General features: G+C 45.6%; 1 protein-coding gene and 1 pseudogene across 3 annotated transcripts; one reads left to right on the top strand and one right to left on the bottom strand.

The window, feature by feature from the left end:
- Positions 1-26953: 26953 nt before the first annotated feature.
- Positions 26954-127877, bottom strand: Wasf3 (WASP family member 3). 3 transcript variants are annotated; one of them, XM_045155418.1, is made up of 11 exons: positions 127798-127877; positions 95382-95471; positions 68788-68846; positions 67630-67772; positions 57087-57221; positions 53597-53750; positions 50892-51009; positions 38841-39016; positions 33088-33354; positions 31474-31841; positions 26954-29941 (listed from the first exon to the last, which is right to left on the bottom strand). In XM_045155418.1, exons 4-11 carry the CDS (start codon positions 67760-67762, stop codon positions 29784-29786), a joined length of 1509 nt encoding a protein of 502 aa, XP_045011353.1. In that variant the 5' UTR covers positions 67763-67772; positions 68788-68846; positions 95382-95471; positions 127798-127877; the 3' UTR covers positions 26954-29783. The 3 variants fall into 3 exon arrangements, with proteins under 3 accessions (XP_045011353.1, XP_045011355.1, XP_045011354.1); XM_045155420.1 differs by having other exon boundaries at positions 31474-31838; XM_045155419.1 differs by lacking the exon at positions 68788-68846.
- Positions 96300-96827, top strand: LOC101607935 (annotated as a pseudogene).
- Positions 127878-144179: the final 16302 nt, after the last annotated feature.

The raw sequence follows: 144179 nt of genomic DNA, 5'->3' as shown, positions 1-144179 counted from the left end.
TCTGGAATTCGTTTGCAGTGGCTTGAGGCCCTGGTGTACCTATTCTTCCTCTCTCTTTCTCTCTCTCTCTCTCAAATAAATAAATAAATAAAGTAAAATTATTTAAAAAATATTTATCTGAGAGAGAGAGAAAGAGACAGAAGGGGGGTTGGACATGTTAGATCTTCTAGCCACTGCAAACAAACTCCAAATGCATGTGTTACCTTGTGCATCTAGCTTCCATGGGTCCTAGGAAATTGAACCTGCGTCCTTTGGTTCTCCAGCCTCGGAATCTGAATTTTTTTAATTAATTAATTAATTAATTAATTTATTTATTTATTTTGGTGGTTTTTCAAGATAGAGTCTCACTCTAGCCCAGGCTGACCTGGAATTCACTATGGAGTCTCAGGGTGGCCTCGAACTCACGGTGATCCTCCTATCTCTGCCTCCCAAGTGCTGGGATTAAAGGCGTGCGCCACCACGCCCGGCTAGAATCTGAATTTTTATAGATCTCAAGCACAGCATGATGGCACTAGTCTGTAGTCCTGGTGCTTCAGAAGCTAAGGGAGGAGGGTCATGAGTTTGATGCCAGCCTGAGCTACATAGCAACACTCTGTTTAAAATAAAAATCGAGGCCTGGAGAATCAAACTGGGATCGTTTGGCTTAGCAGGCAAGCGACTTAACCGCTAATCCATCCCTCCAGCCCAACAGTTATTATTTTTGAAGACATTTTGTAAGTTTCTGACCACCACCAGCAGCATATCCAGTCGCTTTGATGGGGTTCTCCTCTGAATGGGACCGAAGCAGCCACCCACCAGCCCCGAGTAGATGCGGTGCATTTTCTATAGAGACTTTTAGGGTGTCTTCATAGAGCAGGAGCCCAGGACTTAGACTGCCTGGGTTCAAACCTATTGCTGGCACCTCCTTCTTCACTGACCTCGGGCAGGTTACTTGTCCTTTCTGAGCCTCTGTGTGCTGATTTGCATGGTCCAAGAGCCTGTCTCCAGCGTTCAGTGAAAGGAGACATAGTGAAGGCTAACACCATGCACCGTGGGGACAGGTGATAGCTCAGGTGGATTAAGGGCAGTTTTTCCTATTTTCAAAGTACAGTGGGTCTACTGGAACGTGACCCCATTCAAAGCCACGAAGCCTCTGAGCTGACATGGAGCATCGTAAGATGACTGTGACTGCATCGGTATTCTGGAGAATGCTTTCCCAAGGCCCGCCAGTTACAGGTACTGCTGCCGTTGTCAGTGAGCTGGGTGCCCAGCGAAAAGCCTTGTATGCATCATGCCATGTAAGCTGCTCAACAATGCCACAGGCTAGGGTTCCATACTCTCTCCCGTGGCCAGGAAGAAAATCGATGCACAGAAAGGTGAAGTGACCTGCGGAAAACCACACAGCCTTTGCGGTCCAAGTGACTGCGAGGCCTCGGACACAAGACTTCCTACCAGGACAGGTCCAGCCAAGTCAACCACGAGGGGCCTCTTCCCGAGGAGGTGAGGACACTCTCAGAAAATGCCTGTGGCTCAGGGGTGGAGGAATGGCCTCAGGCACACTCAGGGAGCTGGCTGGTGGGCTCTGGAGTGCAGGCAGGAAACATGAATACAGAGGCGTGTGGTGAGTCTGTGGGAACTGAGGGTAAGAGTACAGAAGCTAAAGAGAGGCTGGGGAGATGGCTTAGTGGCTAAGGTGCTTGCTGGCAAAGCTAAAGGACCCAGGTTCGATTCCCCAGTACCAAGGTACAGCCAAAAGCACAAGGTGGCGCATGTGTCTGGAGTTCGTTTGCAATGGCTAGAGGCCCTGGTGTGCCCATTCTCATCCTCTCTCTCCCTCTATCTCTCTCATAAATTATATATATCTTACCTGCTGAACCACATCTCCAGCCCTTTTCTCTTGATTTCAATAAAAGCTGTGTCATTCAAATTGTACATGTTCCATATTATCACTCCCAATGATTTTTGAGTGACTCAGTTGACAGTAGTTTTCCTTTTTTTAAAAAAAAAATTTTGTTTATTTATTTATTTGAGAGCGACAGAAAGAGAGAGAAGAGAGAGAGAGAGAGAGAGAGAGAGAGAGACAGAATGGGCACACCAGAGCTTCCAGCCTCTGTAAATGAACTCCAGATGCGTGCGCCCCCTTGTGCATCTGGCTAACGTGGGTCCTGGGGAATTGAGCCTAGAACCAGGGTCTGTAGGCTTCACAGGCAAGCGCTTAACTGCTAAGCCATTTCTCCAGCCCAGTAGTTTCCCTTTTTATATAATTTTTCACAAATCACTTCCCCCAGGGAATTTAACTGGCTTAATTTTGGTAAGGTGATTTCTGTATGAGATACACACGGCAGAGGCCCGGTTGATACCGGGGAAATCAAACCCCATGAACTTGTGGCGTGACAGAGTACATGAGCGCCAGTGTTGACAGCATGAAAATTTAGGTGATACAGTTCCTCTTGTCAGCCCCTTAGAGAGGCTTCTGGAAAGGCAGTCTGATGTCTGTTGTTCTCCAGTGGCCAAAAAGGCAGTAGTTTATTATGATAGTACTGCCTTGGCCATTGTACACATTGGGAAGATAGCCAATATATAGGTCTTTAACAAGTGAGAATAAGGTTGAGGAAAGGAGGGGGTTGGAGAGAAGGTTGACCAAAATCAAAGGCATATGAAAAATCCATGTGGAAATCTACTTCTCTGTTAGCTAATTAAAAATACAATTAAAAAAAAAAAGAATTTGAGCAGAAATACACTGCATGAGGGGGTAATGCTTCTCCCAGAAGCCATAGGATATATTACAAGAACATCTCAATATCAGCAGTGGGATAACTTCCAATGAGCTGCTGGCCAGGGGCCTCCCTGAGACCCCCAAACCAATACAAGCTATTGGGAGGCTCTTGGTTGCCCACCAGAAGTAGATAGTAAGCCCCTATTGCTGAATCTACCACATGCCTCCGTTTCAGGTCACTAGATCAGGTGGAAACCTCCTTCTTGTCGCTTAGCTGGAAGGGCTATGCAGACTGCTGGAGGAGAAAAGCCGTCAACAACCGTGCCCAGCGGTGCGCCCTGCCAGCTAGGCAACTGACGAACCCGTCAGGATGTGCCCACTGATGAGACATTAGTGTTTTCAGTACCAGCCACGAATTCTCTGACATGGGTCCGGAGAATTGGCTTAGTGGTTAAGGCATTTGTCTGCAAAGCCAAAGGAGTGTGGTTCGATTCCCCAGGACCCAGGTAAGCCAGATGGACAAGGGGCGCATGTATCTAGAGTTCATTTGCAGTGGCTGGAGGCCCTCACATCCCTATTCTCTTTCCCTCTCTCTTATATAAAAAAATAAATGAATTCTCTGACATGGAGCAGGCCTCAAATGCAATGAGAGAGCCGTTGGTTACACCCAAAACATAGTCAAAGGCCTCTGACTGGTAAGGCCCTACGAGGAGCTACCACTGTTGTTTGGCTGGATCGTATGTTATGCTCATCAAATTGCCTCTAAATATTTATTTGTGCCTTTGACAGGTGTTGCTCCGACCTTTGGTCAGAGGAGCTTCTTTTTAGAGTTGATGACTATTGGAGAGACTCAAACTTGTCGGAGTGTTGTGAATAAGTGACTGTTGAGCGCTCAGTGCCAAGTGAGACATCCATATCACCCCCTCCAAGGCTTTGGGAGCATCATGGAAAAGGTGGAGGGTGAGAGAAATGTAAGAGCCAGAGGATGAGGGGGAATACTGTCAAAAAAAAACCCCAAAACATTTAAAAAAAAAAAGAAGAAGAAGAAGCTGGGCATAGTGGCACATGCCTCCATGAGTTCGAGGCCACCCTGAGACTACATAGTGAATTCCAGGTCAGCTTGGGCTAGAGGGAGACTCTACCTTGGCAAACAAAACAAAACAAAAAACCCCAAAACCAAAAAACAAACAACAACAACAACAACAAAAACATGGGCATACACACACCATGGCATAAGGTCAGAGGACAACTTTGGGGTCCATCCTCACCTTGCACCTCATTTTGAGGTAAGCTATCTCACCGATCACTCCAGGAGATTCTCTTCTCTCCACCTCCCTACGCGCCAAGATGATAGAACGCCGCTTCTGCGTGCTCACAATAGGGTGTGGGGATCTGAACTCAGGCACTCAGAGTTCTGTGGACAGGGCTTTATCCACTAAGCCATCTCCCCAGCCCTGGAACGATGTCTTCTGGATGCGGACTGACTGTTGCATTCCAGACCACACAACAGCTGTCATTACCTGCAAAAGACCTTTCGCAATCTTGGGCCCGTCAACATTCCGCCGTGGTTGGTGGAGGAGGGGAACAAAGAATGGCCTTAGAGGAGAAGAGGGACCAACTAGTTGCAAAGAAGAAAGGATAAAAAGGGAGTTAGAGCCGGGCGTGGTGGTGCACGCCTTTAATCCCAGCGCTCGGGAGGCAGAGGTAGGAGGATCGCCATGAGTTCAAGGCCACCCTGAAACGACAGAGTTAATTCCAGGTCAGCTTGGATCAGAGTGAGACCCTACCTTGAGAAACAGACAAAAACAGGGTGGGGGGAGTTAGACATAAGGGGGCAAAAAGAGAGGGAAATTTTAAAAATATATATATAAAAATAAAGGAAAAATGGTTCTTTATGCCATCCTCCATTTTGAACTATTTTGAAGAAAAGCCGGCAGGGAGGATGAAGTTCTCAGTGCACACGCACGCCTGTGCCCGCGGGAGGAAGTGCATGTTCGTGGTCCCCCGCCAGGAGGGAAAGCAGGAGCCTGGGCGTTGGAATGGGACCCTGAGAAGTCAACGCCACCTGCGTCCCAGCCAACACCACCTTCTCTCATCCAAGCAGCTTGTACCCCTCACCACCAGATGACGAGGCCCCCCCATCCTGAAGCCTGAACTTAAGGCAATCTAACCCCCGCTGCAAGCAGCACCACCTCCTAATGAGAACAGGTTGCCCCCTTCCTTGCCGATGAACCCGGGTCTTCCACAGCACGAACCTGGGTGGGCAGCTGGACGGGTCTCCCCTTTACAAGGTCCACAGGGGGTCCCAACTGCAAGGGTTTCTGTAAGCAGAGCTGGCCAGTTTCCTCTGCAGCAGTGCCCAGAAGGTGTAAGTAATCAGCTAGGACAACTTGGTGAGCACTTGAGTCATATCCCATTTTCATCACAGACTTCCAGCTTTTGAAAAATCACCACTCTTCATACAGAAATCGCCTCCAGAGGCTGACAGAACTGTTTGTCACATCTTTGCCACATATCATTCAACCTGGACAATGTGTAGACCTCAGGGGACAGTCTCCTAACTGCAGGTGAGAAGTTCTTCTGAGGAAGCAAGTCGTCTCCAGCAGGAAAGCCCAAGAGACACCCCAGGGTCCAATGTGGCCATTCCTCATGAGGACCCAGATGGTGGGTTTCCGCCTCTGATGGAACATCATTGCTGGGGATTCATTCATACTGGTGGGCTTAGAGGAGGCTGCTTAATATTATGATAGGGCCAGTCACCCTTACCTTGGTCCCAGCAGCAAACTGACAGCTTGCAGAGAGGTGGCTTGAAGAGAGAGGTTTGTGAAATGTGCGGATTACTGCCTCTCTGGTACTTCAGGTCTATCATGGAGGTGTCCCCTTTGCAGGGAAGTAACGGGGTGAAGGTGGAGTTGTTAATACAAGACATGCTGGAAAATATGCTTTTGTTCACAAAAAAAGACTCCAGTGTTGGGTTGGAGAGATAGCTCAGTGGTTAAAGGCATTTGCTTCCAAAGCCTTACTGCCCATGTCTCCCCAGTACCCACGTAAAGCCAGGTGCACAAAATGGCCCACGTGTTTGGGGTCCATTTGCAGTAGTAAGAAGCCCTGGCATGCCCATACTCTCTCTTTCTCTGTAATAAATGAACAAACAATTGAAAAATCACTTATGTTACCCAGTTCCCATAAAGGGGGCTTAATAAATGAATAAACAATTGAAAAATCACTGATGTTACCCAGTTCCCATAAAGGGGGCTTAATAAATGAACAAACAATTGAAAAATCACTTATGTTACCCAGTTCCCATAAAGGGGGCTTAATAAATGAACAAACAATTGAAAAATCACTGATGTTACCCAGTTCCCATAAAGGGGGCTCTAGACCAGCCTGGAGGCCAGAAAGTTTTCTCCGTCAGTCAGACCTTTCAAGCATGGCCTGGTCCCAACAGTATGGTTTGGGGAGTCTTGGTGGCAAAGGCTTCTAGTGTTCTTAGCAGGACCGTTCGTGTAGAAAAAATGTTGGGCTGTTTAGACACATTGCTGCTGTGGGATCATTGATAGGGGATGAAAATAGTTGTATTTCACATGACAGGGACACATTATGTTACCAGAGACGGACTCCCCTCCAACACTGCCGATGCCCTCCACCTGGTGAAATGATGGCCATGGCATCCTCGTGGGGTGGTGCTGGGAGCAGATGGGCTTGGTGACTGGGCGTCCGTTTCTTGGGCTGCTAGCTTTGCAATAAAGCTGTTTCCTTGCCCCAGGGGGGAAATTGCTATGTCAAAAATACTGTGAATTTTGTAACATTGCATAGATACATGTGCACATTACTTTGTTTACCTAAATATGCCACCTAGAAACAGTTCCACCAAATTGCCCTCTCAATATTTATGTTTTTGCCCACTTTTGCTTAGAGAAGCTTCACTTGATCTATTTATATTACCGACATGGATGGAGAAAGCTCAGTGGTCCTGTTTGAGGATAAGTGAATGTCACATGAATAAATATTTTCTTTCTTTATTTCTTTGAGAGAGAAAGAGAGAATGGGCATGCCTGGACTTCCAGCCACTGCAAATAAACTCCAAAAGTATGCGCCACCTTGTGCATCTGGCTTTTGTGGGTCCTGGGGAATTGAACCAAGGTCCTTTGGCTTTGCAGGCAAGTGCCTTAACTTCAGCCCAAGAATAAATACTTTTTTTAAAAAAAAAATCATATGGAAGTCCCCCTGAAAATAAAAAAAAAACTCAGAGAGCCAAACTATTCTCATCAAAAATAATGCTGCTGGAGGCATCACCACCCTGATATCAAGCTATCCTACAGAGCCTTAGTAATGAAAGCAGCCTGGTACCAGCACAAAAACAGACATGGAAATCAGTGGAGTTAAACAGGGGATTCCGGTATTAGTCCATGTTAACTACAGCAACCTTGTTTTTGACAAAGAGGTCAAAAACACATATTGAAGAAAAGACAGCATTTTCAACAAAAGGTGCTGGGAATAGTAGACTATTTGTATGGAGGAGAATGAATCTAGACCCTTATACCTCACCTTGCAGAAAACCCAACTTCACGGGAAGCTCTGATTCCAGGAATCCTGGTGAAAAGAACAGGGAATAAAAAGATCCTGTCACAATAAAGTAGCAGGCAAGGTCCAGACACGCAAAGCTGTCCTCTGACTCCCACATGCACACCCCCACGCACATAAACACGCACAATAAATACATAGAATACGACTCATTGGCTTGAGTGAATGACTAGGACATAGTTGGACATGTGCACTAGAGAACCAGCGAGGATGTTAACGTTTAAGTACTAGGCTGGTGGCTAGGAACGCAGCTCAGCCGAGCAAGCACAAAGCCCTGGGTTCCCTCCCAAATGCCACACAACAAGTAAGTAGATAAATAAAAGAGCAAGCAAATAAATAGAGATCTCATACTACTGCCCAGCAGCCAACATCTAGTGAATTTCAAAGTGAAAGACACATATTATTCATTATGAAACGGTATTCCTGTGTCCAAATCAAGTTAACAGGCCTCAAAAGCCAACGATGCTGTCACGTGATACGCTGCTAGCACTTTGGAGGAGGCTGGGGCAGGAAGATTACTGTGAGTTTGAGCCAATTGGGCCACATAGTGAGTTCTAGGTGAGCCAGCCTATAGTATGGACCCTTGTTTGTATAGACAAACAGACAGACAAAAACACTAACAAAATACCTAGCAATATCTGCTATGTAAATATTTTTCCCTGCTGGGCGTGGTGGTGCACGTCTTTAATCCCAGCACTCGGGAGGCAGAGGTAGGAGGATTGCTGTGAGTTCAAGGCCGCCCTGAGACTCCATAGCGAATTCCAGGTCAGCCTGGGCTAGAGTGAGACCCTACCTCGAAAAACCAAAAAAAAAAAAAAAACCAAAAAATTCCCAACTTTTTGGCTCATATTTAAAAGAATTCTTTTGAAAATGGGATGCTATAGTCAAAAAGCAGACTTTGGGAGCGCGGTTAGGAAGGGTCCTCATAACTTCCAGAGTCTCAGGGTCATCCTCTGACCACTAGCATGTGAACTACAGACTTGGGAGATGTTGCTCCACAGAAAAGCTTTTGTTGTCGATGTATTCTGAAAATATAAGAGAAATAAAATAAGAAAAAGAAAAAAATAATTTTTTTTTTTTCCCAGGGCTGGGGAGATAGGTCGGTGGGTAAGCGTGCTTGCTACATAAGCAAGAGGGCCACAGGGGGCTTCATTTACTCTGAGTTTGGCTCCCAGCAGCCTATGTAGTAGCTACGTACAGCTACACACTTCTGGAACCCCAGTTCTGTGGAGAGGGGACAGCCGAGAATTGCCAGGGCTCTCTGGTGAGCCAGTCTGGACGAAAACAGCAGCTATGAGTTGAGTGAGACACTGTCTGTACGAAAACACCTGGAAGGTTGATAGAGAAAACCTGACATTCACTGATGGCCTCCCAGTTCATGTACCCAGGCACCTGCATCTGCTCACACAGGTGGGGACACACACACACACACACACACACACACACACACACACACACACACACAAACTCTTCTTCAAAATGAAACTCAACAAGGGCTGGGAGTGTAGCTCAGTGGAAAGTACCTACCTAACATACCCGAGGCCCTTGATTTATCCCAGCCACTGTGGCGGAAGAAACTGGACAGAGAAACCAGACCCTCGTGGTTCTCTAAGGCCCCTTCGCCCCAAGGCCGTATCTTGCTTTGCAGTGTCTATTGTGCAGTCCTTACCAGGCAAAATGCCCTGAGCTTCTGTAATTTTCTACTTGTAGTTCCCAGGCACATAGCCCAGGAGTTTAACCCACCCAATAACGCAGAGAACTCCAGGGGGATGCCAACCTGCCTGAAATCCTGCCTACTAACCCTCTGAGCTATCATAACTCAGCGCCCAGGCTTTGGAAGATTCTGAAGCTTGGCGCATGCGGGCATGATAATAAACATTTGTCTCTAGTGTTGGTTCTGTGTGCCTCAGTTTCCCTTAACAACTGAGCCATCTCTCCAGCCCTCTAGTTGTTTTTTTTTTTTTAAGGTAGGGTATTGCTTTAGTCCAGTCTTACCTAGAATTCATTATGTACTCTCAGGCTGGCCTTGAATTTGCAACAATCCTCCTACCTCTGCCTCCTGAGTTCTGGGATTAAAGCCATGCATCACCACACATGGCCTCGTTTTATTATTCTTTTGAAGCAGGTGTCACTATATTCCCCACTGGGCCAGAACTCACTCTGTATTCCAGTCTTGCCTTGAATTAGCTAAGTAGATGAGGATGTCCTTGGACTCTCAATCTATCTGCCTCCTGAGCGTTGAGGTGACAGGAATGTGCCACCAAGCCCATGTTGTAGTCTGTCTTTTCTATGTTTTAAAACACATTTTTATTTGAGAGTGAGAGGCAGAGGCAGAATGGGTGCACCAGGGTCTCCAACCGCTACAATCAAACTCCGCATGCATGTGTCACCTTGTGGATCTGGCTTCCGTGGGTCCTGGGGAATTGAACCTGGGTCCTTTGGCTTTGCAGGCAAGCGCTTTTACCACTAAGCCATCTCTCCAGCCCGTGTGTTTTCTACTTGTATTGTTGTCTTTATAAGTTGCTTAGCTGTATGGTTAATCATGTCTTGGGGACAATGTGGTGGTTTGAATTAGGTGTTCTCCATAAATTCATGTGATTTGAATGCTTGGTTCCCAGGTGATGGTAATTTGGGAGGTGGAACCTTGTTGGAGGAGGTGCGTTGTTGGGGGTGAGCTTAGGGGTGCTATAGCCCAGCTTGTCCTTGCCAGAGTTAGGGTCACTCTCCTGCTGCTGTTTTTCTCCTGCGGTGGCAGAGGTGATGTCTGGCCTCTGCTCGATCTACAGTTTTCCCTGCCATCACAGAGTTTCTTCCCCTTGAGACTACAAGCAAAAAACGAAACAAACAAAAGCACCAAAAAAAATTTCCTCCCATCAGCTGCTTTTATTTGGGGTGCTTTGTCTCAGCAAAGAGAAGGGAAATGCAATAGATATGGGGTGTGGGTATGAAGCACTGGCTGAGCCTGGCATTCACCCTGTGCACCAGGCTGGCCTTGAAACTGTTGGTGAACTTTGATCTCTGTCTCTGCAGTGTTGGTATTCCAGGCAGGTGTGGGCTCACTCCTGCCTGGAATTGTTGTTTGGAAAGCGAGATAGGTGCTGGGTGTGGTGGCTCAGCCTGGACATCCTGGTGGCTTGCCACAGGCAGACCGGGCTGCATCTGATGTGAGCCACCTGTGAATCTCAACAGGCACATCTCAAAAAGTGTGTTTTATTATTTCATATTTGAAAAGCAACTGCAAAAAAATGTATTGCACTTGTACTGTGAATCATCAAGAGCAAAGCTCTATGACATTTCCACTGGTGGAAGGATGGCATCAGGGTATCTGAACAGATTAGCATTTGCTGAGAAGAACGTGAGAATCCCGAGGCACAGTATTATGCTGAAGTCTCTTAAGAGGTCAGGTGTCCTCTGGCCATTGGATTGTTTGTTTGGCTCTTTATTCAAGAAGTAAATCTGTGTATTTCTAAAAATTCCTCTTTGTGGACATTAGTCATGTAAACAGGAAATTTAAACCCACCAATAATAGCAAGGAGAGAAGTGATGGTCAACTGTATAGGAATGCCCTAGGTGACAGTGGCTCAGGCTCAGGCTTTGAAAATATTTCCCTGCGACCATGTCTGCATGAATAAATGTTCCAGTTCTTTTTCTGTCTCTGGTGCCTGTTTTGTGCATGGCTTTTCCTGTAACATTTTGGATCCCTGACCGAGAAACACCTCTGGCTGTGCCTATGGACAAGACTGGCCCCTTGAGCCACCTTCTCTGTTGCACTCAGCTGTCCCTGGGTGTGGCCCGAGGGCAAGTGGAAGGCAGAACCTGGCCATTGTTCAGGATCCAAATTCTATAGATGGTAGCTCGTGTCATCTGACTACATTCCACCTGGTGAAGCTGATGGGGAGAGGTGACCAGTTGTCCAGGACTTTGGGAAATGGTAAGACTCTCAGGGGCACCCAGTTAGGCCCACCTAATTTTGGAAGGGGAGCCTGATCAACTTCTGCCTTATTTTTTTTTTATAATTGCCTCAGGGCTAAGCAGTTAAGGCACTTGTCTGCAAAGCCAAAGGACCCAGGTTCAATTCCCCAGGACCCATGTAAACCAGCTACACAAAGTGGTACATGCACCTGGAGTTTGTTTGCAGTGGCTGGAGGCTCTGGCATGTTATCTCTCTCTCTCTTCTCTTTCCCTCTCTCTCTAATAAATAAATAAAAATAATAATTGCCTCAGTTTTGGCCTCAGGGTGAGGTACCTGTTTGGAGTTACTTTGAAGGACATCGCAGGTGGCGTGAATGTGTGGGTTGCTACATCTACACCATCCTGAGGCTATAGAATCTCAGTGAGCCCCACCCTGCAATTTCCAGGTGTTTCCATGGCATAAAGGTGAATCACCTCCTATGATTGGAGGCTTGGCCAGGCATAGGGTTTGTATGGGTGCGTCTTACCAAGAAACACCTAAATCCCCATGAGGGGGGCAGCCAGATGGGCAAAGCAATCTCTGGCTGCCCAAGAGGACTTCGTCTTGAAACACCAGCTCAGTGGGAGGTTCATCACAAGATGGAGCTCCATGAAGCCACTGTGCTGACTGCATGACCAAAAGCTTCAGCAAGGCATATGCAGGACCTTAGGGGACTAAGCTGACGGCAAGGGGGCTGAAGACCCTCTGTGAATTACAGTGGCCGCCTTTCGATGTTGAGTGGCCCCAGAAGGACCTTGACGCGTGACTAAGTTCGAGGCAGTGCATCACGTGCTAACCGGAGAACCAGGCCCACCTGGAACAATTCCATTATAGATTCTTGGCTGTAAGAGGCTCTGGTTCAGCCCCGCTGGATACAGGTCTGGGTTCACAGGCAGACAATGTAATATTCTCACAGCAAAAAACCCAGCAGCGGCCAAGAAGCCAAGGGCCCCCCTCTAAGACTGCACCGATCCTCCAGGGGGGGTCAAGATGAACCTTTGTTGCCACCACCTCCTGACAACTCTCCACCAAGGACAGAGGATCCCCCTTTACCTGAGAGCCCACCGCACCCTAAGAACCCACACGGCTGGGGCAATATCTCCTGTCATCCCAGGGCCAGCGATTGGCCCTTCAGCTGCCTCCTTCATGAGACCCAAGCCCCTCAATGTGTGGTTGAGAAGCGTCCAGGGAGGATAACCCATGTTTTTATTTAATCCCAGCACTTCTGCACCTTGGGTTTACTTAATTGGAAATGTTGAACTCCCTTCTACATTGAAAAACCTCAAGCCATGATGATGGAAAATGGATAAAACGATTGGAACATTAAGAGTACACTGTTGAGTTAGAAACTGGGACCTCATCTCCCCCGTTTCTCCTGTGCCATGAACTGGGGGTCAACCTCAGCTATGAGGATCATGAGAGAGGAAACCAAAGGAGACACTTCCTGACTTCTATCAGTCTGCTGTTGTGCCCGCCAATACTAGAGAAAATGACTCTGGGCTTCCTCTACCTCCTCACAATATGTTATCAGAAGCCACACAGCTCCTTCCTCACTGCTAACTGGTGCAATAGTGACATGTCTGTTATGGGGGAAACCACCTGCTCTCTGATTGAACTGAAGGCTCGCACCACAAGAAGGAATACACGCCTGATACTGAAAACCTATTCCTGGGAGGTCATGGGCCCAAGGGGAATAATGACTTCTGTTGTCTGCAAAATGGATATGTTATACCCACCAAACTGCCCTCGAAATACTTATGTTCATACCCATATATTAATGCTGCTCTCGCTTTTGGTTAGAGAAGTTTCTTTTATCAGGTGGTGGTGACCACTGGGGTGACTCAAAACTCAGCATGGTGCTGAGAAGTGACAGGAGTGCTCAGCACTGAGACAATACTCCATCACACCCTCCAAGGCTCCGGGTCCGTTGTGGAAGAGGTGGTGGAAAGAATGTAAGAGCCAAAGGAAGGGTAGGACTCCTTACAACGCACTCTCTCAAACTCAAAATAGCCTTGCTATTCATGACCTCATAGAGCCTGACCCTACCTACACAAGACCTTCACAACAGGAGGGGAAAAAATAATGGCATTACAATGGTAGAGAATTGAAAGGTAGGGATTCATTGGAGGGTGGGCTTGGGAGGGGGACAATGGAGGTAGTGGGAGGGGAAATAACGTAGCACAGATTGGTGGCACTACTGGTCACAGAGTGGGAACATTATGAGTGGGCATTTGTATAAGCATATTCTTTAAAATCCCTTTTATTGAGATGTGCTTGTACATACGATTCAACCATCTAAAGCATAAAATCGCCTGGATTCAGAGTTGTAGAAAGATCTCTATAATAAATTCTAAAATATTGGATATTGTAGTTCATTAAAAAAAAACAAACACCTAGAATGGGCCAGGTGTGGTGGCGCATGCCTTTAATCCCAGCACTCAGGAGGCCAAGGTAGAAGGATCGCTGTGAGTTTGAGGCCAGCCTGAGACTCCATAGTGAATTCCAGGTCAGCCTGGGCTGCAGTGAAACCCTACATTAAAAAAAAAAAAAAAAAAAAAAAAAAACCACACACACACAAACAAACAAAATGTAGAATGGAATCTGCTTCCGTAAATGAGAAGGCTGTATGGACAGTGTAGTGAGGAGGCCTCGAGTGTACATCCGAACGTGTTTTAAACCTTGCAGGCGGATATTCTGTGCATATTTTGAAGGGTTTCATCTTTCCCAACTAATGCTTGTGATGCGTAAGGCCCGGAGCCAGGTGCTTCCAGTGCTGCAAGTCAAGAAGGCCGCACACATGGCTCGGTGACAGAGCTGTCTTTCCTAGCTTGCTGGAGGCTTTGGGTTCAAGTTCCAACATTACGAACAAAAGGGACACAGAGAAAATCTAGACATTCTAATTGGGCTGTGTCCCTAGACATGACAAAGTGAGGGGTAAGTGTCTGCTTGCTAGGATCAAAAAGAAACAGCAGAGCGAGCTGCATTCCCTGATCGGCCATAAAGCACGGTCAAGTTCAATGTTCTTCAGGCTCTCCCTGGATGTGAACCCCCACTCTACCGCGCTCCCACTATGTGAGGTGCTCTGTGTAAACAGCTGCAGCGTCCAGCTTGCCCAAGCAGCTCCCTGGCGGGCCTCTGTAGAAGGAGTGAGGAGTGGCCCTTGCGCGGACTTCTCCTGACTTCCCCTCCACTGTCTGGGGCACGATGCTGTATTTCGAGTTATTACATGTATTCCAAGTTCATGTCCTTAATTTTATTTTTCAGATCGCTCACTCTTTAGTATACATTGCTGTATCTAGGAAGAAGGCACTGGACCTGGGGGAAGGTTCGTCAGCGAGCAGAGCCAGAAGTCTGGCCTCTCCTTGCCCACCACTGCCGAGGGTCCTGCACCCAGAGGGTCCCAGCCCATGTGCGTTCGAGAGTCTACCATCTAGCATGTTAGCAGCTGTATATGTCTGTACATACCTGTACGACACAAGCCCAGGGCTGGTATCACCTGACACCCACAGGCCAACCTGGACACGTACTTGTATGCACGTGCTCACACAGACATCCACTGGTCCCCGTGAGCCAGGAACCATTAGGGTTCCTTCCCGTCTCACTTGGTCAGATGTTGGTTAGGGTCAGGGTGTCAAGCGGCAGCATACGGTGGGATCCCTTTTCATTTCCCCTTTCCCTCAGAGGAGCAACACGGCATTCTCCACTCTGTTCTATGCATTCCAGGGTTTGTTCCTCTTGAATGCCACATTGATGGCAGAGCGACTGTCACATCGTCATGAGAGAACTGTGGAGCGTGCTTTGACTGCAATGTGTATATGTGTGTGTGTGTGTGTGTGTGTGTGTGTGTGTGTCACAGCGCTGATGACAAACGCTTTTGCTACCCCCTAGGAAAAGTATTGATTAGCTTAGACTTTGACGAATTTTAACTCATCAAGAAATTTGTTGGGAGGAAAAAAGCAGACACTGCATGAATAGGGAATTCATGACGTATGATAAGAAGTCATTTTGGTATGTGAAGCAAATACTGTGAGAACTGTTAAGGTGAAGTGATTGTGTCCAAATGCTTGGTCAGCTCTGTGACTTCTTTTATTGAGAGCTTTATTGTAATGGACATATTGCATACTGCTCATATTCCCACAGGCTGTGCTCTTTTGTCCCCTCTTCCCACCCCCTTCCACTAAGGGTCCCCATCAGTGGGATGATCAGCATTCACTGTGGGATCCTGAATGAACTGGTCAGTCCATGTGGAGAGGGAGGGCACCTTCTTATCCTGGGGCTTATATTCTTTCTGTCCCCTCTTCCACGGCATTCCCCAAGCCTTGGCTGGAATGTTGTGTCCAGTACTGTTGCGCTCCCAGCAGGGGCTCATTGCCTGCTTTGGTGGATTTGGAGTCTCCTCAGTGTCTATGTCAATTTCCCTGAAGGGGGTCCCCGGGCTCGCAGTGAGAGCAGCACTTGAGGTTTAATCACCACTTCTTCCGTAATGTTTCCTGCACCCTGGCTGTGGAGGTTTGATTCGGGTGTCCCCCATAAACTCAGGTGTCCTGGATGCTAGGTTCTCCAGCTAATGGCAATTGGAAATTAATGCATCCTGGATGCAGCGTATTGTTTGGGGCGGGCTTACGGGCGTTATAGCTAGCTCCCCCCTTGCTAGTGTTTGGCACACTCTCATGTTCCTGTTGTCCACCTGATGTTGGCCAGGGGGTGATGTCCACCCTCTGCTCATGCCATCACTTTCCCCTGCCATCGTGGAGCTTCCCCTCGAGTCTGTAAGCCAAAATAAACCTCTTTTCCCACAAGCTGCTCTTGGTTGGGTGATTTCTACCAGCCATGCAAACCTGACTGCGACGCTGGCAGATGATAGACATGTCTATTCTCATGTGAGGAGTCATCTTTCTTTTATTGTCATACTTATGAGTCTTTGGTTTTTTTCTGCCATCTATAAAAAGCAGATGCTCTAATCAAGGAGTAGCAGAGATCAAAGGGGATAAAAATAGACATTTATAAGACTTTTTGATGGGCATAACTCCTTCTTTAGGGCAAGGAACAGTGGAAACCTACCTCCAGAGTCTATGAACTTTCAAACGATAGGCATTTTCAGTATCAGGTATAAATTCTCTTCCACTGAGTGGGTCTCACCTCCAACAGAGAGCCAACTGTCCCCGTATCCTGGGTGCTGCTGATGTACCTGCGTGCACATCTTAAATTGACTAGTTGATTTTGTTGCTTGCAGGGCCCACTGCTCGCACAAGCTCTTGGGGACCACTGTCCCCCGACAGCTTGCATAGGACTTTCTAGTACTATGAGAGCTAATCAGCAGAGAGCTGACTTCTCTCTCAGTCCAGCATGATCTGCTAGATGTGGACTGATGGGTCACACATCAGTCAGGATCCAATTAGGAGACAGAACCCACAGAGGGTGCTGGGGAGGGAATGATTCAGAGGTGATTAATTGAATAGGACAGACTTGTAAGGGGTAAGGAGAATGCAGGAACAGTCTCTTGCGGTGGTAGCCCCTCTCTCTATGGTGGATTAAGCGCACCTAAGGAAAAAGCAACGATGGAAGTGTCTCACCAGAGCTGCGAGCCAGGTCCTGCTGCCCAGAGCGTGGCTGTCCTGGTGCGGAAGATGGGGTTGGGTGCAAAAAGAAGCCACTAGGTACAATATGGTGCTGGCCATCACAACATTAAAGCAAAATGAAAAGAAATAAAAGCGGGTGGTAAGAATAGGAAATAAATAAGGATGAAGTAAAATCAAATAAGGAAGTTGCAGCTGAGAAGCAAGCAAGCCCCTTCCATGTCTCTCCAGCACCCTCTACCGGCAGCGCCCAGCAGCAGCGCAGGCAGGCGGTCCGGGCAGCACTGGGAGCAGACAGGTGTGTTAGCGTGTTAATGGGCACACCTGGGAACCCGAGCTGGGAGCACAGGTGTTGTGAGTCCAGAGGGCTTCAGCTCCTGCAGTGCTACGTGCATTTTGACTGCAGTCACTCGTGCAGCCCCTCCGTCTCTGTGTCTGTCACCTAAAGCTATTGCTGGCCGCCAAATGACCCTTGCACTGTAGGGACACCCCTGCCAGGTAGATGGGCTCCGGGTCCCAACCCTCAGTCCCCTCTGCGGGATGCTTTCCACCCCCTCCTGCTCTGTGCACTCTCTGCAGTCTCCTGCTGGAGCACTCCCTGGGTCCTCCTCAATGACTTGGAGGTGTGGTTGCTACGGGTTTTTCTGCGACTGCACTGCTTCCCAGGCACTTAGCACAGAACTCGGTAACAGACAACACACCACACTGGCAGCCCTGCCCTTCTCCTGGGCTCCTTGCTTCCATCTCAAGACTCAGCCAACTCCACTAGATGTCCTGGCAGGTGGGGGGGGGGGCACTGAGGATTCTCTAACAGGAGGGGGGGTCTTGTGTGCCTCTGGGAAGTTGGGGAAAGGTACTCATCTTGAGGAATTGGGCTCATCTGAAACGCCCGACCCACCCTGACTTGTACAGCTGCCTCCATCAATAATGAGTCTCGCTCGCTCTCTCTTTAGTTTCGGCCACCCCTGAGACTGGATTTCCTAAGATCCAGGTGCAGAAAGACCAATCATGGAGTTGCTGGGGCAGTGCCCCAGGGGGAAGCTGGCACCACAAGATCCTGCGCCATCCGGGTGCCGGCACCGGTCCAGCTAGCCTCTGTGGACGTGGAGTCCGGTGTGCGAGCCAGCACAGGAACTCACGTAGCCAACCGCTGGGTCCGCACCAGGGAAGGCGGATCCAGGTGTCTCAGCGGAGCCACCTCTGTGGTCACAGAGAAGTGTGGCAGCAGCTGCTGAGCCCACATGTCTCCCCACCAGCGTGTGGGCTGAGCGACCCCGCCCCGTCTGCGGCTGCAGACCCTGCACCACAGGCGCCGGCGGAAAGTCGAGATGGAAGTGAGTTATCAAAACGAAACTTCATCTGGCCTCTGCTTGAAGCTGACGTTTAATGAGGCCAGGCCTGTGTTGGAGATCATGGCTGGGGCACCAGGACGGAATGCCCTTCCCCGCGGAACATATCCCTTCCAATTCTTGTAGTTTACTTTTGCTACATTGTGTTGTATGTAAACATTGGAATTAGTAACAATTGAATTCTTCATGCTATTTGCATAGCCCAAGGACATGGAGCCAACTCCTCCTATGGCACAACCCTTAGCACTGTCTACATTTAGCCTCCAGCTCCAAGACAAGCGCTGGGGTCATGGAGGGAGGCCATGACACAGGCTGTAAGGAGAAGGCTCTGGCATTATGGGAAATGGGTGAATACAAAAATGCATCCTGTGCCTGCAAGGAACGCAGACGCCACCAGCAAGAGCACATGACCCTGCGCTAGGGCAGTGTGCATAATGGTTAGGGACGTGGCCCCTGAGGCCAGGGGCCATTGACAGTTTCCCTTTTTAGTCTAAGGCTCCTGGTCTGTCAAAACGGACAGCGGCCCCTACCCAGGGTAGGATAAAGTCTGCTTAACTATAATGAGGTGTGCATTTCTTTGCAAAGCCTGAAGCCAAAGCTGTGTGCACACATTCAGTATACACCTTGTGAGCCTGTCATGTGGAATGGGAGTTGTTTCAGCAAGGATTTTATTCCGCTGGGGATGTTGAAGCCAGTGGTGATCGTCTTAACGCAATGCTAGGCTTTCCCACACTCTGGGGTGAACCACAAATGACGACTCCAGGGTTTCGAGAGTGTTATACACGGGAAAGTTTGTGGGAATGGTCTGGAAGCAAGGATGCCAAGGATTGCCATCAAAGATGGACGAGTGCAGCCAGGTGCAGGGGCTCACGTCGATAAGCCCAGCACTCAGGAGGGTGAGGTAGGAGGATCACCATGATCGAGTCTAACCTGTACATGTTATTTCTGCTCGTTCTGGGAGAGACCCTGCCTCATAAAAACCAATCACTGCTACTCTCCTGCATGGCACCTGTGATGCCATCTCCCACGTAGTGCGAAATGGGCAGGGCAGGGCAGGGCAGGACACTCTCAGGGGTGTGGGCTGTCTGGAGAGGAACAGAGTCCTGACCATTGGTGACTAAGACATTTGGCCCAGATCAACACTCTGTACGTCTGGGAGCCCTAGGACCAAGGACCTATGTCACAGCACATGCCGAGGAGCTGCACATCACATCCAGTCCCGGAGCTCTAACGGAGGATGGCTGGAGTCTCAGAGATTCACAGGCTCAGCTGAAGGAGACCCCACCCAGACTTGGAGGTGCATACAGGCGTTCCCATGGATCATGCAGACAGAGGGAGTCAAGCCTGCCCGGTATGGGAACAGAGTGAGCGCTGGCCATAAGCGGTGGCAGCAGAGGCTGGGCAGTGGTGGAATTAGCAGAGAAGCAAAGAACCTGGAGGATCCACGTGCAGATGCAAACGCAGTCTACCCACTCTCATGACACTGATGGCCAGTCAGCTAAGTAGGAAATCCTGGGAAATCCATACAATATTCTTTCATTTATTTTTGTTTGTTTTCTCAAGGTAGGGTCAGGCTGACCTGGAATTCGCTATGTAGTCTCAGGTGGCCTCGAGCTCAGTAATTCTCCTGTCTCCCAAGTGCCCTTAGTGAAGCAGCTGGGATTAAAGGTGTGTGCCACCATACCTGCCGGCCTTCTGTTATTTTAAACAATGTGCTGGTGAGCGTGCCATTTTGTACATGTGCAAATACATCTGAAAAACATGTATCTATCCCAATTAGTAAATCTTGATAGCAAGTACCTTAAATCTTAGCAGTCTGAATTGGTGGTCACTTGTTTTCACTCACAGGTCTGTGGTTGGGGCAACAGGTCAGTGAGGACGGGTGGCCTGTGTCCCTGGACACTGGCAGGTGACTCCCTAGCTGTGGACTCAGGCCTGTGAAGTCCCACTTAGTGAGGTCTGGCAAGGGATACTGGATGGTGGCTGAGAAACCGACCTGTCCCTTACCTGTGGCCACACTTCTCACAATAGAGCGGCTGAGACCAGCCATGGCACTCCAGCAGAGCCAGGAAGGACTCTTGTGGTCCACTCAGGGCCTGGCCTCAGAAGTCAGCCCTGCATGGAGATAGTGCCGAAATCGAGGCTTCAAGGGAAGAGAAATCCAGCACATTTGTTCATAGGTAATGACAAGATTCTTTAAAAAAAAAACTATTGTTTATTTTTATTTATTTATTTGACAGAGACAGACTCCAGACGCATGCGCCCCCTTGTGCATCTGGCTTACGTGGGACCTGGGGAACCGAGCCTCAAACCGGGGTCCTTAGGCTTCACAGGCAAGCGCTTAACCTCTAAGCCATCTCTCCAACTGGTAACAAGATTCTTGAAGAGAACTGAACTTCCAATTTTCCATTGTCACTATATTTTGGAAGATGCAGTCTGTCTTGGATGTTATTTCTAGAAATGGTTTTTGCTTTGGTCTTGAGTACATAAATATTTAATGTTAATGGGGGATTGCTAAGTCTTCCTGCATGAAATTTGTCTGAATTCACTTTTAACAGCAGTACAAGAGGAAACGGGTTTAGTGGAGGAATGAATGATTGAAGGAAAGAAGTCCACGGAGTTTGGTGAAGGTGGTCTCTCAAGAGTGCACTTTATCATCTGACCACTAGAGGGCAGTGGTTCTCCACAGACGCCGGGGTTACTCTGACTTAATTGCCAGGACCTGGATGCCCAACATCAGGGTTGTGCGTGGGTGGGTGTGGGAAGGGGCGAAGATGAACCTCCATACATTTACCATGGCCAGGGCCCCCCATTCCTTAGATGTCCTGGATAGGGCGTTAAAAGTAAAAGAAGAAATAGCACCTTTTTATTTCTTTTTGAAATTGTATAGCAGGGACCCCTGCCCACGTGTGCAGCCCCCCTCTGGCCCCGCCTCATGTCCAAGCAGACGCACAGGCCAGGAATCAGGACCGACAGGTACTATTCTGGGGCTCAAGGGGCGGTATGGAGTAGTGGGTTGAATTTTGTCAAACTCAGGTTTTCAGACAGTTTGTTTCACCTACAAATACCTGGAACAATCAAGCACCAACCAAGGACCCCTGGGTGCTCCGCTGTGTGTGGCTGTGGCGACCGCCCCTCACTCACTCGCCTTCACATTCAGCCCATGGCTCCCTTGGGTGGGTGGACCTGAGCCTCCACACCCAGGCTCGTCTGACTCCTCTTCCCCAGCTCCAGGAGGTGCACAGGCCCGACCCAGCTCTCCACATTTCCAGCCCCAGGCCCCAGTCTCCCACCGGAGAGCTGCTCACATGATGCTGGGCACAGAGTTTCCCACGGGTGCGACCAGGTTGGTTAAAGAGTCGGAGCCTGGGCAAGCCGACCTAACAACCCAGGTGAGGCCACCCATTCTCCACAGGCGAATGAACCCAGCAAGGAAAAACGAAGGGCAGAAAAAGGAAATTGATTCAATGTGGCCACCCTGAGAGCCACAAGTAAAGAAGCCGAGTGACATCCCCAGTCCGTCTACAGAGTGTGACCTGGGTCGCACACAGGTCCCGGTCAAGGCGGAGCCCACCACTGACCTGCCGCTGTCTCCGGCCGGCTCTCCTGCAGGGCGGCTGACAAGCTCTCAGAACTGTGGGAGAGGGAGCGCTTTCTGGAAGATGAGTTCGTCCTGTGGGTGGCACCAGGTTTTAGCCTTTTCCCTCTTCCAGCATGAGATTCCTGTGGAAATTCACATTTCTCAGGGTGCCTGCTTTACTAGTCTGATTGGAAAAGGGGGGGACATTGGCCCCTTTGTCACTTGCCTTCACATTCAGCCCATGGTTTCCTTGGGGGAGTGGACCTGAGCCTCCAGACCCAGGCTCATTTGACTCCTCTTCCCCAGCTAAAGGTGGTCAACGGGACCTTATTTGGGGAGGGGGTAGAATGTGTGTGCCAGGACCTCCAGCCACTGCAAACGAACTCCAGATGTATGCACCACCTTGTGCATCTGGCTAACGTGGGTCCTGGGGAATAGAACCTGGGTCCTTTGGCTTTTCAGGCAAACAAATTAACTGCTAAGCCGTTTGTCCAGCCCCATTCTTGTTTTTTGAAAAACATATTCTTTTAAAATATTTCATTTATTTGCAGGAAGGGGGAGAGAAAGAAAGCACATGGGCACACAATGCCAGGCGCATGCACCACTTTGGGCACCGGGCTGTACGTGGGTTCTGAGGACCTGAGCCCAGTCTGTCAGGCTTTGCAAGCAAGCACTTCACCTGCTGAGCTACCTCCCCAGCCCCACACATTGTTTTTAACACCGCAATCTTGAGGCGGAATATGCCAGTGTAAATATCACAGACAACAAGGAGGAGCCGTGATTAAAAGACAGTGGAGTATCAGATATAAGAGCCACAAACTATAGTCTTTAGTTCACTTTAGAAGGGCTGGCGTAAGCGACTCCATTTTCGTTGCTGGCCTGGAGCAGAGTCCTGCTTCCATGAAGCCCACACTGGCCTCAAGCTCTGATGTTCCTGAGTCAGATTCCCAAGTTCCAGGATTGCAGACGGAGGCAACCATGCCCAAGACGACTTCATTGTGATTCTGATACTTCCTGCCTTGATTCTGAACAATTTTCTCTGGAGACATAGCTGATTAACCGTCTGGTGGTTTGATATTGAATGTCCCACATCACGGGGATACGATCTTTTCCTGGGTGTCTGATCGGATCCCATAAGGAGCTAGTACCAATAAACCCTATGGCCCTGCCTCTGTCCATTGGGGACCCTCTGCAGTGGGGTTGCATGTATTTCCTATGGGCTTGTGGGTAATGCATTGTGGGAGCAGCAGTTTTATTTTTTAGGGGGAGGGAATGCCTCTGGGTATGATATCTCAACCTGTGGCCCTTACAATCTCTGCCCCTCTCTTTGGCAAAATTCTGAGCCATGGTAGGTGAGTTTTAAGTCTGCTTGGGAATCGAACCTGGGTCCTTTGGCTTTGTAGGCAAGCGCCTTAACTGCTAAGCCATCTCTCCGGCCCTCTTACGTTATTCCCATCGCCTGTTCCGCAGCGTCCCTCAAGTCTTGGAAAGGAGGTGACAGGTGCCTCACGGAGCTCTGAGCATTCGTCAGTACTCACCTCACACTCTGATGGGTCTCTGTCACCTCAGTGGTCACTGCTGCAAACATACATATTTAGAGGGCGTGACTTACCCAGTTAGCCAAACAAGTCGAAACTTCTCTCCTCGGAGCTTATGTCTCCCCAACCATAGGCTTTTTTTTTTTTTTTTTTTTTTTTTTTTGATTTTTTGAGGTAGGGTCTCGCTCTAACCCAGGCTGACCTGTGATTCACTGTGTGCAGTCTCCGGGTGGCCTCGAACTCACGGCAATCCTCCTACCTCTGTCTCCCAAGTGCTGGGATTAAAGGCGTGCGCCACCACGCCCGGCTCCAACCATAGGCTTTTGACTACGTTTTCAGTAGCAGGCATTAATTCCCTCCCATGAAGCGGGGCCTCAGATCCAGCGTGAGTCATGCCACTGCGGGGACAGTGAGCATGCACGTCTTGCCTGGGTAACTGTTTTGTCGCTTGGAGGGCCCAACACTGGGTAGAACTGTTGGCAACTTTTCTCCTTCAGCAGCCTGCAGAGCGCTTTCCAGTTATCGACAGCTAGCCAGCGAGTCAACCTTCCGCCTCAGCCAGTGTCCTGCAACTGAAGCATGTGGTGCCTTCAGGAAAAGGGTCTTTAGCCTCAGGGGCCTCCCTGAGCAGCAGCCACTCACTGGGAAGTCTCCCACCCCCTGCATTGGGATTTTCCGGCAATAACCTTTGGCTTCTGAGAACAGCATCACCCACTTATGCTGGGGGGTTCTGTTTAAACTTTTTTTTTTTTAAACTGCATTTTAAGCTTCTCTCACCAGGAGTCTTCTTTAGAGTGGCATCGTCTTTACACCCTGCGGGGCAATCCCTGACGCAACGCCGTGATGCCCAGGGAAGACAGGGCGACCTGGAAGTCCGACTACTTCCTTAAGATCATTCAACTCTTGGAGGATCACCCGAAATGCTTCCTGGTGGGGGCAGACCATGTGGGCTCCTGGCAGATGGCGCAGATCCGCGTGTCCCTCCGAGGGCGGGCGTGGCGCTGACGGGCTAGGGTGCATCGTGCACAAAGGCCACCCCAGGGCACCTGGAGAACCACCCGGCGCTGTCGAAACCGTGGCCTCACATCTGAGGGAAATGTGCACCTTGTGAACACCAAGGAGGGCCTCACTGAGACCAGGAATATGCTGCTGGTCAATAAGGTGCCAGCTGCTGCCCGTGCTGGTGCCACGCGAAGTGACTGTGCCAGGTCTGGGGCCGAGAAGCACTTGCTGAGAAGGTCAAGGCCTTCTTGGCCGATCCATCTGCATTTGTGGCCGCTGCCCGTGGCCGCCACCACCACCACCCAAGCCGCCACGACCCCAGCCAAGGTGGAGGCGAAGGGAGAGTTGGAGGAGTCAGACGAGGACATGGGATTCCGTCTCTTCGACTAATCACCAGAAAGCAACCAAAACGCCAACTTTATTTGGAAAACATGGAAATAAGGAAAGGCCTACTTCTCTTTAAAAAAAAAATTGCCTTTTAAAATCAGCTAACAAAGATGTAGGCTCCCATATGGCTTCTTCATGCCTCTTTTAAGTTCAGCCAGCCCTCCCCCACTCTTCCTTTTCCATCTCTGCCCCTAACCCCCACTTAAGTCTTCCAACTGTCAGTGCTCTGCCTCTCTACGGTCACCGCTGTGACTACCACCCCTTCCCTGCACCCCGCCTCGCGTACCCCTATTTCCTTTCCAGCTTCCTGGACCTTACTGATTCTTACCCTAACTTACAATCAAATCTGAAAGTTCAGAGGCTGGATCCACGGATGAGAGACATGTAGTGTTTTCGTCACCTGGGTTGCCTCAGTGTTTTCCATATCCATCCAAATTCCTGCAATTTTCGTAATTTCATTTTTCTGCAGCTGAATAAAACTTTATTGTGGGCGGTTAAGGTGCTTGCCTGCAAAGCTTAAGGACCCAGGTTTTAATTCTCCAGGACCCACGTAAAGCCAGACATACAGTAGCGATGCATTTGGAGTTTGCAATGGCTGGAGGCCCTGGTGCATGCTCTCCCCGCTGAGCATAAAAACTGAAAATAAGATTAAAAAGAGCTTCATTGTGGTAGATGGCACACCATCATTATCTATTTATTAGTTGATGAGAATTTAGGCTGGTTCCATCTCCTAGCTATTATGGACAGATCATGGACGAGCCAGTATTGCCACAGTTTTTAGGGCACGTGCTCAGTACTGGCATTACTTCATCATATGGTAAGTACCCTTTAGGCTTTTGAGAAATGCCCACACTGATATCCATAGTGGCTTTACAAGTTTGCACTCCCTTCAACAGGGAATAAGGGTTCCCCTTTACCTATACCCTACCCAGCATTTGTTGCCATTTATTTACTTGCAAAGGAGAGACAGAGAAGAAACAGAGAGAATGGGCCTGCCAGGGCCTCCAGCCACTGCAAACATACTCCAGATGCATGCACCATTTTGTGCAACTGTTTTTATGCGGGTACTGGAGGATGGAACCCAGGTCTTAGGGTTTTTTCTTTTCTTTTGCAGGCAAGAGCCTTAACTGCTAAGTCAGCTTTCCAGCCCTATTTGTTGTCCTGATGATAGCCATTCTGACTAGAATGAGATGGAATCTCAAAGTAGTTTTCATTTGCATTTCCCTGATGGCTGCAGATGTTGAGCACTTTCACAAAAATTTACTGGCCATCTGGATTTCTTTTGAGAATTCTCTGTTCAGTTCCACGGCCCATTTTCCCCCACTGGATTGATTTCTTATTGTTTAGTTTGAGTTCTCTGTCAGACATTATAGCTCACAAAATTATTACTTTCTCTGTAGGTTGCTTTTTTGCTCAGTAAAGTTCCCTTTGCTATACAAATGCCTTTCAGCTTCCAGAGATCCTGTTTGTTCACAATTATTTGCTTTATTTCCTGAGCAACTAGAGTCCTGTTGAGAAAGTCCTTCCTGGTGCCGACATGCTGAAGTGTTTTCCCTTTCTTCTCCTGTCAATTTCAGACTTCCGGGCCTAACATTAATAGGTCTCTGATCCGTTTGGACTTGATCCTAGAGCATGACGGGTCTAATTCCATTCTTCTGTATAAAGAGAACCAGTTTTCCCAGCACCATTTGTTTAAAAGGCTGCATTTTCTCCAAGGAGTATTTTTGTCATTTGCCAAAATTCAGATGGCTGTAGCTGCCTGCCTGGGTTCATAACCGGAAGGACACTCCATTCTGTTCCACTGACCTACGTTATCTGTTTCTGGGCCAGCGCCACGCTGTTTTTGTTACTACAGATCCAAAATGTACCTCAACATCTGGACTCGTGCTCCAACATAAGCCCCGCATCCCCCAAGTTGCTTTTGTCAGCTTTTGCCGTAGCACCGGGAGGAAGAACTTCCACAGGAGGATGTAAACGTCGTCCCGAGCAATGAATGGCATGCAGCATCACTCACCATTACCACGGAGGTTAAATGTTGCAGGCGCTACCCACTGACTGCATTACACCAATTCACAGTAGCTTCTTCTAACTATGTATCGTATTGACCCAATCATGGACCCAATTTGAACCCGCAGTCACACAGAAAGTATGTGGAGACTTACGTAGAAACCAGGGTGGAATCTTCTGCTACCTAATAAGAAAAATGATAAATAAAAATCATATACAACTCCCAATTTCTCCCCCCAAAATAGTCAAACATAGAAAAGTGTTATAAATAAGCAGAATCTTATAGGGTTAAAGTATAATTTTATTTATATGTTACTTGTAATTAATAGTAAGATATATAAACAGATAAAAATTTTTGACAGGATTTTTTAATTCACTTTAAATTCATCTTACAACTGAATTGATAATACTGCAAGATAACAGATACTCTGCTTCATAAACAAAAATTATTTGCTACCCTGATACATTCCCACTAGTCTTTAATGGATTAAAATGTATCATGTCTTTCAGGTGCAAAGATTACAAAATCTTTCACAGCCTAGTCACTCTGTACTCAAAGATTTTTTGATGTGCTAAAAATGTACTGAAATAAAGACATAAATTTCTAATAGTATCCTTAGTAAATGAAAATATAAGTATCAAATAAGTACCATCGTTTGGTGTTAACCATGCACAACCACTTGCCTTCTTAGCCACATAGTACTACAGTGACAGAGATTTAGGCATCTTCCCATCCATCCATTCATGTGCCCATGTCTGTATATACTATAAGAAAGATTTGCCAGATACTCAGCGAAAAACACATATGAAGCAATAAAGCTGGGGATAAAATAATCTTAGACTTTCTAACTGTACTCAAAGCATATATAAATTAAATATGCTATTCAATAATGTTCTCTATTTGTTTTGGTAAAGACTTTTTGAAAATGAAAATTCAGACTCTGTTTTTTTTTTTGTGTGTGCAATACCACAGTAGGAGAGACCTGGATTTAAATTTTAGACTAAAATCAAATTTGTTGGAAAGATACTCTAAAAATAATCTAAATTGGATTTTAGTCATTTTCCATTCTTTAGAAGTTATAGAGTACAACAGGCAAAAGCTTTCTCACTAGTCATGAAATCAAACTAAAAATAACTTGTTAATTAAACTACAGAAAGACAACTAACAATTAATAAGCTCATGAATATTTATGAATAAGGTGCCACTAACTGTACTGCGATGCGATGTTGAGTAGGAGAAATCCTGGCACGGCTGATGGGTTGAATGTATTTCCTCCATCCTGAGGACACAGGGGCCCCATAAAGCAAAGGTTGATTTTAAGTTATATGGAACACGCCAAACACCAAAGTAACAAGGAAGGCAAACTATTGTAAGGGTCAAATAAGACTGAAAATGTTCAAAATCTTTAGAACACTGGCAACACCATAGATATCCAAGTTGGAGAAAAACAAATTAAAGAAGAAATATAAAACTCATAATAAGTACTAATCTGCAGAAAACCAAGGTGGCCGAGGGCCCAGGCTGTACAGTGAGCACTCGAAGCATGAGCCAGGCGGCTGGGCAGTGGAGAGGACTCCGCTCAGGCCACGGCAGCCCGGGGGAAGAGGCTGCCGAATCTGGGGCGTTTGATGTCAAGATCTATGGAACTAAAACCTTGTATGGTGGGTGACAGAGGACAAATGCACAAGGTCACGAGTCCACTCACACAGGAAGGGGTTTGGGCAGCTGGCTGATGTCCCCAGAACTCATAAAAAGCACCCTATTACTGTCCGCCAGACATTTTCTACCCTCTCACACAAAAGGCCCAACTCCAGGTCCTTCCCTTCATCTACTGGAAGCAGAGTGTCCTAACACACCTGGCAGGTCACACCCTGAATCCAAGCCTGGGGACGTCAGGATTATTCTAAGCAAGCAGCTGTCCATCCAGAATTTCACACTCCAGATACCGTCCTCCTGGAATCCCTGGTGCCTACCTGAGCTAGGGTTGTGGGATCACCATGGGGGTGGGCAGAGGGGAATCAGGGTGCTCTGTCATGGCAATGGGGTGAGTCAGGGTCATCTTGTGAGGTACTCTTTAAACTCGAATGTGCTAACAATATGAGAGAAGACGACCATGTGCTTCCGGGACAGGGCACAGGCCCTGCTCACATGACTGCAGCTTCCCAAGCCGCGGCACCGTGGAAAGCGGGCAGCTGACAGCATCTGTCACTGACCCTAAGCTCTCAGAACTCAGAGCAAGTGGAATGAGGGCCGATTTATATTCTCCACTATGAACCGAGGAGCTCAGATCTCCGGTGGCCTCACACAGGACGTGCTCCCAGGCCATGGAATGAGGGCACATCCTTAATGAGGCAGCTCTGGCCAGCAAATGCTGAGTGCCCGGATGTCCCGCGCCCGAGCGGGCAGTCAGGGCTGTGCGGGCGTCTCGATGGTCTCTGAAGGGAAAGGACTTCATTTGCAATTTGCATCACTACCGAGCTGCTGCCCCCTCCTCTAAAAGTCAGCAGGTGAAGGAGGGCCCACAGGTACCCCTGCCTGCCTGGACAGTGCAAAGGCAATGACATTATTCAAGGGAACACACAGATTCAATCAGAGGCCGCCAAGCCAAGAAACCGAATGAGGGAACGCCCTTTTCTCCTGATTTGTTAGAGCTTTCCCTCTAGAACCAAACTCTTCCGAGACACGTCGAGTAAAGAGAGAGAGAAGCGTGCGGTACGGCAGGGCTGCTGGCTGGCTGGAAGACGTCACCGGACACACGGCCGCTAGTGTAAAGACCCAGCACCGGGGAGTTTCACAGACACACAATCACAGGGTCACTAGGAGTAAAGGCTCTCATGGCCGAGAGGGAAGCAAGATGCTGTCTGAAGGACGATGCACTAGTTACAGCCAATTTCCCCGTGTGAGCACAATGTGCTGCTTAGTGGCACTTAAGTATTACACAGTAAGTACTGAGAAAACCCAGAAGTTTGGATGTGCAGAAGCAATGTCACACTGTTAATAGAAAAGGTGCTAAGCTACAGGGTTAGGACCTCACTCTGTGGGTGCAGAGACCACACCACCCCAACGCCCTTCCACGCGGTGCCCGGCGTCCACCCGCCGCCTGCTCTGCCGCTCAGTCGGACCAGTCGTTCTCGTCAAACTCGGAGTCGTCGTCCGAGTCGCTGTACTCCACGGCGATGCGCCTGGACAAGATGGTGGCCACGTCGTTCCCCACGGGCTCCCGCTTGGCCTCCAGCTCGCGCTGCTCCTGCACCTTCTTCAGCTGAATCCCTAGGGGCAGCGTGCGGGGGGGGGGGGGGATCAAGTCAAGTCTGTTGCTTGCTCCAAGTGAAGGGAAAATAAACTGGACTTTTCTACTTAGCTTACGAACAAGACGTTTCAGAGATTTGAGGGGAGAAAAGAATGCATGTGCAAAGTCTAGTGCTGGAAACTGGTATGAAATACATGCAGCTACCTAATGAACTTATTAGCAAAATAAGATGTCAGATAATTTAACGTCTACCGTTTTAAACTTTTTCTGTTGATATAATTTCAGATTCATGAGATGGCTGTGAAACAGGAGACAAGTATTCTTGTGTAACTATGTATCGTAGACTACACAAGTGATAAAAACATTTTAACAATCCTTTCCAATTTTTCTTGTGCATATATAGACTTTTCTCTGAACATTTAAGAGCATATGCAATTTAATGCCCCTCTCACTAATAAGCTACTTAGTGTTATTTCCTAAACAAGTATCAAAACTGGAAGATTAGCATAGATGCAAATACTGCTACTTACTCCCAGATATTCAAATATTGCCAATAAAACAATCTAATCAAAGTGGAGAAAGCATCCTCTGGCTCAACAACGTGCCTTATTAGTTACTGCTTACATTAAAGCCCTTCATCTGGACAGTTTGCACTCAGAAAGGAGAGGGGCCGGTTTCTGCAGCATGTCCCTCATCTGATGTGATAACTGTCAACTTGATGTCCTAAGGTATTCTATCTTTGGGATTTTGCCTCGACAGAATCAAAGTGTACAGATGAGATTCAAGCTACACAGAGGAAGGACCCCAGGGTCTTTGCATGCGCGCACACATGCAACGCAGACCGCCGGGCCGCTGCTGTGTGAAGGATGCTGCCCAGACTGTGGTCCAGGGACTGCAGCCCGGCCCCTTCCTCAGAGACTTGTGGGAGAGACAAGTGAACTGTGACCAGGCGGCTGGGCCGCTTCCTGCTTCGCGAGGAGCTCTGGGCTGTTCCCACATCGTGCAGTGACTCCGACGTGTACAGAATACACGTTCCCTGTGGGGTTCTGGGGCGGCTGAAATGGGCCAGGCACCAGCGCCGCACCCCGACTGCGCTGGATGCACTCCACCTTTCTGCTCTGGAGCCTGGGGCGAGGGCAGGACTTCCGCCGTCAGAACGAGTGTGTTACTACACACAGGTGCAAACCGGCTCAGCCCGTCAAGCCATGTTGATGGCATGTCTAGGATGCAGGTGCTCACTTTCTTTCATTTGGACTGGTACCCCTGGATTAGGATGTAGGGAAAACGCCCCACTTATTAACCTATGGTCTCTGACATGTGCTTTCTGGTCAAGTAAGCATTCCTGCATTTTAGTTCTTTGTCATAGTGTGTCTCCACAGTACCTGCAAGAGAACCCCCATTACTGAGATAGTATCAAAACAGGCTTCTGTAAGTCTGTTCTACAAAGTAACAGTACGCGGACGGTTACGTTTGAAGGTAGCAAGGCCGTGGCTAGTTCATCTACAGACATCTCGCCCTAAAAGGAAGGCTGTCAGTCTGGGTATCCACTTACCCATCCGGATGGCAGCAAGGAGGTCACTTCGTGCATCACTGATGGGTGGCTGCGTAGGTTCTGGACGCTTTGCCTCAGCCACGGGGGGTCCATGCATTGGGGAGGATGAAAGAGAAGAGCTGGGGCCAGGAGGGCCTGGTGGGGGAGGTGGGGGGCCTGGAGGTGGTGGTGCCACAGCCAGGAGCCCGCTGGAGGGCTGGTGAGGAGGGGAGGAGTATGCGGAGCCGGCGGAGGCGGGGACCTGGGGCTGTGTGGGGATCTGGAGAGGGCTGACAAAGGCAGTTTGTGCCGAGGGGATGATGGGGGGAGGGGGCGGCGGTGGAGGTCCTGAAGGGCTGTAATATTCAATCATCTGTGCCGGGAGCCTGCTAACGAAAAGACAAGATAGTCACCCAAGGAGCCCCAGAGGTTCATGTCCCCCTGGGTCTGATATACCCAGTAGAGAATCCCTCAGATTCGGCAAATTGGCAAACAGTGCCAGCTGGGTTTGACTTACAATGTCCATTCTGAGAGTCATTTCCCTCCCCACCACAATTTTACAATATTCATTATGATGTAATGCATGGCCCACTGAAAAATACCCAGAAAGACCACAGGGAGAAAAAAGAGTGATTTTTTGTGGACAGCTAGGGTAACAGCTACAGAAGGTCATCAATTTCCTTTCCTGGGCATCTTAGAGGTGTGTGTCTCATAACCTTGCTTCAGGCGGGTACTGAGGCCAAAGGGACTGGGAAAATGCTGCATCCTCACCCAGCCCAGCCCAGCCCAATGGGAACCTCTGGGACTAAAGTGCCCAGCAGAGGTCAAATGCTTTGAAGAGGCCCATGGCCAAGAAGTGGGCTCTAGTCTCATCAGCCAACATTTTGTTGGTCATCTGGACCCCCTATGTACCTGATGAGGCAGCCTCAAAATATATTCTGGAAATGCCAGCTTACTGTGGGCCAGGAGACACTACAGGAGGGCATGGCCTCCCTCGGGCTATGGGCAGAGGGTTAGGGAGCAGCGTCGGGGCTCAGGAGAAACAGGCACATTGCTGGAGGCGTGTGTTCAACTTTCCTGGACACTGGTGCCAAGGAGTGCTGTAAGGATCAATCCAGATATGGCTAAAGACAGTCTGTCTAAATAAAGCTGGGGTTCAAGCTCACTGAGCACGGAGCCAGGGAGGTCTTGCACAAAGTGTTGGCATTTTCTAACAGAAAACAAGAAGGTCTGTGGGCCAGAACAAGCTGGGGTCCCCAGAGGTGGAGAGAGGAGATGCAGGGCAAGTCATGAGAAGAGGCAGACATGCCTTCATGCTTCGTGAGCGTGCTCCCTGGCCCTCTCAGAACTGGTCGAGAACTCGGAGGGCTCGGGCAGGTTCACAAAGAAGCATTTCATTTCTTTCTTGCTTAAGGTTCCACCAAACACACATCGGGATGTGTGCAAAGGGGGCACGCACATACACACACACACACAGAGACACAGGGCCGCTGTCCTGAGGCCCATCTGTAACAGGAAAGGTTTGCTGACACACTGTGCTGCACCGAGACTGCCCACATCTAATCCCTGTGGACCATCTTGTGTGATAAAATTCTACCACACAGAGCAACTAGCACACAAGGCATACTGATTTACCCGTAGTCCGCTGGAGCCACTGACACAGAGGCCTGGGACCCCTCTGGGGCCTGGGGAGGAGGAGGGGGCGGCGGCTGCTGAGGTCTGTTGAGGGCCATGTGCCTCCCCGAGGCAGAGGAGGGCCGGTACTCGTGCTCAGAGGCCTGGTTTGTGGCTCCGTGGAGTGGCGCGTCCCCAGCTGTGTAGGAAGGGGTCACCGGTTGTGGGTGCAGAGAATGGTTGGGGGTAGCCGGATAAGAGTAATCTGTAACATCTGAGGCGTGAGACCTGATATTGGAGCAAGGGGGGGGGGGAGGAAGAGATTCAAATTGAGTTTTTAAAGTGTCCCCTAAGAGACAGAAGCACACACATATATAAAACACTGTCAATGCATAGGAAGCAGACATCTATTCCTTTATCATCAACTAGGTCTAGCCCCATGAGAGCTTCCAAGCAGCAACAAGATTACTATTTTTAGCAGCAAGCCCCAGAGTTACATGGAGTTGGCTTCACAGCTTTGAAGCGAGTCAGATCGGCAAGCAGGAACCAACAGAGCCTTACTTGGACGGCATCCCATGTGCTTCTTTACGAAGACGAGGCTATCAGACCCATCCCGTTTTACTGGCAAAGCGCACCTCGGGCTGACAGGCGGCTTTGGTGGCAATGGCCATGACGACACGTTAGAATGTGTAATGGCAGGTGGAGTGGATGAGCACTCATACTCAGGACAGAAAGGGGAACTAGAATGCAGCCGCAGTTGGATTTTTCTCAAGGAGAAATACACTTAATTCACAGAGAAGGCGGCGAGGTGTCTGGGGAGCGGCTCCCGGCTTCGGGCACTTTCAAGTGAAGCTCTGAAGGGCAGGGCTTTGGCATTAGTGCGCAGCTGGGGCGGAGGCCCGCTTAGTCCCCGGGAGCGAGCGCGGGCCCACGTGGCAGCCACGCAGCACCCACGCCCGTCGCAGGCACACGCCCGCCCGGGGGGGCAGGACGCACGTCGGCAGGCTGCCCATCCTCCCTTGAGGCGGAAGCGGGGGCGGCCTGGGGCTGGGAAGCCGAGGAAGCGAAGCGACCCACCCTGTGGGCAGCCTGTCCTCGCCCGCGCGCCCTGCCTGCTCCAGCTTCCTGGCGTCACTCATGAACTCAATGCCCATTTTCCTTCTCTCCCACTCTTCTCTTCGCGTCCTGACCTTCCTCACATGCACCTGCTGGCTTCTGTTAGGACTCAGCTTATGCTTCTCTCTCTGGAGGAAACAGGCAGACACGAGTTGGGGATGCGGAGGGACAGAGGGGATGCGCACTCGCCGTCAGCGGCCAGCGGCCAGCGGAGCGCCTGCCCCAAGCTTCCCCGCCCGCACAGCCGCTCCGCGTCCTGTTGTCCCCGAACAGCAGTGGCCAGCGGCTCGTTTTATTCCCCGTGAGCCCAGTGTCGTCTACGCTACAGTGCAAATGTGAGCATGTCTTAACTGCCAACTGCTATGCTAGCAGAAATTTTAAGGGGAGAAGCTGTCTGACCTGTATTTAGATTCAGTAATTTAAAAGATAAGACTAAATACCTACGACGCTAGGGTGACGGATAACATGTCCTTGACTCTCCCGCAGTAACTAGGTCAGTAACCATGTGCCACTTTCTGACAGTGGGATCAGCACGGAGTGCTCCTCGTGAGACCCAGGGTGACACGCTGCACACCGTGGCGTAGCGAGAAAGCCATCCTCATGAACCAGCCTTAAGACAAAGGGCAAAGGTGGGCGAGACAATGGGCCCATCAGAAGAAGACACGCTGAAAGAGGAACGAGGGCTGGACTTTGGGGGATGACCAAGAGAACAAGACAGGAAAAGAGGGGATGACCGGGTCAGGAGTGGGGGAAGGCTGACTGAAGGGCAGGCAGAGTCAGCCAGGAGCCAGAACGCCCACGTGGAGGTGAAGGGTGTGGACCCAGAGCTCCGTGCCAACCAGTCGCTGTACACTGCAGCAGAGAAAACTGGTGGGGTGAGGCAGCACCGGGATGGGGAGAAGCTGGTCCAGTGGTCTGCAGGGTTTGGGGCGGATGGGTGGGTAGAGATACGGCCCTACAGCATGGAGGTGTCCTGTTTCCTGAGTAGCGCGAGAACTTTATCTTTACCTCTTCAGTTCTCATCTGAAACCCACACTTAGAAACAAATCATGAGGAGCAGTTATGTGGTCTCAGTTAAAAAGATATTACTCATATGACTGGCATATGCTCATGTCATGGAATTTGTTACTAACTTTCCCTCGTTATCTTGAATATACATAGATGAGAAAATATCATTTAGAAACATGTTTTTAATCTAGATATTATCTAAATCATGAAATATTTTTAGTCAAAAGGAAGCAGCATGATTCCAATTTTGTAAAAGAAAAAAATACACACATGTACAGAAAAAAAGACTACAAGCCGATACACACGAAGATGCAAACGTTTCTCTGGATGCTGGCACTGTCTCTAATTTTAAGTTTTCTCTGTAATATCTAGGTAAGTATGTCTTACATAAGAAAAAGTTGCAGTTTAAGTTAAAAAGCTTTCCAATTTAAGAGGTACTATAGTTCAAGCCAATGATGAGTTACAATATATCTGTTAGAAAATGATGTGTGCAAACAGGGAGCAGCCATGGGAAATAGTATGAAACCAAAGGAAATTCTTAAGAAGTAAAACAGCTCCGTTTACTTTTTTTTGAAAGCTAACAGAAATAAAGCCACACCTACATACTGGAAACAAAAAGGCCGAATACTAGATAGATGGTGAATACCTGTCTATCAACATAAGGCCCAACACAGGACTACTTAATCAGAGATGGCTGGATGAGTATCATCAAGTAGAGTAAAAAAAATAATAATCCACCAGTTTTCCACTTTATATGTGTTTGAAAACAAAGTATATATGGAATGTTTTACATGAGCAAGTTTAAATAACTAAATTACTTTTAAAAATATTTATTTATGTGTGTGTGTGCTAGACAGTCTCCTGCTGCTGGAAATTAACACCTGTCCAGCTGCACATGGGCAGCTGGGGAACTGAACCCAGTCCAGCGGGTTATGCAAAAACTGTCTTTAAGCACTAGCAATCTCCCCAGGCCCCATCATAACTAGATTTGAGAAAATGAAAAGGCAAAGTGACATTGGTGGGAGTTTTACATTTTCAGGTTCTTTATCACCAGGCACAGGACTGCTTTAATGTCCACGCTGTCTGTAAATAAGCCAATAGTGAAATTTAAATGTGGGGCTACAACTCAGAGCCCCAGCAGTTCTCTCAGTATTAAAGGTAACAAGTATACAAACGAGGTCTAGAATGTGTCTCATGGCCTGTAAGAACTTGGAGGCCCATGCAGGCAGGAGTAGTGAAAGCTCCGTGTGATGGGTTATGTTGACTATAAACCTGACAGGAGCCAGAATCACCTGCGGGATTATCCAGCGTAGGGAATTAGGGGGAGGCCCGGCTGCACTGTGGGGCTGGAGCTGGGCAGCGTGGGAAGAGCGGAGCGGCGCTCGCTGCTCTCCGCCTGCTCCGGTGCTGCCTGGGACCCGCGCCTCAGACTGCTGCTGCCCCGAGGGACTGCAACCTGGACCTGTAGGTTGAAAGGAAGTCCTTCTTCCTTGAACTGATTTCCGTCGGGTATTTTGTCCCTGTAAGGTTAGGCTGACTGACAATAGAAACTGTTACTAAGAAGTGGGGCTGCTGCTGTGAAAAAGCTGACCATGGGGTTCATAGGCCTTTGGCATTGTTCCTCAGGAGGAATCTTGTTAAGAGTTTGAAACTGTGGCCTAGAAAAGTCCTTGAATACTGTAGGCAGAGCTTACTGGTTCATTTTGGTGACAGCTTGGAAGACAAGAACGTGGCGAGAGAAGGAGAGAGTGGAGGGAGTCACAGCTCACGAAGTCTCAGAGGAGAACAAAGATTCCATGGGCCAGCAGCAGTTCATGCCATGGGCTCCCAAAGAAACCGGCCACATTTTGTGCACGTGCTGAGAACCCGAGGGATGCTGAACTTAAGAGGAATGAGCTAATCTATTAGGTGAAAGAAAGAAATCTCTAGACAGGGAACCATTCAGGTGCTGAACAAGTAGATGTAACTGTTAGAGACCAGCACCATCGGAGAGAAAGAGCCCTTCTCTGTTGCATGGGGACAGCAGGAAGCATTCTGAGGACAAACCTCCATGCACTGGAGCACCATCTCGTGCAATCCCAAGTTCATTTGAAGGAGAAAGCCTCAACTGTGGGAACTCCCTGCTGAAACCCAAGTGTCCAGGGAAATGCTTCACCAGCATCAGCCTGGAGGGCGCAGAGACCTTTAGAGTGGGGTCCGCAGGGCAGGCCTCAGACCCAGCTGGCAGCAGGACCTGCGGTGTCACCCCGTGTGGAGGTGTTAGAGGCTGAAACATGCACGGCAGAGGGGTTCGTGGCGTATGTCACCACAGTTCCAGAAAGCTGCCGAGGCCAGGGTCACTGCAAGGACGGCCTGAGGGGAGGTCATGGGTAAAGCTAGGGAGGTGACATGTAAGTTGCAATGGCGACTCTAGGATGTCAGAACCATAAGATGAGACTTGCGGAGGGGCGGAGCAGCCCCAGAGAGGCACAGCTGGAGGGCGGAGGGAGCGGCGGGCAGGGCTCGAGGCTCTGCTTCCTCACTGAGCGCTGAGCCCGAGTGGCTGCTTCAAGCTCCCGCCGCCATGATGGGCTGTGACCTGTGACTAAGCCGACATAAACTTTTCCTCCATTTAACCAATGTTTGTCAGGTGTTCTGTCCCAGCAATGAAAAATGACTGATGCGTTCTGTGACCTCCACATCTGTCTGCTAGCAAATGCCCACAGTCACCTTCAGCACACAGAAGCCGTGCTAAACACTGAGCTCACACAGGTAAAAGGGAGGAGGGCAAAAAGACAGATCAAATATAAGGTACAGCTTTGTTATTTTTGAAAATTTCTTGAATTATGGAAGAATATTCAAGGTTTCTGAGACAGTCTCATGTACACACTGACCTCAGATTCCATATATAACACAGGATAACCCTGAACTTCTGATCCCCCTGAGTGCTGGCACTGGACTCTAGTTGGCAGTGTGCAGGAGCATTCTGCCACCCTCAGTCTCTATCCATCTTTCACACACTGAAGACAGAGTTTACGCAAATGAAAAACTACAACTTTATAAAGCCATATAAGTAGGGAATTAAAAATTGGCCAGTTCCTCTCATTCAATAATTTCCTCTGTGTGACAAATATGACTTCATAAGCAAGCACATCATGTGCATCCGAAGGAGATATTTTCATTTGATTACTAAAAAATTGTTAAATTCAGCAGGAATGCTTTGCTTGAAATTAGAATACCACTCATCTCAAGTAAGGTTGTCAGTCCCTCTTTTGCCCATCTCTTTTTCATGTGTGATGGAACAGAACAAGTAATTACCACTTAATCATAGTTAGACAACAAACAGCAAAGGAAACTTAAAATTCCAAGCTAAAGCATTATGTGATTAACCTAAAGGAAAACTGAAATCACTGACAGAATTCCAAAATTCAGAATCAACGTTAAACACTTACTAGTTCAGCAGTAAGTTTAAGGGAACTTTTAAGAATTATATGAAGCAACCCAATTTAAAATAACACTGCCTTAAAATATTTCAAAGCCATATGTATGCCATATTTTAGGGAAACACTGTGGTACCCAAAGCTGCTAGTGCATCCCCATTTTAAAATGCAGTGGCCCCAAGCACGGGAGGACAGTCACACACATACGTGCACGTGCGCGCACACACACACCTAGTGTCTGGGGACAGAGATCCCTCGGAAGACGCTCCATGGTGCACGCTCTGAGACAACCTGTTGTCGGGTCTAAGCTCCTTGTCATATGCCATCATATTCCACTCCTGGCGCCTGTTTCTGGCTTTTCTAACCTTTTTCACCTCACGGGTGGTGCCATCTACACGTTTTTGCTCCTGATGTCCAGGAAGAGAAAGGAAGCATGCCGAGACAGAAAGGGATGGAAAACAGCTGGTTAGATGCAGTCATAACACACAGAAGACAAGCAAGCACAAGAGACATTTGCAGTTTGATTGCCTTCCTATTAAGGAACTTCTCAAACTCTATAGTCCTCATTCCCAGCAGACCCATTAGAAGTAAAGGGATACTTGACTCAATGTTAACGAAGAGCCACTGTGCTCCCACTGCAAGAGTTGCTTATCTTCATTTTTAGTAAAAAACCATCATTTGTTAGACGTTATCCAGTTGTACATTACCATATCTTCTACGTCTATTAGCCTTGTAAGGTTTCTAGCAACATTACTCAGAAAAATCATTTCCTTTATCTACATGTTTTTGCCTGACTTACTAATCACCTTTCAAAGAAAACAATTCAAGACTCTATTCCCTATTTCTTCTAAAGGATTATTTCAGAAGAGTTAAACTAACCCTGTGCCTAGCTTAAAACACACACACACAAAGGTAAGACTTACCTGCCCATTCAGGGAGCTGTTCTTAAACCAGCCTGGTCTGTTAGTGAAAACATAATACTGCCCACTGAGGCCCTCGTCAGAGGTGAGGATAGTCATTTCTCTACACCTTTCTCTCCCCCCCGCCCCATTTATGAGCTTTTGGGTTACAAGCACCTCTCTGCTACAGACCTCACCACACTGATTGTCACGCAGCGCACACCTAACGAACGCTGGCTCGCGAGCAAATCCACACCACACCTCAAGTGCGAGCTCTAGCCCCGCCGAGCGCTCGCGCCAACGAAACCCATGGCCAGTAGACGCACACTGCAGACATCGACCCTGCCATCACAAAGCTCGCGGCCCAGCAGGGGAACAATGTAAGATACACAAGTAAGTGTTTCTGTAGACTGGGGTAAAGCATGTTTTTATATTTTAGTGTCTGTTGATACTGTTTTCTATGTTAGGCTGTATTAGACACGAATACTGCATACTTATGGTACACATATGTATGTGTGTGTCATCTGATCTGGAAGGTCTCTGTCACCAACTGAGAGCCTAGATTTGCAGCATGGGTAGACATCAGTTATTCACAGAACATGGGTCACTACACGGCAAGAGGAGGGGGAGACAATGCGCCACAGCTCTGAGGAGGAAGAACACTGAATTAGGAGAGATGGAAGAATTGTAAATGGAAAATTAAGGTAATGAAGACTTTGAAGGGCATGCTATTTTTTATCTTTATCCCATAAGTAATGAAAAACCACTGGACAATAAGTAGGCTGAGGCTGGCATGGGAAGATGTGAAGAACAGACTGAAAGGAGAAAAACAAGGACACAAATGAACAAAAACTGCTAAGGGGGTGGTGGGAAGGCGGCAGTGACTCAAGAGTAGAGTCAGCCCGCGGAGCGCACCGTCCTCGGGTGTTCAGGGATGTCCACAGCAGGTCAGCAAAGAATGTGAGCATAAAGTGCCCGAAGTATGCAGAAATGGATCCTGATGGAATGCAAGCCGTGGTGCTTTGATTCAGGCGGACCACGGAAACTTGGTTGCTCTGAATGCTAGGTTCCCAGCTGATGGACATTTTGGAATTAACACCTCCTGGAGGCAGTGTATTTATTGTTCAGGGCAGGCTTATGGGTGTTACAGCCAGTTTCCCCTTGCTAGTGTTTGGCACACTCTCCTGTTTCTATAGTCCACCTTATGTTGGCCAGGGGGTGATGTCCACCTACTCTTGCCATTGTTTTCCCTGCCATTGTAGAGCTTCCCCTCAAGCCTGTAAGCCAAAATAAATCCATTTTTTCCCCAAAGCTGCTCTTGGTCGAATATTTCTGCCAGCAATGCCAACCTGACTGCAAAAGTAAAGTGGTACCAAGGAGAGGGATTACTGCTGGACACCTGACTGTGTGGTTTGGCCTTTTGTAGCTCATTTTCAAGAACAATGTGGAAGGATTTGAAACCTTGGCCTAAGAGACATCTTGCAGTGCTGTAAGTACAGCTTGACAGACTATTCTGTTCAGAGCTGAAAGAACTGAATGCAGTAAGAACAATGGACTGTGAGGTTTGGCTTGTGAGGGTGAGAAAGAACTTTCCTTGGACTGGGCTAGCAGTTTGTGTGAGAAGCTTGCTGTTATGTCCATGTCCTGAGAAGTTGTACAGGGTTGCTTTGCATAGAAATGAACTGCTGTGAGCAGTGGGATGGCATAGTAAGAAAAATCTTTAGGCCAAAACTGCTGCCCATTCAGGTGTAATTATATGAGATGACAACCCAGCTGACCTGCACTGGGGAGACCGGGAGAATGTCAACTCTTGTGAAGGGTCCTGAGTGCTCAAGAAGCAACCTGTTCTTCAAAGTCGGTTTTATCCTCCCTGGATTAACAAATTGTCACCCCACCTGGTATTGTGGAGTATAAGAAATGCAGGAAAGAGAGGGTCATTGAGTTTGCAACACAGTCTTGTGTTTTGGAAAAGGCATGGACAGTGTGAGGCAGATTTGCTGGCTGTCTGCATGGAGACCCATGGAGCCATGAGGATGAACTGTGGGTTGCAGTAGAGACCCAGTAGAGATGCTGGGATTTGTTGCTGGTTAGAATTATCAGACTTAGAGATGAGATTTGTCACTGACTAGAGTTGCTGGACTTGGAGTTAAAGAGTTTGATGTTTGTTCTGGTTGTTTTAAATCTTGTATTGGTTGAATATTTCTCTGTTATGCCCAATGCCATCTTATGCAGTGTGAATGTTTATTCTGTGTCATTATGGGGCTTGGGGGGATTTTTTTGGTACTAAGGCTCAGTTAAAAGATCTTGGACAATGAGGATATATGAACATCATTGGAATTGATTAAAAAACTACGGGAACTTTTAAAGTTGGATGAATGCATTGCATTTTACATCATGGATAGTTATCAGTTTATGGGGGCCAGGAGCAGAATGTGATGGTTTGATTCAGGTGTCCCCCATAAACTTAGGTGTTCTGAGTTCTAGGTTCCCCAGCTGATGGAGATTTGGAATTCACACCTCTGGGAGGCAGTGTATTGTTGGAGGCGGGCTTATGGATGTTACAGCCAGTTTCCTCTTGCTAATGTTTGGCACACTCTCTTGTTGCTATGGTCCACCTTATGTTGGCCAGGGGATGATGTCCACCCTCTGCTCATGCCATCATTTTCCCTACCATCATGGAGCTTCCCCTCGAGCCTGTAAGCCAAAATAAACCTTTTTTTCCCCAGAAACTTCTCTTGGTTGGGTGATTTCTGCCAGCAATGTGAACCTAACTGCAACAAAAAGAGACACAGATGAGATGGGACACTCACCTAACGATAAGATTTGAGTGGTATAAACTAATAAACATAAACTAATTCGCCAGTCTTTCAAGGGGCAGGGGAAATGTCTTTCAAACTTTAACTAACTCCCTCATCATGAACAACGTCACAGTTTACCCTGCAGAACTAACTACACTGGTGCAGGTTGCGTTTTAACAGCCCAAGATGGAATTGGCCCATGTTCATTGACCCAGTTACTAACGGACACTTAGGAAGCATCTGTACTTCACAATACTATATGCTACTAAGAATACAACTTTACTGACGCCTGTGTGTACAAATCGTGTGTAGCATGAATCACACACAAAACACTTTGTTGAGCTCACATGCATGCACTGTACATGAGGTGAGTCTAAGCTCCACACCTAGCCAAACAGTGCCAGGTCCTCAGAGCGAGGCTCGCCCCACGCCTCCACCTTCTTCTGACCTATCAGCGGGTTACAGCCAGCGCATGCTCTCTGCACACTTTCAACATCCAAAAGAGGGTGTGGGAAGGCGGCTCAGCAGCTAAATGTGCTTGCTTGCGAAGCCTGCCAGCCAGGGTTCAATTTCCCAGTACCCATGTAAAGCCAGATGCACAAAGGGGCACATGCACCCAGAATTTGTTTGCAGAAGCAAGAGGCAGTGTGTTATAGGTAATGAATAGCTATTCCTTTTACTTTTCCATAGCTGCACACTGACATGTTCAGGGATTAAGTGAATTACTTTCCTTACAACTCTTCAGCCTCCGATTCTACCTAGCAGCATGCATGTAAGATGGATGGATACACACATAAATCAACTATCACAAAATATTTTCAGTGACGAATCTGCATTTCACTTACACTAGCCTGCATTAAAACTCTCAGAATATAGCACTCCACTTCCTACCCCAGCTGCTCCTTTATATTTCTTTTAAGAAAGCCCCTTGATTCTACAGTCTGCTCACCGTATCAGCCCTCTGCCCTTACAGGTACACATCTCGTGCATGCCCTTACTCTGCTAACTATCCACCTTTAGACCTCTGCTGTCAGACATCTTTTCGTAGAGGCCTTCTCTGATGACACTGCATGTGCGTGCCCCCCCCCCCCCGTCAGCTTACCCATGACACAGTCTTTTTCTCTCACATTTACCAGTCATGTAACTACATTACACTTACTTGCATTTTGTAAGGTTTTGAAAGCGTGGATGTACAGGAAACTTAAGTTCAAAACCCATGAATTTTTAAATCCCCAATTGTTTATTTTTTTTCTTCAGGTTCGTCACATGCAAGTCAAATCTAACAACTTTACTTAGTGTCCTAGGAATTGAAGGTTTCATTTTTTTTTTCGTTGAAGCAGATACCTGCTGACATAGTCAACGACCCCCCATACTCTCTCTCTGTTAAAAAATAGCTACACGATTATTAAAGGCATGTGGCCCTTGTTATATTGTAATCTGTGTGTGTGTGTCATTTTTAAAAAATCACAGCTTATCCAGAATTTAGAAGATATTTAATAATTATTATATAAATGAGCCAATGGGAAATTGTCATCAGAATTTTATGCATTGAGAAAGGTAGAATGACACAAAACAATTGAGGAAATGACAAAAGATTTGAGACACATACCTAAAGGATTTTTCCTTTGAGAATTGTGAGCCTAAAGTCATCCGTCACATACTCAATAAAATCAGAACAGAATGTTCCCAAGTATAAGAAGAGAGAAGAGCATCCAGATTCAGGAGGCAATCAGAACACCAAATACACATACCCAGAAAGAACTTGTCCATGTCACTGTACAGTTAAAACACTACATAAAGAGGGGGGAAGTTCTAAAAGCTGTGAGAAAAACACCAATCACATATGAAGACAAATCCATCACAATTATAGCTGATTTCTCAATAGAAACCCTAAAAGCCAGGAGAGCATGTCAGAATGTACCAACCTCTAAAACACAATGACTGTCTAACCAGCTACCCAATAAAGCTACCTGTTGTAATTGAAGGAGAAACACAAACATTGCATGATAAATATAAGCTAAAAGAACTCATGACCACTAACTCAGTACTAAGGAAGATACGTGAAGGGATCCAATGCAATGGTGAGCAAGAGAAACATCCATGAAGCCACAGGAAAGAGGAGATCACGCGGGAGCAGTAGACAAACACACAAGGAATGGGAAAACAGCAAACACTACAGAAATCAGAAATTAATATGCACTTTCAATAGCAATCTAATTGTTAATGGTCTTAATTCTCCAATCAAAAGACAAAGACTAGTAGACTGGTTTAAAAAACAATCCTCTAGGTGTGGTGGCTTCTGACAAAAGCCAGTGTCACTTCATGATAAAAGCACATGAAATTAGGAACATAAAAAAATGGAAGAACCAAAGCTGAACACAATAAAATCCTGTACAAAACAAACACATAAGTAACATTATACTGAATGAAAAAGGACTTGCATTTTCACTGAAGTCAGGAATTGGTTGCTCTTTAATATAATGCCAGAAGTCTTAGCTAGACCAGTAAGCAGAGGAGGTACAGGGAAAAGGAAGTAGTTAAAGAACCCTTGTTTGCAAAGGACGTGATTCTACAGGAGACCTTAAAGCTTCCACAAGAAAACTCTTAGAACTGATGAACATTTTCATCAGGTACCAGTGTACAAAAGTCAATATACAAAAATTAGTAGTCCCCTATAGCAAATATAGAAATATAGAAAATAACTAAGACAACAATCTCACTAAGAATAGTTTTAAAAACAAACAAGTACAAAAAAGTCCTTTGAATAAACCTAAGCAAGGACATGAAAGGCCTCTGCAAGGGACATTTTGAAACACTGAGGAAAGAAACTGAAGGTGACACTAGAAGATGCAAAGAGCTCCGGGCAAGCGCAGTTAACACTGAGAAGATGGCTACGTTACCAAAGAGGAATGTCCAGACTCCGAGCAACACTCATCAAAGTTCTGAAAACATTCCTAGCAGAATTAGAAATCTTAAAGTTCATATGAAAGCATGAAGATCCCAGTAGAGAAGCTGTCAGGAAAAAGAACAGTGCCGTAAGTATCACCACACGTGACCTCCAGTTACTCTACAGTCGTATTAACAAAGCCAGCATGGTACCATGCAAAGCAGATCAAAGAGCTCAGTCTAAAACTTGAAACACTGAAACTGTAAGAGGAAAAAAGTAGAGAACATGCTCCAAGATACAGGCACAAGCAACAGCTGTTTGAACAGGACTCTAACAGTACAAGAAACAGGCCTAAGAATTAACAAATGGGAGTACATGAAATTAACAAGTTTCTGCACAGCAAAAGAAACCATCAGCACAGCAAACATACAGAATGGGAGCAAACCTTTGCCAGCCATACATCAGACAGAGGCTAGTAACCATAATTTTTTAATTAAATACCAAAAATTAAATACAAAAAAATAAAACTGCCAATTATCAAAGGAGTTAATGAAATGAACAGACAGTGCACAAAAGAAATACAAATGGCCAAAAAGTACTTTAAAAAATGTTCAACATGGGCTGGAGAGATGGCTTAGCAGTTAAGCGCTTGCCTGTGAAGCCTAAGGACCCTAGTTCGAGGCTCGACTCCCCAGGGCCCATGTTAACAGGATGCACAAAGGGGTGCATGCATCTGGAGTTCGTTTGCAGTGGCTGGAGGCCCTGGTGTGCCCATTCTCTCTCTCTATCTGCCTCTTTCTCTCTCTGTCTGTTGCTCTCAAATAAATAAATAAAAATGAACAAAACATTTTAAAAAAATGTTCAACATCCCTACTCATTAAGTAAATGCAAATTAAGACCACTCTGAAATAGCATCTTACTCCAGTGAGAATGGCCAGCATCAAGAAGATGGGCAGCTGCCGGGCGTGGTGGCGCACGCCTTTAATCCCACACTCGGGAGGCAGAGGTGGTAGCGATCGCTATGAGTTCAAGGCCACCCTGAGACTACAGAGTTAATTCCAGGTCAGCCTGGACCAGAGTGAGAACCTACCTCGAAAAAAAAAAGAAAGAAAGAAAAGAAAAAGAAAAAGAAAGTGGGCAGCAAATGCTGGCAAAGACACAAAGAGGGACTTATGCCTACTCACTGATGGTGGGAGTGCCAACCAACACATCACCTTGGAAATCAGTAGGAAGGGACCTCAAAACCTATAAGGAGACTTCCTCGCATGCCACCCAGCTGTGCCACTCTGGCCATCTACCCAAGGACTCGACTCTGCCAGAGAACCTTGTACACCCACGACGAATGCTGCTTTTTGTAATAGCCCCAAACTGGACTAAGCCCGGACGCCAGCCGGCAGATGAGCAGACAGTGACGGTGTGGCACAGGTACAGTGTGCAGCAGTGAGGAAAATGAAAGCGTGAACTTTGCAGGAAAGTGGACAGACGTGGAGAGAATCATGCTAAGTGACGTGAGTGACCAAAGCTCAGAAAGACCCAAACCGCATGCAGAGCCTAGCTGCTAGTATGTAGGCATGCAAATATACGGGAGCAGTGGGAAGGAGAAAAGATGCACGTGGTGTGTACACGAAAGGGAGAAGGGAAAGTGGAGGAGGAGGGAGGAGTCTGGGGAGAGAGGATGAGAATCACCTAAAACAAATGGTATTTTGAAATGTCAGAATGAATGATACTATTTAAAACTTTACATCCTGAGTGGCTTTCAGGAGCTGCCACCTATGCTGGGGGTGGGCTCCTGGCGATGCAGCTCCTTTGAGGCGGCCATGGTCCTCTAAGTAGCCCCTTGCTCCTACTCCTGTAAGTGCCCCAATAAACTCACTGGCTCACGACACTAGACCTGGGCTCAATAGTTTCTTTGGTCTCTTGCTGGTGCCCTATCTGGAGTGAACAGACTTACTTTTATCTCCCCCAAACACACATGCAAACTAACATACACCAACATGAGATCAAAATACACGTGCAGACAACACACGACATGTGACCAGAACACATGTGCAGACTGACACACGACACACAATCAGAACACACATGCAGTCCGACACACAATCAGAACACACATGCAGTCTGACACCCGACACATGATCAAAACACACGTGCAGTCAGACACACAACACGCAATCAGAACACACGTGCAGTCTGACACAAGACATGATCAGAACACACGTGCAGACCGACACACGATCAGAACACACGTACATTCCGACACACGACATGAGATCAGAACACACGTGCAGACCAACACACAACACACGATCAGAACACACATGAAGACCGACACACGACACGTGATCAGAACATACATGCAGCCTGACACACGACACATGATCAGAACACATGTGCAGACCGACAGAGATGCAAGCATCCCCTCAACCACACATATAAAAACATTAGCCTGAAATAGAAGAAAACTGGTCCCAACTTTTCTCTCGTTGGGGCGCTGTGATCTCTCTCTCTTCTAGGATTGTGCTTCGTGTCCGTCTGCACAGGTAGGGAGAGGACTGGCAAGCTCAGTGACCTGTCATGCTCAGCTTGTGTGCGTGTGCCCTTCATGTGAGAAGGACTTCACAGCACAGATGTGTACTTACTAGCGTCCTGCCCTAGATCTCCCTGTCCCTTCAGCCAGATGTGAACCAGTCCCCTGCGAGGGAGCAAGCTTTCCCCAGGCCCAACTCTGGAGGATGTGGCTGAACACCTGGTGTGCCGGGAGAGCCCTGGGCTCTACAGTAGGGTGGTCCCTTGTAACTTGACCTGTGACGGCCTTGCTATGGTACTTTCCCTTTTCCTTGTACCCTCAATGTTTCTTTTTCCCTAGCTGACGGAGGTCTAGAGCTGTGTGCCAGGCACAGCTCCGCGAGCTGTCAGATGGGAAGGCACCTGAAGACCGGGTTGCAGAGCACCTGAGCATGCCAGTGGCCGGCTGCAGCTCCGCCACCATGGCACACGGGAAGGGAAGACCCCAGCGGGGCGAGAAAGTGGCTGTTCAGGAGCCCGTCCTTCTGCCTCACCAGCTCTAGTCACCCCCTTGCTCAGCTGAAGCACCTGCTTTATCATGCCCTGATGTTTCTGTTCTTATTTTTAAATAGATTTGTATTTATTTGACAGACAGAGAGAGAGAATGGGCATACCAGGGCCTCCAGCCACTGCAAATGAACTCCAGACACATGCATCTCCTTGTGCATCTGGCTTACGTGGGTCCTGGTGAATCAAACCTGGGTCCTTTAGCTTTGCAGGCAAACGCCTTAACCACTAAGCCAGCTCTCCAGCCCCCATCTATTTTTAAGTCCTGATTTCAAACTTCAAGTTAGTTCCTATCCTTAAATCTTACTTGCACTTGGCCAAAACACCTAAATGTTTCAAAATCATAACACTACCCCACAAAATGCTGAGTTATTTCTTTATGTATGGTAGTATTTTTTCAAGCAAACCAGGTGTTTAATTCTTAATTTTAAATATATCTTTAACTTTATTTTATTTGAGGGGGGAAGAGAGGCAGAGAGAGAGAGAGAAAGGGGGGGGGGGAGGGAGAATGGGCATGCCGGGGCCACTTGAAACGAACTCCACATTCATGCATGATCATATGCATCTATCTGGCTTACATGGATAATGGGGAAGTGAACCCAGGTCCTTAGGCTTCACAAGCAAGTGCCTTAACTGCTAAGCCATCTCTCCAGTCCCAGGTGGTTGTTTTTAAAATGTATACATAGGTGTGACATTGGTGGTATAGTGGTGAACACAGATGCCTTAAAATATATACACATAAAATATTAGCAAATATGTGCCCTTTCTTAATGGAGTAAGCTTACTTCTTGGCCCAAAATGGACAATTTTGAAAGCAGAGGTCCCTTAACTTGAACAATGCAAACTTATCTTTCCAGGACTTCCTGCAGAACAGATAGTTCTCAACCTTCAGACTTGCAATTCTCTTGCCTGCAACTACTTTCCGCCTCTAAGGGAGGCGCGTTTCCGTAGGCCGTGCCTCTGGACGCACAGCTCCACGCATGTCCCCACCCACTACAAACATCTCGTCACGTCTTCATCGTGAGGTGGGGACCCAACATCTAAGGCTGAAAGTGCTTCCTGATATGGAATGTTGGCTGCTTTATGAAAATTTGAGGGAATAAAAGAAATTACAGAACACGGTTATGAACAAATCAACTTTCAGCACTGTTCTGGCTGTAGCAGGAGAACAAGCCTGGCGGCATTGCTGCGGTCAAGGCAGTGCCAAGATCGTCCCGTGACAGTTCATCCCTGCTGTCAACTTGACAGGATTTAGAAGAGTCATTCTCAAGTCTCTGGGGAACTCTGAGAGAGTGTCTACATTAGCTTAACTGAGGTGGGGGACCCACCCTAACTCTGGGTGGCTGGGGTCCCAAACCGAGAAAAGTGGAGAAGGCGAGCTGAGCAGCAGCGTTTAGGGCGCCCTGCTGCCTCGCCGTGGGCTCAGTGTGACCAGCGGCCGTGGCTTCCCCATCACGGCGGGCTGCAGCCTTGAACGTGAGCTGGTGCAAGCCCATCTTTCCTTAAGTTCATTCCTGTCACGTAAATGTTTGGTCAGAGCAGCGAGAAAGGAACTAATGCAGGGAACTTCCAGGGAAGCCTGAATCCACTACTCTGGCTGCTAGAGTAGGGAACTTCCCACGCCTTTTCTAAATCCACTGCTCCGGCTACTAGAGTAAGGAACTTCCCGCCTTTCCTAAATCTGCTACTCCGGCTGCTAGAGTAAGGAACTTCCTGTGCCTTTTCTAAATCCACTGCTCCGGCTACTAGAGTAAGGAACTTCCCGCCTTTTCTAAATCCACTGCTCCGGCTACTAGAGTAAGGAACTCCCCACCTTTTCTAAATCCGCTACTCCAGCTGCTAGAGTAAGGAACTTCCCGCCTTTTCTAAATCCACTGCTCCTGCTACTAGAGTAAGGAACTTCCTGCCTTTTCTAAATCCACTGCTCCTGCTACTAGAGTAAGGAACTTCCCGCCTTTTCTAAATCAACTGCTCCTGCTACTAGAGTAAGGAACTTCCCGCCTTTTCTAAATCCACTGCTCCTGCTACTAGAGTAAGGAACTTCCCGCCTTTTCTAAATCTGCTACTCCAGCTGCTAGAGTAAGGAACTTCTTGCCTTTTCTAAATCCACTGCTCCTGCTACTAGAGTAAGGAACTTCCCGCCTTTTCTAAATCCGCTACTCCGGCTGCTAGAGTAAGGAACTTCCCGCCTTTTCTAAATCCGCTACTCCGGCTGCTAGAGTAAGGAACTTCCCGCCTTTTCTAAATCCACTGCTCCTGCTACTAGAGTAAGGAACTTCCCGCCTTTCCTAAATCTGCTACTCCGGCTGCTAGAGTAAGGAACTTCCCGCCTTTTCTAAATCCGCTACTCCGGCTGCTAGAGTAAGGAACTTCCCGCCTTTCCTAAATCCGCTACTCCGGCTGCTAGAGTAAGGAACTTCCCGCGCCTTTTCTAAATCCACTGCTCCTGCTACTAGAGTAAGGAACTTCCCGCCTTTTCTAAATCTGCTACTCCGGCTGCTAGAGTAAGGAACTTCCCGCCTTTTCTAAATCTGCTACTCCGGCTGCTAGTGTAAGGAACTTCCCGCGCCTTTTCTAGGCCCGAGTCCCGTGCAGGCTGGCGCGCGCTGCCCACACTGACAGTTACCTTTTGGCGCCGCTTCTCCTTCCTCTTGTCTTCCGTGTCCTGTAGCATTTTTTCTTTCCAGAGGTCGAAGAAATAGGAAGGATCAGTATAGAACTTTAGTCCATCCTTCTTATCATCTCTGCAAGCCAAGGTGTCACCCGTTGGGGGAGAAAAGACCGTTAGATACTCTGATCTGGAGATGGCTCTGTAATGTCTACACTAAACATTTTAACCATCTGACACATTATCCCCTAAATTTCCTTCTTTGAAAAAAATGAGGAAAAAATCCTAATCAACAACTAACTCTACAATAATTAGGCTCAAATACTCCCGAAACCTTAGGAGTTAAGTATGTAAAACTACTCTGCAAAATTCACAATATGACTCATGATCATATTTTAATAATCCTGTATTTAAGGATGCATTTTCTTTATTCCAACAGACAGCTACACACAGAGACAGTTAATTTTAGAGCAGATACACTGACTTCTACCCTGGAGCTCCAATATTGTTATGATAAAACTATTATGTATTCTGTCCTCTTAAATGGCTTTATTCAACATCTATAAATTCAATTAGGGAGAAAATAAAATGTTCATGGGGTACAGATGTGACAGGAAACATACATACTGAGAAATACAGAGAAATTTCTTTCATTTTTGTTTCCTTTAGCTTCAAGTATTTTTACGATTACTGTGGTCAAAAGAATGCTAAGTATGTATGTTATTCAGCTACAATATAGCTAATAATAATACAGCCACCATAAATCCATAGTTGTACTATAAATCAATAGCAGCAACAAAGCAATCATGTTGCAATGTGACCACCCTATGCAGAATCAACCAGTATTCAGCATGAGACCACCTCTGAGAGGAAGCACATTTACACTTCCTGTCAGTACTTCACTAACTCATTTAAGGCACACAGGACAAGCTCGGGAGGGAAAGTGGGAGGGAGGGAGGGGTAAAAAGGTGTCTCCTTACAGCTTCTGCCATGCCCTATACTATACGAAGCTCTTCACCGTCAACTATTGTAATAGGCCTGAGTGTCTGTGACAACTATTACAGACACCATGTATGAAAATGACTATCAAGCCAGCTTGACTCACCAAATGCTTCAATCTTGGATCATTAAACATTCTTACTTTCTTGTAGTTTCCGTATTTAAAAGCACCTTACATTACTGATATTTTATTAATAACATCATTGTGAAACAAGAAAACTTATTTCCCTAAGGCCTTGACTACAGATAAAAGAGATAGAAACTTACTTAAAAGTTTAAAATGTTAAAATCTTTTCTAGAAAAAATGGGCTCAATATCTCCAAATGAAGGCAGAAACTCAGTAAATTAAAGTTAATCCTGACATAAGACAGATGCTCTTTCAGAACCAGAGCAGTATCATACTTAAGTTCAAAAGACAAAGTTTATATTTTATGTATCTTAACTACTGTTATATAAGCAAAAAGTATATTTGAGGTGGCATTGATATTATTACATGTACTATTAAAATATCAAAGACATGTTTTATTTTCAATAACCCTGAATATACACATATCAAAATCAAATCATTCCTCATACAATTAAAAAATTTTAAACATTTTCTTGACACCTTCCATAAATATAAGCAATAAATCATTATCATAATCTCCTCCCACCACCTCCTTTCTCCCCCTCCCAAATCCACCCTCTATACTGAATCCCTTCTTTCTAACTAATTAATCTATCTTCTATTTTGATGATGCCATTTTTCTCTCCTATTATGTAGGTTTTGTGTAGGCAGCATCAGTCCAATTGAACAAATTTAATCACCACACGTATTTACTCATTAACTTGATTATCAAACATAAGTTATTCACTAGGAGATCTGTTTATTCTTTAGAATTTTTAATGAGATTCTCCTTAGTAATACCAAGTAGGAAACTTTTTAAAAGATTTTTATTTATTAGAGACAGAGACAGAGGAAGACAAAAAGGGAGAGAGAAAGAGACAGAGAGAATGGGCGCACCAGGGCTTCCAGCCACTGCAAACAAACTCCAAACACAGGCCACATGCATCTGGCTTATGTGGGACCCAGAATATCAAACCTGGATCCTTAGGCTTCGTGGGTATGCGCCTTAACTGCTAAGCCATCTCTCCAGCCCCCAAGTAGGAAAATCTTGATAGACAAACCTTTAAGTACACTAGCTGTACTGAGACCACCAACACTAACAAAAACTGAATCTGTCCTACAGAAACGTCTATCAAGACAAAGTAATCATAAGTTAAAAAAATGCTAGGCTTATAATGCCTCTTCACACAGATCATCAAAAAGAAAAGTTCATTTAGCATCTGTTTTCACCCTAAGAGCCCCCGATGCTCCAGCATATGTTGCTTTGAATCCAGTAGCGAATGTCTCCGCAGAGCTGAGGGGCTGAGACGGAATTTGCTGCAAGTTAAAGTGTGCAGTGCTTTCTAGCCCACGCCCAACGCTGTGAGGTAAGGTGCCACCTTGCACGGGACACGTCCACGTGTAATGCTAAAATTAGAGCTTACACTCCTCCTGGCGTATCTCGAAGTAACTAGGTTTAATAATTCTGCATTGAGCACTGACGTTGGATATAATACTATGGTTGCTGCTTTCAAAGAATTCTTTTCCAACTCAAATGAGTGCACCAGAACATGCCCAGCCCGGCAGGTTTCCCACTGATCACCATGGACAAGGCTGGCAGCGGGCGGGGGAGCCATACCTGTAAGGTGTCAGGATGCTCAGAGGCGGAGGCTTGTCACTCTGGTTGTAAATGTCAGCAACAGGATTGGGAATGCTGTTCTTCGAAACCACTTGCTGGTCTTGGATGGTGGAACTTTTGAAAGCTTTCTTCATGTTGATATCCTGTAGTGACACTATTTAGAGAAAAGCCCCCCAAATTGAGTTATTGAGAAATATTTTTGTCTGTTTAGAAATAAGTATCATTTAACACAATCATAAATATCTCCTGGAATAACAAATTTTATTATTTATTTAAAACTATTTTAAGTGGAATGTCTATTCTATCCCCCTAAGAATTCTTTATGAAATGAGGTCAAATTATGGCTTTTCATCTGTTGTAGCAACAGAATTATCAGTGAATATAACAGCAGAGCATCACTTTTTACTTAAATAGCACTTCTCAGACTCCACTCAGGAATAGAGCTGACAGGCATGTGCATACAAAGATTTGGGTATTTTAGGAGAAAACCCCAAATAGTTAGTACAAGTCAAGTACAATGCCTATAGAAAATACCTGTGCAAAAATTACACATATGTAAGGAACACTTAAGCTTTTCTGCCACTGATGTCAAGGAAAGGCAGCGTAGCTTTTCAACGTATGCGTAGTTCTACAACTTAAGCAGCTCCACTGGCATGGGGGGAGCGCTTCTGTCCCAGCGCCTGGTAGGCAGGAGGATCTCTGTGAACTCAAGGCTAGCTGGACTGGAATGAGATCTTGCATCAAACAAACAAACAAAAACTAAGCAGCTTCATCTATGAAAGGAAACAGTGACGGGGTCAGGTAATTCAGGTTGGCATACTTTTTGTTTTTATATAGCACATTTCATTTGTTAACTCCTTTTTTCTTGACATAAAAATTTTAAAAGTACTTTACTTGCTAGAGAGAGAGAGAGAGAGGGAAGGAGGGAGGGAGGGAGGGAGGGAGAGAATGGGCACACCAGAGCCTCTAGCCACTGCAAACAACTCCAGATGCATGCGCCCCCTTGTGCATCTGGTTTACGTGGGTCCTGGGGAACTGAACCTGGGTCCTTAGGCTTCATAGGCAAGCATCTTAACTGCTCAGCCATCACTCCAGCCCTTGATATAAATTTTTTGTTTTTCAAAATAGGGTCTCACTCTAGCCCAGACTGACCTGGAATTTGCTATGTAGTCTCAGGGTGGCCTCGAACTCACGGTGCTCTTCCTACCTCTGCTTCCCGAGTGGTGGGTTTAAGGCATACACCACAGCACCTGGGCTCTTGATATAAATTTTTTAAGGTGGGCAAGTTGGTATTATTAACCTACCACTTGGGCCCTGAAGCTGTGACTCACAGATGTTGAATGACATTCTGAAGATCTTCTTGCAACAAAGGGGCAAAACCAAAAGTGTTCACGTATTTCCCAGCTTTCAGGGAAAAGTCTCTTCTACTCATGCCAAGGAAAATTATATAGCAAAATTTTGAGTGGAAGGGGATTTTAAAGACATGAGATGTAATGTAAAATTTCATAAAATTTAATAAATTAAGATTAACCTTTTTGTGGTAAAATTTACCACAGGCATTCCAATTCCAAAGGGCAACAAAGCAAAGAAAGAAGATTTAAAAAATCACTTGTAACAAAGTTAAAGTAAATGGCATGAATAATTTAAGAAGTTATGAATTCTTTAGTTGGAGAGGCCAAGTAACTAGTAACATTTTTAGGTAAAAAATAAATTTAGGGTTGGGGAAATAGCTCAGTGGGTAAGAGCGCCTGATGCAAACATGCAGGCTTGGGCCTGGGGCTGCCTGAGCTCAAGACCCCAGGACCTATGTACATAGCCGGGCACAGCCACACACATCTGTAAGCCCTGTGCTGTGGTGGAGCAGAAACAGGAGAATTGGGGCTGGAGAGACGGCTTAGCAATTAAGGTGCATGCCTGCAAAGCCGAAGGACACAGGTTCGATTCCCCAGGACCCACGTAAAGCCAGATGCACAAGGTGGCACATGCACCTGGAATTCGTTTCCAGTGGCTGGAGGCCCTGATGTGCCTACTCTTTCTCACCCTCACTCCTTCCCTCCCTCTTTCTCTCTCTTTCATAAATAAATATTTTTTAAAGTAGCAGAAGAATTCTCGGGGCTCCTGAAAAGCTGCACCTCTGCATTCACAGAGACCCTGTCTCAGGAAATACGCAGATGAGTGATAAAGGAAGGGCTCCCGGTGTTCTCTGGCCTCAGCTCATGTGCACAGGAACGTATACCTGCTCACATGTGTCCACATAACACACACACACCACACACACCACATACACACACACTAAGAGAGAAGGTCTCTAGTTTCCTATTTTCTGTTGGAGAAATCAGGATATTAACACTAATTTTGATTCCGATTTCTTTTTTATATGGTGAGGGATAAATTCTCTAAGTATGTTTTTTTTTAAAAATAAGTTTTTTGCTAATATTACTGCATAGGTATAGCAAAAAAAAATCAGAAGCAGGCATCTTTTCAATGCAGCAAAAGAAATTTTAAGTCGTGTTATACAAAGGTAAAAATGAGGTGGGTCTTGAGCATTTTCCTCAGTGTCACTATGAAGCTGCAATACTTTTAGCATGTTTTCCCCAGTGTAATCTCAGTCTTTCATTCAAAAGATACTGACACTGAATTTTTAAAATGTGAATTACTGCTTTAAATTTTGCTGAGGCTGACAAATTTTCAGGGAATATAATAAAAATGATTATAAGTTAATTTACACAGTGCTTGTGACCAGTGACAATACTTCAAAACCTGAGGCCCCAAAGCTTTCATAAAATGCTGTTTCTGAGGTAAATACACATTTTACATTAGCAGAAATCACCAAGGCTGTTCAGGCATCAGTGTTACAAGACCATCACATGGAAGTCTCTGCTTTGCAGCGTGATGTACACACGTGACTATCCCTCTTAGATGGACTCTGTTTACAGATATTGTGTGGTTTTTTTAAAAAATATTTTATTTATTTATTTGACAGACAGGTATTTTATTTATTTGAGAGCGAGGAAGAGGAAGAGGCAGATAGAGCGTGGCTGTGCCAGCCACTGCAAACGAACTCCACAAGCATGTTTTACCTTGTGCATCTGGCTTATGTGGGTACTGAGGAACGGAACCTGGGTCCTTAGGCTTAGCAGGTAAGTGCCTTAACTGCTGAGCCATCTCTCCAGCCCTTTTGTGACTTATTTTAGATAAATATCTGAAAAATAACTACCAGCAGCTTACATTAGGACTTCCAGTATTGAAGCACTCAAGAGATGCCACTGAAACAAACCCAGCATCTGTAGTTCTAAAACATTAGGATGGCACACGAGAGGGTGGGATCACTGACTAACCACGTGTGAGGTTTCCCCTCACTGTTCTCCCAAGAAAAGACAAGATAAATGTCAGCGTACTACCCAGAGGAAAAAGCAGTAATTACTCTGCTTTAATTACCACTGTTGTGTCGACATCATGTCTGACTCGCTGCTCTCATGCAATTACCTACCCTCTTCCACTGTGGAGTCCAGCTGGGTGACTTTGACAGCAAGGCGATCAATTCTGTCTTGAAGAGAATTTGCTCTGATGTGGAAGCTGTTAGCTTCATTAAACAACTCACCAAATATGTCTTCAGCGTGCTTGCCTACGAAGAGGAGAGAGAAAGTCAGCCTCTGGCGCGGGCTCCCCCCAGCCACACGAGCTGCTGTCAACCCGCCGGGCTGTCCATGAGCGTATGGACACACAGTGTCAGGGTCCACGGCCTCTTCGCACAGCTGGGGTCACTCTTCTCCACACTGGACTCTCCGACCTCACGTAATTCCTCCACACGGGGCTCTGTGACCTCGCACAGCTGGTACTAGTCACTTCACCACTGCTGTGACCCATTATCTGACCAGAAGCAGCTTAAGGAAGGAAGGGTTACAGGGGATCAGTTCATAATGGCAGAAGACGCACGGTGGCAGGGACGGGAGCAGGGGTGACCCCAGTCCAGTTCACAGTCAGGAAGCAGAGACAGGAAGTGGGGCCAGGCTACGAAAACTCAAGACCTGCCTCAAGCGACCCACTTCCTTTAGCAAGGCTCCACCTCCCAAAGGTTCCGTCACCTTCCCAAACAGCGCCACCAGCTGGGAAACAAGTGCTCAAAAACGTGAGCCTGGGGAGACACCGAACATTCACACCGCCACACACAGCTCCACCCCGTTGTGCGTTCTTCTTCATCTATACTTCCCTTCTCCCACCCTTTCCTCATCCTTTCATTTTGCAACTTAGACGTTGATACGTTTAACTCTTAAATAAATCTGTTTCTACCATTTCCCCGCCCAGTAGCCCAATGCCACGGTCTCTGAACCTCACCAGCTGATGCAGCTGACGTGCGCAAGCACCCGCTACTCCACGTAAACACCAGGACATTTGCAAGCCATTGGGGGGGGGGGCACTGCGGGCATTTCTCCACTACTGCCGAAACGGCTGAAGGAAACAATGCTAATGAAAGCAACTCTCCAGGACTGACATAAAATAAGCCAAAAACAATAACAAAAAGTTGGAAAATGGGTAAAAATACAAAGACAAATCCATCTTTTGCAGTCAGGTTCTCATTGCTGGCAGAAATCACCAACCAAGAGCACCTTATGGGGAAAAAAGGTTTATTTTGGCTTACAGGCTTGAGGGGAACCTCCACGATGGCAGGGGAAAACAATGGCATGAGCAGAAGGTGGACATCACCTCCTGGGCAACATCAGGTGGACAACAGCAACAGGAGAGTGTGCCAAACACTGGCATGGAGAAACTGGCTATAACACCCATAAGCCTGCCCCCAGTCAAACACTAAGATAGCTGAATTGTCAGAGAAATAATTCACAGTGCTGGTTATAAAAGATCAGAGATAAAAGGCTCAAATAAGCAAATGAAGCCAATCCATACCTAGACAAGAAAGCTATCAGAGCCTGATGTGGGGGTACATGCCTTTAATCCCAGCACTCAGGAGGTGAGGCAGAAGGATCACCATGAGTTGGAGGCCATCCTGGGACTAGAGTGAGCTCCAGTTCAGCCTGGGCTAGAGTGAGACCCTACCTCAAACAAAACAAATCAAAACAACAAAAAAAGCCAGCAAAAGTATGTAAAATAGTAACCAGGTAGAGAAATTCAAAACCACAACAGAAAAAAAAAAAAAATCAACAACTGACACAATGGGAAAGAACCAAGCAGAAAATCTGAAAATGGAAGAATCCAGCAAGAAGCCGAGCAGAAGCATCGATGAAGAGGACAGGGCGTTTCAGGGATGAAGGACAAAACAAGACAACATTCAGCCACATGTAAAGAAAAACAGTTAATGGAACTGTCCAAAACTGAGACCTAAGAAACTGGAGTGGGAAATAGAGTCAAAGGACTGGACAATTTACTCACTGAAAAGCAGAAGTTTTCTCAAACTAGAGGAAGAAAAGGACATCCATACACAACAGGTATGCAGACGCCCAAACAGACGTAACCACAGAAGGGTGTCTCTAGGACATTCCATAGCCAAGCTGGCAAAAACTCACAGCAAAGAAATATTGAAAGCTACAAGGTAAAAACATCAATCCACAAAGACAGACCCATCAGAAAAGCATGGGATCTGTCATCACTAAAAGGCAGGGAAGTCTGGCATAATATATTCCAAGACATGAAAATAAGTAACTGTCAAGCAATGCCACAATATTACTGTTATTTCTTAACACTAATAAAACAAAACCATTTCAAGGCAAACACAAATGAAGGCCATTCATGTAAGCCAAGCAAATGGTGAAGAAAGCTCTTCAGGCACAGTCTGCATGGAAGAGGAGGAAACAAATGACATTCTGCATTTAGGACAAGCTGAGTTCCAGGCATCCATTAAGACAGAAGTCTACTTACTGGTTGTAATCAGCCCCCCACTGCTGGGGTGCACATCTAAACCAGGTGCCGTTTCGGGGATGAAGGGATTTATTTCAAGCTTATAGATCTGGGGTTTGGGGGTGGGTGGTTGCGTCAGTGGTGGAAGAAGCTTCTTCCATCCAGCCAGGTGGAGAGAAACCAGCAAACAGCCTGGGAAAACCAAAAGCATCAAGCACGACCGGGCAGCAGGGTCCCGCCAGGCTCAGACCTTTGGGCACCAACAAGTAACTGACAGAACCCTACACACCTGAATGAAGTCAGAGAGGACACCCACAGATGCATGAGTGAACTCACACCTGACAGAAGCATGAACGAACTCTAAAAGAACACGAAAAACTGAAGGAAATGAGGAAGCCAAACCAGGGCGGGAAAGTGGAATTCAATAGAAATAGCAATGCTGAAGATAAAAGCAAACTAAATGAAAAATGCAGAGTAACACCTGGTATTTTAAAGGTTACTATAAAGGCCTCTAAAAGAAGGTGGTATGATATACTTTAAGAATTGAACAAACTAAGGCTGCCAATCCAAACTACTGTGCCCAGCAAAATTAACCTGCATAATTGACAGGAAAGAATAATTATCTCTGATTCAAGCACAGAAAGCGAATTTATGATCACTATGGCAGTCTACAAAGGCTACTGGAAGGAATAATTCACACTGAAGAGAGGGATAAACACATTCAAGAGGTCAGATGATTGACTGATGGATGATCAATGCTGGGTCAAGTTGCTAAATAAATGAAGAGCAAACACCACCAGCAAGCACCAGAAAGTCATCAACATGAAAGAACTTAACACATACCTTCCAGCAACTTTGAATATTAATAATGGTCTCAATTCCAAATCAAAACCCAGACAAAGAGACTGGATCGGGATCACCTTTTTTCCTGTCATCAAGAAACTCACCTCACTTTCAAAGACAGACACTGCACTGGGGTGAACGGATGGACAAGGCATTCCAAGCACACAACAAAAACAAACAAATCATGTGTGGCTATTCTAATATCCAACCAGATATAAAGGCCACTTCATATAGGTCAAGGGACAATTCACCAAAAGGATATTATAATCCTAAATACAAACACTGAACCCAGGGGCACCAAGCTTCATAAAACAAAAACAATGAGACATAAAGTCACAGATTAACCCTAATGCAGTTGTTTTAAGTGACTTCGGCATGCTACTCTCTCAGATAGACAGATTAACCAGACCCTCCCCTGCCCCCAAAAAAGAGAAAGAAAAAAAAAAAAAAAACTAAACACACCAAAACTGCAGCTACACGATATCATAGAGCAAATAGACCCAAGAGATACACACAGAACGATTCCATCCCAAAACAATAAAATACACATTCTCAGCAGTCCAGGCTGGCCTCAAACTCAGAGATTCTCCTACCACAGCCTCCCAAGTGCTGCAATAAGGGTGTGCACCAAAACACTGGCTGAATTTTTTTATTTTTTTCCTGTGGCTGAATTTTTAATAAACTACATAAACATCCTCAACCCCCAAATAAAACACACTGGAAATTCTGAAATTTTTAAGCGCCAAGACGATGTCAGATGTGAAAATTTCCATACCTGACTGAAACATTAAGAACACTTCTGAAATAACTTCAGGTCATGTGCATGAAACATCCATGATATTCCCAAGTTATCTCATTGTGTATTATCAAATATTTCAAACTCCAGAGAAATCTGAAATCTAAAATACTTTGGTCCCAAGCATATCAGATTAGGACTAGGTAATCTTTCATTTCCTCCATATGCAGTAATGCTTACCTTGCCCTCTTTGTTTCCAAGAAACACAAAGAGTTATGTAAGTGTGTATATTAAACTTGTAAAAATCCTTGTAATATCTCTTGTCATGTTCTGTTCTACTAATACAAACTAATAATATCAATTTACCCATAATGCCATCTGAACCTGCAAAGCAAGTTACTTATGATATAGTTCCTTTGTAGACTGTTTGATCTTCCTCTTCCTTCTGCACCCCGCCCAAATCCTGTTGACCTAAAAACATCTAAGAACTCTCTTCAGTGCCTTCAAAATACATCTCTAATCTAAACAGAAATGCCCTTAATATAATCAAGGAGCTCAGATCCAATTACATAAAGCAAATATATTAGAGAGCTAGCTCTTAAGTTTGTGTTGATATAGCAGTTGGTTTGTAGACACTGAGAAATGCTAAGAAAAACAATCACTTTTTAAAATCTTTCAAGAAAACAAATTTTCCTTTGTCATTTATATAATTATCCCAAAAGTGGTAATTAAAGGGAAAATAGATTTTGTAATGATTAGGAAAGAGAGGCACATTCAAAATTAATGAAGTCACAAGATTCTGGGTCATCTGCAGGGAACAGCTTTGCTCATTATGAATAAGTTAATGGTTTCTAAGATAGAATAATTTTTTTTTAATTCCAACAGGGGCTAGGGAGATAACTTAGCAGTTAAAGATGGCTGCATGCAAAGCCTGCCAGCCTGAGTTCAACTCCCCAAACACTCACATAAATCCAGAAACAAAAAGTGGCACAAGTGTTTGGTGTTTGCAATGGCAAGAGACACAGGTACACACACACACATTCTCTTCTCTCTCTCTCTCTCTCTCTCTCTCTCTCTCTCTCTCTCTCTCTCTCTCCCTTTCCCTCTCTCTCCTTCTCTCTCATGGAAATAAGTAAAATAACCCAAAACAGCAAAAAATGTAATTACTTCATACAAGAATTTATAACATGTCCTTTCAACAAAGAAAAATGTATTTTCAACAGCAGAAAAATGATTAATTATGATATATAAACTCTTAATAAGGATGTGGGGAGAAGAATGAACCCTGATTCACTTTTGGTGGGAGTGTAAACTGGTGCAGCCACTATGGAAATCAGTGCGGAGTTTCTCCAAAAACTAAAACTACAACTACCAGTTTGTAATGGCCAGGTGTCCTAACCTACTATGGGTATATAAGCTCTATATACTAACAGAGATATTCACGCATCCTTGTTTACTGCTATACCATCCACACACTCTATGACATAGAACCAGCTCAAATGTCTATCAACAGATGAATGGATAAAGAAATGAGGTACACATTTTATTCAGCTATAGGGGAAAAGTTAATTATTACAGTCACAAGAAAAATGAAGGCACCGTGAAGTTAGGTTAAGTAAAATAAGCCAGAGGCAGAAAAACAAAGATCACATTTTTTCTCCTATGAAAATCCTAGGTTTTATCTTTATGTGCATATATGTATGTGAGAGGAGTTCAGGTCATGAAGCTAGAAGGGCAAGAGATCTTGAGGGGCTGATAGGATCCAAATGATATGAATGCAGAAGGAGTATTACTGGGGAGAGGAAGGGGTCAGAGGGAAAGTGGCTTAGAGATGGGAGAGAGAAAGAGAGAGAATCAACCAGAACAATTTATAAGTGCAATATAATGAAACCCATTATCTTATATGTTATTTTCTTGTTTTTCAAGGTAGGGCCTCACTCTAAAACAGGCTGACCTAGATCTTACTGTCTGGGTAGCTTGGAATTCACAGTGATCCTCCTGCCTTTGCCTCATGAGTGCTGGGATTAAAGGTGTGTGCCACCACACCTAGCCTTATTTTGTTTGTTAATTTAAAAATAAATTTTCCTATCTTTTTCAACAATTTTAGATCACAAACGCATTGCACATGATTCTTCACATTTCCTATGGCACATTAACATCCGCTAGGAAAGTACGACTGTTGTCCTATAAGCAGGGCACAAGAGATATACATCTTTTCTTTTTTATAACCATGCTAATCTTATTTATTAATTATAAACAAATTACCAATGTGTCTGGGGGAGACTAGTTTGATTTTACTTGTTTTCTGTTGTACTCACAAAAACACTAAGCGAATAAGCAGTAACAAATACTAGTAAATCTGATTTGCTGTTCTTTCACCAATTAACAACTCAGCATTTTAGTTTAGGATATGTAACAGAGTATCACAGCATGGCTATTTAACAGTTTTAGAAGCCGGGACATCTATGATCAGAGAGCTACAGGTTCACTGTATGATGAAAAGTGCTAAAAGTCACTGCATGAAGGGAGAAAGAGGCCTTTGTTAGGCCTTTCTTTTAGGGGGGCGGAGAGGGAGAGAGAGGGAGAGGGAGAGAATTGGCACACCAGGGCCTCAGCCACTGCAATCGAACTTCAGGTGCTTGCGCCATCTAGTGGATATGTGCGACCTTGCGCTTGCCTCACCTTTGTGTGTCTGGCTTATGTGGGATCTGGAGAGTCGAACGTGGGTTCTTAGGCTTTGCAGGCGGGTGCTTTGACTGCTAAGCTGTCTCTCCAGCCCTATTAGGCCTTTTTAATAGGAGCACTACTGTCATGACCTACCCTACCCCGAATCCTATATCTAAAGATAATTACCCTTAGGATTAGGATTTCAACGTGATTTTTAAAAAGTGTTTGTGTATCTGGCTTTATGTGAGTACTGGGGAACTGCACCCAGACCATAAGGCTTGGCAAGTAAATGCCTTTAACCACTGAACTGTCTCTCTCGCCCTCAACATGTGAGTTTTACACAGGCATTCGCCTTCATTATCTGCCACTCTGTTATTTTAGCTTTCAAGAATGGCATCCCTGGTGTAGACATCACTGTTTTGAGTAGCAAGCCCAAGATGCAGGCAGGAAACTTGAAGACTTCACCCTGAGGACAGCCCTGTGATGCACCATGGCTGGGAGTGGAAGGCTATCCCGGGCTGCTCTAGACACTAGCCACGGTCTCCACCTTTCAGGCCTGAGGACCTCTCTCAGGGGCAGGTCCCCGCACACCCTTCCCTTTGCCTTTCCTCATCACTGCTCCTGCTTTCTCTTAGGTGTTACCCCCTCCACAATTTGGGATAACCACATGCTCACCAAGGGTCCTTACACGTGGATGACATTTCAAGAGTGTAAGAAACTAGAAAGTACAGCTTTTTTTTTTTTTTTTTTTTGAGGTAGGGTCTCACTCTGGTCCAGGCTGACCTGGAATTAACTCTATCATCTCAGGGTGGCCTTAAACTCATGGCAATCCTCCTACGTCTGCCTCCCGATTGCTCGGATTAAAGGCGTGCGCCACCACGCCCGGCTTGAAAGTACAGTTTTCTTTGTTGAAGTCTCCTGAAAGGATCTGACTGATCTAGCTCACCCACCCAATGCAGGCACACAGGTGATGTATTCAGTGAGTGGTGAGTCCCAGCTCACCTCCTCAATGAAGACACACAGGCATCTATTCAGTGAGTGGTGTGTCCCAGCTCACCTCCTCAATGAAGACACACAGGCATCTATTCGCTGAGTGGTGAGTCCCAGCTCACCTCCTCAATGAAGACACACAGGCATCTATTCGGTGAGTGATGAGTCCCAGCTCACCTCCTCAATGAAGACACACAGGCATCTATTCGGTGAGTGGTGAGTCCCAGCTCACCTCCTCAATGAAGACACACAGGCATCTATTCGGTGAGTGGTGAGTCCCAGCTCACCTCCTCAATGAAGACACACAGGCATCTATTCGGTGAGTGGTGAGTCCCAGCTCACCTCCTCAATGAAGACACACAGGCACCTATTCGGTGAGTGGTGAGTCCCAGCTCACCTCCTCAATGAAGACCCACAGGCATCTATTCCATGAGTGGTGAGTCCCAGCTCACCTCCTCAATGAAGACCCACAGGCATCTATTCAGTGAGTGGTGTGTCCCAGCTCACCTCCTCAATGAAGACACACAGGCATCTATTCCGTGAGTGGTGTGTCCCAGCGCACCTCCTCAACGCAGGTACACAGGTGATATATTTAGTGTGTGGTGGGTCCTAGTCATCTTTTTTTTAAAACTCTGTGTTTTTTTTTTAATATTTATTTGAGAGGGAGAGAAAGAGATAGAATGGGTGTGCCAGGACTTCGAGCCACTGCCAACAAACTTCAGACGGATGTGCCACCTTGTACATCTGGCTTACAGGGGTCCTGGGGAATCGAACCTGGATTGTTTGGCTTTCCAGGCAAGTGCCTTAACCCCTAAGCCATCTCTCCAGCCCTAGCTCATGTTTTCAGTGTAGACATACAGTTTGTCTAGAGAGTGCTGTATCGGGTCCGCACTCCATCTACTACGTGCTTCTGGCATCTTGTTTTAATACTCTGCAAATGATTCTGAAAGAGAAGCAAGGTGGGGAGCCATTGAGAGCGCCCCATTGAGGCTGAGCTCCCAGAGGCAGGCCAGGTAAGGAGCTGTAGAGGACACGCACTCGTAACAACCCCAAGGCTCTGGAGGCTCGATGCCACACAACAAAACCAGAGGAGTGTAAGTTGTGTTTTAATTGTAGTGAAATTACCAGAAATGGTAGCTTAAAACAGCACCAACTATCATGTTATGAAATCTATGATAGACTTACTTGTATTAAAGTCAAGGGAAAAAGCTAACTTTCTGCTGGAGGTACCTTTGGGAGAGTTCGTTTCCTTGCCCTTAGCTTCTAAGGGCTGCCTGATCCCCATTCTCTAAGGCAGCAGGTTAAGTCTGTCGCAGAGAACTCACTCTGAAACTAATTCTACCTTCTTCTTCCACATTTCCAAGAACCCTGTGACTTCTTGGGCCCAATAGGCAAAAATAATAATCCAGGAATCTCCTCTAAGATTAGCTGTTTAATAAATTTCCCCTTCAGGCATAAGGATGTGGAGATATCTGGAGGGGGATTTTAGGATTCTGCCCATCACAAGCCTCGAAGATTAGCTGTTTAATAAATTTCCCCTTAAGGCATAGGGATATGGAGATATCTGGAGGGGGATTTTAGGATTCTGCCCATCACAAGAGTTGTTGGACAGAGGGAATGATTATGATCAAGCTGGGGGATAAAAAGAATATATTCTGCTGAACATCACAGTGCAAGATGCAGACTTATGATGGACACTGTAATTGTTTGTTTGCATCACTTACACTTTGTGCCAAGAGACATTTTAGCCATAAAAGTAACAAGCATACAAAAATACACAAATGCAAGCAGAAACACTTTACACCTGCTAGTAATTTATAACAAGGTTTCCTGTAATTACATGAATTTATATATTTCATCAATAATTACTAACAAAAACTGATTGTAATTAGCTTGTATTTCAGAAGAAATCTTTGTTAAAATACATTTTGAGTAATTTCTAAATTACATTTTCCTTAGCCAATATTTACAAAGGCATTTAATGATGTCAATGCAAAATACTACTCTGCCGTGGCTGTTTTTAAAGCAGCAGTACCCATGTTTCACAAAACCAACAACAAACCAAACTTCAGTGCTTATGGCTACCAGTATGTATGAGTTCATGGAGGGCTCTCTGGTTACGAAGTGTTTAACTGTGAAAATCTGTCACCTGAAATGCAACATTAACCTTGTAAAGCAAAGGGGTAAAGATGAAGTGAGAAACCAGATCATGCTAAAAATGTGAGTTAGAAAAAACGTGCAACTTCAAAAATCCTTGAAGAAGAAAAGTCATTTTCATACACACTTGAGTAACAAAAAGTGGAGCAGACATTCCTTGGATATTTCATCTTGGCCCTCGGAGCTAGGAGGAGGAAGGAACTTTTCCTTATGCTGGCAAGCACCATTAATCCACACACAGACACACGCTCATGAGATCTCGAAGTCAGAACCTGTACTTGAACTTCTAGCAAGTTCAAAGTTAAATCGGCAAATCTTCCTGCCTTTGTCTTTATCCTATGGTTCACTTGAATGCTACTTGGTAGACAAAGCTTTATTGAACCAACTGTGTACCAGGTATATTACAGATGTTAACTACTTTTCAACCTATCAGGCTTAAAAAAAAAATGGTCTTGTCAAGTTGAACAAAATAGTTCACTACAATAAATTTCTAAGTAACAATCACTTTCACTTTTAAAAGATTTGAGAAGGTTAAGTGATTTGAGGTGCGCACACCTGATCTTATCTAACGGTCTGTGAGCAGGTGTTTCCAGAAGCCCTTCTCTCGGGGCATGGTCAGGGTGAGGCATCCCAAGCCTGGCGCAGGCACAACCACAGGCAAAGGTGAGGGAGGAGGAGGAGGGAGGCAGAATCGCTCCTTTGAAGCTGCAACTACTGACTGAAACTCAGTAGTGTCAAGTGAATGAACTGCATCAGCGTTCCTGAGGCAAACCCCAAGACTAAGACTTACTCAGACTGCTCAGCTGGCGTATGATGGCAGCCAGCGTGCTGTTGGTAACACACTCCAGCTCGCTGGGGATCCCTTCCGGCAGAGCCCCGCGGCACAAGTGCCGGGGTTCGATGTTCCTCTTCACTAAAGGCATGGCTCACAATCTGCAAGTTAAAAAGACAGTTGTTTAAAAGCTCACATTCACATTTTAACAAACCTAGAATTTTAGAAGTTCTCTTGGAATTGACCTTTTACCAGGAATCTTAATTAGGATTTCATTTCTGTTAGATCAGCTAAAATGCAATGTTTAATTACTTTAATGAACTTTATAGATTTCAGATATATGCATTATTCATCTTTAATAGAAAAATAATATATGCTAGATCCCAGTTATGCTTAAGAGATTAAATACATGCATGTCCCCTCTTTCCCTCCCCACTGAAAAATGGCAGAAGACGGAAGTCTCCAAGTCTTTGGGGATCTTGAAAGTCCCTCAGAGATGCCAGTGGCAGTCCTGGTCTCTACTGACTGTACAGGACAGTGAGAACTGCAGGCGGTGGGGTCCAGCATGCAGGTCACTTAGGAGGCCATCAAAGGACACTGATCTCAGACTGCTCCTCCTTTTGGTTCCTGGGAACGAGGTAGGCAGTTTTGCACTGCAATGTACCCCCGTAATAAAGGGCTAACTCACTAAAAGTCCAAGCAACAGAGCTAAACAAAAATGCAAGAGAGGGCTGGAGAGATGGCTTAGTGGTTAAGCGCTTGTCTGTGAAGCCTAAGGATCCCGGTTCGTGGCTCGATTCCCCAGGACCCATGTAAAGCCATATGCACTAGGGGGCGCATGCATCTGGAGTTCGTCTGCAGTGGCTGGAGGCCTTGGCACACCCATTCTCTCTCTCTCTCTCTCTCTCTCTCTCTCTCTCTCTGCCTCTTTCTCTATCACTCTCAAATAAATAAATATAAATAATAAACAAAAAAAAATTTTAAAAATGCAAGAGACCCACTAAAACTATGACCTGGTATCTTATTTATCTTGGGTATTTTCGTATGCTAATGTAAAGCTGACCAGCACAGACTAAAAACAAGAGAAGAAAAATAACCACAGAACTACAGGCCTAAGCAGATTACAAGACAGAAAAGGCTATGTACACCTAGAGTGCAGATACGAAGTAAGCTCACCTGAACTCCAGGTGTGTGGGGGGGACCCAAAAAGCTCAGGAATCACAGGTACCAGGTATCTGTGAAATGGGAACGGAGTGGAAGAAAACAGGGAAGATGGCTCTCAAAAGCCACATACGGGACAGGAGAGAGGGCTCAGCGGGCAAATAGCGCATCCCACACAAGCTCTAGGACCCACGGCTACCGGAATTTCGTTTCCCAGAAGCCCACAACAGCTGGTGTGGCTACACACATCTCCAGTCACGTGGAGCCCAGAGGATCTGAGGGTCATGCAAACTGCAGCTCCAGAATCAGCGACTGTCTCAAGGAAGCATGGAGAGACAATGGAGGGGACACACACGAACACATGGAGAAGCAACGGAGGGGACCCCCAGAAATGGAAGGGTACACACACATGCACACACCACAGCTACCAGACACACAAACACACAGGGAAGTGATGGAAGGGGACACCAAGCATTCTCCTCTGACCTCCTAATGGGCACAGGGCACATGCCTCTGTACAGGTGCGCTCATTCACTCGCACGCGCGTGCACGCGCGCACACACACACACACACACACACACACCACACCTACTAGACCCATACAAGCATAGAAAGAGCTCCATGTAAGGGGCAGGAGACGGCTCGATGCATTAGGGTGCTTGCTGCATAAGCATGAGGACCTAAATATGGTTCCCAGAACCCACTTTAAAAAGCTAGGCTGGGGGATGGAGAGATGGCTTCACAGTTAAGGCGCTTGCCTGCAAAGCCAAAGAACCTTGGTTCGATTCCCCAGGACCCACATTAGCCAGATGCACGAGGTGGTGCATGCATCTGGAGTTCATCTGCAGTGGCTGGAGGCCCTGGCGTGCCAATTTTCCATCTCTCTCTCTCAAATAAAAATATCTTTTAATAGAAAAAAAGCCAGGCAGAGCTGCGCATGCCTACAATCCCAGTGCCAAGGGGACAGAGACAGAAGGGTCCTTGGGGCTCACTGGTCAAACTCTAGGTTCAGTGGGAAACTCTGTCCCAAAGAATTATGGTGGGAGCGTGACAGAGACACTCAACATCCTCCAATGGCCGCCACACACACATCAGCACACTCACGTGCATACACCACGAATACATCGATACTCATACCCCTAAAAAATGTATGTTAACGTTCCTTTTCCACCCTACACAGCATGAATCCTCGGTGGATGGGGAAGAGGAGAATATTGTACACAGCTTCTAAATGTTTCCTACATGTTGTGAAGCCTTCTGTTGAGAAGGTATTTCACTGTGGCATTTAGAAGACAATGTGTGCTTGGGCCAGTCTCACAAGGCAGCGTTACAAGCAGCGCCGTCAGGCTGAGATCTGGGTCCCGTGTTAGCTCGTTAGCTCCTCTGTCTTTGTCTCCCCTCACTTCTTCCTTTATTGCTTTCTGGATCTGCGTGGCCCGTCTTTCTTATTGCTTCATTTCCTTCTAGTTCGCATGGCATGGGGTCCCTGCTGATCTTTCTTCATTATTCTTCTTTCCTGCTCCTTATTCTTTTGTCAGACTTGCTAATAGTTTTCCTTTTCTTCTCACAAAGAATTCTCGTTTTTCATTTATTATGACAAGTTGCTGCCACATTGTTTTCAATGATTTTTCCAGAAAGAAATGTCACCATATAATAAATCTTTTACCTTTTTACTACAAGACTTGGTTACCTAAATTTTCCTATTTTAAAATATTTACCTTCAATGTACACCTTTTTTATATTTTGTTTATTTATTTACGTATTTAAGAAAGAGAAAAAGAGGCAGATAGAAAGAATGGGCATGCTAGGGCCTCTAGCCACTGCAAACGAATCCAGACACATGCACCACTTGTGCATCTGGCTTACATGGATACTTGGGTATTGAACCTGGGTCCTTAGGCTTCACAAGCAAGAAACTTAATTGCTAAGCCATCTCTCCAGCTCCAGTGTATACTTCTTTAATGATAATTACGTAAACATTGCTGAGAATTTTCTTAGATTAGGTTTTATCCTCAAGCAGCAAACTGTTGTTACAAGAGCAACTAAAAGTATAGTCGTCAGAATATAAATATTAATAGTTACTATAATCAATCCTGTTTTTTGAGATTTTTTTTTATTTGAGAGAGAGAAGGAGAGAGGGGGAGAGAATAGGCACGACAGGGCCTTCAACCACTGCAAATGAACTCCAGATGTGTGCGCCCCCTTGTGTGCATGTGCAACATTGCACGCTTGCATCACTGTGTGCCTGGCTTATGTGGGACCAGGAGACTTGAACCTGAGTTCTTAGGTTTTGCAGGCAAGCGCCTTAGCCGCTAAGCCACCACTCCAAACCCTATTTTTTGAGTTTTACCGTATGCCAATCTCTGTCCTAAGTAATATACAACTACTCAAATACAAAGAGCCTTAGTTGCACACCTATTTATGCCACTGCCAACTCTCCAACTCATCCAAAGCAAGTCAGGAACCTAAGTCCCGTTCTCTCCATGCTGCGCACCGCCCAGAGTCAGACACGTGTGCCTGCTGTTGCAGAAAGCCAGCGGCTGGCTCCCACAAAACCATCTACTCTCCTGCCTTCAGTTTTTCATGTAAGCCATCCCTTTCTCAGTTCCAGTAAACTGCTGGCTAAATGATACCAGTCCTGGGAACACAGCACATCTGGCCGACTACCCTAAGGACTGACCTGAGAGAGTAATAAGATAGCATTAGGGTTCACATGAGGAAAAACTCACTTCCTACATTTTTTTGCCCTGATTTTTTTTTTTTTTTTTTTTCCTTGAGGTAGGGTTTCACTCTAGTCCAGGCTGACCTAGAATTCACTATGTAGTCTCAGCCTGGCCTTGAACTCATGGCGATCCTCTGCCTCCCAAGTGCTGGGATTAAAGGTGTGTGCCACCACGGCTGGCTCCTTTTTTCTAATACTTGGACATAGGGATTTCTGCCACGCCATGGAGGGCCTACTCCTCCCAGCGGTGAAGACAGTAAGCGAGTGACCGAATCTCAAGTGCAGACCATCAAGCTGGAGCTCACACGGGCATCACCTTCTCTGCTGGGTCCTTACACGGGGGCTGAGTCCGCGAACCCCACCCTCCAGCCAACTGTTAAACATCTCCTGGCCCCTGTGCCCCAGCGCCCAGCATTACTATTCACACCCGTCAATCCTGAGCCTCCCTGCCCTACTTTCAACTGTTCCTGTTCACAGAAACCACAATAATGGCTTCTGTTCGCAGCTCCCCCTCCTAATGGACTCCGGGGCTTCCCATATGACATAGCTTATGCTGCCCTGGTGGGAACTGTGACAAATGGCAGGAACCTGATGCTCTGGCCTCACAATCCCTCGTCTCCTGTACTAGGCTGTGGCTACACTACAGAACAAGAGGGAGGTCTGAGAAGGATGCGGAGAAGGTAAGTCAGCGTTTTCATCCTTCTCACCCACCTCTCCTGCAACCACACAAGTTTCTGTGCCTGTGACAAGAGGGACCAGGGACTGGCTTTTCTCCCAAGGGGAACCATACAGTGCCTGACTTTAGAGGATGGGTCTATGCGTTCTCTTACCACAATTCCACAAACAGTCCTCCAAACAACAGGGTAACTGAACAACTGTGCACTTGTCACAGAGCGCCGCATGTGCATTTCTACCTGCCCGCCGGGAGCCTTACCTCCCGCTCCCCTAGCCTTCCAGCCCTGCCCCACCCCCTTCGCTTCTCTCTGCCTTCGGATTTCGGATTTCGGCTTGGAGCCTTTTACAACCGAGAGAGACCTTGCTACATACCTGCAAGTTTAACAAAGGGGTTTTGAAATTCCATTTTAAAGTTCCTCTCACCTAGCAATGATTCTTACAGATTTGCAATTCGATGTGAAACACTTTCACAGATGCATGTTTTCTTACACAGCCTTTATTTGATACTAACTCACTTTTCATAAGCTGAAGACCACATCACGATCACACTTCGGGCCAGTCATCACTCTTAGAACACGTCACGATCACAAAGACAAGTACGTAATGAATGAGCCCACCATCACCAGTGGAATAGCTTAGCATGCTTTTCTCTTCCTTTATTGGAAGAAATATGACCCCTCAAAGGGTTCTTCTAAGTCAGACTATTTGCTGAGAACAAAACAAAGACTGCTTATGAAGTGCGAACAGGTTATTAGAGGCACATGAGCTATGAGTGTTCCACCTGTCCTTTGCCCCACTTTCTTGGGAAACGTCTGTTTAGTGACAGACAACCTAGAACCGCGAACTAGATTCAGACGCAGCTGAGCCAGGCCAGAGTCCCCACCCCGGAATCTGAATGTGGGACTACACTATCCAACTTGGTCTTCCTTCATGGTGGAGACAAAGAACTCTCACTACACAAAGCAGAAATGGGTCTGCAGTAAACGGCAAAGGAGAGAAAGACAGGACTCCCTGTGACTGATGAATGTCTGAGACCTCAGCACGGACAGAAAGGACATTCCCACTGTCCGCCCACACCCTTTATCTGTTTACACAGGTAACTTCCGTAGTCACACCTCTGCCTGGGATCCCATTTTGGCCTCTGCATCTCACATCAAGACTAACCCCAAATACGATGAGCGATGACAGAAAGACGCCCACAGGGACTCAGGACCTGCGCACGCATCACCTGGGAGTAAGAAAACGGCAGGTGGGGCACAGACAGCCCTTGTCGCACATCATGGCACAAATATTAAAGATTTCACCTGGTGACCTGGAAAATGTCCTGGTGGCGGAAATCGCCATAGCAGGTGCAGTTAGCGCAAACACCGCAGCTTCCGAGAGGGAGGAAGCCCAAAACCAGCGACTCGGCTAGTCACTGCCACCTTGACCAAGGCTCCACGTAAGGACAGTGAGGGGCTGAAAGCTGCCCCGGGCACTGTACAGCCAAGCCAGAGAGGACAAGTCAGCATCTTCATCCTTTGCCCCCACCACTCCAGCCACCACACAAGTCTCTGCCTGTGACAAGAGGGACCAGTGACTGCCTTTTCTCCCAAAGTGAACTATACACTGTTGGAACAATGCTACAAACAGTCCTCAAAACAAGCTGATAGCTGAGAACAATGTCTACTATTATAGAGCATCACATACGCATTTCTACCTGCCTTCCCGGGATGAGTAGGGTGACCATGAAGTGTCCTGGGTCAGCTCCCACCACAGACACTGCAGCTCTGAGGCTCTCCGGGCGCACACCAGGTAGTCCCAGGAGGACCGAGAAGCGCAGACACCCTGGTGAGCTGTGAGCCACAGAACCACCGGTCAGAGTTACAGATGGAAATGTTTGCCAGCCAAAGCAGGGGCGCTGTGCTGGTCCAGGGGCATCTGGAAAGTTGAACGTGATGCTGCTTAGTCCAAGCCCAGCCCTCCAGTGTGCCCTAGCCTCCACCAGAATCCTCTGGGTGTGTTCTCGGCTCGGCTGGAAGACTGGCCCTTCTGACCCAGGGCACCAGGTGCCTCCCATGCTGCTGCATCTCAGCTTCCTGCACGGCAGGCTGACAGCTAGGGACCCGGCAGCAGCACCGGCTTTGCGAGCAGAGCCTGGCAAAGAGGAGACGCGACATCCTGCTGAATGCACAGGGGCAGGTATGCTGCAGGTCCTGGTGAGACAGACACACGGCTCCAGGGAGTAGACAGGACTCCCGCAGGGACCCAGTCTTGCGACTAAGGATAAGCTCTAAGGAACCCAGGAGGCAGGACCACGCTGGGATACCCCTCCTAGGTCAAAGGAAAACCGCTGCCCCAGGCACCCCCAGCACAATGAAGCCGAGTACCCATCAGGCTGGGTCTTGGGTAACACAGGCAATACTGCTCTGGCCCTCACACTGGGTGACTTCACAGCTGCCCAGTTCGAGTGGGAGCTGGAGAAAAAGGAGACCTCTGAGCTGTGGTGTGGGCAGCCCGCTGGTTAGCCTAAGCCCAACAGAATCCAAATGATGCAGAGGTGTCTGTGGTAGGAAGCGGCACAAGAGAGTTCATGGTGAACTGTGCCGTACCGAATGCATGCTCCTGGGACTCGGCCATCACAGTGAAGAATTAAAGACCCTTGCTGGGCGTGGTGGCGCACGCCTTTATTCCCAGCACTCCGGAGACCAAAGTAGGAGGATCGCCATGAGTTTGAGGCCACCCTGAGGCTACATAGTGAATTCCAGGCCGGCCTGAGCTAGAATGAGACCCTACCGAGAAAAAAAAAAAACCAAAAAACTAAAGACCTTTTGCAAAAAGCATCTGGAGTGTGTTCCCAGGTGACAGTATGAGCCATGGAACACCAGAAGTCAGGACTCCAAGGCTCTCCAGACTAGGCTGTTCTGTCAGCTGAGCTGTCAACTGGCACTGGCAGTCCACAAGCTAAAACGGGAAGCCAATGATCCCACCGGCGCGGGTCAGAGAGCACAGACAGTCATGAGCCGGAGCCCAGACCTTGAGCCACCCACCAGAGAGCTGCAGTGACCCTCTGCTGCTGCATGCCTGAGGAGTACCAACAGACTCACACGTCCAGATGGAGGAGGAGGAAAAGTGCCACAGAGGTCCTTAGCATGTAGGCACCAATCAACAAGACTGTGGGCAACCTTCCCAGTGGGCGTAGCTGTAGACAGTTGGTGCAGCCACAGGCAATGGGTGGAGCTGCAGGCAATAAACAGTGTCTGCATTATTTATGTGCAGAGAACAGTAGATGGAGATCAAAAACACCTTGAGGGCTAAAGAGATGGCTCAGTGGTTAAGGCACTTGCCTGCAGAGCCTAACGACCAGTTTGATTCCCCAGTACCCATGTGAAACCAGTTGCACAAAGTAGTACACACATCTGGAGTTTGTTTACAGCAGTTAGAGGCCCTGGTGCACCCTTCCATTCTTATTCTCTCTCTCTCTCCTCTTGCTTATAAATAAGTGCTTTAAAAAGCACTCTGAAGAGATCAAGCTCCACAATAAAGTATGCTTATGACCTGAGAGCTGCACGTGACAATGTCTCTGTGAGGTAAGGAGACAAGGGGTGCAAGCAAGAGTGACCCCCCTGACCACGGATAAGGAGTGACACACTGACCATGGATGGCCCAGCCTGCGTGGACAGCCTGTGGCTGAGGCTCTGCACCAAACTCTAAGCTGGAGCTTCACACAGACGACAGACGGTACAGGTCTCACGGACTTAACAGGCCCGGGGGACTCTGGATGCATTTCAACAAAGACCAGAGAAAAGTTAGGACCTACTCTAGCAGAAGAACTCAAAAGGACAGCAAGAGGAGGCAGGGGGTATTCACACAGAGGGAGGCGGCAGAAGATGCATTCACACCAAGGGAGGAAGCAGGGATGTGTTCACACAAAGGGAGCAAAGGAGCCCAGATAACCCACTGAGAACCCTTGCATGTGGAATCGCCACACTGGAGTCTGTTCCTGGGAAGACATAGAGAAACTACTCCCAGTATTTTGCTATGCTAATTGTGTGTGTGTGCACCCATGTACAAACGTGCGGGGACATGACATGCACGTGCTCATACCTACGAGTGCCTAGCTTATTTTATTACAACTTTTCTTATGGCAGAGAGGAAGTGGTTTTCTGTACTTTATGAAAGTTGCCTCACAGAAAAAAAATTCTGTTTCCTTCAGCTGAGATCCTGTGGCACAGGACTGAAGCTCTAATTTTCCCTAATGAGTTCTTGTGTTTTGTTTTCTTACTGTCTGGAGCCCGAGGCAAATGGCAAGCTTTTTCTCAAGGTCAGTTAGCACCGTTTTTCTATTCAGCTTTCCCTCTGAAAATTCCAGCACTAATTCTAAGGTCTCATTTCCAGTTCACTGCATAGCATCTGTCTAAGACCCCTTTCTGTACGGCCCTTGCCTGGAGCCCCAGTTCGATATGCACTCCCACTAACTCCTTCAGCTCCTCAACCCATGGCGGGATTACGATCTGTTGAAGCGTGGCAGTGTTTTAAAATATACTCACAAGGGGAGGGGCGAAGGAAAGGAAGGATGAAAGGAAGGTTAATCAAGATGCAAATGTTATGAATAATGCATATGGAAACCCACTTCTTTGCTAGCCAATAATATATATGCTTAAAAAAAGAAAGGAGGGAGAGGGGAGAGCTTGGAATGTAGATGATGGTGCATCCAGAAGCCAGAGATTGTTGGACAAATTCCAGGGCAGGGATGGAACACTCTCCAGTGGGCTGTTGGCCAGGGAGAACCCTAATGCCTCTAAAACATTACAGGCTGTTGCCAAGGCCCTTGGTTGTCCACCAGCCCTGGACAGTAAGACCTGACTGCTGAAGACCCCACACGCTTGAAGAGCAGGTCTCTGAGACTTCAAGCTGGAGCCGGGCTGGAAACTCCCTCCCGGCTGACTTGCTGTCAGGATGCTGGAAAAAGCTTCGCTGCATGCAGCCTTTTGGGAGAGAGAAGCCATCAATGGTGTTAAACAGCAGCAGACCCTACAAGCCTTACAACTGGCCAGACAGCCAAATGTGCCAACTGGTGCAATAGTGGTGTATGTTATGGGGCAAAGCAACTGCTTGGACTGGAGGCCCGCTCCATGGGAGGGGGTATATGTTTGGTGCTGAAAACCTAGTCAGACGCCTATGGCACAGAAGGTCATAAGCCCTCTCACTTCTGGTTAGAGCAGCATTTTGGGTTTAGACGGTGGTGACCACTCGGGTGACACAAAGTTCATCAACAGTGCTGAGAGGAGTGACAGGAGAATGTTTAGCACTGAAGTGAGACAACTCTATCACAGCCGCCAAGGCTCAGGGCCCAATGCAGAAGAGGTTACAGAAAGACAGTGAGCGCCAAAGGAAGGGCAGGACTGCATACAATGCTGTCTCCCAGATGCAAAGTAGCCTTGGCAGTCAGGACCTCACAGTGGCAGGTGCTACAACACAAGACCTGCCTGACAGGAGGGGAAAACACGATGGCATCAAAACAGAAGACCAGTTGGAAAGAAGAAGGACTTCAGTGGAGAAGGGTTGGCAGGGAGAAAGGGAAGGTGGTGAGTGGGAATTATGGTTGGTCATGGTATATTATGTGTTTTTACGGAAGCTGTCTAAATAGATTAAATAAATAAAATATGTACATAAATAGATCAAATAAATACGCACATATGTTTTGGTGTTCTCTACTTAATAGTCATGAGTTTATGGCCACGTGCACAACCAGCTTCGCTTCCTACTTTAGGTCCTCCTCCCCCGCCTTACCGGAACTCCCACCGCACACGGGCGGTCTCAAATGTGCTCTGAATGAAGCCACAGCATCACGTATGAACAGGTGACCAAGCAGAGGTGCCACGGCAAACTGGACAGCAGGTGACCGGCAAGTGCACACTGAGGAAACCGGCCGCAGAGAAGCGGGTGGGCAGCGTGGCGTATGGAACAAACCCGCGCTCTGCTCTGACTTAGCGTCACTTTTCAAGACCCTTCCATGAGTCCCCAGGAGGTCACACCAATTAAACCTCCTCTGCCTTCTTTGTAAGATGAAGAGAGGCTCACAAGAAAATGTGTGCTGGGGAAAAACTGCACTATAGGACACAGTTTAATGCTTTAATTTTACTTAACTTTACACTCATTACCAAAATAAAATACAAATACTTTCCTCAAATTCTTACTATACAATTGAGGTAAACCTGAATTCTAATCTTATTTACTATGCAACTAAATGTCTGCATACAGGGTATTCTACTTCTCCAAGATGAATTCTTATAGCTAAAATCGAATGGTTAAAGAATTCCAAAATTTTATGAATGGCTTTCTATGCTAAGTCAGCCCTTTTTTCTTCCAGTAACTTATCTTCTTTTTAAAATCCTGCAGGCTGCAGAGGTGGGTCGGCAGTTAAAACACTTCCTGTACGGGCACAGGGGCCTGGCACTGCCGAGTTCAAACCTCCAGATCCCATGTGAAACATCTGGGTATGGCCGTGTGCCTGCGGCCCCAGGCCCACCGGGGAGCAGAGAACCCTACAAGCTCTGGCATCAATAAAAAAGACTCTGGCTCAAAAGAAGACCAGGCAGAAAAGCTTTGGTGTAAAACCACAGATGTTCCTCTCTGATCACCCCCAGTGAGCACCCCCACTGCACCTGAGCATATGGGGCGTTGCAGGGCACATATATACAAGTGTGTATACCACACGCACATTACATACACATAAGCAAGAAATAATAGAAAGCAAATAAAAATAAATGCTATAGAGTGACTCTCTTTAAGTTTCCCTATAGGATGATTAAAAGAGAATGTCTTCCTTAAAAACTTAAAGAGGGAATTCAACACCTGCTTAAAATGGCATGAGGGTGTCTGAATGTTCCCTTTGCCCTCATCACTACCTCCCTGATCCACTTAAAGAACCTCTCTGTGACAAGCAGGTCATCTTAGAAATCCAAGTAATTGGGGAATTTTCCCCAAATATCTCACTATTACTGATTTTCACTTTACTTTCATTGTGTTCAGGGGACAGGCTTTGTATGATCTTAATTCTTTTATGTCTATTGAGATTTGTTCTATGGCCCAGAAATTGGCCTGCCTCGCTGAATGCTGCACGGTGCTGAAAAGAGCGTGGACTTGGCCGCACTGGCCCAGAGTCACCAGCTCGGCCTGGCCTGGCTCTGCTCTCAGCACATTTCTGTGCTGTTCACAGTTGTATTCGGATGCCACTGATAACCGCTTTCTCAACTGTTCCCTGAATTCTAACAGTTTTTGTTTGTACTTCAAAAATAGACTTGGAAAATGCAGAAAATATCATTTAGAATTACTATAACTTCTTGGTTAGTGCTTGCATAGTAACTTTTTCATTTAAATTTGAACCTTTCTGTGTCTTTATATCTAAATTACAGTTTAGATACCAATGGAATATTAAAATTGCTCACCCAGCTGGGCGTAGTGGTGCATGCCTTTAATCCCAGCACTTAGGAGGCAGAGGCAAGAGGATTGCTGTAAGTTCCGGGCCACACTGAGAATACAGAGTGAATTACGGGTCAGCCTGGGATAGAGTGAGACCCTACACTGAAAAACCAAATAAAATAAAATTGCTCACCCAGTTAAAACTGGGTGTTTGGATCAATATAACTGCAGATATGACTGAATTTACACTTTCATTGTGCTAGTTTTTTTCTAATGGAACAGCTGTCCTTTGTTCCAAAAGTGACTTTTCTGCCTTGTTTTACTTCCATTTCACTTAACTTTCATGATTGTATTTTCTTTTCCTTTGTCTTTTGTGGATCCAGTACAGGTTATAATGTGCATTTAAAAATACTTTGAGAGAAATGGAGAGAGAGAAAAAATACAGGCATACCAGGGCCTCTAGACACTGCAAAACAACTCCAGACACACGTGCCACCTTGTGCATCTGGCTTATGTGGGTCCTGGCGAATCAGACCTGGGTCCTTAGGCTTCACAGGCAAGCACTTTAATGGCTTAGCAGTTTAAGCCATTTCTCTAGCCCATATAATGTACACATTTGTAACTTAAGATCTTCAAATAATAATGAGTTGCTCATGTTTAGTGTAACTTTAGTAGAATGTGATGGTTAATTTATGTGTCAACCTGACTGGATTAAGAGTTCCCAGGTAAAATACTGTTTCTAGGTATGTCTATGGGGGGGGGGGCGTCTTTTTTTCTGTTTGTTTTTGATACAGGATCTCATGCTGTAGCTCAGGCTAGCTTTGAGTACAGGGGAATCCTTCTGTCTCAATCTCTCTAGTGCTTGGATGATAAGTGTGTGTTGCCATGTGGGCTTGTGGAGGTGGTTTGAATGAAACGAACATTGTTATCAGTAGACTGTATGTTTTGGTTACCTTCTCCCTGTTTTTTGTCTGTTTTTTTCAAGGTAGGGTCCCACTCTAGCCCAGGCTGACCCAGGATTCACTATGGAGTCTCAGGGTGCCCTTCAACTCACGGTGATCCTCCTACCTCTGCCTCCCGAGCACTGGGATTAAAGGCGTGAGCCACCACACCCGGCAGCTTTTTTAAAGCATTAAATGTGGGTGTATCTCAGGCTGGCCTCAAATATGTTATAATCCTCCTGCCTCAGCCTCCTGGGCGGCCCACCCTCCTGCGACACACCTAAGTAGGAAGCCTAAATCAGGAAGAGTTGGGCTACTGGTGACATTTTACACTGGAAACACCACAGGAACACTTACACGCTGCTGGGAATACAAGCCAGTCCCGTCATAGTGAAAGCAGTATGAAGGTCTCAGACTAAAAGCAAAGCTATTGTATGATCCAGCTAAATCACTCCTGAGCATTTCCTTGAGAGACTGCAAGTCACCATGTCACAGAGAAGTCTGGAAATTAGTGTTTCCTACAGAACTTATCACAAGAGCCAAGTGACAAAACCAACCGAGGTACCAGGAACTGATGAAGAAAATGTGCCTTATATACACAACAGACCTTTTAAACTGTTGAAGAAAAATGAAATGAAGTTATGTCATTGCATGAAAATAGACATAAGCAAATTTCTAGTTTCAAATATCACATGCCTCTTATTTGGAGACCCTAGGTTTTATACAGCTACATGGAATCATGTGTGTACAGATGACATAAAGGTGAAAGTGAAACTGTCCAAGGGAATGGAGACTAGAGAAAGGGAGGAAGGTAACGGGAAGGGCGGCAGGGCACGGCGAGATGCGCTCAGGTACATGACACACTTGGGTGAAAATGGCCTTACACAACCAGCCGTGATAAAACAAAATACAGGAACAACACAAGCAAACTGATACTTGTGATGAGTGAACAAGGCAGGTGCTCTCGGCGTCCTTGTGTGTCGACCCAAAGTGAGCAAACAATTCTGGAAGGGTAGGGACACCGTTACCCGATAGGGACGAAGCACAGCTTTCCCACAAACTGCACTGCCATCGGCTGGAAAAATTCAACTGGAACCTGCTGTCCCTCTCCAGAGAATACGGCCATGATAGGGAGGTTTGATGAGATTGAGAGTAACACTGTAACCTCCTTACATGCTTATTAAGTATTATAAAGCCCGTGCCGCTAACATGACGAGATGAGGGAAGAAGATGGACTGAACAGGTTTTTGATGGATTTCTTTTTCCACTGTGCAGTCACAAAGACAACTCTGACTTTTGAGAGCATGTAGTTTGCACAACCTGGCAGTGTTAATTCTGTCTTTTCTATTCCTGAAGTGCTGTGACCTTTAGTCTGATTGCGGCGTGCCGGGCAATTAGGAGTGCGGTGTGTGGCAGAACCGAATCGGGCCTTCGCAGACTGCATCCAACGGACGCTTTTCACGCTGCAAATGTCTGGCTTTTCTGCTTGCTTGGCTGGTTTGTTTGAGGCAGGGTCTCACCCTAGCCTAGACCGATCTGAACTCACTATGTAGCCCCGGATGGCCTCGAACTCATGGCAGCTCTCCTACTTCGCCCTCCCACATGCTGGGAAAATGTTTGGCTTTTCAACCACAGGAACTTGTATTCACTTCAGAATACAAGTAATCCAAACGAGCTTGTCCTGTGCCCTTGGCACACACAGTGGGTGTGACACAGCTGATCTTCCTCTGCCCTTTCACCTTCGCTTTTTATGTTGAAGGGCCAGGGCTTTCCCTGCCTGCCGCAGTTTCAGAGTACCCAGGTACAGCCAAGTGTCTCCTGACGTTTCCCAGAGGACAGGTGCCTGGCCTTCCCTCCTTCCCATCGCCAATGCGAGGGCTCGGACTGCATGAACTCCCCACCTACTTCAATGTCTCTGCAGCCCTCCTCTCCTGCCCCTTGCACTGCTCTCCCAAGAGAAGGATGAGTCAAGAGAGAAGAGGGGCAACGAAGACCACCTTAGCCTTCACAGCAGTTCCCTGAGCCCAGAGACTACGCGCTGTCTGGAGAACGCTTCTGTAGGAGAGACGAAGGCTTCTATGACACAACACTGAGGAGGACCTGCAGACCCAGGCCGCGACTCAGGCTCTGCTAGTAACTCTGCGTGACTCTAGGCAAGTTCCCCAGTCGTGGTGGGACACAGTGTCTCTCTCTCTTCCTCCCTCTCTCTCTCTCCAATCCCTCCAACTACAGAGTGCTGTCTTCAAATATCCAGTGTGTTTTCATTATTCTCTAACTGATACAAAGAATGGGCAGATAAAAAAAGAAACGGGGGGTGGAGAGATGGCTTAGCAGTTAAGGCATTTGCCTGCAAAGTCAAAGGACGCCAGTTCAATACCCTGGTTCAGTACCCATGTAAAGCCAGATACACAAGGAGGCACATGCTTCTGGAATTTGTTGCAGTGGCTGGAGGCCCTGGTGCACCCATATTCTCATTCATTCATTCCTCCTCCCTCTCACACAGTAATGGATTAGTGTGGGAGGCAGATAAATGTTATAATGCAGGTGCATCAGAGGTATTTCTCATGCAACACACAACTAGAGAAAGGCCGTTCTTGAGATGGGAAAAGGCTGCATCACTGACAACAGGGAAGACTGAACAAACACTGGAGCGGGGTGGAACCTTTGGCTTCTCCGGGCACACTGGACACAGCAGAACCGCCGTGGCCACACGCTGTACATACATGCACACAAATGCAGTTATTACCAACACAGGGTCTGTGGAAAGCTTCTCTGTGCGTCAGTCACTTGGCTCGTTGCTGTGACCAAACACCAGGCGCGCAGCAGCTTAAGGAAGGAAAGGGTTTACTGGGGCTCAGTGTCAGGGCGGCCTTGAGGCAGCAGGGCAGCGGAAGGCCAGTTAGTCACGCCACATCCACCATCAGGAAGGTGAAGGCGGCCAGGAAGTGGGGAGCGCGCCCCAGTGACTCCCTGCCTCCAGCAAGGCTCCACCTCCTAAAGGCTCCTAAAGGGCACAGCCAGCTGGGACCAAGCATCCAACCACAGCAGGTAACAAATCTATGTCCACTAAAAATGGAGTCGCAAGTATTCGAACATACTGTTTTCCCAGAAATCCTGAAGTCTGTTTTCCAATTCTTGTATCAAATGGAAAAAGCAAGGCTGCCTATTTTTTGTTGTTCACAGGATTGGGTTGAGCCAACATGTTCAAATGGAAAAAACTTCTTTGCCTTAATTTGAACTTGCCATCATTTGTATTATTTAGAATACTGTTATCATTTGAAACATTGTTATCAGTAAGTTGGTTTTCACCTTGCTGTTTAGCTTATTTAACTAAGTGGCTATGGATGCCAAATCTGTAAGCCAGTTTACAACATCAAGTTCTGGCACAAATTTTAATTTGATAGTGCAAGTGACTTGATAACATGTCACAAATGAAATACTTTCAGTATCTGTACAGCTAGAAAGGGGAAATAGAGGGAACAGAAAGACAGGGCGGGGGGACTTAAGAGGATGGTATTGTATATATGTAAATAGAACAACAGATTAATGGGGATGGAAAGACCTAAGTGAGGTCAGGGGAAGAGATTGAGTAAAGGAAAGGTGGGGGGAGGGCTAATCAAAATCTCAGAGGGTATGAATAAGTCATATGGAAACCTTTTTTGAACAATGGAACATCCAGAAGTCATAGACTGTTGTTAGAAAATTTTCAGCCCCAGGGATGGGATACCTTCCAGTGAGCTGTTGGCCAGGGAGGTTCCTGATGCCCCCAAAGCATTACAGATCATTGCCGAGGCTCTGCATTTCCCACCAGGAGTAGATGCTAAGACCCTATTGCTGAAGACTCCACACACTTGGGCTGCAAGGTCACTGAGAAATCCTGTTGGAGCTGAGCTGCGAACCTCCTCCATGCAGACCAGCTGAGAGAAAGCTGGAAAAAGCCACACTGTGTGCAGTTCAATGGGAGAGAGAGAAATCACCAGTGAAGATACCCAACAGTGGATATATAATGCATTCCTGGAGCCGGTGATGATCTGTTCATTTGGCCTTTATGAAATTTAGTCATGATAATGAGCTGAATAATGAGATCCTTTAAATACTAATGCACATAAATGTTCTTGATGTACTATGCAATAATACCTCATTAAGTGTGACTTTGGGGCAGCAACTGTATCACCTGCTAATTTTACAAGTCCCTTTCTTGGACCTAACATCACTGGCATGGATCAGTCATTTTTAACATATTATGTTGACAAAGGCTAAAGAAATTTATATTAACTTTTTTTTTTTTACTGTTTTGTATAAATCTCTTGATTTAGTTGTGTCCTTTTTACAGCTGTATCTTTTAATGGCACTGAAGAAGCCATTTCTTAATAGTCGTTGTGGTGGTGTGATTCAGGTGTCCTCCATAAACTTAGGTTCTGAACGCTCGGTTCCCAGCTGATGGAGGTTTGGGAAGTAACGCCTCCTGGAGGCGGTGTATTGCTGGGAGTGGGCTTGTGGGTGTCAGAGCCAGTTTCCCCTGGCACACTCTCCTGTTGCTGTTGTCCGCCTGATGTTGGCCAGGGGGTGATGTCCACCCTTGGCTCATGCCATCATTTTCCCCTGCGATCATGGAGCTTCCCCTCGAGTCTGTCAGCCAAAATAAACTTTTCCCCCCACAGCTGCTCTTGGCCAGGGGATTTCTGCCAGCAACGCAGATCTGACTGCAACGGAGGTGTGTTCACCCCAACAGACAGCGGGCCGAGGGGCACTGGCGGGACTCCTGCTGTCGTCTGTCTCCAAGGCATGGAATCTAAAGTGGTGGCTCTCCTCTCACTTCTTTTGATAGCTTTTACAATTTCATCAATTTGCCTGGTTATGTAGTCTATTCAAACTATCTTCCCGCCCTCCTTTTTAATTTTTTTATGTGGGTACTGGGGAATCGAACCCAAGTCCTTAGGCTTCACAGGCAAGTAAATGCCTTAACCACTGAGAAATCTCTCCAGCCCAAGATAATACGTTTTTAGTAGGCAGTTTATGTCAACTATGCCTCTACCTAATGGTTTAAAAATGAATTAGTGGGGCTGGAGAGATGGCTTAGCGGGTAAGCACTTGCTTGTGAAGCCTAAGGACCCTGGTTCAAGGCTCGGGTCCCCAGAACCCACAGCCAGATGCATCTGGAGTTCGTTTGCAGTGGCTGGAAGCCCTAGCATGCCCATTCTCTCTCTCTCCCTTTTTGTCTGTCTGTCGCTCTCAGATAAATATTTTAAAAAAAAATTAAAAATAAAAAAAAATGAATTAGTGAATTTACTGGATCAGTGGTTTGAAAAGGTTAGCACTTTATTTTATTCAAGGTTGAACAAAAACATGAACTACAGGGCTGCGGAGGGCTTGTGGTAAAGGGGCTTGCTTGCAAAGCCCGAGGGTCCACATTTACTTCCCCAGTACCCAGACGTACAAAGTAGCATATGCATGTGGAGTTCATTTGCAGTGGCAGAAGTCCTGGAGCACCCATACTCACTCACTCACTCTCTCAAATGAGTAAGTGTTTAAAAAAAAAAAAACAATAACTGCAAACATACATTTCATAAACAATTTAAAATTTAACAAAAGCTACATTATTGATATAAAACTGATGTAAACAATTAACATTGGGAGATCACTAAACACTTATATGATTGATAAGTATGGTATGTTAGTTTTCCATCACTGTGGGGAAAACAACAGCTTTTGTGGATGGCTCTGCTTTACACATTTCAGCCCATGGTCACGTGGTCCTGCTGCTTTCAGGCTACGGTGAGGCAGACGTCGTGGCGAGTGGCACATGGCAAAGGGACTTCTCACCTCAAGGCAAGTTTACGAAGCAAAGACTGAGAGGAGGACCAGATTCCGTGAGACTTTTCGCATGCATGCCCTCAGTGACCTACTTTCAGGAGGGCCCATCTCATGAGGCTTACACCACCTCTCAATGGTGCCACCAGCTGGGTATGAAGTCGTCAACATATGACCCTCTGGGGTTCAGAACCAAACTATAACACGTGCTAACGTGACACTCAAGTGAAAGCAGGCCTACTACTAGCCAAGCCACAGGCCCAGAACCAAGTGTCATGACAAAGACGACGACGACTTGATAAACTTAGCAGACAGCCAGAGTGCTTAAAAGAGGCCACAGCTGGGCTGGAGAGATGGCTCAGCGGTTAAGCACTTGCCTGTGAAGCCTAAGGACCCTGGTTTGAGGCTCGATTCCCCAGGACCCATGTTAGCCAGATGCACAAGGGTGTGCACACATCTGGAGTTCGTTCACAGTGGCTGGAGGCCCTGGCACGCCCATTTTCTTTCTCTCTCTCTCTATCTGCCTCTTTCTCTGTCGCTCTCAAATAAATAAAAATAAGCAAAAAAAATTTTAAACAAAGAAGCCACAGCTAGCAAGCATCAAAGGAACAGCAAACAGAAATGCTAACTGAATCCCTGGACAAGCTCTCCTCCCAGAGCACGGCGGTCTGAGGAGAGCGTCACCAGCCTCCTGCGCAGAGCACAACCCCACCTGGGGATCTTCAGCAGCCCAACGGGCAGGTTCTTCGGAGTTCCTCCCGGGCTCAGTTACTTCAGACCCCATAAGCCTAAAGTCTCCACGCACAATACGGAATAATCCATCTACCTGGTTAGTTTAAAGGGACGAGGGGAAAACACCTGAAAGCCTCCTAAGATTTAATAAAATGGAGCTCAAATACTATAGAATATCCATGGGATACATGGGTGGGGGGGGGGCAAGTGACTGCTATACAGATGGAAATGTTTAACTTATTCCTTTGTCATATTGGGATAGAACGTCACTTACCAGCACTACAATCAGTCTGTAATCACAATGCAATGTATGTGAAAATCCCATAAGGGATTTACCATATTATTATTATTATTTATATTGCACAGTGAACATCAGTTAAATTAATGCTCTTTTACATCAAACTAAAATCATTGGCACCTTATTCAAACACTTTAGAAACAACTGAAAATTTAGCAAAAGCCACAGGATTTTTATACTGTAAAATATATCAATAAATATTCTGGGAGTGGGAGGGATGGCTTAGCACTTAAGGAGCTTGCCTACGAAGTCTAAGGACCCAGGTTTGATTCCTCAGTAGCCACGTAGACCATATGCACAAGGTAGCACATGCATCTGGAGGTTGAATGCAGTGGCCAGAGGCCCTGGTGGGCTCATTCATTCCCTCTCTCCTGATAAATAAATTACTAAAATAAGTAAACATTCTGGAGTTTAAAATACTGAGTATGTTAATACTTGCTAAAGAAATTTGACTTTATGAAAAAAATCAATCTGAAAATCTGTAAGAGATTTTTGATATTCAGAATCTGTTAGGACTTATATATATCTTCGAATCTAATTAATTCTCAAAAAGTTCTGTTTGTTTCTAGTTAGCCATAGCTTTAAACCTTACAATTATCTCCTACTAAGATCATCTTAATTATCTCTTTTAATAAAAAAGACCCATCACATGGTCTCTGTGTCTAACTCTTATGTATCAACTAATTAAGAATGACACATACACACACAAACTCAAAGTACATTAAGACTAAATTTGAGTCCCATAGCAAAACAACAAATTATAAAATGTAAAACTGGCCAACTATGGTGATTTACACCCATAATCCCAGCACTCAGGAGGCCGAGGGAAGATCCAGGGCAACAAACAAGAAGACTATTTGCCAGCTACGTAAAGAAACACTGTCATGATGCCCTGAAATAGGAAGTTTTATCATGAGAAATTAACTTTGGAGAGAGTGGAGATGGTGAATGAATGCAGGGTTTTCTAGATGAGCCAGACCTCTCAGCTGCTAACTCACCATTTTTGCTAACAATGGTCTGCTGCGAGAAATTTCATACAAATTGAATCATAAAACAGGGTAAGTTGAAAGCATCAGCAGAGCCTGTGAATCCTCCACCATCCAGCATGGGTACTAGCAACTTTGGGCTTGCGTGCTTTTAGAACCAAGAAACATCTTGGTGACATTAATTTTGGCAACTAGAAATCACACGCATAAAATATATTACAATAAGTACATGATTATTTTAGTTAATTATTCCATGTCTTTTGAGAAATGAAAGAAATACTACTTCAATAAACACCTCATGTGTGCAACCTACAAACTTGGTCTCAAGACTTGAAGACAGCTCTAAGCACATCCCAACCAAGACTATTCACTATAAAAAGAGACATGTTGGGCTGAGAGATTGCCCAGTGGTTAAGGCACTTGCCTGCAAAGTGTAAGAACCCAGGTTTGATTCCCCAGGGCCCATGTAAAGCCAGATGCACAAGGTGGTGCATGTGTCTGGGGTTCATTTGCAGTGGCTGGAGGCCCTGGTGCCTCTCTCTCTCTCTAATAAATAAAATATTTAAAATAATAATAATAAACAGACATGTAGGGTTTTGGAAAACTATAGAAAATTAGCTTAAAAAAGCTACATCATAAAGCTGACGGCAGTAAATTGGGATATGATTAAGTGTCTCGAGAGCATTTCAGCCCAGCATTTCATACAGTCTGTGGCATTTACATCCCACTACAACTTTACAATCTGGTATTGTCCTCATTGAATAGACCGAAGTCATGGAAAATGATAAATAACTTACCCAGAGTGAAAAATCAGTAAATGTAAGAACTTACATTTAAAGCTATTCCTCCAGATGACAAAGTTTTAACAATGCTCTGTAGCAAAGCTCCCCCCATCCCCCGGTGGTCACATCTGAACGCCCACTCTCCTCATGCTTTGAGGGTTAAGTCTACTGCCCCCACAGATCCCCAGGTTTCCCATCCTTTGCTTAGCCAGGGGATGAAGTTCAAGGGCTTGGCGCAGAGGAGATGGATTAGGTGAGCCCAACAATCCCCCAAGGAAAGCGCTTACCTTTCTTTTTCCATGTAAAAGCACTGATGAAAGTGAAAGCGCTGGATGAGTTACCTGCCGCCAAACACTGGCCCCTCACTAAGGAATCGAGGCCGGTTGCCCATTTTCTGTGAGCACACCGAGTGAAGCTGTCTGATGCCGGAGTCTCACTAGTATAGGCCCTTCTCACTTTTAGAAAGTTCTGAGGCTCTTTTACTTTTCTTCCAGCTGTGTATGTGCATGAAGGTGTACATGTGTGCACATGCATGTGGAGGTCACAGGTGTAACTGCTCCCGCACTATCCACCGTTTTGGGGACAGGGTCTCTCACTGGCCTAGCATCTGCCAAGTGGGCTAGACTGGGCAGCCAGTGAGTCCACGACCCACCTGCGTCACCGTCCCCAGCACGAGCATGACAAGCACGTGGCACCGTGCTTCTAGGGACTGAACTCAGGCTCCCGACTGACCTATTTCTCTATCCCTATTTCTTTCATTATTATTATTTATTGTCTTAGTGCTACCAGGTAAAGCAATGTGTCCATACCCTTTTTCATACATATATACACTACATACTCTGTGGGGTCAGGCAGACCTTGAACTTGCTTAAAATCCTCCTGACTCCTCCTCCTGAGTAGCTGAGATTATAACAGGTTTAGACTACCTCTTCATTTTAAACAGATCAAGGCTGGCACAAGGGACTGCCTGTCTACTCAACTGACAGGTGCCAAGACCCTCCCTGGCGTGGGGCTTCTTGGCGCGGCAGCTGCTTGCTCACCCATCCTGCGTGGGGGCCGCGCGGCTGGGCCGGGTCGGCTGCTCTTGGCAGAGCTCCTGCCGCCTTGCTGCGCGTCTTGACGGACTCCGGGCTCCGCATCTGCACTTGCCAGAGCGTTCAACTGGGCCTCTACCACCGATTCCACAGGGGATTCGAGTGCTGCTGCTTTGGGCACCCACCTAAGCCGCCGTCAAGCGGCTGCGCAGGCCCCATCCAGACACCACTGCTTCCGCCGTTGTTATGGAAACCACCAGGGTTTCCTTGTTCCTGAGACTTTTCCTATAGCCCCCCTTCCTGCATGGGACACCCTGTCAGCGCCCTTGGAGACTTTGTCACAGCCATAGCTAGTCCACTCCTGTTGACTCATTTCACAGCTGCTCCAGGTGTGTCCACCCACAGTAGAGCCACTCCAGATGTCCTCCCTCTGCTCTGGGACCAGCACCTCCTCTTCTCGCCACGGCCAGGTCAGGTAAGTGCGGTGCGCTTGTAAAGATGGCATGATAGTACAGAACGCCGGGGTGAGGGGCACAGGTGAGCCCACTCTGTCTGTACATGTAAGTAGCGTTCTTCTCACCCTCACAGGGCCAGTCTTGGACCTCTGTTCCATGTACTGCACCAATGGGCTGTGTCTGATGCTCAAATATACCCATGTTCAGACAATGTGTGTGTCAGATAACGTGGGCTGAGCTCCATGCATGAAGAGCAGGTAATATCAAGAGCTACTGGCCTTGAGAATACCCAGGAGGCAGAGTCGCTGGCAGAGCTAGCCACCGGCAGCAGCTGTGGACACTAGCTGCTAAGAGGTGCTGCTACAAAGAGCCTGGAGCTGCTCAGAGCAGGGGCTAAAAGCTGCTGGCACTCAATGTGCACAGCTGTAAGTCTACGGGGCTGTGCTTTGTACTTCCAGGATGTCCATCAAACTGAGCAACAGAACGCCAACTAGTTACTAACAGCCTCGCTCTCTACGTTATGTTACCCCGACGTGCCAAGTACTCAACGCCATCAAACATGGCCAACGTTGCATGGATAGGTACACTGTTTTTAAACCATGTGATTTTTAAAATGAGTTTCTTAGTATCCTATTCAGGTTGTAAAATAGTTTCATTACAAATGACTTAAAGTAATTCTACAAAAACCATCTGCAGGGCTGGAGAGATGCCTTAGTGTTAAGGCACTTGCTTATGAATCTTAAGGACCCAGGTCAAATTCCCCAGTACCCATGTAAGCCAGATGTACAAGATGGCACATGTGCCTGGAGTTCATTTGCTGTGGCTGGGGGCCCTGTATGCATATGCGCGCACGCGCTCTCTCTCTCTTGCACTCTCTCTCTCTCTCTCCCCCCCTCCTTCCCTCCCTCCCTTCCTCCCTCCCTTCCTCCTTCCCTCCCTCTTTCTCTCTGTCTCTCTTAAATAATTTTTAAAAACCATTGGAGACCCTGCACATATCATGTAACTGTCCCAGGCAGTTGGGATCAGAATTCAGGTTTTCTCAATGCCATTCTGGAATTCATTATGAAAATAAATTGAAAAATCACTGAGCAGAAATTAAAGGCCATAATATGTGGCTTATAATGATATACAAAACACCAACTGTTCCTAAGGCATAGCCAGCAATCACACAAACAATTTTTATTCACCCAAAGTCACACTATACTTATGATACATTTGATAGATTTATTTATTTGCCCTCTTGGAAATTAAGAGGATGTCTTAGCAATGTTTTAAAACAAAAGCTATTAATGTAACTTATACTAATACATACCTTTTAAATGCTACACACAGCTTTTTCAGTTATATTAGCAGAAAGAAGAAACTAATTAAATACCAACAGATGATGCCCACTTTTTTTTTTTTTTTTTCCTCGAGGTAGGGTCTCACTCTAGCCCAGGCTGACCTGGAATTCACTAGGTAGTCTCAGGGTGGCCTCGAACTCACAGTTCTCCTCCTACCTCTGCCTCCCGAGTGCTTGGATTAATGGCGTGCACCACCATGTCCAACCTGATACCCACTTTTAACCTTTAAGAAAACAGGAACTTAAGTCCTCAAGTGACAGAAATACTGCAGACTCAGATAATAGCCACACAAACAAAGCATGCATGAACACACACATGTGCGTGCACTCACACATGCAGAGCACATGCTGAACACGGCATTCAGCATCCATTCCCATCTCCTTCTGTCCCCTCTCCTACTTCACAGGCTGTGTGGCTAAATCTATCTTCCCATGTTCCCTTGTTAAGAGGACCATGGATTTGATGTATTTCTTTTTCCTCTACCTGGGTGACTTTTATTTCCTTTTTCTGTTTTATACACTACAGGAATTATTAACACAATGCTGAACAGAAGTGGCAATGGTCAACGCATTGTGTTCCTAATGTAGGTGGAAGAATTCATCTTGAATCTATAATCATAACATTCATGTAGAGCTTTCATAAAACCCTTTAAGCAAGCTCTGGAAGCTCCTCTGTACCCCCACTATTTAGTTATTTGTTTCGTATTTTTTTGTTTTTTTTTAGGAATTAATGAATGAGATAGGGGGACAAACACAGACAGAATTAGTTATTGGCACGTTAGGGTTTCCCACCACTGCAAACAACCTCTAGATGCATGCGCCACTTAGTGCATCTGGCGTACTTAGGAACTGGAAAATTAAACTCAGTCCTTAAGCTTTGCAGACAAGCACCTTAACCTGAGCCAGCTCTCCAGCTCCATACTCCTATGTTTTTATTTATTTATTTTATTTTAGAGAGGGAGGGAGGGAGACTTGGCATGCCAGGGCCTCAGACACTCCTGCTTTTGAAAATGTACTTTATTTCCTATTGTTGAGTTTTTATCATGAATAAATGGTGAGAATTATCAGATGGTCACCATGCATCTACTGAAATGATCATAAGAGTCTTAAACCTGTTGCTTATTCTATTACAACTGTGAATGATACTGATTTTCAAATACTGCTGAAATGCTGGACTCTTGGAACAAATGGCGCTTGGGCAGGATACACTGTCCTTTTCACACTAGTGAATCAAGTTGAAGAGGTTTTGTTGTTAATAGGAATAGGTAAGGGAGTGGCAGTGCAAGGGAACATCAAAATGACCTAAATGCTGTCCCCTTGAAGACAAGCCTGTACCCTTGCTGCTGAGGCCTGAGATGCAATCTCTCGATCCAGGCGCCTGCGCTCAGGATGCAATGTAAGTCGCCCACACGCGCCCACGGTCTTTGTGATCACATCAAGTGCGCTCTAGATCACGGCCTCCTAAACAGTCTCCACTTGTGACCCATCTGCTCCTGAGAAAATTTTACAGGAACCCGGGTACATAGGTTATATAATAAACTAGGGTACACAAAACAAGCATTTACTAATTCTTCGGTATACCAACAATTTCACCATTTGTTAATGACAAAAACAAATTTGCATACTAGTGAGATAGATGAGCTTTTTCATGTTAACATGAAGATTTAAATCTAGGTGGACAATCTTTAAAGACACTGATGCTGAAAAATACTGGTTCTCATAAATACTGGTAATAGGAATTTCTGTTTGCTCCTTCACTGTCCCAAGACAGTGTAACTACAGGCTCCTTCATTTTAACCCTAAGAACTACCTTGTGGCCTCACTGATGGCTCCTGAGCCTTTCCTCTTTTCCATGCCGTTGATTTTGCTCCTTGCCGACCCCTTCCTCCTCTTCTACTAGGGTTAATTTGCTCGCCAGTTTCGGGTTCCCTAGGTGAAAGTCTAGATGACTGCTGCTAAACTAGTCTTCTAACATAAACAGTTAACACTATCAACCCTCCCTTTAAGTAGGGCTCCAGGTACACACCACGCACTGTAATATGCTGGGTTTTCGTTTGCATTCAATTCAAGATATTTTCCAATCTCCTTTGTGACTTCCTCGGACTCATGAGTTTTCAGATACGAGTTAACTTCAAAATATTTGTTGATTTCCCAGACATCTGAAACTCAGTTCTAGCCAATTCTATTGTAATCAGAGAACACACATATATTCCTGAAAAGTTATCCATCAAGTGTAGACATCAAACTTAATTTTCCTATGACAAATTAGTGTAATAATATACCTAAGGTCAAATTAGACATGATTAAAGTCTTTTTAGCTTCTGGTAGAGCGTATTTTCTGATACTCTATGTTTTCTCTGAACACCATCTCAAAACCAAGACTTGGTAGTCTCTCCCTGTGCTTCAAAACAGGAGGAAAAGGAGAAGAAGGGAGGAGAGGAGAAGAAAGAGAAGGAGGGAAGGAGGCAGATTTAACTTGTTTTTTACAACTCTATTAAATAAGCAAAAAAGACGATATTATTTTGCACATAAGGCAAGTGACACAAAAATATCTTACCTTATGAATTTAATGTGTGTGTCATTACTCCTCAGACATCCCAAAAAGGCAGAGACCACTGAAATACTTAATTTTAAATGCACTATAGCCAGTCAGAAATACCATTATCTCAGCTCAAAATGAAGTATTAAAATTGACTAGCTTAAGTTTTTAAATCTTCAATTCTTTTATTCATTCAGTCTTGGGAAAGTTTAAATTTCTGAAAACTGACAAAAAAAAACCCAGCAAATAAAAATCACATGGAGAAAACATATGTAAGATTTCAGTATGGGCTGTAGAGGTGGCTTGCTGTTAAGACACTTGCCTACAAAGCCAAAAGACCCAGGTTCAATTCCCCAGGACCCACATAAACCAGATGAACAAGGTGGCACACGCATCTGGAGTTCGTTTGCAGTGGCTGGAGGCCCTGGTGTGCCCATTCTCTCTCTCTCTCTCCTCTTGCCCTTTCTCACTCTAGCTATTTGCCTCTCCTTATCTCAAGTAAATAAAATAAAATATTAAAAAATACTTCAGCTTAACAAGTCAGAAAACAGCAATAAAAGATTTGCATTTGACACAACCAATAAAAAGCAAGTCATAAACTAACAAGACATATAGAAAATTCACAAAGAAATGAAATGACTATATCAGTCATAATTTTTCCCTTCCAATTAGGAACTATTAATTAGAAGGAAGCTCTTAAATATTATATGCGGTTAACAACATGTTTAAAATATGCCAATACTGAGTATTAAATATTCAAAAACATGAGAGAATTTTGTGTTGTTCTTATTCCAGTGAAATTTCTAGACTATAAACTATAAACTGTAAAAAAAGAAGTTTCTGGTACTGAAACGAAATGTCTTTGAAGATAAAGGCATGCGCCCTTACCATGTAATTGTTGACTTATGAATTGCAGAAACTTGGGTAGCATCACCAGTTTGGCTCAGTTATCAGGAGTAACAGCAATCAAACGTAAAGCTAAAAGAAAAAAATTACAATTAATTATCAGTAGGCAAAATGTTTACTAGTCTTCAATAATACTTTAAATTTAAATTTTGTTTTTTCAAAAATTCACCAAGGAGCCCTTAATCCCAGAACTAGCTCTTTTTTATAAAAAAGTATTTTTGTTTTTATTTATTTATTAGAGAGAGAGGGCATAGGCTAGTGCCTTAACTGCTAAGCCACCTCAGCAGCCGTAGCTCTTTTTAAAGTTAAATAAGGAATGAGTATTGGATATAAATTCCTGTGTAATTCCAACTCTCCATACTGAAACTCCAACATTAATTTCAAGGACTCAGTTAAAAACCACTAAAAGGGGCCTTGAGAGATGGCTTAGCGGTTAAGGCACTTGCCTGTGAAGCCTAAGGGCCTAGGTTCAATTCCCCAGTACCCATGTAAGCCAGCTGCACAAGATGGCACATGCTTCTGGAATTTGTTTGCAGTGGCAGGAGGCCTTGATGAGCCCTTTCTCTGTCTCTTCTGCCTCTCTCTCTTTCTCTCTCTCTGTCTCTCAGATAAATAAATAAATAAAATATCTTTAAAAACAGTAAAAGGTAAAAAATATTCAAGTATATTATAGGTCTACCTTCAGCCAGATAAGCTACTCAATGGTAACACATACATTTTAGATTTTGTTACTCCCTACAGAATGAATCAAATAACACTGATTATTCACATTAAGAGCTATACGCAAGAGTTTTCATATTTATTTTTCTCAACAATATTTAAATTTAATTAAAATCTTGATGATCTCCCTTCCCGTGCGGTCCTCGCCTCCTCCTCGGCGCACAGGCGTCCCACGGGAAGATGGGGGCCGTGGTCACCAGACGCTTCCTAGAGTGCCTGCTGGGCCCCCACTTTCTCTCCCACATCCCCATCACCCTGTTCGTGGACCTGCAGGCGGTGCTGCGCCAGAGCTCTACCCGGTCGGGTTTACAGACCTGAAGAACTGGTATTCAAAGGAGTTCAAAGACCCTCTGATGCAGGATCCCCCGGTGTGGTTCAAGTCCTTCGTGTTTTGCGAGCTTGTGTTTCAGCTACCTTTCTTTCCCACTGCAGCATATGCTTTCTTCAAAGGAAGCTGCAGGTGGATTCGCACACCTGCCATCATTTACTCTGTTCACACCATAACAACTTTAATCCCAATTCTCTACACGATTCTACTTGAGGATCTCTCCAGAGCCAGTGCTTTCAAAGGACAGAGACCTGAGGCGCTCCGGGAACGACTGACCCTCATGTGTATCTACGCCCCCACTTCATCATCCCTCTCATACTAATAGTTTTCATGTTGCGGAACCCTACTACAAGTATGAGGAGTAAAGAAAGACAAAATGAAGGAAACAGCCCCTAACCCAGTGGAGGAGATGCTCTCAGTGCAGTTGCCTTGGACCCAATGTAAGAAAAGCAGCTCTGAACCTGTATCTTCAGCAGCACATGAAACATCACCAGCAATATGCAAGAACAAGGCTGAGACAAAAGCCATGTCACCCTCACCTTTCAAGGGCACTGCAATGAACTGACCAATCAGCAGGGACAGGCCAGGACAGGAGTGGACCAGATGATAGCAAAGTGGTGCCAAATACCTTACTGTTGTCCAAGCTCCATCACAGGAGCATACTGGAAGCTGGCTGAGCTTCCACATAACATGGCCTGGTTGACAAGTTCCTGAGTCACATGACCCAGAATGTATACATTTCATGAAACCCTTCATAAAATGAACTTTCATGTTTCAGGACATTTAATGTCAGAAGTTTTGCCTCTTTAATGATCATGAAAATTTGAATCATGTTTTCTTGCAAAAGGTTTTAGCTTAATTTTTTTTTTCTTAGCCTTCCTGCTTTACGTGAGAAATGGGTTAAAGTGGAAGGTGTTTCTATATTGTGTGCACCTAGGGTCTCTGTAGTAATGTCCAGTGTTCCATTAAGTCTCTAAACCTGCCCTGGAAGCCAAGCCTTAAACAAAACCAGACAATATACATCCCAGCCAATTCCATTTTGTTCACAAGCTGTGTTGCATTAGTTGGTATTGTGTCTGACTAGTGTCTGATCCAAATAAAGGTAGTTGCTGACTGCTGGAAAAAAAAAAAATCTTGATGATCATGTTATAAATAGTGCCTGCAGGGATAAACAGTAATAAAGACACATCAGCCTCCCTTTAACACTGAACACATAAAACTGAGTAAGAAAGTGATTGCTCATGAAAGAGCATGGTGAGGAATATACAGGTCATTTAATGCACTAAGGTAGGTGCAGGAAATTGAGACCAAAGCAGCCCAGAGGTAAACGCAATACGCCCAACAGCTTCCCTGAGATTGAGATGGGGGAGGCAAGGCATGGGAGGAGGGCAGAAACTGCAATTTCCATAAGGAAGCAAGCAACTTTGAGTCTAGTAAGAATAACCCGAGGACTGATGAGATGGCTTAGCAGTTAAGGCAGCTGCCTGCAAAGCCAAAGGACCCAGGTTCAATTCCCCAGGACCCACATAAGCCAGATGCACAAGGGGGCACATGCACCTGGAGTTCTTTTGCAGTGGCTGGAGGCCCTGGTGTGCCCATTCTCTTGTTCTCTCCCCCTCTCTGCCTCTTTTTTTTCCTCTCTCTCTCTCAGATAGATAAGAAAAGATAAAAAGACTTATTTGATCATGTATGTATTTACATACATAGTCCAACAGATTGTGAGAAGCAATGCAATTTAGACTGACACTCTCCTTTTGATAACATATTCTATATTAATATATTTTACACCGAAGTAATAGCTCAATACTATTCCACTATATAAATGCCCTGTCTCCTCTTAGTAGCAGCTACCTAGCGTGCCATCGATTTTGCAGCATAAAGGAGCAAAGTGTTCTTTTTCCTAACTAACCTGCAGAGATGTCATCTTATTCATAAATGCAGGAAATCATCATGGGATTTAGATTATCCAGGCTCCATTTTATATCTACCGGTTGATTTTACTTAACCATGTTGAGAGTAACAGTACTATTACCCTTCAATGGTGTCCAATATCATATTTCCTGATGATCATTTGGTTTGAGGAATTCTTCCATTTGTGTGAAAAGCCCTGCAATTATTATTTCTAATTCTGACTATTATTTGGCCGATGCTCTAGTCAGGACCCTTCACAGTACCTACGCCTCATGGGTTTTAGTCTTCAGACCAAACTAGAGTGAATCACTCATGACAGATACCCACTAATCAAAGTGAGCCCTGAAGTGGGCTAGTTTCCCAAAAAGACAGGCTGCTCATGGCAGTGGCTCAGAAGAGACCCAGGTTACCTGGGCTGACACAAGATCTCTGTGTTATGTCTAGAAGGAAAGTAACTTTGAAGCCATCTGCTTACTCTTCACTTCTTAGTTTTGGTGTCTCCAACCCTTTCTGCCTACAAACCCAGCCTCCCCTGCTTAGCACATGGGAGTACTGACTCTGGTTTTAGTACAAGCTGTTGCCTGATTACAGAATCACAAGTAAAAGGCATCTCTAAACTCAATTTGTTTCCCTTCTGTCCTCTGGCACCATCTTCCGACTTGGATCGGAAATGAAACCAAATCAAAGGTGATCGATGCTATGAACAGGAGACCCCACATCCGAAGCTGGAAAGCGCCAGTGCCGGGGCTGCCTGCAGAGTGCCGAGTCCGGGAAAGGTTTCTTCCCAGTGGGGAAAGGACAACAGGACCTGCGCAGGAAGCCTGGGTCACCTCTCCATACGGAGCCTAACCACGGGGCTTGGAGCCGGGCTGTATTAGCCCAGAGCCCACGCTCACTGACACACCTAGGCCACCTTCACCTCCCAAAGGCCCCACAACTTTGCCACATTACCACCAGCTGGGGACCGAGCGTTCGAAAAACATGAGCCTATGGGGGGGTATTTCTCCCAAACCGCCACAAGAGGAGAACAAACAATGTGGAGGTTGAAAACGGCTGTGTAACCCTAACAAACATGCTTGGTTCTCACAGGGAAAAATGGATCCACCGTATGACGCTTCTGCACACACGTGCCAGGGGAACCTCTTCCTCTTCCTCCCTCCTCTGCTCTCGCCCCTCACCCTCTCCACTTTCATTTTCAAGGAAGACAGGCTCTGGTCCCAGCCAGCCACCTGTGAGTATTAATTAATGCCTTTTAACCTAAATCTACTCTTCTTGCCCTCCCTCCCTCCCCCCTTTTTTTTAAAGTTCATCATTCAACATATACACAATACTTAAAAATCACTTAAGAGGGCAGGGCGTGGTGATGCGCACGCCTTTAATCCCAGCACTCGGGAGGCAGAGGTAGGACTATTGCTGTCAAGGCCTCCCTGAGACTACATGGAGACTAACAAGGCCAGCCTGGGCTACAGTGAGACCCCCCACCTCGAAAAATAAACAAAAAACTAGTAAATCATTTGACAACTAAGTGAACTTTCTCAAATGCCTACACTGAAATGACAATTCTGATAGCCCAAGAATGCTGGATGAGCCCTGTACTGAGTGACCTTGCATACTGACCCAGCGGCTACTACCTTCAAGTGCCACCCAGGCCTAAAGCATGAGACTCTGAGCCAACGAACGCTTGTTTCCACTTCACCAACAGTTACTGAGCTTTGCTAGAATAAACACAGAAAGATAAAACAGAATAAGTGTTCAAGATAAAAGAAGGCTTTCAGTTTGGGGAAAGAGCGCTTACTAGAAGCAAGAGAAAAAGCTGTCAAGAAAACTTACGGAACAACTGACAACGTGGACTGCTACCAGTTGGCATCAAAAAGCAGTTTTCTTTAGTAGTATTTGGAGGCAGCCTAAGAACTGGGGAAAAGTAAGGGCAGGCAGGACAGGGTTAGGGGCCTGAGAGGTGGATCCCACTGGTAAGAGAACCACCTGCGGGCCGGAGCAGAGGACAGTCGCAGGACCTTCTTCCAGAGCTGTGCAGACAGCACAGGGCACAGGCTTCCTTGTTAAGAAGAAATCCCAGAATCTTAAACACTTTCCTGTTTTAAAAAAGCGGGACACTGTGTCCTTGGCTAGTCTCCTGGCGCTGGTCTGGCTGCTCCTGACCCTACAATGACCAGCGGCCACCAGGGAGGCCGGACAATAGTGGTTTAAAAGCACAGAACACATCCAGCCAAGCGAAAAGATCTCCCTGCCTCAACTACCGTATATTTTTCTCTCCTTTAATTACTGAATCTTGAGACTAGAATTCATCCCCGATTCAAAGAGATGCTAAACCCAGCCCAGTTCAGAATGCAGCACGAGATGTGCCGTGTGATGTTCCTAGTGGATGGGCTCTTATTTCACAGCTCACATCTTTCCTCCTTTCATTTACCAAAAAACTAACACTCCAGATACACATTCAACTTTAATCTTCAATGCCAGCTATGTATTCATTAGTGAAAACTCACAAATATGCTTTTCTTTCTTTAAAAGTCTCCTGATTTGTTCTTCTAATCATGACATTCATCAAGTGACTTTATCTGCAAAAATGCCATCTTGTTTATGCATGATGAGCGAGTTAAAACAAGGCTGTGGTCCATCAGGCTCCTCACTGCAGATGGAAAATTATTATTAACACTACAAGCGGGCTGGGGAGATGGCTCAGTGGTTAAGCGTTTGCCTGTGAAGCCTAAGGACCCCGGTTCGAGGCTCGATGACCCAGAACCCACGTTAGCCAGATGCACAAGGGGGCGCACGTGTCTGGAGTTCGTTTGCAGTGGCTGGACGACCTGGTGTGCCCATTCTCTATCTGCCTCTGCCTCTTTCTCTCCCTCTCTCTCTGTCACTCTCAAATAAATAAATAAATAAAATATTAAAAAAATAAACACTACAAGCACATTTGAATCCAAAGTGTCATTTACAAGTTTTCACACGAGCTGTTCTGTCTAGTCTACACCCACACTGACACACGCACATAAGAACGCCTTTTTCTAGCTAATAACTTAGGAAACAGGCTCAAGGAATGAGAAGACACACTCAAGACTCATGCATCAAGTAAACAGGAAACGCTCTTAGCTCCCCAAAGTCAACTCCTTCTCTGGCCTCTCTATTGTTTTCACTGTCTGGGGTCACCTCACCCAGGGCAATCCCCCTCCGACCAACTGCACACGCCCTCGGCACGTGTGACACTTGGACGCTCAGCACAGCACCTGCTGCCTGGCCTCCTCAACTCAACCGGAAGCCCTCTGAGGGCAAGAGATAGGCGCTCTCTCTATACCAGGCTGGCTTGAAGTCACTATGTGGTCTCGGGCTGGCCTCGAACTCACAGCAATCCTCCTACCTCTGCCTCCCAAGTGCTGAGATTAGAGGCGTGCACCACCACGCCTGGCTAGAACTGTGTATTTTTTAATGTTTAGACTACTACCATATAAGTCACATATTTAATTTAGTTTCCATTTATGATGACATCTATCAAAAGAGAATAAAGGGGAACTATAAGATGGCTTAGCAGTTAAGGCGCTTGCCCGTGAAACTTATGGCCCAGGGCCCACGTAAGCCAGATGCACAAGGTGGCACATGTATCTGGAGTTCATCTGCAGTGGCTGGAGGCCCTGGCGTGCCCATTTGCTCTCTATATGCCTCTTTCTCTGTCTCTCTCAAAGAAATAAAATACTTTTTTTAAAAAAGGGAATAAAGGAGAACCTACTAGACAAATATCTCTTTTACCTTAATTTTAACTTCAGCAACCAAAGCATAACGTCACCCTTGCCTTTCATTCTATGTTCCAAGCTCCAACCACAAAATGTATTAGGGAGTTTTATTGCTTTTGTTTTGTTGTGGTGCCTGGAACTTAACCTGGGACCTTGCACACTCCAGGCAAGTGATCTATCCCAGCTTAAATCAGAAGAGTCTTTGAAATCATTAGCAGAAGACTCTCAAAGAAGCCCCAAAGAGGATTTACCAATGACGGTTAAAAGTGCCCCATACCCTTGACAGGTCTGAGTCACTGTCTCTCGCCAGTACCCACATACCTCCTTTTACTTACTATACCTGGCCCATTGCTTCTTCATGGTATTTTTCCATGTGTGTGGTATACATGTGTATGCATGTATGAGTGAGTGTGTATGCATGTGGAAGTCACAGAACAGCCTTGGATGTCATCCTTGAGGAGCATCATCCACCTGTTTTTCAGACAAGGTCTCTCATTCGCCTGGAGCTCACTGGTTCGTCTAGACTGCTGGCCAGGAAGCCCCAGCGCAGCCCACCCAAACCAGATGAAGCTCCTGTTGCTGAGGACACCATGTGCTTTCGTTGCAGGATGCGGAGAAACGAAGCTGGAACTGCGCCGGAAGTTTCCTCCCTGCCGCCTAGCTTCCTTTGTACCAGAAGGTGCTGTGTAAGCTGCTGGGGCAGAAAAGCTACGGACAGTCTTACCCAGCTGTGAACCCTGTGTACTACACACCCCACCACCAGGCAAAACAGGCAGTAGTGGCATGAATGTTATGTGAGTGACCAACCACTTTCTTTTTTTTTTTTTTAACTATTTTTTAAATTTTATTATTTATTTATTTGAGAGAGCGATACAGAAGTAGGCAGGTAGAGAGAGAAAGAGAATGGGCACACCAGGCTTACGTGGGTCCTGGGGAGTGTCGAACCTAGGTCTTTTGGCTTTGCAGGCAAGTGCCTTAACCACTAAGCCATCTCTCCAGCCCCCACCCACTTTCTGATTGGATGTGAAGTCAGCTGCACAGAAGGCAGTTCATGCCTGGTACTGTAAGCATGGCCAAACGTCTATGGCTAGGAATAGAAGTCCCAGGTGTGTGCGGAGCAGCAGGAGAACCTATTGCTGTGGTTGCGCTACGCAGACAAAATATCTCTATTTGTTCTCATAGCTTAGGACTGCGTGGACCCTAGATCACAGAAGTTTCTTACCATAGTGGGCTGTGGCTAATACACAGAAACCGAGCTGGCAAAACTGCTGAGAGCAAGTGACTACTGTGGGCTGTGCCTCAAACAGGCCCTCTGAACCCCCCTTCAGGGCTCAGGGAACCTACAAAAGGGATGGAAAGAATGTTAAGAACAGGAGAATGGAGAAGAGGCCTATGCAAGCTGTCTTCTGGACAGGACATGCCGCTACACATAAAAGTTCACATCAGCTGTGGTCTCCTGCACCAGACTAAGCCTGTGGTACTTTACCTCTGACAGGTAAAGAATGAGTACCTGACAGCCCGCACCTCCCAGAGCCACTGATGGAAGCAAACGGTTGCCGGGGCAGAGGGAGTCGGGTTCCTCAGTGGGATGACCACAAGTTTCCATCCTCAGCGAACAAGCTTCCCCTCGTGATCACGTAAGCAACCGCAATTTCATTCAAGGGGTGAAAGCAACAAAAGGAACGAAGCATGAGCAAGATGGGAAGAGTGGGGAAGAAGGGTGTTAAACGGGAGTGGGATGGAGGGGATAAAACACGCTGATGGTGGGGACAGGATCAAAATACATTTCATGCAAGTATTAAAATGTCAAGGGCTAGAGGGATGGCTTAGCGGTTAAGGCGTTTGCCTGCAAAGGCAAAGGACCAAGGTTCAATTCCCCAGGACCCATGTTAGCCAGGTGTACAAGGTGGCACATGCATATGGACTTCATTTGCAGTAGCTGGAGGCCCCAGCATGCCCATTCTCTCTCTCTATCAACCTCCCTCGCTCCCTCTTTCTGTCAAATAAATAAATATTTTTAAATGTCAAAGTAAGTAAAAATTTAAAAATACAGCTTACAAGATAAAAAACAAACAAACAAAAACAAGGGGGAAAAGCACCTTCTAGAAATGAATGTAGAATTTTAACCATTTAGAAAGTAACTTCTTGCTAATGAGATTCCTTCTAGCAAAATCCTTTCTCTGACAATTCAGCAGTAGGAGTTACTTCATTAGTAACATCCAATATAATCCCAAAGGAATCATTTTTCTGTAGACCCAAGGGCCTCAGGCATCTGAATTCCACGTGTGAACCAAGCAGCCAGAGCCCTGGATGTTGGGGCATTACTGCTGTCTGACCCTCGATCTCCTCGTCGGTAACTACGTTAGTCACACCCCCTCTGAAGACTGGGAGGGTGAGTGACTGCGAGCGAAGGAGGCGGCAAGGCGGGCGCTTCGATTCCTGAGCGGTAGCTCCTCTCCTGCTCACAGCAGAGTGTGCCACCTGTCCACAGAGGGTGCACTTCCTGCCAAATGACAACGCTGATGCTTTTGGCAAGAGGCCAAAGCATTGGGTGTGCCTGGCGAGCCTATTTTATTTCTACAAATAATGATGCCCAGTTTTCTCACTGAAAGAGCGAAAAAATGTGAATGTCCTGACAACAGGTAATTTGGTATTTGAAAATTCTTGGGTTTCCTCTGCTTAAAGGAAGTGCCATTCACCTTTTTAGTCAGTAGCTTGAATTCTGCGTAAGATAGCAGGTGACAGTGTCTACCCTGCGGCCAAGAGGACATCAAGATCCTATCTTTCATCCACCATCATGCCTTCTTTTCTGGTGTTTTGAGGTAGGGTCTCACTCTGGCCCAGGCTGACCTGAAATTAACCATACCATCTCAGGCTGGCCTCAAACTCAGGGCGAACCTCCTGCCTCTGCCTCCCAAGTGCTGGGATTAAAGGTTTGTGTCACCACACCAGGCTGCATGATGCCCTTTTCGCTTGATGGCATTCTTGTTCCAAGTTCCAGTACAGCCCACTGTCCCCAAGGCTGAGCTCTTCTCTGGAGACTTTCCATCACAGGAGCAAGGAGCAGTCCACGAGTGGCCGTACACTGAAGAAGTCACAGTGGCAATAAACGTACGTGCAGGGACAGGCACGTAAAGCATGGCCAGCACATTCTGTGTTCTCCCCAAACCACTGGGAAATGAACTCCCAAGGAGTTTTCCAAGACAAATTCTGTTTAATTCTGATACCAAAGATATGTAATTATATTAACAGCCCCATATTACAGAGATTCCATACTGCTTTATCAAGTCTTAAAATCAGTGACCTCAAATCCTTTCTTAACATGAAAAGTCATCACCACCAGGCATGTTGGCACACGCCTTTAACCCCAGCACTCGGGAGGCAGAGGTAGGAGAATCACTATACTACACTACACTCTGAGACTACCAAGTGAATTCCAGGTTAGCCTGGGCCAGAGAGAGACCCTGACTCAAAAAAAGAAAGCAAGAAAGAAAGAAAAAAGTTATCCTCAATTTTTAAAACCCATTTTAGGCAGGAGATGACTCAGTGGTTAAAAGTACTTACTTGAAAAGCCTGCCAGCCCATATTCAAATCCCCAACCATCCATGTCAATTTGGAAGGGTGTTCATTTGTAGCAGCAAGAGACCCTGGCATGCTCATACACACACACAAATAATAAAATTTAAAATAAAAATTTTAAAACCCATTTAAAATCAAGTGAATGCATAATTGTACCTACAAATACAAATACCGTGTTCTCGTTCTCTCTCTCTTTCCTTGCAAGTAAATGAAAATAAAAAATAAAATGAATGTCACTCCAAAGACTTCCATAGAAATACAAAGCTATCAGGTATCTATCTCCAATATTAAGTCTCAAGATCACACTCTATACAGGCCAGCCATTCGAACCTGGGAGGGTGCTCTGTGCTCCTTTGTATACTACATCAGAGAGCCTGCAAAGCCCAAAGACGACGGGAGACATGGCTATTACACCTTCTGATGAGCTATACTATACCTCTCTGGGTCATGCAGCCTGGGGACTGTACTACACACCAGAGAGACACTTTCTCGACCATTCTTGTTGCTGCTCTATTCACAATAGTCAGGAACTGGAAGCAGTCCAGATGCCCATCAACAACTGAGTGCGTAATGAAGATGTGGTACATACCCACAATAGGATTCTATTCAGCAGCAAGAGAAAATGAAACAACCAAATTTGCAGGAAAATAGGGGGACAGAAAGACAAACACTGTATGACCTCTCTCATCTGCAATTCCTAACCTGGGCCAGCCTCACGCAAGTGTAAACCATAGTAAGTATCTACAATATGGACATGGCATTGGAATGAAGACAGGAAAATGAGAGGAAAGGGAGGAAGGGCTGCTGGACAACAAGTCAATGATGAAGGAAAAGCGTAAGAAGGCCTAGGGGGCAGAGGAAGGAGCAGCAAGGGGGGCTATACAAAACCAATGGAACCATGAATGAATCTCACAGAAACCTTCAGTATACCACTCGACAAATCATTACCCTCGATGAGGGGGAGCGGACCTTCAAACAGAAGAGCCCCATGAAAGGTGGAGAAAGTACTACCCGAAAACTACATGGGTGCTGGCTGGTAATTCCCAGCCCCATACACAGCAAGCTGTTGGTCAGGGAGATATAAGGTCCCCCAAAATAATACAGGCTATTGCCAAAACACTTGGTTACCTGCAAGAGCTAAAAGGTGGGTCCTTATTGCTGAAGACACCACAAGCCACAGGACATTAAGCGATCATGCAGGAACTGAGAAGGAATTCAGTTCCCTTTTGGCTAGCCCTCACAGTGCTGGAAAGTGCTATGTGAGCAGTTGGGGAATAACATTTGCCAAAAGATTAAGCAGGAGACCCTGCCAGTTGCAAAATCAACCAGCCAAAGAAGAAGTACACACTTGTGCAATAGTGGCACACAGCTGATGCAGGAAACCAACTGCTTGTGGACTGAACATGAGACCTGCTCAATGGAGGTGAGCCCATACCTTGCTCTGGGAACCAAGACATACTCCCAGAACAGGAATCCAATGGGCTCCAGAGAGAACCTCTACTGCTCTCTAAGAAGAATGGATATACACATCAACATCTCCTTCTAATGACTAACTAGGCTTATCCCCTTTTATTCAAACTGTTCTCACTTTGGGTTGGAAAATCTGTTCTATTTTCAGGTGGAGGAGAATACTGGAGAGAACAATGACACATTGATACATCGAGAAGAGAGCCGACTGTCTACCAGGAGATGGTCACCTCCACCACATCTGCCCGGGCCCAGAAGTCACAGGGGAAGCAGTGACATGGATACTGCTCTCGTGGCTCACCTGAAAACCAGTTCCTGGGAAATGGCAACAGACACTGCGGTCACTCAAAGGCTAGACTCTACAGAGAAAGCAACACAAAATCAATCACCCTCTTCCCCACCAAGGCTCAAGGAGCATCTTGGAAGAGGGGATGGAAAGATTGTAAGAGCCTGAGACACCATGTTTCCCCCATCCCTACAGAGACTGACTGAGGCCTCTTGGTTCCCACAATAAGTATCAATAACCTCACCAAAGACTCTCAGCAGAATTGAGGGTGGATGAGAAGAAGTCTACATGTGTAACCTTTTTATTAAAAAATAATAAATTAAAAATAAAACTTCTGATTAACACAAGTACTTCCGCAGAGATGGTTACTAAGTATTACCACAAAGCTTCTAAGGAGTGAAGACATCATGTGAACTTCCCAGTTCATTCATAGAAGGTGCCCTGGGAAACACTGTGTCCATTCTGTCAAAATGAATCAAATTTCATGGGATGACTATAATCTCTGTTCTGTAATACTACACAGAGATGATGTGCACAAGGACTTAAACTCAGAAAGAAGAAACCTAAATGAACTAAATGTCAGATGGCGACAGGCCTTCTAGAAAAGTAGTCACCCATGTTGAGTTCATGCTGGTGGAATGCCACAGGTGGGGAAAAAGAAGAGACCAGCAAACCATTAGCCCTTAGTGACCACATGTGAGCTGACGTAAGAGTTAGAACCTCCACAAGAACCAAACACAAAACTAGTCTGCCAGTTCTTTCCTGGACCCTCTACCAACCAGCCACGTGTAGAGCAAGAGGAGATGGGGAGTGGAGTTGCAAGTTCCTTCTCCACGTATCTGCAATCGTTCCTGGACATACAGCCCTAAGTTTTTAGCAATCCCAACACTGACTAGAAGTCTAACCTCCTGGGCTAGAAAGATGGCTTAGTGGTGAAAGCGCTTGCCTGCAAAGCCGAAGGACCTGGGTTTGATGCCCCAGGACCCATGTAAGCCAGATGCACAAGGTGGCACATGCACCTGGAGTTCGTTTGCAGAAACTGGAGGCCTTGGGATGCCCATTCTCTATCTGTCCCCACCAATCTAAAAACATAAAATAAAATCATTTTTTAAGTCTAACCTCTTGCCAGGCATAGTGGCACACAACTTTAATCCCAGCACCTGGGAAGCTAAGATAGGAGGATTGCTGTAAGTTTGAGGCCAGCCTGAGACTACATAGTAAATTCCAGGTCAGCCTGAACTAGAGAGAGACCCTACCTCAAACAACAAAAAGGGAGCTAGAGAGATGGCTTAGCAGTTAAGATACATGTCTGCAAAGCCAAAAGATACAGGTTCGATTCCCTAGGACCCATGTAAGCCATATACACAGGTGGTACGTGTCTGGAGCTTGTTTGCAGTAGCTCAAGGCCCTGGTGTGCCCATTCTCTCCCTCTCTTTCCCTCTCCCTCCCTCCCCCCCCCCCTCTCTCTCTCTTTGGTCTGTCTCTCTCCCTCTCCCTCAAATAAACAAGAAAGTATTTTTTAAAAAAGAAACAACCAGGGCTGGAGAGATGGCTTAGCGGTTAAGTGCTCGCCTGTGAAGCCTATGGACTCCGGTTCGAGGCTCAGTTCCCCAGGACCCACGTTAGCCAGATGCACAAGGGGGCGCATGCGTCTGGAGTTCGTTTGCAGTGGCTGGAAGCCCTGGCGCGCCCATTCTCTCTCTCTCTCCCTCTATCTGTCTTTCTCTCTGTGTCTGTTGCTCTCAAGTAAATAAATAAAAAAATGAACAAAAAATATTAAAAAAGAAAGAAAGAAACAACCAAAAAGTCTAAGCTCTCATCTGAAACAGTCTCTTAACTGTAAGGCTACTAAAATTAAAATACGAGCCAGGCGTGGTGGCACATGCCTTTAATCCCAGCACTCGGGAGGCACAGGTAGGAGGATCGCCATGAGTTTGAGGCCATCCTGAGACTACATAGTGAATTCCAGTGAGCTAGAATGAAACCCCTACCTTAGAAAACAAAAACAAAAACAAAAAAATTTAAAGACAAACTTCATACACAGTAAACATTTCCACTGTAAAAAGAAGATATTGCAAGTAAAAGCTGAACCAATGCAAGATCTGAAATAAGCCAGGGAAATATTAAACCCTGCAGTTTCATGTTTGGCATCTAGAACCCCAAGGCCCTAGGGTTCCAGTTCTGACTCTCCAGCTAGGCTACTTATGGCTGGGAGATAAATTAACCCCTAGCCAGCAGCTCTCCCTAGCAGTCACCTCACAGTCCTGGCATCTCCAAGTCGCCACTGCAACCCATGGTTCCATGCCAGGCCTTCCAGGGTATCCACGCAGGGGCTGCAACAACCCTGTCTCACAGCACCCAGCTCAGCAATACGCAGCTCCGCTGCACATCCGAGGACCCTCTCTTTACTACCAGACGGGGACGGACTATCAAATGTGCTAGTCCAGTGGGGAATAAAGCAAACTCTGGGGAGGACATTTCTTTAGGACTCTTTCCACTGTCCAAATGCAGAACAGCTGTCCTGATCTAAATGATAGTGATCCTTAAACAACTGCAACTTAACTAAGCTGCAGTATCCAGCCCAAAACTTTCATTTCTTTCTGTGCCATATCCATCTGCTGCTTTCCTCCACAGGACACCAGTCTGTTGCATCTGAACTTAACTTTGCTAGCAGCTCATATAGACCTAGCACAGGTCCAGCACAGTCCTGTCTCATCAAGCCAAGCTGCACCATCCACAATCCTTTCCACTTTTAGATATTCCAACTCTCTCACACTATTTACAGCAATACAAGGCATCTCTCAGCCCAAGGTTTCAAATCCTTCCACCGCCCTCCCACAATCAGTTCCAAAAGACCAAAAGCTATACACAGTCAGGTTTCTAGCAGTAACAGCCCCACTCTTCTGGTACAAACATTCTGCTATAGTTACCTCTGTGTTGCTGGGATAACACACGTGACAAAAGCAGCTGGGAGGAAAGAGTTCATTTTGTCTTGTAACCTCGAGGGGAAGCTTCAGACTGCAGGGGAAAGCATGGCATGAGCCAGGTCTGGACATCACTTCTTGCTACAGCAGGTGGAGAATAGCAGCAAGGGTGAGCTGAGCTCTGACAAGGAGTAGCTGGGCTCTAACACCCCAAAGCCAGCTCCCAGAATCACGCCTCTTCCAGCAAAGCTCTACCTCCCAAACTGCCACCGACCAGGAACCAAGCATTCAGAACACATGAGTTCATGGGACATCTGACTCAAACTATCACATCACCTCACACATCGACCTCTGTATGTTGAATATTCTTTTGAACAGTCAGGATGTTTACATGTCTATTTACTCAGAGCCTCCACTGGGACCAAGCCTTTACACTTGGAAAGACTCAAAACCTTGGAGCTGGAGAGATTTCTCAGCAGGAAAAGGCACTTGCTTTCAAATCCTGATGGCCCAGGCTCAGTTCCCCAGTGCCCACATAAAGGCAGACGCACAAGGTAGTGAAAGCTTCTGGACTCCGTTCTTCAGTACATCTTGCTTGCATTAGCCTTTTTACAAATCCTCTGTACCTGTGTGAAATTCCACATGACCAAGAGATAAAAATCTCAGGAGCCAGCCAGGTGTGGTGGTGCACACCTTTAATCCCAGCACTCGGGACGCAGAGGTAGGAGGATCACAGTGAGTTCGAGGCCACCCTGAGACTAAAGAGTGAATTTCAGGTCAGCCTGAGCTAGAGTGAGACCCTACATTGAAAAACCAAAAAAAAAAAAAAAAAAAAACCTCTCAGGAGCCGCTGGCTTGGAGACTTTTAGTGACTGCAGTATCCTGTGTCCAAACCCCCTAGTGGAGCCCACTCATAGCCAAGAAAGGCTCCACTGCTCTCAAAATCCAAACAGTGGGCACCCGATGCTGCTGGTTCACATAGCGGCCACAGACCAGGAACCCGCAACGGTTTGCCGCAGTGACACAACTCCACCAGCCAGGACTCAACTCCTGAAGGTTCTAGCACCTCCCCCAACAGAGTTATTTGCTGAGGACAAGGTGCTCAGATATGACTGTGGGAACATTCAGGATCAAACCATATCAAGGGCATGCATGAACTAGTAAAGTTAAGGGCTGAGAATCACTTCTGTAATTTCACTTGAGTGCTGAAAAGATTTTTACCTATAGCTTCGGGAAACGTTTTTTTGTTTGTTTGTTTGTTTGTTTGTTTTAATATTTTATTTATTTATTTGAGAGCGACAGAGACAGAGAGAAAGACAGATAGAGGGAGAGAGAGAGAATCGGCGCGCCAGGGCTTCCAGCCTCTGCAAACGAACTCCAGACGCGTGCGCCCCCTTGTGCATCTGGCTAACGTGGGACCTGGGGAACCGAGCCTCGAACCGGGGTCCTTAGGCTTCACAGGCAAGCGCTTAACCGCTAAGCCATCTCTCCAGCCCCGTTTGTTTGTTTTTAATTAGGGTCTTTCACTGTAGCTTAGGCTGACCTGTAATTCACTATGTACTCTCAGGGTGGCCTCGAACTCACAGTGATCCTCCTACACCTGCATCCCAAATACTGAGATCAAAGGCATGTGCCACCACATCCAGCTCCAAGAAACATGACTTGAAGGAAAGAGCAATTACACTTTTGCCATGGTGTGCGTGAGGTGTAAGAGAACTTAACAATATCCAGCAAATGCAAAGTTGAAACCTAGAGCGAAAGCCACAAATCAACACAGACTCCAATCAAAAGTCCAAACCAGGGCTGGAGAGATGGCTTAGTGTTTAAGGTGCTTGCCTGCAAAGCCTAAGGACCCATGTTTGATTCCCCAGGTCCCATGTAAACCAGACGCACAAGGTGATACAAGCCCAAGTTTGCACAGGCACACACGGGCTCACACATCTGGAGTTAAACTGCAGTGGTTGGAAGCTCTAGCGTGCCAATTCAGTCTCTCCCCCCCGGCTCTCTCACATTAAAAAAAAAAAAAAAAAAAGGCCAGTCACTTGGGCTTGCCTCAAAAAAAAATTTTTTTTTTAAAACCTTTAAATTTTTCTTTAGAAAATGGACCTTATTCCTTTAAAAAAAAAAAAAAGAGTCTAGAACAGACAGAAAGTGATGGAATTACCACAATGCAAGAAAGTGTTAAGAACCAAATTTCAGAGTTTTTTCTTTAAATTCTAGAGCTCTAAATTTACACCTTAAAAAGCATAAATTGTTATACTTCTACTGTCAGAGTATGTTAGGGTCTTCACTTATACGTTTGTTGTTTTTTTGAGGCAGGGTCTCACTCTAGTCCAGGATGGACCTGGACCTCACTATGTAGTGCAGGCTGGTTGTGAACTCAAGGTGATCTGGCGATCCTCCTACCTCTACCTCCCAAGTGCTAGGTTCTTTGACATAAACCACCACATGCAGCTTAACTTACTTAACTCATCCAGAAAATTATGCCAGATCTACAAAATATTATGCAACCATCGATGTAATATTTTAGAAGAGTTTTACATTTTATGATAAAATTCTTAACAGGGCTGGAGAGATGGCTTAGCGGTTAAGCGCTTGCCTGTGAAGCCTGAGGACCCCGGTTCGAGGCTTGATTCTCCAGGACCCACGTTAGCCAGATGCACAAGGGGACGCACGCATCTGGAGTTCGGTTTGCAGTGGCTGGAGGCCCTGGCATGCCCATTCTCTCTCTCTCTATCTGCCTCTTTTTCTTTCTCTCTCTCTGTCGCTCTCAAATAAGTAAAAATAAACAACAAAAAAAATTCTTAAAAATGCTAACTGTAAAAGCACACAAAATGGTGTCTACAGCACTTACCTGTTAAACACACTTCCTAAAGACCTAGTGTGCACTAATATCCAGGTGCTGGGAATAGAATAACGTAAAAGATGAAACAAAGTCTTGGTTTTATATAACTTGGGTCCTACTGGGAAATGATTCAGTGAGTAAATGTGCAAGTCTGTTAAGACAATTTTATATGTGATAAATAACTAAAGCACAAGGAAGAGATTAAACATTATATTCTAAAATACCAGAAATTGATTTAAAGAAAATGTATGATCCCACATGAGCACTGATCTTGAGCATCCCAGCCCTCAGGACCAAGGGAAAAGAAACCTGTTTGGGTCTCACAGTCTACAGGATTTTGTCATTAAACATCTGAGCAAACTAAGTCACAGTGAAGATTTATCATCACATTTGATGAGGAAAATGACTAGAATTTACCCCTACAAGTTAAAAGTATTCCTAATATTCTGAGACCTTTCCTGGAAATTTAATGTGATTCAAGATGGGCTTGTATTTCTGATCCTAATACTCAAGAAGTATTGGGATTGCATGAGTTTGAGGCCAGCCTGGGCTACAGAGAGAGTTCCAGGTCAGTTGGGGCTGGAGTGAGTACCTGTCTCCAGAAAGAAAAGAAGATGCAAACTAATATTAATTACCCATTTCCCAATAAAGTCAACAGAATGAACTGTTTGATTTACCTTCATCTATCTCAAAAGGCTCAAGATAATGATCCTCCTTCACCTGCAGGAAATGTGTTTTGATGGAAAGAAAGATAATCATGACACTTTTGGCCATGGTGAGTCTGAGATGCAGAACCAATTAGATATTAAGTCAAATAAAGCAATTTGCAGAGGTCAGTGTCAAGACAAATAACTAAAATCAGAGCACAAAAAGCTCATCGGTGCAGAGACCTGTCAAAGCCCAGAACAACCTTAAAAGTCGTTCTGATGCACAAAGCAGGAATGAAAAATGACTTCCCCTTTCCTTCAAGTCCCTCTGAGGATTACCAAGTGTCTTCTCCACTCAGAAGTCCATTCTGAACAAGCAGCAATCTCTCCACTACCTTACTCAGGGTCGCACTGAAAGTCCCTTTTCACCCCACACAGCTGTCTGCTCCTGTCAGGCTCAATTCACAGCAACGTGTGTTATTTACCAATCGTGACTCCCCTCTCCCCCATGACATTTTCCTTTTCCACTTTCAAAGCAAGAACTTGCCCCTACACTCTACCTTAGCCAATTCTTGGACTAGAAACATTTTCAGCACTAAACTTCCTGCCTGACAGAACTGAGCTGAAACCTTCTGGTAATCTGAAGATTATGCTCACTAATCTACCTGGACAAAAATAGGAAGGAACCAAGGAACAACTGCCCTGATAAATCAGGCACGGTGGCTCAGCCTATAATCCCAGCCTGGGGAAGATGGAAGCAGGCTTGATCAGGAATTACAGACAGCATGGGCTCTGCGAGACACTGTGTCAAACAAACAAAAATCCACCTCTGATTACTTGAAGAGTAAATATTAAAAATGTTCAGCCTCATGCAACATAAAGTAATCAGAGTTGGAGAGGTGTCTCAGTGGTTAAGGTGCCTGCCTGCAAAGCGTATGGACTCGGGTTCACTTCTTCAGTACCCACTTAAAGGCAGATGCACAAACTGTCGCAGGCATCTAGAGTTCCTCTTCAGCAGCTAGAGGCCCTGGCATGCCCATTCTCTCTCTCTCTCTCTCTTTTCTCTTTCTTTTCTTCCTTTTCCCCTCTTTCTCTTTCCCTCCCTCTCTCTTTCTCTTCCAAATAACTGAATAAATAAACTAGAGTCAGAATGCAATACCACTTTAATTGGTTAGACTAGCAGAGATTAAAACATGAAAACTTCCACTGCTGCCCAAAGTGAGTGGGGGGGGGGGGCAGGGATAGCAGCATACCCTACTCAGTTGAGAATTCAGTCTGAAAGGGACCACAGGTCAAATCAGGTTCCATGGGGATGGTCTATCCTTGCAGGCAGACATTGCTCAAAATGGAACAAAGTTTCCTCCTGTAAGTGTGGAATGAGGACTGAGTAATTCTGGCTTGATCTTGTCATTCAAGCACTGGAGTAGTTCAAACATACAACCTCACATCCAGAACCGTATCTTCAAAGAGCCCCACATTCCTAGCAATCTATCCTAATTAGCACAAAAGAACAGCATTTGACAATTCAGTGAGGTGATGCCACTTTGAATTTCTTAAGCTTGCTCACCAGGATTATTGTCTGCTTGTAGTCTTATTTTTCCCTCATCTTGCTAATTTTAATAATGATGATTTACATCAGTTCATCTAATTCATATTAACTCTCATGTATGAACATTATTTACCATTCTTTAATTGACTGCATAGTATTAAATTTGAAACCGTGCTGCTCTCTGCTTCAAAATTGTATCCTTAATGGAATTATAAGACTGCTATTAAACTTTTCTGAAATTTTTTTTTAAAAGTCCTGTGGCAATCTTAAATCCTCCAAATAATTTTCCAAAAGGGACCCAAAATGGTCATCCATTTACAGAATTAATTTTAATTTAACGGAGACTGCCGTTCACCAACAGATGAAAGTCAATTTTCTCTCATCATGTTTCCTTATTTTCTAATGTTTTCCAGAGTTACACAAACTGTAGATGTGATCTGTCCTTCAAAGGGTAGCTGGCTTTCCTTTACTGTCCCCTATAAACCGGTCCTTGCGTGCAACAGCTCTGGGGAACAGATCTACAGGTACTTACTGCTTTCAACCCAACAGCCAACGAGGACGGCCAAAGAAGGCAAGCTTTGAAAGCAAACGTTCTGCTGACGCCGGAATCACGTTACAAGCTACAAAAATAAGGTGCTCCCTCATCCTGTTTTTAGAGAACTCTGGAAATCTAGACAATATGCTCCCTTTCAAAACACCAACTGGTCTCAGAGGGAAAGAAAGAAAACAGAGAGATGATCTTGCCAAGAATCATTTCTGAAGTCTCTCTTGGTAGAGAAGCCCTTTCAGAGGCTACACAGATTTCGATCCAATCCTTGTTTGGATGGATGATAAATGACCTCTTATTTATTCACAAGTGAATTTTAGAAACAACAACAAAAAGCTCAGTTGTTTCCAATTTTGCAAGCAAGAGGACCCCTGTTACACAAATTCTGAGGATTTTTACAGCATCTCTAGTGACTAACAAAAATAAAGACAAAAAGATTGCAAGCAGACAGCAATTCTTCAAAGCACTGCAAGCATCCATCCAATAATAAAACATGAATCTAACTCTTTTTCATTACAGAACCAGTCAATATTGAAACAAAGTCTAAAATCAGCTCTCTAGATCTGGGTATTCAGTGAAGTTCCCAGAAAAAAATAATAATAATAAGTAAAAAGGAGCCACACACATGTTAAAGCATCTATAAATCCAAATGACTGAACTCCGTGATCACGAGGAATAAAAATGTTGCAGTCCCGAGCCAAATTCTCTTGGGCTATTTTTAATCGCACTGAAAGCCATTCATTGACCACCCATCTGACCCAACATCCTTGTGACTGTCAATGTATTCTTGGGCTGGAGAGATGACTCTGTAGTCAAGTACCCTTCCTGCACAAGCTTGCGAGCCAGAGACCACCAGAGTTCAGATCTCCAAGACCCATGTAAACAACGGGGTATGGCCACGTGTGCCTGTAACCCAGTCCCACAGGGAGCTAGGACCTGAGAATGGGCGAGCCTGCGGAAACAGGAAGCTCCAAAATAAGACCACACTGATGGGCAATGAAGTGGGTGCTCCACATTCCACACTGGCCACCTGTAGGTGACAGCACCTGCCACAGGTGAGCACATGAGGTGCTACAAGGGCACACACACGTACAACACACACACACACACACACGTGCGTACAACACACACACGTACGTACACACACACGTACACACACGTACGTACAACACACACATGTACGTACAACACACACACACACGTACGTACACACACACGTACGTACAACACACACACACGTACACAAACACACACACGAAATTTTTTTAATATTTTTTTGTTCATTTTTTATTTATTTATTTCAGAGCGATAGACACAGAGAGAAAGACAGATAGAGGGAGAGAGAGAGAATGGGCGTGCCAGGGCTTCCAGCCTCTGCAAACGAACTCCAGACGCATGCGCTCCCTTGTGCATCTGGCTAACGTGGGACCTGGGGAACCGAGCCTCGAACCGGGGTCCTTAGGCTTCACAGGCAAGCGCTTAACCGCTAAGCCATCTCTCCAGCCCCACACACGAATTTTTTTTAAAAATTTATTCTTAACACACTTCAATGAATCCAAAGCTAAGACTGTCATCAGATAGCATCTGAAGCCACTTTGTGCATCTGGCTTTAAAAGGCTACTGGGGTATCGAACTGGGGTCATTAGGCTTTGCAGGCAAGCACCTTAACCACTGAACCATCTCTCCAGCTCTCTTTCTTCCTTGCTTTCCTTATTTCTTATGCCCTCCTCTTTACACAAGATAATTACAACCGTACACAGGATTAACAACCTCCAATGCCTGTACACCCTTCCAGTATTCCAGCTTTCTGCTCCTAGAGTATCCCTGGGTGAGAAGCACCAATTCTATCAGGGCTACAATGGTGCCAAGACTGCAGCTGTAAACAACAGTACTTACAAAATACTACTCTGAGGTGACATATAGATAATTCATCAGATCATCAGTATGTATTATGTATTTCATATTAAATTCAAATTAATGCCACCCTATCCCCAAAAATAATAACACATAATAATAATATACATAAAAAATAATAATAATAAACATTAATAGTTACTATTTCAATAAAAATAATAGGTATTGAGCCGGGCATGGTGGAGCACACATTTAATCCCAGCACTGGGGAGGCAGAGGTAGGAGGATCGCCATGAGTTTGAGGCCACCCTGAGACTCCATAGTGAATTCCAGGTCAGCCTGGGCCAGAATGAAACCTTATCTCGAAAAGCCAAAAATAAATAAATAAATAACTAAACAAACAAATAATAGTAGGTATTTTTAAAAATTCCTAGTGAATTAGTCAGGACTAGAACCAATAGAACAAATATGTACGTCATGAAGCAGAGATACTGAATGAAGTTACACAATACCAGCTGGGCAATCCAACACTAGCTGTCTGCAATGGAGCATCTGGGAACCTGGTAGCTGCTCACTGCACAAGGCTGGACACCTCAGCAGTCCACAACTGGCACCAAAGACCTGGAGGATTCCTGCAGAGAGATCCTGGTCTTCAGTCCACACTGGAAAGCCAATAAAAATGCCTTTAATCCCAGCACTCAGGAGGCAGAGGTAGGAAATCAACGTGAGTTTGAGGCCACCCTGAGACTCCATAGTGAATTCCAGGTCAGCCTCAGATAGAGTGAAAACCTGCCTCGAAAAACCAAAAAAAAAAAAAAAAAAAAGGTGCGGGGTGGCTTCCAATGTCCACAAAGGGTAGTAAATCCAGGACATTCGCATGCACAAGCAAGCAGCAAGGACAGCCAGGCAAAATCCCACATAGCAGCCAGCAGCCCAGACAGGAGGTGAAAGGCCCTGGGTCTCCTGGAGCTCCTTTATATACAATCCTCCCTCACAGTTCGTCCTCCCTGGGATCACCCTCACAGACCTGACCAAAACGAGTGTCCCTCACTGCTTCCTAATCAGACCAAGCTGACAAGAGAACTTAACTATATCACAAGTAGTAACAGAGGTAATTTTCCTAAATTTTATTTTCAAAACAGGATCTACCAAAACAGGAAAACATCAATCACACTTAATAATGAAGATCAATTAACAGGATGGGGGGATGTCTCAGTGGTTAAAGGCACTTGCTTGCAAAGCCTGTTGGTCTGGGTTCAATTCTCCAGCACCCATGTAAACATAGATACACGGAGTGGTGCATGCATCTGGAGTTCATCTGCAGCAGCTAGAGGCTGTGGTGAAACTATATTCATTCATATTCTCTCTTTTTCTTACCTTACAAATAAATAAATGAATATTTCTTAAAAAAAGAAATCAGCAGCAAGATTAAGAATGTCTTTCTTGCTACTTTTATGCAATGCTGCAATAGAAGTTCTACTCAGTGCAATAAGGCAAGAGAGAACATGAATATATGAATATCAAGCCAAATTAAAAGAAATTAAACCAGCTTGCCAATAACTTCAGAACTAGCCAATGTTGTAATACATGTAGAAAAAAATTCACACTAAAACTACCAGAACTAAAAGACAAGTTCAAAAAGAGCCTATCTTACAAGTCACCACACAAAGATCAGTGGCGGGGACTGCAAAGCAGCAGGAGGGGGACAGCTCTCTGTGGTGATAAACGGTCTAGAGCTGGGCATTTGCAGCGTACACAGGTTATGCCAACGCTAACTTCCTAATTCTGATATTGTGCTGGTCATGAAAGGTGTGGAGGCTGAGGAAAGAACACAGCAGCCACGAGACTTCATCGCAGGGTGGTGAGGGGCTAAGGCCTGTCCTCTGACCGCCACGCGTGCCTCAAAGAACACTCGTGCCCAGGTTCACACACACACCCAACTTAACTGCCTTTAGCCAGTCCTGGCGACACAGAGCTGTGATTCCAGCTACTAGAGAGGTTGAAGCTGGAAGATCTCAAGTACAAGGCCAATTAGAGCGATTTTGTGAGACCTTGTGTCAAAATAAAAAGCAAAACCAGAGGGCTGGAAATAAAGCTCAGTAGCAGAATAGCCTACCACGCTCAAGGCTGCAGGGTCACTCCTCAGAATCAATAAGCAATGATTAATTATATTTCTACATAATAACAAACCAGTGAAAATGAAATTAGTATCTTCAAATGATTCTTCTGCACATTTTGGATTTACTATTTTATGCTTTTTTTTGGAAACTAACACAAAAGTTAACATTAGCACAACATGGATAAACAACTACTCCAAGCTAGACTAGGGAAGTTCCCAAACCTGACCATACATTACAATCACCTCAACGTCTCTCAAAATTTTTTAGATTCCGTGTTAAACTACAGACATCACCTTTTCCAGAACTAGATCCCAGAAGCTGGTATTTTTTAATTCCACTGGTGAACCACTGCCTTGCAAATTCATGTTTCAGGACCCATCTGAGGAGCACCAAGACCCAATGTTACTAGCAAGCAGAAATGAAAGGAGGGAGTGGAGAGGGAGGCGGGAAAGAGTGAATGGAAGTCAGAAAAGAAAGTCATAGAAAAGTGCAGCATTCAGTTAAATTCTCAGAGACAAATGGTAATGTAATGAAAAGCATCGAGGAAAGCTACGACTGAGTAAGTACATCAATTTTCTTAAAAGCTAAGGTAAAGAAGTACTACAGAGAGTCCAAAAAGGAGGGACTAAAAAGACATTAGATAAAAACGAAGAATACGTATAGTTGAAAACACACATACCTGCAAGATACAAATCCACGAAACTATAGACAAAGAAATTCAGACCACCAAAATGCTATACTTAACTATTCCAAGAAAATTATCTGACATAAAATACCTATAATCACAAATTTTCAGAGCCAAGTGAGAAATCTGACTAAATTCAACTCTAAAATGTACTCCAGTAAACTATTAGATGAAGTGAAGTAGATTCTAAGAACACAGAAAAATGTCAAGGCCTCTAGATAAAAAGATGAAATGAAAGGACAGAAATGACTCACGATGTCAGATTTATCTAAACAACAGAAAAGTGGGGAATTATTTTCAAAACACCTTAAGGAAGAAAGTGAAACTAGGATTTTTATATACAACAGGCTTCCTTCAATGTAAAAGGCCATTTAAATACATACATTATCGTGAGCTGGGGAGATGGCTAAGTGGTCTATCTATCTATCTATCTATGTGAATAAGGAATAATTCACAAAGTTCTTACACATTAGCCCATGAGGATTCTAACTACCCTTCTCAACCCAATAACCTGTACCACAGGCACAGAAATCATCTGAGGGACATTGCTGCAGTTACCTTTGAGTTTCTGGGACAAATACCTGGCTAGAAGCAGATTATGGAAGGGTTTACTTCAGGCTTACAGATTCATGGGAAGCTTCATCGCGGTGGAGGAAGGTGGCTCACCCCACCATCCACAGAAGAGAGAAAGATTACAGACTACCAGAGCTCAGATGGCTCTCCATGCACCCCCGTAGGGCTGGACTCAAGATTCTCCTCTGGTTACTCACCTCCTTCAGCAGGGCTCTTCCTCCTGCTGAAGGCTAAGGAAGCCTGAAACAAAATACCTAAGTCTAAGGGGGCCACACATTCACATTCAAACCACCACATTCCACGGCTGGCCCCCATACATTCACAACCACCTCACAATGGCAAACTGCACTCAGTCCAACTTCAATGGTCACCATAGTCTTCACATTCTTCTGAAGTCCAAAGTCTCATCCGACATCCAAGACTGTTTTGAAACAGTGAGACCTGTAAAATCAAATCACAGGCTACATGCCTCCAACATAAATGACACAGAGAAAACGTTTCCATTGCAAAAAAAAAAAGTAAAAGAAAGAAAAAAGCAAAACAAGGAGAGATGGAATGGAGACAAAAATCAGAAACTGGCAGGCAAACACCAAACATGTGCAGTTCCAAGTCCAGTGTCTACAACCAGACATGAAATCCCTCCCATGACCTAATCAGAGAACAGTTGTTCTCTCCAGTAACAGACATGCCACCATTGTAGCAGCTGCCACATTCGGCCTAGCTAGTTAGCCACAAAGCTTCCAGGATCTACTGCTGGTTAAGACTGTTGGTGACTTTTCTCCCCCAACCGGCAGCATAGCATTTTCCAGCATCATGACAGCTAGTCAAGAGTGGGGATGCTTCCAGTGCAGCTCCAGCTTGATTTCTGTGCCCTACAGCCCAAGCATGTAGGGTCTTCAGCAACAAGACGACCATCTAGTTCTGGTGGGTAATTGAGAAACTTGGAAATAATCTGTAATGTTTGGGGAGCATCACGGGCCTCCCTGACCAGCAACTCGCTGGAAGGAACCCAACTCATGGCACTGAAATGTTCCTGTCACAGTTGATAACTCTTATCAGAGGACTATGCACCCCACAGGGTACTTACACTCAAATTCTCTCCGCACGCGCACATGTGTGTGTGTTTGTGTTTTAGCAAACAAAGAAGCAGGCTTATTCCTAATGTTGTAATTAGCTCTCCTCCCTCCCTCTTCTCTCCTTCATTCCTTCCTCTGACCCCAGTTGGGCCATTCCATCCAGTGTTCTGCCGCTCTACTTAGATATTTACCTACCCTTCCATCCTCATGGCTCCTTTCTTGCTTCCCGACAACATAATTTTTTAATCAAGGAAAACAAATCTAACAATGAATGAACTAAACTAACTAACTAAACAAAGTAAATTAAAATATCAACAGAGGGCTGGAGAGATAGCTCAGTGATTAAGGTGCTTAGCTGCAAAGCCAAAGGACACAGGTTTGACTCCCAGGACTCACGTAAGCCAGATGCAGAAGGGGGCACATGCATTGGAGTTCATTTGCAGTGGCTGGAGGCCCTGGCATGCCCATTCTCTCTCTTTCTCTTTCCCTCTCTCCTTCCCCCCTCTCTCCCCCCTGCCTATTTCTGTATCTATCTCTCTCAAATAAATAAATAAATAAATAAATAAAAACAAAATATTTTTTTAAAAATATATCAACAGAGAGCAGGTGGTTTTCCCCATAACAGACATGCCACCATTACACCAACTGGTACATCTTGCCTGGCTGGCTGGCTGTAAAGCTTGTATGGGTGACTCTGTCTGCCTTTGCATGTGCACGGTGGTGACTGAGCTCACCCTCATGCTTGCACAGCAAGCCCTCTTACCTGCTGAGATACCAGCCCCCCCCCCCAGCCTCCACATCACATGCCTGCAGGGTCCATGCTGATTAAAGACCACTGATGAATTTTCTCCCCCAACAGGCTGCATATGACTTTGCAGCATCCAGACAGTTAGTCAACAGGGAGGAGGCTTCCAGCTCAGCTCCAGCTTGACTTCTCAGTGTCCAGCAGCCCAAGCCTGTGATGTGGAGGCTATGGGGGGGGGGGGCTGGTACCTCAGCAGGGAAGAGGGCTTGCTGTGCAAGCATGAGGGTGAGCTCAATCTCCACCATCCACATGAAAAGGCAGACAGAGTCACCCATACCTGTAACCCCAGAGCTGAGGGAGGTGGAGACATGAGGAACGCTAGGGCCAACCTAACAGAGAGAGAGGGAGGGAGGGAGGGTCCAATTCTAAGAGAAATAAGGCAGCAGAGACAGAAAGACAGACAAGACACCCCACCTCCTCCTCTGGCCTGTGTACACACACAAAGGCATATACCACATATACAGACACCCCAATCCCCGTCTGGGCACTATACTGAGAACTCTCAAATTTGTGCCTGTAATCCAGACATCTCCTGATACCGAGATCCCTGAAGCTGACAAGAGAATTACCATGTCCCACAAGAGCTGACACCCACCCTGGCCAAGTGTAACCCATTATCTCACCCCCCCCCTCAAAAGCATAATGCTGCCCCATGGGAGCCCAAAGCACTATGCCATCACCAAACTACCCAAGAACAGGACACTGCCCCCAAAGCTACCTCTCTCCCAGCTCCCTGAATCACATATGCTCTTCAACCAATAAGCAATTCTACCAGCTCAAACCTGCCGCCTTCACGCTTGTCCAGAATCCCTCTGCCATCTCCTGCTGTTCACTGATGTTCAATTTCCATTCATCAACAACGGTCCACATATCACAACTCACAAGTATCCTCCGGTGTCAGCCGCCTCTTCCCTGTCCTTGTTCCCCACCACAATGCCACACTGAACCTCTTTTTTGTTTTCAGGTGCTCCAACACATCCTGGCCATCTCTTTATACATTTTTTCCCCCTCAACTCAAATTTTCATAAATTCCTTCTCATGTACTTCCTGCTCTGGGAGGTTTTTCTCATCTCGGCATAGTCCCTTAACTCCAGTCTGTGGTTGTCCTTGGAACTCTTGTAATTGGTTCTTTCAAGGCCCACTTTCTAACAGGCGGACCTGAACTGCACAGCAAGCTCATCAAGGGCGGGCAGAAATATCTGTCCTGTTTATCATTGTGATGGTTTATGCGGTCCGTTTGGCGGAGCCCTCAGTCAACTGTGAGGGATTATGAAAGCCTGTCTAAGGGACTGCCTTGATTAGGAAGAGCCACCTTAACTGTGGGCAGCATTATTCCACAGGCTGACAGCCCTGGACTGTATAAAAGGGAGCTGGGGGCTGGAGAGATGGTGGTCAAGGCGCTTGCCTGACAAGCCTAAAAACTCATGTTTGAATCTCCAGGTCCCACATAGCCAGACGCATAGTGACAAAAGTGAGCAATGTCACACATGTGCACACACGCCTGGAATTCGTTCGCAGCAGCTAAGGCGCTGGTGTGGCCATTCTCACTCTCTCGCTCTCTCTGCCTCTTGCTCAAAAACAAATTTAAGAAAATAGGAGCTGGCTGAGCTGTGGCATCACTCTGCTCGGCCTCCTCCCTGTGGACTGAATGTGATCAGTTCCTCTGTGTCATCCCCCACCACAATGGACTGTAACTTCCAACTGTCAGCTGAAACAAACCCTTCCTCCCTCAGAATCATTTTTTGTCAGGTATTTTGTCCCAGCAACGAGAAGGTGCTGCATACAATCACTGTATCTCCACCCTGAATTGCAAACCAAAAGCATACCTTAGGACAGAAACAGAAAGGACTGCATTAGGTCATTCCTATGAGACGTGCCCATCCCTCATTCATCACTGGCTCTGTCTGGTAGATTATGGACATCTTAAAAACTCTTTATTTCACACGCCTACAACACCAGTGGCTAAGGCAGTGTTTAGTACTTAGTAAGTATTCATTACACGCTGTTTGAATATAACAAGATGTTTGAAAGAAACCTAGAAGTGATACACCCCACAGTATTAAGTAGTGTAGTTACCCCGGAACAAAGAACATGATGGTGGCCATAAAAGCAAAAAAGGAAACCAAACTTTCACTTCACATATCCCTATAATGGCATTAAGTCTCTTTTACAATGTGCACAATTGATGTGTTACTAGAATCAACGATTTCTGAATCACGGGCATACAATTAAGAACCAGCCCTAAAGGGACTGCGTGGTAGCATCCAGTTCCAAAGAGTAAAATTTAAAACAAAACCACACAATAACCTGATGGTTTTTTTAAGTGATTCTTGCCAGGCGTGGTGGCACATGCCTTTAATCCCAGCACTAGGGAGGCAGAGGTGAGAGGATTGTTTAGAATTCGAAGCCAGCCGGAGACTACATGGTGAATTCCAGGTCAGCCTGGGCTTAAGCGAGACCCTACGTCGAAAAGAAAAAAATTCTTAAGGAAAAAACAGAAGAAGAAGAAGGGAAAGTGAGCAATTTACAGTGTGCACCACAATCTAGGGCTAGTCCCAAGTGAACAACAAAACCATATTCTTCAAAGAAAATCCTCAGAATCTGAGGACCACTTGTGCTGGTCTACAAACACAGACAATTCTTTTAATATTTATAATATGAAGCTGTTTCAGTCCAAACATCTCAATAGTCAAAAAATTACTTTGTCAACATGCAGGTTTCTACGGAAACGGTCTGTGTAAAGTAGGTCGACCAAGACACACGGACACAGCTGGGGATGTCTGTTGACATGACCACTTGGCAAAATGTATTCCAACTTTATTTTCATAAGTTTTTAAATTATTTGTATCACTGACCATTAAGTCATGAATTTTAAGCAAAAGGAGAAAGCGATGTTTTAACCTCAACAACTTGGCCTGAGAAACTGAAAGTGCAAATAGTATTCTCACATGTAGACCGTTCTAGAACAATCTTCTTTTCACTATTTAAAAATAAAAACAAAAACACAAGGCAACACAAATGCAGGTCCAGGCGGTCAATACAAATCAAACTTTATAGCCCAGTCAGCTTTAAGCACCTAAACGATGAAACTTTTGTGAAAAATCAAGTCAGAAGATCTTTTCAGATGAAGAAAAATGAGGACTACTATAGAGAAGCTATTAAAACCTTAGGGGAAGAAACTGGAGAGGACGCAGTATTTAACTGCCTTTGGGAAAGGTCAAGCCAGCTTTCTCTGGTTTAACCTCTCAAGTAGATAAAAGAACTGGCTGTAAAGAATTACTGCATTGTTCCACTGCCTGCAAAGGAAAGTTTGGTAAAGCAAATAACTGAAACAGCCAATGTTCAATATAGCTTGCTCCAGAAGAGACTTGAGACTTCAGTATAAGACTTTGCACTCAGTTTGATATAGAGCCGCAGGTATTTTAAGTTGTCAACACACCAAACTTTTAAAATGCAACATATTTCTATTGGTTAACCTCTCCCCTTATAGGATGTGGGTTCCAAATCTCAAAATGTATATAGATAGATAGATATAGATATATCTATCACATATATATACACACATACACATATACATATATATATGCATGCCTCATAGTATTTAAATTCAAGACCTTACACACACACACACACACACACACACACACACGCACACACACAGGAGCCTAATTTTAGCTTTTGGAAACTCAAAAAAAAAAAAAAAACCTGCTAGAAGTAAACCACCAAATTAAGATTAATCCCCAAACAAGAAAGGATTTCTTATTCCTCCCAACAGCAGCCAAGAAAATGAGATGCTCCCCAATTCATCCGGTCGCATAGTTTCTTAATAATTAAGAACTGTCCTCCAGCACCGCAGAGAGGCCAACCATCGAGAACCAGCGGTGTCCTGGAAGTGTCCAGGGCAGACAGGGAAAGCGTGATGGCACGAGGGTCTGGCCCCGCGGTCCCCGCCCCGGCGCCGGGAAGAACCCCACCCCGGGAAGGTGCAGCCGCGAAGCAGAGGGTCTTCAGTGGCCAGCAGCAGCGCGGAGGCCGAGGACCTCGAGCCTGCACCCGGGGGGGAAGGGAGGGACGCCGGCCCGCGGCCACCACGCACGCACGCATGCACGCACACGGGCAGGCTGGCTCGCTCGCTGGCACTAACGAGGGCGAGGAGGCCGGACAGAACGGGACCCGGGCGGGCACGCGCAGGCCCAGCCACCTAGGGGCCCAGGGCGCCCGCAAGGATGCAGGAGGACGGATGCACGGCTCAAGGTCCAGGGCGCACGGCGGGCCGAGGCGTCCAGAGTGGTGCGGGCGCGCGCGGCCGGAGGCCCCGGCACCACCTGCGGCCGGCATCACGGACAAGTGTCCCGCGGACCCCGGTCACGCACAGGAAGAGACCCGAGGGGCCCCGGACGGCTCGCAGGGGAGAAGCAGCCGCCGGGCCGAGCGCGCGCGCGCGCGCGCCCGCCCGGCACGAAGCCCCGCAGGATGCAACCCCGGTGCGGATGGCGTCGCGGCCCGCCGTGGGCCCCGGCGCTGGCTGGCCGGCCGGCCGGAGCGCGCCCCGAGCGACGCGGCAACTTCGCCGGACCCCGAGCGGGGTCGCCGGGGTGGAGGGACGGGGTGCACCCGGGACGTCCCTAACCAACGCTCCGGCAGCGCCGAGCCGGCAAGGGCGACCGGACCCACGAGCGCCTTTCCCCCCAGCACCCCCCCCACCGGCCCCGCCGGCGGCCGCCGCGCGTACCCACCGGCCCGCAGATCCGCCGGCGGCGCCCTGGCCGCGTCCCGAGCTCCATGGTCCAGCCGCACCGAGGCCGCCCGGGGCCCCCCTGCCGGCACCACCGCGCCGCCGACGCCGCCTCCGGCCGCGGACCACCACTGCGGCCACGCCCCCCTGCGGCCGCGCGGGCGGGGCCCTGCGGAGCGGGAGGGAGGGGCCTGCGCAGGCTCGACCAACCACAGTGCAGTCCCCCGGGCCGCTTCTCCGGGATTGGCGAGCGCTTCGGCCAATGGGAAGCCAGCATGGGCGGTGGGCGGGCGGAGGGCTGCGGAGGAGGTGGCCTCACTCTCCAGCCCCCCTCCCGCGCCGGGGAAAGGAGGCTTGCAGCCAGACTCCTTCGGAGCGTGCGAAGGGAAGCGGGCGGAGAGGCTGCGTGACCCGAGCGCATCGAAACGGGGCTTTGGTACCCACTGCAGGGGCATCTTGAGTTTCCGCTACGCCCTAACCTCTCCCGAGTCTGGAGCGACTCCTGCAAGCCGAGTCTACCTGTCTGTTCTCCGGGATGAGCGTTCACTCTATCCGGAGAGGATTATTGCCCTGTCATCAGCTGGCTTTGTGCCCAGCTCAAGTCGGTTAACACTGTGCCTTCCAAAAAAAATAAAATAAAATAAAATAACTTTCCATCCCCACCTGCACATGCCTTCCCCCCTCCCTGCATTTACAGTCTCCAACTTCTGTTGACCGCCCCCACCACCACACACACACACACACACAATGTTAATTAAATAGAATATTCCTGAACCTACCGACCTAGCCCTGTCTCAGTACCTAACTGGGTGGTGACTGGATGACTGACGCGAAATTACGGAAGGAGAATAAGAAAGGAAGGGAATACAGACATAGACATGCCAAGCGTGTCCTCCTAGGCTCCAAAGGAGATGAGTTTCAAATCACCCAATAGAAATGTTATGTGTATCTTACTTGCATCCCTTTTGTTGTTCTTTACAAATCGGATCGCAAAAGAGAAAAACTTGGGACAAATAGTCAAATCCCATTAAGGACCCCCAAATAGAACTAATTCAGGTTGTCTGAGTTAGTATAAATAATAACCCACATCTGTTTCAGTTAGTAACAGCAACCAAAAGCCTGAGAGAGGGGGCTGGAGAGATGGCTTAGTGGTTAAGGTGCTTCCCTGGAAAGCCTAAGGATCCATGTTCAATTCTGCAGGTCCCACGCAAGTCAGATGCAAAAGGCAATGCAAGCTCTCAAGGGTCTCACATGCACACAAGGTGGCACATGCGTCCAGAGTTTGATTACAGTGGCAGGAGGCCCTGGTGAGCCAATTCTCTCTCTCTCCACTCCCCCCCATCCCTCCCCCCACCGGGCTTTCATTCTCTCGTATTTAAAAACAGGCCAGTGCCCCTGCCAGCGGGGAGTCGAACAAAGAAGCGAGGTGAAAATCAACCTGAATGAAACAAGGCAAACAGACACACGAAGGAGACCATGCTAGATATTTGTCATGGCCTCAAGAGTTTATTCTTACATGTAGGTTTATATAGGGTTGTAGGGGTAAGGGGACGTAGTCAGGGCCAGGAGTTGTCAGGAAACCTAGAGGGGATGTAATTAGGTGTTCATCTAATCTTGCCTCACTGGCTTAACATCCTGACTGCACCAGGCTTCACATCCTGACCATAAACTGGCCTTTTGCAAAAGATAAGATTCTGTAAGCAGTCTGCTGACCAGTTCCAGAAGTACCTAACAGAAAGCTGGATGGACCAGCTTTCTGAGTAATGAGTCAGTTTATGAGCAGGCCCAGGCAAAATGGAGAGGCTTTTGCTCTATGGCTCCCGACAGGCCAGACTGTTGGAGGAAAAAAAAAAAGCTAGGAGAAACGTATGGCAGGGCATGGCAATTTTATCAATGTTCAGAGCACAAGGAAAACAGTAGAAAAACCATATACCCTTCATAAAATCCACATGACTTTGAAAGGAAGGATTTTTAAAGTTCTCTTTTAAGATGACACAGACTCAGCTTCCGTACTGGTGATAAGGTAAACTGGATTTCAGTGAATGAATACAATGCCCCAGTGTTTGAAATGCAGATACTAGAGAGAAAAATTTCTGCCGGGTCGGGTCCAAAGCTGAATTGACATTCAAATTAAAATGTCTTCCCTTCTTTTCATCTTCCCTTACTCAGGGGAATAGATGCCAGGTCTATATTTAGGTCATTGATTGAGAAATTAAAACTATGAAGGCATCATACACACCCACAGTACTAGTTACAGCTTCCTGGCCCCTCTCCTCCTCGGTAGCCCCTGGCTTTAACGGAGCTGCAGCTAGACTTACTGTGCTATGTATGAGCTCTGGTCAGTCTTGTCCTTGTGCAGGTCACTTATGTCTGACTAGATCTCAGTTTCAGGAGGACAGAGTTTTATTTTGTCCTCCCCTTTTGTTCCATGTAAGGCCCAATAAAGTACTGGATATGTAGCAAATATAACTCTATCCTTAGTGCTGTGTCCGTAATGAAATGATTTCAAATATTCTACAGCACCGACCAATAAGCCTGGGGTTTCTGCAGCATCTCAGTGGTGTCATTTTGCTAGCAATTGTCTCTTATCCTTCTTGTCATGACTCGTGCCATCATCTTCACAAGATGGCTGTTCCTCTCTGGACATTGCATCACAACAGGAAATTGACAGGGGCGATAAGCAACTGGCAAGAGATCAATGAGGTGCATGCCAACGGAGCGTTCCCCTTTAACACTCTCTGGGAAACCCCACTTAGCACCTTCTGTTTGATTTTTCTCAGCCAGGCACATGTCACATAGCCACTCATGGCTACACAGGAGTCAAAAATATTAAGCCCTTGGCTGGGAGATGGCTCAGCGGCCAAAGGCACTTGCAAAAACCTGTTGGCCTGGGTTCAGTTCCCCAGCACCCACACAAAGCCAGATGTGCAAAATGGTACATGCATCTGGTGTTCATTCGCAGCAGCAAGGGGCCCTGAAGTACCCAGACACACACACACACACACACGTGCAAGTAAATAAAATTTAAAAATATATATCAAGTATTATTTTGAGCTCGAAAAATGTTAGTGTTGTTAGTAAGAGAGAAAAAGAATTTTGATACTGGGTTTAGTAGCGGTTGTACCTGTTGTAATTGCTAAATAAATCAGTTCATGAGTGAGTCCTCATTATATTTCTTTATAAGAAGGTCTACTTTATTGAAAGATATTTTGTTTCTCAGTAAGAAAACAGAAGACTCAGCTTAAAAATGAAAAAGAGGTGGGCTGGAGAGGTGGCTTAGCAGTAAGTAACTTGCCTTCAAAGCCAGAGGACCCAGGTTCCATTCCCAGTACCCACATAAAGCCAAATGCACAAGTTGACAAATAGGTCTGGAGTTTGTTTTCAGTGGCTGGAGGCCCTGGCACACTCATTCTCCCTCTCTCTCTCTCTCTCTCTTTCTCTCTCTCTTTTTCCCTGCATCTTTCCCTTTCTCACTCTCTCAAAGAAATAAATAAATATTTTTAAAAAAGAAAGAAAATAGGAGCTGGGTGTGGTGGTGCATGCCTGTAATTCCAGCACTCAGGAGGCAGAAGTAGGGGGATCATCATGAGTTAGAGGCCACCCTGAGACTCCATAGTGAATTCCAGGTCAGCCTGGACTAGAGTGAAACCCTACCTCAAAAAAAAAAAAAAAAAAAAAAAAAAAAGAGAAAGAGAAAGAAAGAAAGTAGGGAACACGGATACAAAGATTTTTTTTTTTTAGAACAGTGCAACAACTCTGGTAATGCTATGATTGAGATACACACCACACATTTGTCAAAACCCAGAGAATGAACTCTAAACTGTAGATTTTAATTAATAAAATATATTAATATCTATATTAATTCACCATTTGTAACAAATATACTATACTAATGCAAGATCCTTAACGAAGAGCAACTAGAGGTTGAGGGTGAATACATGAAAACTCTATATACTATGTGACCAATTATTTTGAAAACCCAAAACTAGTAAAAAAAAATAGTAACATGAGTTCACCATTAACAACAGGTTAATATAAACTGTGGTTAACATCATGAAGACAAAATTTCCTTCCTTAGAGTTAGTTTTTCCACACATTGATAATTTTTAAGTTTTTATATATTTTTAAATTGAAAAAAAAAAGTCCAAATATAAAGGAAAACTTCTGGAATAATAAAGTTAATACCCAGTTGCCTTTTATCTAAGTTTGGTACTGTCTACCACTGCTCCCTCTCTTCTCCCCTCCCCCTCTCTTGCTTTCTCTTCTTACTTTCTCTGCCAAGCTCTGTTGCCAGGTCCGGATGTAGCCCAGCCCCCTTCAACTACAGTTTCAGTTGCTTTTGTCTGCCTGGGCAGTGGTTTGGAAGCAGGGGGTGCCCTCAGGGGCGTTCTCAGTTCAAGCTCTCTCCTTCCGAATGGATCAGTATCCTCACAAATCCGAGCCATTAATGAGTGAAGTTGTGACCTTAGGTCACCTTTCCAATTGTCCCAGTGCATAAGCAAGGGGTTTCTCTTTAACAGTTACAGCCTCTTTTCAGCACATGCCTTGGCTGCAACTTTAAACTTGCTTAAGTTCTTTTCCTCAAACACACACATACACATTTTAAAAATATTTTTTCTGCCCCAGTCATTACTCTTTTTCACTGTAGACTTGGATAAAAATAGTAAGCAATAACCATGCCACACCTTGAACACTATTCTACCTTGAAATTTCTTCTGCCATATATCATACTTCATTTCCTTTAAATTCAGTCTCACTTATGTCCCCAGGACACAGGCATAACACAACCATATTCTTTGCTACAACATAACCAGAATGTCCTCTAGCCCAATTCCCAATAGAGTCTTTATTCCCCTCTGAAACTTAGCAGCCAGACCTCCTCTGTTCACATTTCCTTTGGCCTTTTGGTCTTCCAAATTCCCACCATAACAGCTCATGCTCTGTGTACACAGCATTCTAAGCTTTTCTAGCTCCAAGTTCCAAACATTTATCCTACAAACCAGTTCTGTGGCCCACAAACCACACAGTTAGGCTTGTTACAGTGGCAGCCCCACTTAAAAAAAATTTATTTATTAGACAGAGAAAGAGGTAGAGAGAGAGTGAGTGAATGGGTATGCCAGGGCATTCAGGCACTACAAACAAACCCCAGACATGTGTGCCCCCTTGTGCACACGGGCAACATTGCACACTTGCATCACTGTGTGTGTGGCTTATGTGGGACCTGGAGAATCAAACATGAGTTCTTAGGCTTCGCTGGCAAGCGCCTTAACCACTCACTAAGCCACCTCTCCTGCCCAGCCCCACTTCTCATACCAAACTTACTTATTACTTTTTTCACTGACAAAACAAAAGCAACTTCAGGAAAGAAGGGTTTGTTTCCCATGGTTTGAGGGGATAGAGTCCATTGCAGAGTGGAGGACGAGGCTGCAGCAGCATGAAGTGATGAAGTGGCTTGCCACACTGTATCCACCGTCAGGAAAGAGAGAGAGACAAAGGCTACTGCCTAGCTAGCTTTCTCTCTCTCTCTCTTTCTTCCCAAGTAGGGTCTCGTTCTAGCTCTCCCTGGCCTAGAATTCACTATGTAGTCTCAGGGTAGCCTCAAATTCACAGTAGCCCTCCTACCTTTGACTCCGGAACGGTGGGACCATCACGCCCAACTAGCTTTCTCTTTTCAATGCAGTCCAGAACCCCACCCCATGAGACAGTAGCTCCCACATGTAGGGTGGGTCTTGTCACCTTAATTAGCCTAATCTAGAAAAATCCCTCAAAGACATGCTGAGCTGTTTGTTTCCAGTTCTGGGTTTACAAGTGTGTGGGATGCAGCTGCCAAGCATTATTTTGATAACTGAGCAGCTCTCAAACATAATTCTAATAAGATTTTCACAATGACATTCTAAAACTGTCTGAAATGTGCCATCTCTATCTTTGCCAAGTCAAATTCTTGCTTAATTTCCCATAGTTAAAATGTGGACAACTCTGGTATCATCTTTACTTGAAATCTAATAGTGATGACAGAATGACTTTTTCAAGGCACTTTATACATTAGGTATTTGCTCAGTAATTTGCTTTAATTCCTTTGTGTTATTACTGGCTTGTTAGTACTAAAATAATTGTCATTCTTTTTACTTAATAGAATGTCATTTTACATAATAATTTCACACTGTTTTGCATAAGAAACTGAGGTCAGTCTCACTTTGCTGGAGTCAAAGAACAAAGAGTTGTTACTAATTAAAAGAATATAATTAGAAGATATGAGAAATCAAATTAAAAAAACATGGTTATTGTCATTAGTTTTGACATGTCCATTTGTAATTGTTCTAAGAATGAAATATAATGACTTCAGATACTTTCATTCCCAGAATTAATTTGTTACCATACATAAATCTTCATAAACATGTTTGACTTATTCAAGTTTTCTTTGAAAAGATGGTATGTGTTTTTTGTCTTGACATTTGAGTAATGTAGATATACCCATATACATATATTTTATAGGAATAAAATCTTGGTCAGGGGAGATTGTTTAGTGGTTAGGGCATTTACCTGCAAAGACTAACCATCTGGGTTTGATTCCCTAGTATCCAAGTGAAGACGCATGTATCTGAAGGTCACTTGAAGTGGCCAGAAGCCTGGATGTGCCTATTTTCTCTCTCTCTCTCAAAAAAATAAATATAAACAAAATGTTTTCAGGACATAGGAATTTAAATCTTAAACAAAAATATTAACTCAATTAAGAGAGCAGGACAGTAGATTAATAATAGCCTTATTTTGCGGTGAGCTTAGCTATAGGAACATGAAAATCACAAACATTTATTGAGAATTCACTATCTGAGGATGTTATATCTAACTCCATAACATCTATTGCATATGCATTCTTACGCCCATTTTATAGTTAAAGTATGGAAGAAAGCATGTTATTTCCCTTAAGGATACCCACAATGTCTTACAGACATGCTGTTCTAAGAGTGGCTATTCTGGCTAAGTAAGTTATCACAATACATGACAAGCCACATGGCTAAAACTTTATTAAAGCACTCCCCATCACTCCTTGCAACTACCCAAGCTGAGTTCCCCGTCATCATTTTCTGGGCTTTGACAGTATTCCCAGCACACTTCTCTTGCTCTCATTCTCCTTCAGTCTATCTTCGTACAGTGTGATGCATGATTTTTTACATGTAACTCCACTTACATCTGTCCTCTGTTCAGAAAACTTCAGAGGAGGTTCCCATAGTACACAAGATAAAGCCTTTATAATAATCCAACTCCAATAAGGTTTCCTCAAACACCCTGCACCAACAGCCATCTTCCCATATGCTCTACATATTTTTGTCTAAACATCCTCTCTGCTTTTCCTTACTGGGAACCCCACTTAATCCATGCAGATCAAATACACTGCGGGTCCAGTGACCCTCAACTCTGCTACTCTCCATGTTCCTTCCCATTTTATTGCCTCCCCCCCCCACACTTCATTATTCCCTAGGAGATTGGAAATTCCTCAGAGAGAAGGCTATTTCTTATTAGTTTTTGATCCCTAGCTTTAAATTTGTGCTAAGCATGTAGCTCATAGTTGTTGAATGATCTTTCATGATATCCTAGGAATAAATAATGACAAAACTATCCAAATAACACTTAAAGACAGAGGACTCATAAAAAAATAATGAAATCATGCCATTTTCAAAGAAAGGGATGAAATTGGGATATATAATGCTAAATGAAGTAAGCCAGACTCAGCAAGATAGATATGGTAATCTAGATTTTAAAATCTTAAAACAATGTATATATGCCCATGAAAACATAAGGAAGACTACTTGGAGGCAGTGAGGAAAGGGACTAAATAGGAATTGGGGGAACAAGAGATGGTAATAGTGGAGAAGAGAGGCTTGTATCTGATATGTTCTCTCACATGAAGAATCTAGATATATGCACACATCTGTACATATTTATAGCATATGCATACAAACAGATGACACAACAGTATTGATCAGGGAAGTAAGGGGGCCAATGGGAATGGAGAAGGGGAATGAGAAAGGGAAATTGGGCGGGTGAATCTGAACCAAGTTCAGTGATATTCATGTACGAAAGTGTCACAGTGAAATTCATCATTTTGTGTGCCAACTTAAGTAATAATGAATACAGAGAGCTTCAGGGCAGCAAACTCAGAAATGCTCATAGAGAATATGCTTCCGGTCATCCAGGTCATGACGCTGGTCCTGGTGGTCACAGGAAAGGAGAAAGTGGCCCAGGTGACTGTTGGCTAGCAGCTTGAGGAGCTCCATGCAGGTTGAACTGCGCATGCAGCCTGCCCCTCACCGTCCTGCCCCACCTGACATGGAGCAGCTTCTCGAGCACCTCCTGCAGCCCACCCATATTACCAGCCTTGCCGGGGGGTGGAGAGAGGGAAAACACCAGGGTCTGAAGTTTTCTGGCTGCTAAATGTGGTACCACAAGGTAAGCACAAGACAGAGTTAGATACCGCTTGTTCACTCCCTCAGGACCCCAGAATTTGAGGAGACACGTGGGATGCAAAGAACATGATCTTGTGAATCAAACCAACTCAGATTAAATTTCAAGTCCATGTGTTACTTGGAAAAGTGACTTCATGTCTCTCACTCCCCATTTCACTCATACAAGTGAGCATAAAAGCAGCTGGGCCGTGGCCACTGAATACTGATGAGTTCTCTCTCACCGCCTCCTCCACACTTGGCTTCTGTATTGATAAGATCTATACCCCTCATCACTGATGTAGTTTGGATCTACACATCCCATCAAAGGTCCGGGTGTCAAAAGCTTAGTACCCGCTATTGTGTGCCATTAAAAAGTGGGACCTAAGCCGGGTGTGGTGGTGCACGCCTTTAATCCCAGCACTTGGGAAGCAGAGGTAGGAGGATCTCTGAGAGTTTGAGGCCACCCTGAGACCACATATTGAATTCCAGGTCAGCCTGAGCTAGAGTAAAACCTTACCTTGAAAACAAAACAAAAAGGTGGGACCTAAGCTGGGCGTGGTGGTGCACGCCTTTAATCCCAGCACTTGGGAGGCGGAGGTAGGAGGATCGCTGTGAGTTTGAGGCCATGCTGAGAATACAGTGAATTCTGGGTCAGCCTGTGAGCAGAGGAAGACCCTACCTCAAAATAAACAAACAAACAAACAAACAAACAAACAAAAAAGGGTGGGGCCCAGTGAGAGGTCGTTAGGTTATTAAAAATGTGCCTTGAAGACACTGTGGAATCCTGAGTCCTACCCTTGTTCTACTTAGCTTCCAGGCTGTGAGGCAAGGAGTTTTTCTCTAACAAAGTTCCCACCATCATGCTCTGCCTCACCACAAGCCCAAAGCAGTGGGGTCAACCCATCGTGGACTGCAACTCCAGTACCGTGAGCCAAAATAACCCTCTTCTCTCCACAAGTTGACCATCTCGGGTATTTGTTATAGTGATGGAAAACTGACCAGCAAAATTACCCAAAGAAAATAGTTCCAGTCAGTGTTTTATAGGGCAGACAAAGGAGTCACTTGGTAAATTAAATTATTGCAGAGTTTATGAAGCACATAAAGCTCGTTGCACACATTTGAACAAAAGTAAGGCAGGTGGTAGGCTGTGCCTATGTTTTCCAATGAAGAATTGTGTTTTAAAATATTTTATTTATTTATGTGAGAGACAAAGAAAATAGGCATGCCAGAGCTTCCAGCTACTGCAAACGAACTCTAGACATATGCGCCGCCTTGTGCATCTGGCTTACGTGGGTCCTGGAGAATCAAACTTGGGTCCTTAGGCTTTGAAGGCAAGTGCCTTAACTGCTGAGCCTTCTCTGTGGCCTGAAGATTGTATTTCAAAAACATACCCTGTAGCTTGACACAGCTGCAGGCAATGGCTCTGCTGGCCCCACATAGATCCTCCTCCAAATCCTCATCTGGGCTCTGAGATGTTTTTGGACCCATGTGTACCTTCTTCTAATATTATTACATAAACTGGAAAATTACTGCTTAAAATTTGGTTTTTGAGCTACAATGTTCATTTTATTGCTCAAGTTATTACTATTCCTAATTTACTCTTTAAAGAAATACACAACACCATCTTCCGGTGCGTGCTCTGCAAAATTAACCTGCTGCCGTCACTGAGGATTGGTTTTTATACCTCTGTGAGGTGGTGAGGTGGAGTTATATAAGCCCCCTGGGCCACTGGCAGGAAGAAAATAACTCCCAGACTGATGCTACCCAAACAGCTTGCCTTCATTATCAGATTCCCTTTGACCCAACATGGGGGGGGAGGGGTTGCTAATTAACTATTACAAGCCCATATACACATGGGTTGTTATGGGATGCTTTTGCTTATAAACAATAAAGATTTTATGTGATTAGGATGCATGTTAAATTTTATTTTTCCTTAGAAAACCCCTGGTAGAGAAGATAATTTCACCAACTCACCTAAGTCATGAGGAAATTAAATGACTTGCTGGTAGTTACAGAGGATTTTTGTTTTAGCAAACCCTAAGTTTTCTGATCACTTCAGTTCTTAGTATGGGTCACAATTGTTGAAAAACACCATGTTTCATTCAATTTTGTGATCCTTAATCAATTCCACTAGCCCCTCCTACTCATAAGAAGTCCTCAGCTTTCTTGGTGACCACAAAATATTAATCATATTGACAGAACAGGCATTTACATAAAGAAAGGCTAAGTATATATACTTTCTTTCTTCCATCAAGAATAACACAACGCAGGAGGGAAAGCTTAAGCTTGTAATCACACATAATTGCAAGTCAAGGGAACAATGTGGTGGGTTCCAGGAAAGGAGTATGTTATAAGCTAAATTCTACCAGAATGTCCTAGAGAGGGACAATATATCTTTATTCCCATATAAGCATGGGTGATGTGCTGTTAGATGTCATTCTTACCAGCAGAGCTGGTTGGAGGGGGCATTGAAAGGTAAGGAGTGGCATTTGTGAGTAGAAACTGGGGATTTAGGAAGATGCTGGACAAAATTGTAAAAAGGAGATGGAAGAAGTATCTTTTTTTCCCCTTTTATAATTTATTTTGTTTATTTGAGAGAGAGAGAGAGAAAGAGAGAGGCAGATAAAGAGAGAGAATGGGCATGCCAGGGCCTTCAGCTGCTGCAAACAAATTCCAGACGTATGTGCTACCTTGTGCATCTGGCTTACATGGGTCCTGGGGAATTGAACCTGGGTTCGTTGGCTTTGTAGACAAGCACCTTAACTGCTAAGCCATCTCTCCAGGCCAGAAGTATCTTCTTAAGAAGTTACGACAAAAATTCCTATCTAATAAAGTGACTAAAGACAGTTTATCCATTCAATAAAATATGTGGAGTGTTTATGTTGAGCTCAGCTCTGTGGCAGAAAAGCAAAGTGAGTTGCTATGCCCTTCATGAAGATTCCTTCCTATCATCCAAGCATAATGCACTGGAGAAGAGAAATAGATTCTATAATTCGGTCTATAGTATCACCATTTGGGAGGGTGTAGAGACTTGAAGGGATGAGGCTGGGTGGGAGGCCCTCAGGTCATTGAGTGCATGTCTCAAACAGGACTGAATTGAGTCCAAAGTTCCTGTGACGCTTTTGCTTCACCATGAATTCCTACCATGACCCGCCACCTCACCACAGGCCAAAAACAACAGGCCAAACATGGGCTGAACCCTCCAATACTGTGAGTCAAACTTTCCCTTTTCTCATTAGATATTGGCTATTTCAAGTATTCCTTATAGTATCAGGAAGCTGACATGGAGGAGGTGAATTGTACAGTTCTTGGTAAGGACGAAGCAAAGAAAGTCACAACTGAGAAGCTGCAAAGTGAGGAAGCAGAAGAGAGAAATGGAGCCGGGGCTCGGGGTTTGATCATGGACTGGATGTAAGAAGAAATCACAGCGTGAGAGATTATTTTAATATTTCAAACTGGGGAAGAAGAAGCGGGCTGAGAAAGAGGATGTTTCTATTGATAGAGTAGGATGGGAAAAGCGCAAACTTTGGGAGGGAAATTCAGAGTTTTGTGATGAATGCTATCGATGCCATATAAATGAAAACAGAAATATCACCATCCAAAATATGTCAGTGTTATTTACTAAAATCTGGAAACCTGAACTGTATAGAACTTAACAGATGATATATCCACATCAAGCCATGATTGAGCCTGACAGATACTAATGTGATAAAATCTTGCTTTCTAGAGGAAACCAAACAACTTTAGACAATGTAATTCATTGACACCAATGCCGGACTAAATGGCTTAGATAAGAATCTATATAAGATGTATTTACTCACCCAAATACTCACTGGCACTAATGTTGATTAAATGACTGGATAAAAATCTATATAAGATATATTTATTCACCCAAACAAAGACCTATGCATCTAAAAGTGTTCTCATTGATCTCTACTTTTATATATTGTCATTAGTTTTAAAATGAGCAACTGTCTTGGGAGCATTTTCTTTATAGTTACGAGAAAAGTTCAAAAACTGAAAAGTCTTGCTCACCAAAGAACTCCTATGTAGTGGAGAAAATAAAGAGAAGGAAACAGGTGACTACCTTTTGCATACACACTTTGATGAGATCACAAAGGCAGGCAAATGGAAAACTGATTGAAGATGTCTTCTCAAGGATGAAATTTGAAGTTCACATCTCAAGAATGAGTAGGAACCAGTAAAACAAAGCAAAAGAATCAACACCAGCAGAGCTGGCACAAAATGCAGAGGAATGGAAGGAGAGCCATGCATCCCAGTCTCCAATCTGGGTGGACAGCTCCAGAACGCTATAAACAGTGTGTGCGTGCGTGCGTGCGTGCGTGCGTGCGTGCGTGTGCAGTGTGGGACAATATACAAAAGTGTAATCCAGAGGGTAAACCGAGGAAGATGACACTCCTCTAGTCAGTAAGCATTACTGTGCATGATTTATGAGATTTGAAGTGTCACATGAGGGGCTGGAGAGATGGCTTAGCGGTTAAGCACTTGCCTGTGAAGCCTAAGGACCCTGGTTTGAGGCTCGATTCCCCAGGACCCGCATTAGCCAGATGTACAAGGGGGCGCATGCGTCTAGAGTTCGTTTGAAGTGGCTGGAGGCCCTGGTGCACCCATTCTCTTTCTCTCTCTCTCTCTCTCTCCCTCTCTCTCTCTGTCTCTGTCTGTCACTCCCAAATAAATAAATAAAAATAAACAAACAAAAAAATTTAAAGTGTCACGTGAGATATACCCAGTAAGTCTGGGTTAAAAATTAGGACAGTAAAGAAAGAACAAGCACAGTTCAAACATCTATGAGATAATGCCACAATCCTAAATCGTAGTTCCAGACAGAGCACTACTAGGTTCTGAGCCTCCTCAGAAGAAATCATGGCTCACAACAGCAGAAGAAACAACAGACCTGCAGACTCAGCAAGCGCTCCCTTGGGTTTGCTGGGAGCAGTTTTAGCAGACAGGACACTTGAGACATAGTAAGTGGTAATTTTAGGAGAACTATCTTGGGAAACCCATGAGACTCAGCTGGACATGGTGGTATACACTTGTAATCCCAACATCCAAGAGGCTGAAACAGGAGGGTCGTGAGCTAAAAGCCAATCTTGCTATACAGCAAGCTCCTGTCAAGGGGATGAGAGAGAGAGGGAAAGAGGGTGAAAAGAAGGAAGGACAGAAGGGAAGAAGGAAGGAAAGTTTGGTTTGGTTTGGTTGGATGAAAATTCAAGGCACAAGCCCCCCAGCTCCCCAGCAATGTGGGATTCTTTACTGCCCTTGTGAAAATAAATCAAGGCCACATTCAACCCATCAGATATGCCGTGCCTGATAGGTACAGTACTTTTATCATTGCCTCTTATTTTCAATGTCTCTTGTTTTTATTTTTCCTCCCATCTTTACAAAAGCAATACATTTGGAAGAGACAGAAAAGACGAGAGAACAGAAGAACAAAGCCTAACCCTACTGTTAAATCCTGCTTTTTATCATAAGTATTTGCTTTCATTCGCTTTTCCTTTGGATTTTCCAGGCAGGATATGTGATTTTCCCAGAATCTCTGTGCCACCGCTTCCTACTGCCTCAGAACTGGCTTTCTTCCCACAGGAATGTTCCCTGCTTAGTCTTCATGATTCTAAAATAAACTCCTAAACTATGCATGATCCATAGAATCAAATCGCCAAATAAACAAAATTAAAAGAGTAAAAAGGGGAGGGTATTGGAGAGGAAAATAAATCTAACAGGGTACAAGTAATTAAAGGTGCTATAAGACATCAATTAAATAGTTTAAGTTAGAGGAGTTATTAAACCATATCATGATTGAAAGTCACAAATGATTCTATAATAAAATAAGACCTAGGAGGAACATAATTTAATTGAAGGGAAGCAATCTAAACATGTAAAACGTTGAAACAAAAGCAGAAAAGACAAAGGATAAAGAATAAGGATAGAAAAGGTGAAATTATTGAAATCAAAATTTAAAATCTAGACAGCATTATATGGAGACTAACAGTTGGATGTAGAATAAAATTAGAAAAGCAGTAGATTTACAAGTGAAAACAATCTAAAACATTTCGTAAACTAAAGAAAAGAATAAAAAATACAAAGGGGAACAATGAAAAATACATAAAATTCCCTAGAATCATCTTGAGGTACAGAACAAAATCTCTGAAGAAATTCAAGTTTTTTCTATTAAAATATAAGAGAATGAAAGGAAACAAATTAAAAACAAAGAGGGGCTGGAGAGATGGCTTAGTGGTTAAGGCATTTGCGTGCAAAGCCAAAGGACCCAGGTTGGATTCCCCAGGACCCACGTAAGCCAGATGCACAAGGTGGCGCATGCATCTGGAGTTCATTTGCAGTGGCTGGAAGCCCTGGTGTACCCATTCTTTCTCTCTCTCTGCCTCTTTCCCTCTCTCAAACAAATAAGTAAAAAATAATTTTTTTTTTTTTTTAAAAAGCAAAGAGCAGAGACCCTGACTTTGTGCAGAGCTAGCTTGGGCTTTCCCCCACTGCCTTTCAAGGGCAGAAGCAGCGTCAAGAGCAGCAGGATTCTGTGAGCCCACCGGCCCTGTGTCTCCAGCACAGAAGCCCTGGCAATCAAGCTCCTCTCTGCAGGGACATGAGATCAGGAGTATTTTATCTTAGTGTGTGTGTGGTGGTGGTGGGGGCAATGGGTGTGTTCACATGTGTATGCATGTGCAAAGGCTAGAGGTTGATGTTGAGTGTCTTCCTGTATTGCGCCCCACATTATTGATTGAGACGAGATCTGTCACTTGAACCCAGAGCTCACTGATTCATGCAGTCTAGATGCCAGGTTGCCTTGGGGAATCCCCCATCACTTCTTTCCTAGCACTGGAATGGCAGATGAGCTGCCGTGCCCATCGGAAATGCCATGGAGGGCTGGGGAACCGAACTCTGGTCCTTGTGCTTGTGCAGCAAGTGCTTAATCCACTGAGCCATCTCCCCAGCCCGGGGAGATGCTGTATCTCTTTCATTCAAATATCTAGGAGGCCTCTATGCAACCTGAGAAAATGCCTTCTTGCTGGTCATTGTCGTCTGTGGAAGGCCTACCGCATGTACTGGGTGGGAGATGAGTACAGGCCACTGGGAAATAAGAACAGACAGGAAACATGGGTGTAGTGTTCACTGGATGTCCACACTATGGTGGGAGCCTCCTCACTGAGAGGTGGCCTTCGCTGTGATGGTGTAAGGAGGCCACGCATGTCAGCTCCTTTGACCAAGGGTGGCCCTGCAGCCCCCATGGTAGCACGCTTTACCAGTCAGGCCCAGAAAAACCAGCTTGCCCCAAGCATACTACAGACTATTCAGTGCTGGACTCATACTTTGATCCCTCTGTAGATGGTGCAAAACAACTTGTGTTGTGACATGACTTAGACATATTAAAGCCAATTAGTTCTTAGCTGCGTATCTATTATTAGCATCACATTTTTTTGGTGTTTTTTGGTGAGGCTGGAAAATCAGTCAGCTCCTGGGAAGACTCAGAAGCAGTCCTGTACCCCCTGTTCTTCAGGACAAGCGGTGATGAAATCCTTCTAAATGCCTGGGGGGAGACACAGCGGGAGGAAAACCGTGCCTGCTGCTCTACCAATAGGAACACCTTAACACCTTCCCTAAGTCCCCGTGGAAAACAAACTTGAGACTTCAAATTTTCAAAAAGAAATTTTATTTACTTATTTATTTGAGAGTGGCAGGAAGAAGAGAGAATGGGCATTCCAGGGTCTCTTGCTACACTGCAAACTCCAGATGCATGAGCCACTCTGGGCATCTGGCTTTAACATGGGTTCTGGAGAGCTGAACCTAGGTCAGCAGACTTTTCAAGCAAGCATCTTTAACAGCTGAGCCATTTCCCCAGCCTGATACTTAGATGGTGTGGTCTGTCTCGGATACTCAGGCAAGTTTTCCTTGTGAGAAGCCAAGCGGG

This window comes from Jaculus jaculus, chromosome 7, assembly GCF_020740685.1.
Source record: "Jaculus jaculus isolate mJacJac1 chromosome 7, mJacJac1.mat.Y.cur, whole genome shotgun sequence".
Taxonomy (NCBI): Eukaryota; Metazoa; Chordata; class Mammalia; order Rodentia; family Dipodidae; genus Jaculus; species Jaculus jaculus.
This window is presented reverse-complemented; position numbering and strand designations above follow the sequence as displayed.

Coding starts and splice junctions, on each gene's coding strand:
- Wasf3 (XM_045155418.1), bottom strand. CDS start 67,762: ATGCCTTTAGTGAAGAGGAACATCGAACCCCGGCACTTGTGCCGCGGG. Junction 57,222..67,629: donor ACGCCAGCTGAGCAGTCTGA/GTAAGTCTTAGT, acceptor TCCTCTTCGTAG/GCAAGCACGCTGAAGACATA. Junction 29,942..31,473: donor CCTTGCTGCCATCCGGATGG/GTAAGTGGATAC, acceptor CGCTGCCCCTAG/GGATTCAGCTGAAGAAGGTG.